Raw genomic sequence first — 144,179 nt, 5'->3', positions numbered from 1 at the left:
GGTCAGATGGTCCTCCCTCTCTTACATCACAACATGACTCAGTCACCTATGGTAACGTTAAGAGAAATAGAGGATAGAGCTGCAAGGGTTTCATTGAGGTCACATTAATTCAACAATTCCACTGGAATCCCTTCAGAGCTGGGTGGGGAGAAGGGATGAATTCATTCAAAACATGAGGAGAGAGGGAAGGAGGGAGGGAGAAGGACAGAGGACAGAGAAAGGGTACGGTAGGCACCTATCCTATTCTCAATGGTTTCTTTTAGGGAAGTGAGAGAAAGAGTGGGACTGGATAATGGGGAGAAAGGAGTGTATGAGACCTAAAGAAACTGAAAAGGGGATAAAAGAGAGGCAGAGAGGGAAGAATGAGAAAGAGAGCAAGAGAAAGAGAGCGAGAGAGAGGGAGAGAGCGAGCGAGAGGGAGATGCTTTCAGAGTGCTAGCTACTGTGACTCTAGTTTCAATCATAAAGTTGGACAGGTGAGGGTTTTTTAACAAGGCTGACGTGTTTATCCTTTATTTCAACAAGCATTGGAAAATGTTCTCACAGAGAAGGAATGATTACAGTTTCTATCAAAAACAGCTTGAATCAAGGGCTTTAATCTCTAATTAATCTCATTCAAGCTGTTTTCCTGAAAACAGTTTTCGTGTATTTGGCTCTGATTTTCACAGCAGCAAAGCAGTTTAATCGATTCCTTTTCATCTCTCGCCATATACAAATTACTCATATTTGATAAATAGGCATATAAAGTGCTTGGAGGAGGGATTAATATTAAAATGGATTTTACACTGACAAAATATCAATATGCATTTCAATACACATCAATACACGGTGCTATATATCAGCAATGAGAAACTGTAACTGAAAAACAGAGTGGAATTTCAAACAGACCGAAACATTTCAGATCAGATTCATAGTTCATACTTTATCGGTAGGAATTTCAATCACCTGGTACTCTCCATATTCACTTCGCACTCTCTACGCACAGCACACACATTATCTTGAGTTACACGGCTGTCATAATAAGAATAATTTAATACGCACTTCACTCTCTGGCCTATGGCAGTCATTGACCGGCAGTCAAACATCAAGAAGTGGGTATGATGCACACAGTGAGACACATAGTGAGGCACACAAGTGTGTTCCTTCATTCAGAGAAACTATCTGGCTCTGCAACTGAAGTAATTTAATGTAAATACTATATGACTGAGCTGTCTTTGACTTGATGGTTCGCTGACGAAGGCACTGCATCTCAATGTGGCAGCAACCAATGAAGTCATTGTTAGTGACAAGTATTAATGGATGCCAAGGGAAGCCAGGCTTCCACCAAAAATGTAACACTTTTTTCAGCATTTATCTTTTGTCTCTCTGTGTCTCATCATGTTCATTCAATTCACAAAAGGCTCAATGTATCTCACCGGAGAAAACATCCGATCGAGTGAAACAGTCTCAGTATGCCCCTCTGTCTCAGTATGTGTATCACATCTACAGTGCCTTGCGAAAGTATTCGGTCCCCTTGAACTTTGCGACCTTTTGCCACATTTCAGGCTTCAAACATAAAGATATAACACTGTATTTTTTTGTGAAGAATCAACAACAAGTGGGACACAATCATGAAGTGGAACGACATTTATTGGATATTTCAAACTTTTTTAACAAATCAAAAACTGAAAAATTGGGCGTGCAAAATTATTCAGCCCCTTTACTTTCAGTGCAGCAAACTCTCTCCAGAAGTTCAGTGAGGATCTCTGAATGATCCAATGTTGACCTAAATGACTAATGATGATAAATACAATCCACCTGTGTGTAATCAAGTCTCCGTATAAATGCACCTGCACTGTGATAGTCTCAGAGGTCCGTTAAAAGCGCAGAGAGCATCATGAAGAACAAGGAACACACCAGGCAGGTCCGAGATACTGTTGTGAAGAAGTTTAAAGCCGGATTTGGATACAAAAAGATTTCCCAAGCTTTAAACATCCCAAGGAGCACTGTGCAAGCGATAATATTGAAATGGAAGGAGTATCAGACCACTGCAAATCTACCAAGACCTGGCCGTCCCTCTAAACTTTCAGCTCATACAAGGAGAAGACGGATCAGAGATGCAGCCAAGAGGCCCATGATAACTCTGGATGAACTGCAGAGATCTACAGCTGAGGTGGGAGACTCTGTCCATAGGACAACAATCTGTCGTATATTGCACAAATCTGGCCTTTATGGAAGAGTGGCAAGAAGAAAGCCATTTCTTAAAGATATCCATAAAAAGTGTAATTTAAAGTTTGCCACAAGCCACCTGGGAGACACACCAAACATGTGGAAGAAGGTGCTCTGGTCAGATGAAACCAAAATTGAACTTTTTGGCAACAATGCAAAACATTATGTTTGGCGTAAAAGCAACACAGCTCATCACCCTGAACACACCATCCCCACTGTCAAACATGGTGGTGGCAGCATCATGGTTTGGGCCTGCTTTTCTTCAGCAGGGACAGGGAAGATGGTTAAAATTGATGGGAAGATGGATAGAGCCAAATACAGGACCATTCTGGAAGAAAACCTGATGGAGTCTGCAAAAGACCTGAGACTGGGACGGAGATTTGTCTTCCAACAAGACAATGATCCAAAACATAAAGCAAAATCTACAATGGAATGGTTCAAAAATAAACATATCCAGGTGTTAGAATGGCCAAGTCAAAGTCCAGACCTGAATCGAATCGAGAATCTGTGGAAAGAACTGAAAACTGCTGTTCACAAATGCTCTCCATCCAACCTCACTGAGCTCGAGCTGTTTTGCAAGGAGGAATGGGAAAAAATGTCAGTCTCTCGATGTGCAAAACTGATAGAGACATACCCCAAGCGACTTACAGCTGTAATCGCAGCAAAAGGTGGCGCTACAAAGTATTAACTTAAGGGGGCTGAATAATTTTGCACGCCCAATTTTTAAGTTTTTGATTTGTTAAAAAAGTTTGAAATATCCAATAAATGTCATTCCACTTCATGATTGTGTCCCACTTGTTGTTGATTCTTCACAAAAAAATACAGTTTTATATATTTATGTTTGAAGCCTGAAATGTGGCAAAAGGTCGTAAAGTTCAAGGGGGCCGAATACTTTCGCAAGGCACTGTATCTGATACTGTCTGGTCAAAAAGAGTATGGCATTTTTGCACACGTAGCATTGAATGCAAGGGAAGCCAGCAAGCATTTGGCCTCTGATGATAAAATGTATATACATTTGAAGTCGGAAGTTGACATACACCGTAGCCAAATACATTTAAACTCCTGACATTTAATCCTAGTAAAAATTCCCTGTCTTAGGTCAGTTAGGATCACCACTTTATTTTAAGAATGTCAGAATAATAGTAGAGAGAATAATTTATTTCAGCTTTTATTTCTTTCATCACATTCCCAGTGGGTCAGAAATACACTCAATTAGTATTTGGTAGCATTTGCCTTAAATTGTTTAACTTGGGTCAAACGTTTCGGGTTAGCCTTCCACAAGCTTCCCACAATAAATTGGGTGAATTTTGGCCCGTTGTAACTGAGTCAGGTTTGTAGGCCTCCTTGCTTGCACACGCTTTTTCAGTTCTGCCCACAAATGTTCTATAAGATTGAGGTCAGTGCTTTGTGATGGCCACTCCAATACCTTGACTTTGTTGTCCTTAAGATATTTTGCCACAACTTTGGAAGTATGCTTGGGGTCATTGTCCATTTGGAAGACCCTTTTGCGACCAAGCTTTACCTACCTGACTGATGTCTTGATGTGTTTCTTCAATATATCCACATAATTTTCCATCCTCATGATGCCATCTATTTTGTGAAGGGCACCAGTCCCTCCTGCAGCAAAGCACCCCCACAACATGATGCTGCCACCCCCGTGCTTCACAGTTGGGATGGTGTTCTTCGGCTTGCAAGTATCCCCCTTTTCCTCCAAACATAACGATAGTCGTTATGGCCAAACAGTTCTATTTTTGTTTCATGAGACCAGAGGACATTTCTCTAAAAAGTATGATCTTTGTCCCCATGTGCAGTTGCAAACCGTAGTCTGGCTTTTATATGGCGGTTTTGGAGCAGTGGCTTCTTTCTTGCTGAGCGGCCTATCAGGTTATGTCGATATAGGACTCGTTTCACTGTGGATATAGATACTTTTGTACCTGTTTCCTCCAGCATCTTCACAAGGTCATTTGCTGTTGTTCTGGGATTCATTTGCACTTTTCGCACCAAAGTACATTCATCTCTAGGAGACAGAATGCATCTCCTTCCTGAGCGGTATGACGTCTGCGTGGTCCCATGGTGTTCTATCTCAAGGCCATCAGACTGTTAAAAAGCCACCACTAACATTGAGTGGCTGCTGCCAACACACTGACTCAACTTCAGCCACTTTAATAATGGAAATTGATGGAAATTGATGTGAAAATATATCACTAGCCACTTTAAACAATGCTACTTAATATAATGTTTACATACCCTACATTACTCATCTCATATGTATATGTATATACTGTACTCTATATCATCTACTGCATCTTTATGTAATACATGTTTCACTAGCCACTTTAAACTATGCCACTTTGTTTACATACCCTACATTACTCATCTCATATACTGTACTCGATACCATCTACTGCATCTTGCCTATGCCGTTCTGTACCATCACTCATTCATAGATATTTATGTACATATTCTTCATCCCTATACACTTGTGTGTACAAGGTAATAGTTTTGGAATTGTTAGGTTAGATTACTCGTTGGTTATTACTGCATTGTCGGAACTAGAAGCACAAGCATTTCGCTACACTCGCATTAACATTTGCTAACCATGTGTATGTGACAAATATATTTGATTTGATTTGATTTCTACTTGCATACTATTGTTTGTACAGATGAACGTGGTACTTTCAAGCATTTGGAAATTGCTTGGCTTCACACCAATCACATCACAGCAAAATGTAATTGACAGAAAAATAAATCATTGTTGTGTCGTTGTCCTCTGGGGGCTAGCAAAAAATGTTTTAATAATCAGCCCCTTCCTAAATAGCCATGGATGGAGATAGGGTTTAACCATAAATTCATACATTGTGCCCCTGGCCTGATAGGATGGAAGTTCAACATGTAGCTAGATGTATACTGAACAAATAAAAAACGCAATGTGTAAAGTGTTGGTCCCATGTTTTATGAACTGAAATAAACTATCCCAGAAAATGTCCATACCCACAAAAAGCATATTTCTCTCAAATGATGTGCACAAATTTGTTTATGTCCCTGTTACTGAGCATTTTTCCTTATCTGTCAAGATAATCCAACCACCTGGCAGGTGCAGCATATAAAGAAGCTGATTACACAGGTACACCTTGTGCTGGGGAACATAAAAGGCCACTCTAACATATGCAGTTTTGTCACACAGCACTATGCCACAGGTGTCTCAAGTTTTGAGGGAGCATGCAATTGGCATGCTGACTGCAGGAATGTCCACCAGAGAATTTGCCATAGAATTGAATGTTAATTTCTCTACCATAAGCTGCCTCCAACATCGTTTTAGAGAATTTAGCAGTATGTCCAACCCGGCCTCAACCGCAGACCACCTGTAACCACGCCAGCCCAGGATCTCCACATCCGGCTTCTTCACCTGCAAGATCGTCTTGAGACCAGCCACCTGGACAGCGGATGAAACTGAGAAGTATTTCAGTCTGTAATAAAGCCCTTTTGTGGGGAAAAACTAATTCTGATTGGCTGGGTCTGGCTCCCAAGTGGGTGGACCTATGCCCTCCCAGGCCCATCCATGGCTGCGCCCCTGCCTAGTCATATGAAATCCATAGCTTAAGGCCAAATGAATTTATTTCAATTGACTGATTTCCTTATATGAACTGTAACTCAGGAAAATTGTTGAAATTGTTGCATTTTGCTTTTATATTTTTGTTCAGTAGTTCAACATGTAGTTAGACTGGCCTGGCGCATCATTGCCCATGAAAGGAAGTTGGGCTAGCGAGTAAGCATTTTAGCCTGATAGCCTAGGAATACAAAAAATAAAAGCCTCGAATGTATGACAGATTCATAGACCTTTTCAGTAACATGAAAGAGAGGAGAATGGTATTGGCGTTTCTCTACAAGTAGGGGGAGTCAACAAGTTTTTTCTACTTGCACACACACACACACACACACACCCTAGGGTTAAATGGCAGGAACCAGGGTATTGAGATTTACCGGGAATTACTGCCCAAAACCACTCTCTTTTCCTGGGATAAATAACTGTGAGAAACCGGTAAATTATTTATATGAACAGCATGGCGTGAAATGGAACTGTTAAATTATGTGTGATGTCTAAATCTGGCTTATCTACGGCCTCTGCATGATGAATCATCAACGCTCAGGGTGGTGGCAGACAGCCCATCTCAATATGTAGGCCTATCATCTTATGGTAACTTTTTTTTCTTGTGACAGGTAGGCCACGTTTGCTTCAGCATAGCCTATGCTATAGTAATATATGTAAGTACCGACGCCGGGGATGAGAACGCGGTACAGGGAGTCAAACATTTAATAGGAACAGACAGCTAACAGGACAGAAACAGCATTGGCACACTGGTATACAAGGACATATGAACATTAATGCTGAAGCGGGGAACCAGACAGATATAGGGAAGGTAATGATTGAGTCCAGGCGAGTTCAATAGTTGCTGATGCTCGTGACGGGGGGAATGCAGGTGTGCGCAATGATGATGGCAGGAGTGCGCAATGCTGGGGAGAAGAGCGGTAGCAGGCGTGACAATAAGTACAGAATGCGCCTCTAATTTACCCATCTCCATCTGGCTTTCAGGGGTCACCTTATTTTTTTATTGTAAAGATGATTATTTTTTACATTTCAGCTGCAGTTTTAAAACAGACTATCACTCAAGTATAGTTGCTATACATCAGTGCACTCGGGAGCACTCTCTTGCAGTCTTTCTCTCTCTCTCCATCAACTCCATTGAAATTGCATCCAAAATATATAATCCTGATCTAGCTGGATATATAGCTCTATATAGAGATGTCCTAGACTACATTTTTCAGGTAATAAATTCAATGCAGTATTGGCCTTATATTTAGATAATTAACAATGGGTTATGCATAATAAGCTTCTAACTTAGAGCCTCTGTCTCTAGCGCAATGTGCATGCACCTGTGCTCTTCTGGCCTCTCCTTAAAAAAATGCTTATTTTCAAGAAGATTGAATGGTTACTGGATGTGTCTGAATAAATAACTGCTATAGCCTACCGCCATTTTCTCTTCTTTCAAACTCCCCGTTAGTTTTATTGGCTGCTTTATTTAAAATTCGGCAACAGCTTGTTGATTGTTACCAAAAAAACTCACGGGTAGTTTTAAAGAAAAGAAAATGGCGGTAGGCTATAGCAGTTATTTATTCAGACAGTAACCATTCAATCTTCTTGAAAATTATTGAAAGCCATCTAATTATAGTCCTATATTATTCAAGGATGTTATTAGAATGATGAAGATAAATGAAATAAGTTTAGTTGTCCTTAACTGTTGAAAGCGATGAAGGAATAAAGCAACAATAGAGAGAGGAAGAGGAGGTAGCCTAATAACATTAGAGGAAATATTATGAACGGTATATATGCGTCAGTCTACTAATAATTCAATTAAGCTGTCACGCCCTGGTCTAAGTATTTTGTGTTTTTCTTCATGTATTGGGTCAGGCCAGGGTGTGGCATGGGGTTTTTGTATTGTGGTGTGTTTTGTCTTGGGGTTTTGGTGTGTATGTATTGGGATTGTAGCTAGTGGGGTTATCTAGCAAAGTCTATGGCTGTCTGGAGTGGTTCTCAATCAGAGGCAGGTGTCTATCGTTGTCTCTGATTGGGAACCATATTTAGGCAGCCATATTCTTTGAGTTTGTCGTGGGTGATTGTCCTTAGTATCATTGTTCCTATCGCTTTGTTTATTTACATAAGTATTGTTCTAGTATATGTTCTTCGTCTTATTAAAGAAGATGTATTCATTGCAGGTCGAAGGTAGGATAGGAGGGAGAGTTTTTCCATTCTAAAAATCTGATTTTTATCAGATTTTTCATTTTTTGTTTCTATTGGCTTCTGTGTAAAAGAGAGCTTTTTTTGTGAAGAGCTTTTTTTTTGTGTACATTGGCCTCCCTGTTTGCCTCAGCCCCTTACATCCTAGTGGGGGATGACTCCAGTGAGGGGTCTGTGGGCGGTGTGCTAGAGGGATCCCAACTCCTGTGTGAGGAGTTGGGGTCCCCTACATACGGCCCCAAGGCAAACAGGGAGGGGGGGAGGGTGGGTGGTGGTGAGAAACCCAGGGTGCAGGGCACCCTGCCTAACACACTGCCTGCATCCTGGGTTGGAGAGATGGAGGAGGACGGGGGGGCGTCAAGAGTGGAGAGGACGTCCCCGCCGGTGGAGATGGACCAGGGGAGCATCGGGTGAGTCTCCTGGTTTTTCTTTGGTTTTTGGGGTTTATTTGTTGTAAATAATTAAATGAATATTTCTGGTTCTTTTTTTAGTCTAAATGTTAGGGGGTTAAGGGATAATGTTAAAAGGAGGGCTTTTTTTGTTATTTAGAGGGTGTGGGGTTTGATTTCTGTTTTTTACAGGAGGTTCACCTGAGGGATGGTGGGGATGTGTGTAGATTTAGGAGGGAGTGGGATAAGGGGGAATCTTTTTGGGGCATAGGAGGGGTGCACTCAACAGGAGTAGGGATTCTGTGTGGGAATAGAGAGGTTAAGGTAGAGAGCACTTTTGTTATAATGCAGGGTAGAGTATTGGGGATAGATGTAAAGTATAGAGAAGCTAGATATAGGTTAATTGGGGTGTATGGGCCACAGGTGGCGGCAGACAGGAGGGAGATGGTGGACTGTCTGGCGCCCCTGTGTGTTACAAACAGGCACTTGGTGATAGGAGGGGATTTTAATATAGATTTAGGGGTAGGTGGTGATAGCAGTGCAGGCGCCATCACTGGGCTAATGGCTTGCCATGGTCTGGTTGATGGTGGCCTGCACACTACTCCGGCAATGGTCGGTCCTACATGGCGCAACTCCAGGGGGGTTGCACGGAGGCTCGACTACATTTTTGTATCCAGGTCTTTGGGTCAGTTGTCTGGGCGGCTGGTGCCTGTTTTCTTCACGGATCACGACGGGGTGTTCCTGCAGGTAGGGTCGCCAGTCTGCCTCTTCGGTAGGGGGTACTGGAAGTTAGATCGGGATATACTGGAGGAGCAGGCTTTCGTTGACGCATTTTTTTGTTTCTTTCGGAGGCTTGACGGCCTCCGGTCCATGTGCGAGGGGTGTTAGAGTGGTGGGATTTAGTTAAGGTGAGGATTAGGGCTTTTATAATAGGATATTGTAGAAGGAAAAAAGGAGGAAAGGAGGTGGATCGTATCCAAAGGTTAATTGAACTCGAGTACGAGGCAGGCAACCTCGGCGGGTCGATTGACTGGGAGAGATTCGCAGCCCTAAAGGCACAGCTCAGGGAGCTGCAGGAGCAGAAGGCTCGAGCTTTCCTGGAGCGTGCGCATAGTGGCTTTCTAGAACATAATGAGACTTGTTCCGCTATGTTCTTTAAGTCGGTTAGGGCCAGGCAGAGTAGGAAGGTAATGCATGGAGTTAGGGAAGAAAATGGTAGTATAGTAAGTAAACCAGAGGAAATGGTCAGGGTGACAACTGATCATTTCCAAGGTTTATTTAAGGAAAGGGAAATAGATGTAGAGCAGGGATACGTGTTTTTAGAACACTTGTCCCGGCGGTTGCCAGAGGACATTAGAGACGTGATAGAGGCCCAGATCTCACTAGAAGAGGTTGAGAGCGCTCTTAGGAGGATGGGAAAAGGGAAGGTGCCTGGGATGGATGGGCTGCCGGCTGAGTTTTACCTCAAGTTTTGGGGTATACTTGGACCAGTGGTTCTCGAAGTCTTGAAGGCCATCCTTGAGACGGGGGTCCCGGGGGGGATCAATGGCTGGTGTGCTGTCACTACTTTATAAGAAGGGGGAAGCAACTGACCTTGGCAACTGGTGGCCATTGACCATGCTGTGCGTAGATTACAAGATTCTTGCAAAGGTTTTAGCAGACCGGTTGCGCACAGCCCTTCCCTACGTCGTCCATGAGGATCAGACGTGCGGGGCAGAGGGCCGCTCTATAAGATGGAACCTACAGTCACTTAGGTGACGTTTTTGACCTCTCGTCTGGGGTCAGGCAGGGATGCCCACTCTCGGCTCTCCTCTTCGTTCTGTACATGGAGCCTCTGGGGGCTGCCATTAGGGCAGACACAGGGGTGGAGGGCTTGTTGATCCCTGGGAGCAGTGGGCTGCGTGTTAAGATGACGCAGTACGCCGACGACACTTCCTTGCTGTTGTGCAAGGACTCGTGCCTGACAAGGTCTCTTGCCATCATTGGGGATTTCACCCAAGCGTCGGGGGCGGTTCTGAATCATGTAAAGTCTTCTGTTAAGTATTTCGGAAGATGGCGCGGTAGGACGGATGTGCCCGGGGGGGGTTATCTCTCTGTGAGGGGGCCCTGAGGATTCTCGGGGTCCATTTTGAGACCTCTGGCTCAGCGACGCTGAACTGGAACATGGGTATCGCAGTGGTACAGAAGAAGCTAGCAATGTGGAAGGCTAGGTATTTGTCTTTTATGGGCAAGGTCCTGGTACTAAAGGTGGATGTATTGCCATCTCTTTTGTATTTGGCATACATCTACCCATTGCCGACTTGTCTGAGAAGGTCTCTAGTGAGGCTTGTGTTTCAGTTCATGTGGGGTGGCAGGTACGAGTGGGTCGCCAGGGCGCGCATGCTCTGTCCCATCGGGGAGGGAGGTAGGGGGGTACCACATCTCCCCCTCAAGCTGGACGAGATTTTTGTTTCTTTCTTGTTGACGGAGCTTGCTCATCCGGTTATACACCCGTCCGGTTACTTCCTGCGGGTGTTCTTCTTGTATCAGGCGAGAAGCGTAATGGTGTGGTCTAACGCGGGTCCTCGGGCGGAACAGCTGCCGTGGCACTTTGGCCATGCAGCCACTTGCGTGTGCACCCCGAGGTTGAAGTTGCCCGAGTAGGTTTAGACCACAGGCACCTGTACGAGGAGATCAGGCAGGCAGGGAGTCCTGCGCCTGTAGCGGGCATCCCGTCAGTGTCTGGGAGGGAGTGCAGGCGCGGGGCCTGGACAACAGGCTCAAGGACCTTAATTGGTTGAGCCTCCACAAGTGCTTGCCGGTATGTTCCATCATGTACCGGCATAGTTTGTCGCGATCCCCCACCTGTCCAAGATCTGCTTGTGGCAGGGAGGAGACTGTGCGCCATGCCTTCTGGGACTGTGCCTTTGCCGGACTAGTATGGGCTAGGGCACGGGTGTTGCTAGGTGTGGTTAGGAGTGACTTTGTGTTGACATGGGCTAGGCTAGAGAGAGGCGTAGGGAGAGTGAGGGGAACGGATAGGGACAGGTTTCTGCTCTGGCTTCTCATGAGTCTCTTTAAAAGGGGACTGTGGGAAGCCAGGCAGAATTTAGTCAAGACAGGGAGAGATTGGGGGGTGGAAGGGATAGTGAGGAGGGTGGAAGGTGATTTGAGGGGGAGGATGAAGAGGGAGGAGAGGAAGTGGGGGCAGCATGTGGCACGGGAGAGGTGGAAGGGGGGATTAGGGATGGGAGTGTTAGAGTGAGATTTGTAAGGGGATAGATTAGGGAAGGGGAGATAGGGAAAGGGTTAGGTATTGGTTAGGTATGACGGGGAGGGACGATGCTCCCCTGAGGTTTGTTTTTGTTTGATGTTTTTGTAAATAGAATTAATTAAGAATGAATGAGAATTATGATTTTGTAAAGTATGAATGGTATAGATGGTAATAAATTATTTTTTCAAAAAAAAAAATCTCTATTTATTTACACAAGTATAGGCTGTTTTGGTTTTGTAGTGTTTTGTGTTAATTCGTGTTTCACGTTGTTCATTAAACATGGATCGCAATCTACACGCTGCATTTTGGTCCGACTATCCTTCACACCTAGAAAACCGTAACATAAGCACTATTTAAAAACTAAAATCACATTTGCTAGCCTATTGGGGCGGCAGGTAGCCTAGTGGGTAGAGTGTTGGGCCAGTAACCGAAATGTTGCTGGATCAAATCCCCAAGCTGACAAGGTAAAAATCTGTCATTCTACCTCTGAACAAGGCAGTTAACCCACTGTAGGCCGTCATTGTAAATTAGAATTTGTTCTTAACTGACTTGCCTATGTAACCAATGTGAAATGGCTGGCTAGTTAGCGGGGTGCGCACTAATAGCGTTCCCCTTGCTCTGCAAGGGCCGTGGCTTTACTGGAGTGATGCTTCGAGGGTGACTGTTGTCTGTGTGCAGAGGGGCGAGGAGAGGGATGGAAGCTATACCATTACACCTAGTTAAATAAAGGTTACATTTAAATACTGCACAAGAATCGCACATTCTCCCCCTGCTTTATCATGGTTTGAACGATGTGCGTAATTCCAGTCCATATAATACAATACAGTAATACAGTTCACACTCAAAAAGATTAGCCTACTGGAGCTAGTTTAATTTATTTATCCAAGAGAACATATAGCTAGCTACATCTATGGGCTTGTATGTTTTTCTGTCGTGCATAATGTGCAGTAGAATATATCATATACATATTGGATAAAGGCACAATCATTTGGGCTTTTTTGGGGCTTGGGCTCATTAAAAATACTTTAATGTAGGCCTCATTAAACATAAAATATGTATTGCTCATCGGGCTCAGGTAGCGTCGGGATTGAATTTTCGATCAAAGCTCTAATCAAATCCAGACAGGCCTATTTACAGTATATTCTTTATAATGCTTTTGAATGACACTTCCAGCTTTGGCGGGAAATACCAGGTTACTTGGAAAATTTGTAAAATACCAAGAAAATATTCAATCCTAACACACACACACACTTCACCAGACTGATTTTGCTCACCGTCTTTGTGATGAAACAAAGGTGTGGTTGAATTTCTTATTATTGTCTCTGCCTTAGGCCTATCAAGGCATATGAACTAACAGGTTATATAGCAAACAATGCAATTATCACAACACATACAGTGGGAAGAAAAAGTATGTGAACACTTTAGAATTCCCAGGATTTCTGCATAAATTGGTCATAACATTTTATCTGGTCTTCATCTAAGTCACAACCACAGACAAACACAGTCTGCTTAAACTGATAACACACAAACAATTATACATGTTCATGTCTTTATTGAACACACCATGTAAACATTCACAGTGCAGGGTGGAAAAAGTATGTGAACCCTCTTTACAAAACTGTTTCAGTTCAGCAATATTCTTGGGATGTCTGGTGTGAACTCTTCTTTTCAGGTCATGCCACAGCATCTCAATCGGGATGAGGTCAGGACTGACTGGGCCACTCCAGAAGGTGTATTTTCTTCTGTTGATTTGTGTTGTCCTGTTGCATCACCTAACTTCTAACACCTAATTTCTGTTGAGCTTCAATTGGCGGACAGATAGCCTTACATTCTCCTGCAAAATGTCTTGATAAACTTGGGAATTCATTTTTCCGTCGATGATAGCAAGCTGTCCAGGCCCTGAGGCAGCAAAGCAGCCCCAAACCATGATGCTCCCTCCTCCATAGTTTACAGTTGGGCTGAGGTTTTGATGTTGGTGTGCTGTGCCTTTTTTTCTCCACACGGTGTTGTGTGTTCCTTCCAAACAACACAACTTTAGTTATCTGTCCACAGAATAATTTGCCAGTAGCGCTGTGGAACATCCAGGTGCTTTTTATGAATACCTCAGATGTGCAGCAATGTTTTTTTTGGACAGCAGTGGCTTCTTCCATGGTGTCCTCCCATAAACACCATTCTTGTTTAGTGATTTACATATTGTAGACTTGTCAACGATGTCACTACTTCCGCCGAAGTCGGTCCCTCTCCTTGTTCGGCCTTCGACGTCACAGACCTAGCCATCACTGATCCCTTTTTCATTTTCCATTGGTTTTGTCTTGTCTTCCTTCACACCTGGTTCCAATCCCATCAATTACATGTTGTCTGTTTCCCCCCATGTCCTTGTTGAAGATTGTTTTGTTTGTATGTGATGTGCTATTCAGTGTTGGTGCGCGACGGGTTTTGTACCCACTTTGTTATTATGTACATTTTGGTTGTTTTGGAGTTGTCGGCATTTATTAACTTCTTGGTGACAGGGGGCAGTATTTTCACGTCCGGATGAAATGCATGCCCAAATTCAACTGCCTGCTACTCATCCCCAGAAGATAAGATATGCATATTATTAGTAGATTTGGATAGAAAACACTCTGAAGTATCTAAAACTGTTTGAATCATGTCTGAGTATAACAGAACTTATTTAGCAGGTGAAACCCAGAGGACAAACCATTCAGATGTTGTTGTTTTTTAGGTCACTCTCTTTTCGATGAGTTTTTATTGGGAATCCAGATTTCTAAGGGACCTTCTTGCAGTTCCTACCGCTTTCACTGGATGTCACCAGTCTTTAGAAAGTGGTTGACGTTTTTCCTTGTGTAAAAAAGAAGTAGCCCTGTTCAGAACGAGGTTCACTTGTAGTGTACTGTTAGATAGAGGCGCGTGTCCAGAAAGCTAGCTACAATTTGTTTTCCTCCGGTAATGAACACAGATCATCCTGTCAATTTTATCGATTATTTACGTAAAAAAATACCTAAAGTTGTATTACAAAAGTAGTTTGAAATGTTTTGGCAAAGTTTACAGGTAACTTTTGAGATATTTTGTAGTCACGTTGCGCAAGTTGGAACCAATGTTTTTCTGGATCAAACGCGCCAAATACATGGACATTTTGGACATGTATCAACAAAATTTATTGAACATAAGGACCATTTGTGATGTTTATGGGACATATTGGAGTGCCTACAAAAGAAGCTCGCCAAAGGTAAGGCATGAATTATATTTTTATTTCTGCCTTTTGTGTCGCGCCTGAAGGGTTGAAATATGCTTTTCTCTCTTTGTTTACGGAGGTGCTATCCTCAGATAATAGCATCGTTTACTTTCGCCGAAAAGCCTTTTTGAAATCGGACATATTGGCTGGATTCACAACAAGTGTAGCTTCAATTTGCTATATTTGCATGTGATTTCATGAAAGTTTGATTTTTATAGTAATATATTTGAATTTGCGCACAGAATTTTCCCAGAGAGGTTTAAAAAACTCTGCAGTTCGTTCTCCTGCGCCTGACTTCCCTGCCACCAACATGCACCCCTTACAAACAAAGATGTTAGTATCTTCCAGAGATTTCTGGAAGTCTTCAGCTGACACTCTAGGATTCTTCTTAACCTCATTGAGCATTCTGCGCCGTGCTCTTGCAATCATCTTTGCAGGATGGCCAATCCTAGGGAGAGTAGCAACAGTGCTGAACTTCCTCCATTTATAGACAATTTGTCTTACTGTGGACTGATGAACATCAAGGCCTTTAGAGATACTTTTGTAACCCTTTCCATCTTTTGCAAGTCAACAAATCTTAATCTTAGGTCTTCTGAGCTCTCATTTGTTTGAGGCGTGGTTCACATCAGGTAATGCTTCTTGTGAATAGCAAAATCAAATTTTGTGAGTTTTTTTTTATAGGGCAAGGCAGCTCTAACCAACATCTCCAATCTCGTCTCATTGACTACAGGTTAGCTGACTCCTGACTCCAATTAGCTTTTGGAAAAGTCATTGGCCTTGGGGTTCACATACTTTTTCCAACCTACACTGTGAATGTTTAAATGATGTATTCAATATAGACAAGAGAAATATAATAATTTGTGTTATTAGTTTAAGCACACTGTGTTTGTCTATTGTGACTTTGATGGTCAGATCAAATTTATGCAGAAATCCAGGTAATTCCAAAGGGTTCACATACTTTTTCTTACCACTGTAGGTTGTAATATGGCATTTTATTCCTGGCTTTGCTTCCCCGGTGATTTTACCCATGCAACGCTATTGTCAGCAGTGGACAGTTTGATTGTTTGGTTACAACTTCAAAGGAGTGTCACATTCTGACCTTAGTTCTTTTGTTATGTCTTTGTTTTACTATGGTCAGGGTGTGAATTGGGTGGGTTGTCTATATTTGTTTTTCTATGAGTTGGTATTTCTGTGTTTGGCCTGGTATGGTTCTCAATCAGAGGCAGCTGTCAATCGTTGTCCCTGATTGAGAACCATACTTAGGCAGCCTGTTTTCACCCCTGATTTGTGGGTGATTATTGTCTGTGTGTTCCACACGGAACTGTTTCGTTTTTTGTTATTTTGTATTTTTCTTTGTTCTATTAAAAGTATCATGAACACTTACCATGCTGCGCATTGGTCCTCCGATCCTTCCTACTACTCCTCATCAGAGGAGGAAGAAGACCGTTACAGGGAGTGCATGCGAGTTTGCGGACACGCAACTCAGGACACAACACACACAGGTGCTAATGTAATGTTTCGCACACACGCACGTCAGTCTAGTTATTAGGTCATTTGTGTGTTTGCCTGGGAAGTAATGTAACACAAACCTTTAATCGGGAAAGGTTTTCCTCTCTAATGTCGGCAGTGCTCAGCCGTTAAAAGAGGAGCTTTAACCTCACATGGTAACTATGAGATGAAAAACAGATTTACTCTCGGTCCAGATTCAAGGATCTATTGGATGCTTTTCAGAAAGCAAAACAGGATAATAATTCCAATGTCCTTACATGGATAATGCTTTTACTCCTTCAAAAACACAATTTATATCTGGTATCCAGTATTAACAGTATGTACAGTATATCCAGTTAAACATCTAGGGAGCCATTTGACATGTTATAAATCATGCACTTTGGCTAAGCAGTAGTGGAGGTTATACAGAATTACTGGTAGAACAATTAAGGTAGAGCAGAGCTGGGAAGAGTCTTACAATGCTGTCTTTGCTCCAAGGTCCCTCCGTATAGCCCAGTGAGGAGCCCAGCACCAGTCTTAAATGTCAAGAGGTTTATGAGCCCAGAGGCAAGCATCAGAGCTCTGACAGGTTATTCTCTATCGTATATGTTCAACTGGCTTTGATACTCTGAATGCTCTCTTCAAAGCAGTGTTACACAACCGGTGGGTCACGGCTAGTTCCAGTCTCTGTCCCACAGCTAAAGTCTCAGGGATATATTCCTAGAAATATTGTTTTATTTATCAGTACATTTTTTATTAATTGAGAAGGGTTGCAGCTTCAAAGGTTTAGGAGACCCTGCTGTAGGGGTGTCTCTTAACAAAGGTCGGTGGTTCACAAGGACTCAGCCCGTTTCATTTGTGACTCTTTTACTTGTGTGCAATCACTATGGTTATTTAAGGGATAGTTCACCCAAATTACACAATCATGGCTTACAGGGTAAGGAAACCAATGTATAATTTTGTAATTTGGTTGAACTAATCTAATCTCCCTTTAAAGAGTCTCAAATGTTCCACCTTAGACCTTCAAATCAACATTTCTTTAAGTCTTAAATAGTTCATCAAAAAGCAATATGCTCCAAGGAGAGGATGGTCAACCATAATGAGAGCTTACCACAGCTGCGGCCCATCAAAAGCTACAACAACTGAACCAAACAGACACCAAAACAAAAGACCAATAGTACTGAGTGGGGAGTCCTAAGTGGTTTAAACAGGCTTCCTCTGTCATTGTCTCCTTTCCTCCATCTCTTCACTGACATGAAAGCCCAGCCTCTGTTAAAGCAATATGGAGGATGATGTTTGTTAAAGGGAAACTCTTTGGGTTGTTTTTCCAGTCGTCCTACCTAATTAAAAGTGATGAGAGTGTGATTCAGACAAAATTATGCACTATAGTTTGTATTTTTCATGCCAGGAAAGTTCAACCAATGATGTCAATGGTTGATTGAGCTTGCCCTCTGATCTACAAATGAATGGAGCCATGTTTTGTAGCAATTATTGTGGCCTTTGTGTTTCGACGATTGCACGTTCACACAAGCAGTGAGTAGATATGGTTATCCTTGTTCAATAGAGCCACTGGACTTGTCTCAACGACGTCCCTATCTGCAAGGACATTACAGGATATCTAGGTTGACTAGTTTTCCCTGGCTTTGTGAAGACTACAGCCTGACGGGAGCCATACTTCCTTGTTACCAGCCTTAAAGGCAGGCTTTTCAAAACAGAGGTGGTACTAGTTTACAGGTTCAAAGGAGCTACAGTATGTTATCGTGCACTGTCTATCAGAGATTGCTAAATAATTAGCTACAATGACTTCTTCTGAAAATTCTTCTTTCCAAGAGGTAGACGACAAAACATTTGTTTTATGTTATTTTACGTAGGAACATACAGCCCTATTTATTTGAGCCGGAATACACTGAAGACAAGTTGAGACTGCAAGAAAAATAATTGCAAGACCAGCAAGCAGTGGCGGCAGCCTAGACCAGCTGGACCATGACTAAATGACAAACGAGTAAGTTGTTTTGCTGTCAGTAGCTACATATATAAGCTCTCTTTTTACACACTGTTTAGTACAGTCAATGGTGTAAAGTACTTAAGTAGTACTTTAAAGTATTTTTCCTTAAATCGTTGGCAATTAAGAACCGCCTTCTACCCAGCTTCAACGAAACATCTGTCGGCATAAGTGAAAGACTCATGTCACTCCGTATCCCCCTAGCCAACATGCGTTATGCTACTCTTCTCAGTGTATACGCACCAACGTTACCATCTGGAAATGAGGCAAAGGACTGCTTCTACCAGTCACTAGATTAGGTCCTTCACCACATTCCCAGGAATGACAAGATCTTTCTGCTGGGTGACTTCAAAGCTAGGGTGGGACAGAACAACAGGATATGGAGCGCTGGGTAGGCATGGTGTTGGCCAGTTCAATGAGAACAGCATGAGACTGCTAACTATGTGCCGAGCATGATCTCATTGTCACTAACACCTTGTTCCAGCAGAAGAACAAATATAAGACACCATGGATGCACCCACGCTCCAAACACTGGAACCTGATTGACTACATCATGGTGAGACGTTCTGGCACTAATGACATCCTGCTGACACGTGCCATGAAGTGTACAGAACGCTGGACAGATAACTGTATGATACTGGCTAAACTCCAGGTGAAAATACGTCCCTTCCAACGCCTGCAGAAGTCCAGTAAGAGGCGTCTGCACTGTATCCGGCTTGAGAAAGCTGTAGTAAGGGATGAGTTCCGTTGCTCTCTCGCTGAAAGGCTGAGGGAGACTGAGCCTCTTCTGAGCGCAGAGGACCCCATGGACCAGAAGTGGGCATCTATTAGCTCAGTGCTATATCAGGCAGCGGCCCACTTCATTGGCTACAGAGGTATACAACATCAGGACTGGTTCGATGAGAACTCTGACACCATCACAGCCTTACTGGACAATATGCACAAAGTGCACAGGGCTACTCTCAACAGCCCCACATCTGCTACCCTTAGCAAGCAATGGCTTGCATCGTGCAAGGAAGTGCAAACAACCTTGCGTGCAATGCAGAACAAATTGTGGACAAATAAGGCACAGGAAATCCTAAATTTATGCCAACAAAAACGTCATGCACAATTTCTACAACTCAACTAAAGCTCTCTATGGCCCTAGAAGTCGCTCCATCACCCCAATGAAAACAGCTGATGGTCTGACTCTCTAGATCCTGATGAGGTGCACTGGCCTCTTTGAAGCACTACTCAATCAGCATTCTCCTACAGACCACTTCATCCTGGAAGAACTGCCTGTCCGTCCACCCATTCAAGACCTCAACCATTCGCCAACCTTCCAAGAGGTGTCATCAGTGATCCGTTCCCTCATGAACAACAAGACTCCCAGTGCTGACAGCATCCCGGCAGAGCTACTTAACAAGGGAGGTTACTTCTGCACCAAAACGCTTCACCAGTACATCACTTTGGGACCGGGAGATCGTCCCCCAACAGTGGCGGGATGCAAAGATTGTCACCATCTATAACATGGGTGTCAAACTCTGGCCCGTGGGCCAAATTTGGCCCGCGGGGTAATTATATTTGGCCCGCGAGACAATACCAAATTACTACTAGAGCTGGCCCGCCGGTATTATACAGCGCATTCACCACTAATACTACGAATCCCATAATGCTCTGCTGTTTTCGCGCGCCAATCAGGACAGGACCCAGAAACGCTCTCTCCTCTGTGACAGTAGTCATAGCAACATAGACGCTACAACTGTCAGCGAGCTAACCCTTCCCAAAAATGGCAAAAGAAAGGCAGAAAACAGGAGCTTTCTGGACAAGTGGGAGGCAGAATATCTGTTTACATATGTAAAAGACAAACCTGTTTGTGGTGTCAACGTGGCTGTAAGTAAGGAGTACAACATTAGACGACACTATGAAACGAAACACCATGACAAATACAAGGACCTGGACATGACTCAAAGGAGCCAGAAAGTAGAGGAGATGAAAAGAAGTTTGGTTTCACAACAGAATATGTTTAAAAAAGCCACATCACAAAGCGAGGCTGCTGTAAAGGCTAGTTATATAGTGGCAGCAGAGATCGCAAAATCAGCCCGGCCCTTTAATGAGGGAGAGTTCATGAAAAAGTGCATGATGAAGGTTTGTGACCTCGTATGCCCAGAGAAAAAACAAGCATTTTCAAACGTGAGCCTGAGCAGGAACACAGTAGCTGATCGCACATGTGATCTTGCCACCAATCTGTATGACCAGCTGATGGAAAAGGGAAAAGATTTTGTTGCGTTCTCCCTCGCTGTGGATGAGAGCTGCGACGCATCTGATACTGCTCAGCTGTCAGTCTTCATCCGTGGAGTGGACTCAAATGTGTTTGTTACGGAGGAGCTATTAGGATTCAAATCAATGCATGGCACAACCACAGGAAAGGAAATCTTTGAGGAGGTTTCCAAATGTGTAACTGAAATAAAGCTGCCGTGGGATAAACTCGTTGGATTAACGACAGATGGTGCGCCAGTGATGTGCGGTAAAAAGAGTGGACTGGTGGGCATGGTTCGGGAGAAGATGCGGGAAGAGAACTGTGCAGGTGAGCTAACTGTTTACCACTGCATCATACATCAGGAAGCACTGTGTGCCAAAGCCCTAAAGATAGAACATGTTATGACCACAGTAACACAGGTAGTTAACTTTATAAGAGCCAAAGGTCTAAATCACCGCCAGTTTAAATCTTTTCTGGAGGAGTGTGGTTCGGAATACGCAGACGTGCCGTATCACACAGAGGTGAGATGGCTAAGCAGAGGAAAAGTTGAGTTTAGCCGGCGATTTGCCGACTTCGATGCCCAGAAATGCAAGTTTGAACTGCTTAGTAATCCCTTCGCAGTTGATGTGGAAAATGCACCAACCAACATCCAAATGGAGCTGATTGAACTCCAGTGCAACGACACGCTGAAGTCAAAGTATGATGCTGTGGGCGCCGCACAGTTTCCACGGTTCATCCCTGACACAATGCCTCAGCTCCGCACCCAAGCTGCTCAGATGCTCTCCATGTTCGGCAGCACTTATCTATGCGAGCAACTTTTCTCCTCGATGAAGATGACCAAAACAACTCACAGGAGACGTCTGACTGATGAACATCTTCGCTCGATACTGAGGATTTCTTCAGCTCAGAGCTTGAGCCCAGACATTGATGAACTAGCATCCAAGAAGAGATGCCAGGTATCTGGCTTGGGCACATCAGATTAGACCAGTGTGCAATAATTAACGTTTAACGTTTCTTTATGCACTTTTTCTTGCTACAAGGCATGGGCTTGAATGGTTGATTGATTTATTATCATTTTATTTGTAAAATTATTAGCCAGTGGAAAAAGTTTATTTTGGTATTTAAATCAGAAGGCTGCAAATAGAAAAGAGGCATACAATTTTTATTTACATTTTATTTATTTAATAAATGAATGCCATTGATGTGTTTTTTCATTTGAAATTCGATTTTGCATGTCTCCACTATTAAATGATATATTGTATGGTAATACGCGATGCTTGTTCCATATTCAATGTTAAAGCAAAACTTGTTTGGGTCCATATTAAAAGGTTAATTTGTTCAATGTTGGCCCGTGACTTTGTTCAGGTTTTACATTTTGGCCCACTGGGTATTTGAGTTTGACACCCCTGATCTATAAGAACAAGGGTGACAAGTCCATCTGCGGCAACAGCTGGGAGATATTCCTTCTGGCTGTTGCCGGCAACGTCCTGGCCAAGGTGATGTTACACACGCTGATGAACAACATCACAGAGGAACTGCTGCCAGAGTCACAATGCGGCTTCAGATAGAACAGGAGTACGGTCGACATGATATTCACGAAACAGAAACTCCAGAAAAAGTGTTGTGAACAAAATCAGGACCATTTCATGGCCTTTGTCGACCTCTAAAAGGCCTTCGACACTGTGAGCATGGACTACTATGGGGCATTCTACTCAAATTTGGCTGTCGGGTGGCCATAGGAGGGCAGGAGTCCGTGCTCTTTGGAGTAAGCATCGGTGTGTGCTGGCTCCGGTACTCTTTAACATCTTCCTCCTATGTGTCACCCAGCTTCTCCACAAGGAGCTTGAGGACAGCAGCGGTGTTGCGATGGACTTCAGGCTGGATGGAAACCTATTTGACATCGGGAGGTTCCAAGCAACCACCAAGGTTTTGACGGAGTGGATTCTTGAGCTGCACTATGCTGATGACTGTGTTCTTGTGGCCAACACTCCGGAAGACCTTCTGCCCGTCCTTGTAGCGGCTGTGAGGGTCTATAGTAGGATGGGACTGTATCAACACCAGCAAGACAGAGGTGGTCTGCCAATGGAGATCCAGCCCTTTACCCACCATGTCTGTCTTTACCATTGAACACATATGACTGGCAATAGTTCTGTCCTTCAAATACCTGGGCAGCATTCTCTCTGAGGACTGCAGCATGGACTTCGAAATTAAAAATAAGATCAAGCAAGCATCAGCTGCCTTCGGGAAACTCAGGTGCAGGGTCTTCCAAAACAGGGATCTCCACCTCCACACCAAAGTTGTCGTCTATCAAGCCGTCTGCATCACCACACTTCTTTACAGCTGTGAAGCTTTACTTGCTTTATTGTCCCCATGGGGAAATTTTGTTGCAGTGTCAAGTATACATTTAAAGTGGCGTTTAAATACAAAACTAAATTGACAATACAACTTTCATAACAGTTACATACCGATACATTTTTTTTAAAGACTAGCCTGCTGGCCTTACTGAGTCGATAGGAACATTAGCCTGAGCTATTTAGGAGGGATATCACACCTGGCACAAATCATTGTCTAGTTCTGTTTTTCCTGCTGAGGGGTGCCTGGGTCACTTAGTCACCACAACAAGCAGCTTGAGCGATTTCCACATAAGATGCCTGCAGTACATCCTGGGAATCACCTGGTGCACCAAGTGCCCCATACAGAAATACTTGATAAGACCAACTGCAAGAGTATGGAGGCCATGGTCACCGAACACCAACTGCGCTGGCTTGGGCATGTCATTAGAATATCTCAGGAGCGCTTGACGTGGAGGATTCTGTATGGCCAGCTACATCTTGGCCAGCGGTCTGTAGGGGGGCAGATAAGCACTACAAGGACCAGCTGAAAACGTTGCTGAAGAAGTGCAACATCAAACCCACAGACCTGCTGCCAACCATGCCTGCCCCCGCCAACACAGACTGCATATGCTCCATCTGAAATAAAGTTTGTGGATCTCGGCTTGGACTCTACAGTTACCAAATAATTCACCATTAACTCAGAAGTGGAAGTCATCATCGAATACGATGGACTACCATAAGCAAAGTAAGCCCCTGACTATCCGCAAATTGAAAAATATATATATATTTTGCTGCCTTTTCTTAATACAAGCAATTTGACATGATTTATACTTTTACTGTTGATACTTAAGTACATTTTTGCATTTACTTTTGATACTGAAGTGTGTGTGTGTGTGTGTGTGTGTGTGTGTATATATATTAGTTGAAGTCGGAAGTTTACATACACTTAGGTTCGAGTCACTAAAACAACTTGTTTTTCAACCCCTCCACAAATTACTTGTTATCAAACTATTGTTTTGGCAAGTCAGTTAGGATATCTACTTTGTGCATGACACAAGTAATTTTTCCAACAATTATTTACAGTCAGATTATTTCACTTATCATTCACTGTATCATAATTCCAGTGGGTCAGAAGTTTACATACACTAAGTTGACTGTGCCTTTAAACAGATTGGAAAATTCCAGAAAAGTATGTCATGGCTTTAGAAGCTTCTGATAGGCTAATTGACATAATTTCAGTCAATTGAAGGTGTACTTTGGTGTGAAAAGTGCAAATCAATCCCAGAACAACAGCAAAGGACCTTGTGAAGATGCTGGTGGAAACAGGTACGAAAGTATCTATATCCACAGTAAAACAAGTCCTATAATCGACATAACCTGAAAGGCTGCTCAGCAAGGAAGAAGCCACTGCTCTAAAACTGGCATAAGAAGCCAGACTACGGTTTGCAACTGCACATGGGGACAAAGATCATACTTTTTGGAGAAATGTCCTCTGGTCTCATGAAACAAAAATAGAACTGCTAGGCCATGATGACCATCGTTATGTTTGTAGGAAAAAGGGGGAGGCTTGCAAGCTGAAGAACACCATCCCAACTGTGAAGCACCGGGGTGGCAGCATCATGTTGTTGGGGTGCTTTGCTGCAGGAGGGATTGGTGCACTTCACAAAATAGATGGCATCATGAGGGTGAAAAATTATGTGGATATATTGAAGCAACATCTCAAGACATCAGTCAGTAATTTAAAGCTTGGTCGCAAATGGGTCTTCCAAATGAACAATAACCCCATGTCACGGGTGTCGTAAGAAGTCGACCAAAGTGTACGCTCACCACGCTGCATTTTCCTTTATTATGGAATGAAGCCAACAAAACAAGATAAACAACCATGACACTTACGAGGGCTAATTGCCACTAACACAAGTCAGCTACCCACACTGAAAGGAGGGCAAAAGGGCTACCTAAGTAGGATTCCCAATCAGAGACAACGATAGGCAGCTGTCCCTGATTGAGAACCATACCCGGCCAAAACATAGAAATAAAGAAACATAGAAAACAAAACATATAATGACCACCCCAAATCACACCCTGACCTAACCAAATAGAGAAATAAAATGACTCTAAGGTCAGGGCGTGACACCCCAAGAATATTTCCAAAGTTGTGGCAAAATGGCTTAAGGACAACAAAGTCAAGGTATTGGAGTGGCCATTACAAAGCCCTGACCTCAATCCCATAGAACATTTGTGGGCAGAACTGAAAAAGCGTGTGCGAGCAAGGAGGCCTACAAACCTGACTCAGTTACACCAGCTCTGTCAGGAGGAATGGGCCAGAATTCACCCAACTTATTGTGGGAAGCTTGTGGAAAGCTACCTTAAACATTTGACCCAAGTTAAACTATTTAAAGGCAATGCTACCAAATACTAATTGAGTGTATGTAAACTTCTGACCCACTGGGAATGTGATGAAAGAAATAAAAGCTGAAATAAATCATTCTCTCTACTATTATTCTGACATTTCACATTCTTAAAATAAAGTGGTGATCCTAACTGACCTAAAACAGGGAATTTTTACTCAGACTAAATGTCAGGAATTGTGAACATCTGAGTTTAAATGTATTTGGTTAAGGTGTATGTACATTTCTGACTTCAACTGTATATATATATCACATATATAAAACCAAATACTACTCAAATGCTGTAGTATTTTACTGGGTGACTTTCACTTTTATTTGAGTCATTTTCTATTAAGGCATCTTTACTTTTACTCAAGTATGAGAATTGGGCACTTTTTTCACCACTGAGTACAGTACAATTTGGTGGTCGATTCAGCCATAACGAGGCATGGCTAGACTCATTGCTTCTCATTAGGAGCAAAACTGGAGAAATGTTTTGATGATGATGGCGGAAAGTAAAGGAATGGCTTTGGCTTGATGACTCAAATAAGTCTTGGAGTAACTGTACCTGTGTGTTTTAACTAGCTTGCCAATGTGTGTCTGTGAGACGTCTCATATTCTACACCATGCTGCTACAGGAGGAATAAAGACCGTACACAACGATTGCCCATGAATGTGTAATAGCGTTTTTGTCTTTCTCTCACAGACAATACCGCTTGGATACAAAGAAGTTGATGACTCCCAAGAGGAGATGTAAAAGGTCCCATAACAACAATCTCCCCTTATATCAAAGTGACTCAGAACACCTCACTGCACCATCCAAACACACCATATGCAAGTATTCCCTTCTAGAACTGTAGTATTTATTATAAGCTTTAGAAGTATATTTTTCTTCTACTGTATATACACCGGCCAGTTTATTAGGTACACACATGTTCTGGAGGTAAAGCTCGGACTCCCCTTTGCCTCCAGAACAGCCTGAATTATTCAGGGCATTCTGAAGGTGTTGGAAACGTTCCACAGGGATGTTGGTCCATGCTGACACAATGGCATCACAGTTGCTGCAGGTCGGACGGCGGTACAGTCATGCTGCGAACAGCCCGTTCCATCTCATCCCAAAGATGCTCTATTGGGTTGAGGTCTGGGGACTATGCAGGTCACTCAAGTAAACTGAACTCGCTGTTATGTTCCAGGCAATGTTTTCCACTCCTCAATTTCACAGTGCTGGTGATTGCATGCTCACTGGAGCTTCTTTTGTTTTAAGCTGATAGGAGTGGAACTAAGTGTGATCGCAAAAAGGATGGGCAAGTTGTGCATTCCGAGATGTCGTTTTGCACACCACTGTTGTACTGCACCGCTATTTGTCTGTTTGTGGCCCGCCTATTAGCTTGCACGATTCTTGCAATTTACCTTCAACCTCTCTCATCAACGAGCTGTTTTTGCCTACAGGACTGGCACTGACTGGATGTTTTTTGCTTGTTACACTATTTTCTGTAAACCCTATACACGGACGTGCGTGAAAAACCCAGGAGGGCGGTCGTTTCTGAGATACTGGATCCGGGGCGCTTGGCACCGACGATCATACCAAGCTCAAAGTCGCCGAGGTCACTTGTTATGCCCATTCTAACGTTCAATTGAACAGTAACTGGATGCCTGCTGTAGGAGAGATCCACTTTCGTGAAAGGAGTAGTGTACCTGATAAACTGTGTATATCATACAGTGTATATCATAAGTGTATATCATACATTGCCAAAACTGTTGTGCAGTTGCTGCATACTGCTGTGTAAACTCACTTCGGTCTCCAAAGCAAATAAACTTGTCTTTAATCAAAGCCATGTCTACTTATTTGCTATACGAAGAGATTCATCTACTGTTTTATTAGAACATGTTTACGTGGCAACAGATTAAATAATAAACCAACTGTCTGCATTTGTTTTAGCAGTAAGACTGAAGCTGTCATGCCCTGACCATAGAGAGCCTTTTTATTCTCTATTTTGGTTAGGTCTGGGTGTGACTAGGGTGGGTGATCTAGTGCATTTATTTCTATGTTGGCCTGGTATGGTTCCCAATCAGATGCAGCTGTTTATCGTTGTCTCTGATTGGGTATCATATTTATGCAGCCATTTCCCCACTGGTTTTTGTGGGATCTTGTTTCATTGTAGTTTCCTGTGAGCACTGCTTGGACTACATGTTTCGTTTGCTGTTTTTGTGAGTTTCCCTTATTAAACATGTGGAACCCAAATCACGCTGCACGTTGGTCTGAGTATATTTCCAGTTCGTACGACGATCGTGACAGAAGCTAGTTTATCCAAATAATTGAATGAATATCACAATGATTTGATCAAGAAGTTGAAGTACACTTTTTGGGGTTTCTTGTAAAAAATATATAAAAACACCATTATACTGTATGCACTGAACAAAAATATAAGCGCAACATGCAACAATTTAAAATATTTTACTGAGTTAAAGTTTATATAAGAAAATAAGTCAATTTCAATAAATGAGGCCCTAATATATGGATTTCACATGACTGGGAATACAGATTAGCATCTTGGTCACAGATAGGGGCATGGATCAATTGATCAGGCTGTTGCTTGTGGAATGTTGTCCCACTCCTCTTCAATGGCTGTGCGAAGTTGGATTTTGGCAGGAACTGGATCATGCTGTCGTACATGTCCGATTCCGGGGCATCCCAAACATGCTCAATGGGTGAAATGTCTGGTGAGTATGCAGGCCATGGAAGAACTGGGACATTTTCAGCTTCCAGGAATTGTTTACAGATCCTTGTGACATGGGGCCATGCATTATCATGCTGAAACATGAGGTGATGGCGGAGGATGAATTGCACAACAATGAGCCTCGATCTCGTCATAGCATCTCTGTGCATTTAAAATGCCATTGTGTTCGTTGTCCATAGCTTATGCCTGCCCATACCATAACCCCACTGCCACCATGGGGCACTCTTCAAAGTTGACACGAGCAAACAGGTCACCCATCTGCCCGGTCCAGATGAAACCAGGATTCCTCTGTAAAGAGCACACTTCTCCAGTATGCCAGTGGCCATCGAATGTGAGCATTTGCCCACTGAAGTTGGTTACGATGCCAAACTGCTGTCAGCTCAAGACCCTGGTGAGGACGACAAGCATGAAAATGAGCTTCCCTGAGACCGTGACAGTTTGTCTACAAATTATTTGGCTGTGCAAACCCAGTTTCATCAGCTGTCCAGGTGGTTGTTCTCAGACGATCCTGCAGGTGAAGAAGCCCGTGTGGAGGTCCTGGGCTGGCGTGGTTACACATGGTTTGCGGTTGTGAGGCCAGTTGGATACACTGCCAAATTCTTTAAAAAAATGGAGGCGGCTTATGGTAGAGAAATGGACATTCAGTTCCCTGGCAACAGCCCGGGTGGACATTCGTGCAGTTAGCATGCCAATTGCACACGCCCTCAACTTGAGACAGTGGCATACTGCACATTTTAGAGCAGCCTTATCAGATTTGAACCCAACTTTTGAAAAAAATAAGTTGTGCATATGGACATTTTCTGGAATCTTTTTATTTCAGCTCATGAAACATAGGACCAACACTTACATGTGTTTAAATATATATTTGTTCAGTATATATTTGTACAACAGCTAGCACTATCTATACCAAAATTCAGTTGTGAGCATACTAGGGTTTCTATATTATACTACAATATCAGTCTGACTATGGATGTTGTGTTGGTTGAATGTCCCAGGCAAGTTCCAGAATGTTCTTCAGCTGGTGAACCTCCTGTGTTTGGTAATGGCAACTGGTTTAGGCTGTGGTGATGTTGGCAGGGATGTTGGGATTGGGGGGCAGTGACTCTGGCTCCTTGTAGACAACTGTCTGGTCCTTTCTGCACTCCACAGCCAGGTGGACAAGCCTCTCATACACTCTTCACCACCCACTACTCAACCTCTTGCAGAAGATTTGTTTGTACTTGCAAGTCTCCTGGAAAGACATGAAGACTGATCATGAGGATGTGTAGCCATACAATAAACCATGTTAATCTGTAAACAATGGGTAGAATATGTGTTTTCTTACACTCAGTCAATAATGGGGCATTGAGATGGGCTGTTTGCAAATATGTGAAAATTTGAAGGGGGCTTGACTCGTAGAGAGTCTAGTCATATGTGTATGAGCACCTACAGTTGGGTAGACTAGAACTGCCAGAAATAGAGGGAATAGGCTAGAAGAGTATAGTAACAGCCCCTCTCCCCCAAGCCAAATAAATGACTAAGGTTGTGAAAAGTTTGAGGAGCACTTGTCTGGTAGACAGTTTAGTGTCTACAAGACAATAGATCATGCACGCTAACCTTCAGACACACACAAACACACACAATACCTAGCCCCAACAGACAAGTGAGTCACCCACACCATCCCCTCACTACTAATACCCAATTTTGCATGAACAATCAACTAAGCCTCCATAATAGAAAAAAAACATTAGAAGTTGTAGCGTAGCCTTCTTGTAAAACACACCAACTATGACAAGACACAGACCATGTTTATGCCTAATTCTAGTATATTTATTTACTCATGAAGTCATGGAAAGATTAAGTAGATTTTAGAAGGTGACTTACACTAGTTCCTGGTGCTGAGCTTGTTGTTGATGCCTCTACAGATTGATGGGATCAGACTAAATAGAACAGTCACGTCGTTTGCCTCCGGCTCTGCAGCAGTTAGTTAGCTACCTAGCTAACGTAACCTAAGGAAGTGTAACAGAGATGCTGAGAGATGAGAAGCAGGTGAACCATTTAATAAAACAGCAAACGTGGAACGAGACAACATAACAGTATTGTCTATGCATAAACACAGGAAAAATACTGACTGGTGAAAGAACCTAAGGTAGTGCCAGATATAGGGGAGGTAATGGAGTCCAGGTGTGCCTCATGATGACGTGCAGGTGTGCGTAATGATGGATCCCAGGACTGGTGGTTAGTATACCGGCGACTTTGAATGCCGGAAGGGAGGAGCGGGAGTGGACGCGACACGAAGCCAATGCTAGATTGCAAAGTAATAAGTCACACGTTGACAGACAAGTCACACGTTGACAAGTCACACGACTTTGAATGCCGGAGGGGAGGAGCGGGAGTAGACGTGACACAAAGCTAATGTTAGATTGCAAAGTAACAAGTCACACGTTGACGATCCTGCAGGTGACGAAGCCCGTATGGAGGTCCTGGGCTGGCGTGGTTACACATGGTCTGCGGTTGTGAGGCCAGTTTTATACACTGCCAAATTCTTTAAAAAATGATGTTGGAGGTGGCTTATGGTAGAGAAATGGACATTCAGTTCCCTGGCAACAACTCTGGTGGACATTCCTGCAGTTAGCATGCCAACTAGCAGCTGGCTATTTACATTGATATGCTTTGGAATGTCTAGCCAACGTATTATGAAAGCTAGCTGGCTAGATTTTAGTTTAGATAAACAAATGTAGGTTCCCTAGCTAGCTAGGTAACGTTAGCTACCTTACCTCAGCTTGTCCTCTTTTCTGCTGCACTGATGTTGGCTGATCGGATGCCTTCCTCTTTAAAGTGAAGGGGGAAAACGATGGAATAGCATCCCTTTTCAATGTTCGACGATATGGCAACCTCATCAGTTGAGACTTCAATTCCGTTTCAAAATCTTCTGGCTACAAACAGACATTTCGATTTTTCTGTTCAATTGGATACACCTCCACGGGGCAGTTCTTCACATCTTGAAATCACTATGAATTCTGGATATTGGGGTCTGCTTACAACCAGAAAATGTAGCTGGCCCATTTCTACAGGTGAGATGCATGTCGTGAGGAAATTGTCAATTTTTATGATGTATATCATTTGTTAATAATATAAATTGCCATATATAGTGAAATTTCCCTTTAAGAATTTGCTTTTATCTGTCAATGATTTAATGTCAGTGCAGAAGGATGAAAGGAGACAGGGAGAAGAAGCCCATTGCTGACATGGCCCCTACTTCTTCACACCAGACATGCCTACTCTAGGTCTGTCCCTTCTCATCTTCCACATCACCATCAAAGCATACACCATTCAGCAGAAGATAGTAATGACAGCTATCATACATGAAGGCATCATATACAAGCATGTGCCCAGCTGTATACTCATAAAGAAGCATATTTGACAGAGGAGAAGTGCTCTTATAATCCAAATAGCTTGACACTCGCAGATGGCATGCGTCATGCCACACTCATTAACAAAAGTGCTGGGGAATGAGTATCACTCAGCATCCGCAGCAGTGAGATAGCTGATGTCTTCTTCAAACTAGACTGCAGCCGAGCAATGTTTATTTTGAGCTGATTGGCATTTCCATTTTGATGAGTGCGGCAACACTGTAAAACATTTTCTGTAAAATTTACAGTAATTTACTGGCAGCATTTGGCAAGTAAATTACTGTAACTTATTTTACTGTACAGCTACTGCAATCCATTCTGCAGTAATCCTTTTTACGTTACCAAAGATGTTACTGTAATCTAATTTACAGTATATTACTGGAATTGCCCATGCAGCAATATATAATATATATTATATGTTCTTTGCAAGTTTTCATTTTTACATTTTGGTCATTTAACAGGCATTAGCAAATTACAGTTGGTGCATTCAACCAAGGTTGATAAAAAACACATCACTGTCATAGCAAGTAAAACGTTTCTGTGACTGTTACTGAAAATGTTGTTGTATTTAAAGATACATTGGTCTTCAAAATAATTCTAATTACAACATATCTTATGATATATCTCTGACTATCTTTGGATAGTGCCACTACAATACTAAGACATTCACGGTAACTTGATGCCAGAGCAATGAAACACAGGACAGTATAGTAAAAGTGACTATTAAACTGTATGGAAATTATTTCACTATAATTACAAGGGATTAGAGCTAGCAGGTTGGCTGTATGCATTTGCATATTAAAGATTACTAGGTGTTTTGGGTCACTTGCACTTCTAGAAGCCTAAACAAAGGCTTCCAATCTGGCCATGATTACACAGCAAAACCTCAAATGAAATGTGTTAATATTTAACCATATAAAAGGTTTAAAGAACCGCTACCCCTTTATACATGTAATTGTTAGAGTTCTACCACATACTGTGTCACTTAAATTGGACTCTCACTAATGAGTGCAACAAATATGTTAATGAGCCAGCGATTTCTTTCTCCTCCCACAATATTTCTCCACAATGCACCATCATTTACAGTATGCTGCAGTAAATATAGCAAAACAACAATACAGTACTTTCTTGTTAAATTGTATTGAAAATAAAATCAGCAATTGCTAATTGTGATTGTATATTAGAGCAAGCCAACTGATAGTTGGTGTTATAGATCACTTACACTTCAGGCCTTAAACGGTTTTAAATTGATAGTGACTAAAGCAACCAAATGTAATTGTTGGATAACCACTACCACATATCACCTAATTTGGTACAGCACTCTCACTAACGGGTGCAACAAATATAGCCTCTTACAATACATGCCTCAATATGTTAATAAGTGAAAAGCAACAATACCATGCGCCCACTAGTGTTTATTAAAAGGTTTTTGGTGATACAAAAATGGAATATGATGTAACTGCAGACCGCAATTTGGGGCGTTTCATGATGTGGGTGTTACATGATATCAGGAAATGCCCATTTATACCTTTCATTGGTCAGTTCCGGTGTTAGGCAACTGATGGTTTCTCAACACAGATGATTAGTTTACATAGTAGTTTAGGATAACTAACTTGGCAGGTTCAAATCAAATGTTATTTGTCATATGCGCCAAATACAACAAGACCTTACCGTGATATGCTTACTTACAAGCCCTTAACCAACAATGCAGTTCAGGAAATAGAGTTAAGAAAATAAAGGTAAAAACTGTAATAAAAAGTAACATAATAAAATAACGAGGCTATATACAGGGGGTACCGGTACCGAGTCAATGTGCGGGGGTACAGGTTAGTCGAGGTAATTTGGACATGGATGTAGGGGTAAAGTGACCATGCATACATCAAACAGTGAGTAGCAGCAGTGTAAACACAAAGGGGGGTGGTGTCGTACCCTCTTTACGACTGTCTTGGTGTGTTTGGACCATGATAGTTTGTTGGTGATGTGGACAACAAGGAACTAGAAGCTCTTGACCTGCTACACTATAGCCCCGTTGATGTGAATAGGGGTATGTTCTGTCCTCCTTTTCCTGTAGTCCACGATCAGCTCCTTTGTCTTGCTCACGTTGAGGGAGAGGTTGTTGTACTGGCACCACACTGCCAGGTCTCTGACCTCCTCCCTATAGGCTGACTCATCATTGTCTGTGGTCAGGCCTACCACTGTTGTGTCATCAGCAATCTTAATGATGGCGTTGGAGTCGTGCTTGGCCACGCAGTCGTGAGTGAACAGGGAGTACAGGAGGGGACTGAGCACGCACCCCCGAGGGGCCTCCGTGTTGAGGATCAACGTGGCACATGTGTTGTTGCCTAACCTTACCACCAGTAGGCAGCCCATCAGGAAGTCCAGGATTCAATTGCAGAGGGAGGTGTTTAGTCCCAGGGTCCTTAGCTTAGTGATGAGCTTTGTGGGCACTATGGTGTGGAAAGCTGAGCTGTAGTCAATGAACAGCATTGTAACATACAGTAGGTGTTCCTTTTGTCCAGATGGGAATGGGCAATGTGGAGTGCGATTGAGATGAACTCATCTGTGGATCTGTTGGGGTGATATGCGAATTGGAGTGGGTCTAGGGTTTCCGGGATGAGTGTGTTGATGTAAGCCACAACCAGCTTTTCAAAGCACTTCATGGTTACCGACATGAGTGCTACAGGGCGGTAGTCATTTAGGCAGGTTACCAACACTTTCTTGAGCACAGGGACTATGGTGGTCTGCTTGAAACATGTGGGTATTACAGCCAGTTGGTCCGCGCATACTCTCTGAGGACACGTCCTGGTAATCCGTCTTGCTCCGCGGCCTTGTGAATGTTGACCTGTTTAAAAGTCTTGCTCACATCACATTCATCCAGAACAGCTGGTGCTCTCATGCATGCTTAGGTATTGCTTTCCTCGAAGCGAGCATAAAACGCATTCCAAATTGCGGTATGGTACTGTATTCTGAATTACAGTAAATTACTGGCAACAATTGGCCAGTAAGCTACTATAGAGTTTTCGGACAAAGTTTGTAGAATTCCTACAATACAGTATATTACCGTATTCTGTTGGGGTACAGCGTTCTCATTCACAGTTACAACAAATATAGCCTCTTACAAGGCACGCCTTAAAATATGTTAATGAGCCAGAGACACTTTCCCCTTCCACAACATTTCCCCACAAGGCACTATAATTAGTACGGTAAAACACAATATTTTAGTGTTGAAATTACAGAAAGGACTTAGTTACAGAAAGGACTTAATGGCTTTAAAACAAATGTACACTACTTTACTGAGGAAAAGTGTACATACTATGCCTGTGATGTGGTTGCCCCACTGTTAAGTTGTTAACAGTTATTGCATTCATCTTGAGAAAGCTAGGTGGGGCAACCACATCACAGGCATAGTATGTACACTTTTCCTCAGTAAAGTAGTTATCAGCAAAGTCAGAGCCGGGGATCGATGTTGTTATAGTCATACTGAATATTTTTTTAACAGTGAGGGCAAATTTATGTTTTTTGTTTAAAAACAATAATTTCAGGGCCTCTTAAACTTTTCTTTGACAACAACGCAACCTTTCGGTTGCATATCGACATATGCTTGAAGATTCAAGGGGCGGTATCTCCATGACGTTTCACGTCGAACCTCACGTTGGACTACTAAATCCAAGCAACGGAGACGTAGCAGGAACCAAAGTGAAGTTATTCTCAATAATCGTGATTTAACAAGGTATGTAAAGTGTAAATTAACACTTATTTGCCGTGTTTCTATGATCATGAAGTAGAAGTTATTTAGCGTCTTACGTGCAGCTTGCTTGCAGAGTATGGGTGGCTCTGGTTCGCTGGAATAAATCAGACAGCTACACAGAAACCGATACAATGTGGCAAATTCTGCATTCTCTTGCTATTAAGGTTTTATACCATTCATCGATTGATCATCTAGCGATTTACAGAGGCTGCACCATGCATGCTTTCAAGTGGTTGCTTTTTGAAGATGTTACTGTTCATAAGGTAGCTAGCACAGCTGTGTTTTGGGCCTATCTTGGTCGGGTATCCTGCCCTGTGGAATGACTTTGACCAACTTTCCATTCTATTTTTGAATGCATCTGTGGATGTAACCCCTGTGTTTGCAAACATAGCCGCACGAGGGCGATGCGCGTAAATTGGTGGGGGAGTCCTTGTAGAACGCCAGTAAAGAAAAAGCATATATACATGTTGCTTGTGAGTGTGCATTTCTCAGTACTTCTGGGTTATAATTGAATTATGAAATGACCTGTTTTAAAATAGTGTTTGTCTTCATTGCAAATCAACTGCATTATACTTAAACACTTCAACTTCAACCAGTAAAATGGCTCTTTGGCTAGCTTTTGCTACAGCCTAGCCTATATCAATGAGCGTTAACATTCTAGCTAACAACTGCTGCAGCCAAAATAAAGATAACAACCAAAGAACTGTTCATTCAATAATTAAAACATAATTGTAACCGTATAGGAACCCCCAAAAGTGATTTAGTTTAGAAATTTATAACGCAAGGTGCATGTTGAATGGGCGCAGATGGCGATGGCTTTCTTACCGCGCACCAGTGCGTGACGTCAGTGTCGTTTACTGGAAAAGGGTCTTTGCAACAGTTTTAGCATGCTAGTAGTTGCTAACTAAGAAAGCTAGTTTTCCAAATGCAATGTTGTCTGGTCTACGCAAAACTGTAGCAGCAACATTTATGAAAGAATGTCCCTTACAATATAACTCTTTCCCTTGTGGACTTGCCAAAGGTAACCGAACTATGACCCTCGTCCAAGTGTCATCCAACAAATGCAGTGGCGGCTACCAGAAGGTGTTCGAGCATGACAGGTGAGCTAGCCTCGTGAAACTAGACTCATCTCCAGAGAGCTCATATTCTGTTTTAGCTAGCAGATTGTAACAGGCTAATGTGATGCCCCATTAGTATATGTACTGTTTGGCATAGCACAGAGCATTTTCGACCAACCTTAAATTTTCGATACTATCTTCGTTCTCAATTCGGCTAAACATATCAAATCAAATCAAATTTTATTTGTCACATACACATGGTTAGCAGATGTTAATGCGAGTGTAGCGAAATGCTTGTGCTTTTATTTCCGACAATGCAGTAATAACGAACAAGTAATCTAACTAACAATTCCAAAAAACTACTGTCTTATACACAGTGTAAGGGGATAAAGAATATGTACATAAAAGGGCTATATATCAAATCAAAATCAAATCAAATCAAATTTATTTATATAGAATGAGTGATGGTACAGAGCAGCATAGGCAAGATACAGTAGATGATATGTTCAAATGTTCATAAATGACCAGCATGGTCGACAGTATATACATATGAGATGAGTATGTAAACCAAGTGGCATAGTTAAAGTGGCTAGTGATACATGTATTACATAAGGATGCAGTCCTATGTATCTACATATGCATATGTGATGAATAATGTAGGGTAAGTAACATTATATAAGGTAGCATTGTTTAAAGTGGCTAGTGATATATTTACATCATTTCCCATCAATTCCCATTATTAAAGTGGCTGGAGTAGAGTCAGTGTCATTGACAGTGTGTTGGCAGTAGCCACTCAATGTTAGTGGTGGCTGTTTAACAGTCTGATGGCCTTGAGATAGAAGCTGTTTTTCAGTCTCTCGGTCCCAGCTTTGATGCACCTGTACTGACCTCGCCTTCTGGATGACAGCGTGGTGAACAGGCAGTGGCTCGGGTGGTTGATGTCCTTGATGATCTTTATGGCCTTCCTGTAGCATCGGGTGGTGTAGGTGTCCTGGAGGGCAGGTAGTTTGCCCCCGGTGATGCGTTGTGCAGACCTCACTACCTTCTGGAGAGCCTTACGGTTGAGGGTGGTGCAGTTGCCATACCAGGCGGTGATACAGCCCGCCAGGATGCTCTCGATTGTGCATCTGTAGAAGTTTGTGAGTGCTTTTGGTGACAAGCCGAATTTCTTCAGCCTCCTGAGGTTGAAGAGGCGCTGCTGCGCCTTCCTCACGATGCTGTCTGTGTGAGTGGACCAATTCAGTTTGTCTGTGATGTGTATGCTGAGGAACTTAAAACTTGCTACCCTCTCCACTACTGTTCCATCGATGTGGATGGGGGTGTTCCCTCTGCTGTTTCCTGAAGTCCACAATCATCTCCTTAGTTTTGTTGACGTTGAGTGTGAGGTTATTTTCCTGACACCACACTCCGAGGGCCCTCACCTCCTCCCTGTAGGCCATCTCGTCGTTGTTGGTAATCAAGCCTACCACTGTTGTGTCGTCCGCAAACTTGATGATTGAGTTGGAGGCGTGCGTGGCCACGCAGTCGTGGGTGAACAGGGAGTACAGGAGAGGGCTCAGAACGCACCCTTGTGGGGCCCCAGTGTTGAGGATCAGTGGGGAGGAGATGTTGTTGCCTACCCTCACCACCTGGGGGCGGCCCGTCAGGAAGTCCAGTACCCAGTTGCACAGGGCGGGGTCGAGACCCAGGGTCTCGAGCTTGATGACGAGCTTGGAGGGTATGTATCTTCACACGTCTGTTCGTTTGAATTGAGAAAATGATATTTTTTTAATTTGCTCAATGAAATAATCCAACAATGTGTACGCCACCATCTTGTCTATTTCAAATCTCTCAATGATTCAGAACTCTGTCCACCCCAAAGTGCTGCATGTCATGCCACGCCTGTCTCGATCAATGAGGGAAGATTTGAAATAGACAAGATTTTGGCGTACACATGGTTGGATTACTTCATGGAGCAAAACAATTATTTTAATAGCAGAGCATTTTCTAAATTCAAACAAACCACCTGCAACTTAACATTTTTTGAATATATATTTTTGGCCGAATCGAGAACGAAGATGCTATTGAAAAATGATCTGTGCTACCCCAAACAGTACCTATCCTGTAACGGCTAAGTCACAGACAGTCTGTTAGCTAATTTCGGTTTCACCGTTATACATCAATGCAACACACTGCTGTTTTTCCCCCTTGGAATACACAACTTATAGTTTTACATGTGCCCATATGGCTCGGGTGGAAACTTGATGTAATACATTTTCTTTACCCAGCACTGAGCTGAAGTGTAAAATGAAGGTTGCTGTCTACCTGCCTCCTAAAGCTGAGAATGAGAAGTGTCCCGTGTTCTACTGGCTCTCTGGTGAGTTCTCACAGTCTATGGTCTCTCATATGTTACATAAAGACAGTTGGTCACCATCCCTGCCCAGAATGGGTAGGATTTTGTTCTATCCCAACACCAACGCACCTGATTCAACTAATCGTCAAGATCTTGCCTGTATACTTGCTCTGATCTAGAATAAAAATCTGATCAACTACTTAGATTTTACCTATGTGTGTTGAAAATGTTGTCCTTCATGTCTCACTGTGTGCTTCTAGGGTTGACATGCACAGAGCAGAACTTCATCACCAAGGCTGGCAGTCAGCAGGCGGCTTCTGAGCACGGAATCATCATCGTCGCCCCAGACACCAGCCCACGTACGTACGCACACGCTTTACTGATTGCATAAGTCACCCCTTCCTAAATCAATGCTCATGCCCACCTTTTAATAGTAATTATAGCTCCCACCCGACCTTCCTACTCTTTATGTGATGTTCAGGTGGTTGTAACATCGAGGGTGAAGATGAGAGTTGGGACTTTGGCACGGGGGCTGGTTTCTATGTTAACGCCACCCAGGAGCCCTGGAAGACCAACTACTGCATGTACACCTATGTCACTGAGGAGGTGTGTCAGTCAAATGATAATAGTAGTCATGCTGATGGTAGCTATTACTATTGTGAATCCGTTGATACTGCTATGCGCTGCTAATCACCACCTCCCAACTCTTTATTTTTTCCCTCTCTCTCAGCTCCCTCGTTTGATCAACACTAACTTCCCTGCTGACCCAGAGAAGATGTCCATCTCCGGCCACTCTATGGGGGGACACGGAGCCCTCATCTGCGCCCTGAAGAACCCTGGAAAATACAAGGCATGCAATTTGGAAGTCTTTTCATTATGATCTCAACATATTTTGAACGTATGAATGAATCCCTTTCTCTTCATCCCTTTCTCTCTGCAGGCTGTTTCTGCGTTTGCCCCCATCTGTAACCCCATCCAGTGTGCCTGGGGTCAGAAGGCCTTCTCTGGGTACCTAGGAGAAGACAAGAAGACCTGGGAGGTACAGTATGGGGTTACAGGGGGACTGGCCAAATCAATGGGATCACAAACTACAGGTCTGACCTTGAGGAGTGGAATTCCAGAATAACATGAGTTTCTAATCATTCTTCCTCCTCTCCTTTTCCTCCTTTCCAGGCATATGATGCCACGGTACTGGCAGCGTCATACTCCGGCCCACAGCTGGACATCCTGATCGACCAGGGTCGTGATGACCAGTTTCTGTCGGCCAGCCAGCTGCTTCCTGACAACTTGATCGCCGCCTGCTCAGAAAAGAAGATTCCTGTTGTGTTCAGGCTGCAGCCGGTGAGTTCTGCCACCCAAAGACCAACTATAGCAACTGTTTGATATCGAAATGCCTACAGTGGTTGATCAACTAAAAGTTTTGCCAGTACACAGTACCCTGCGTCACTACTTCATTTTTCCAGACCAGCGCAAGGGGGAGTTTGAGCAGTGATTATGCTTTTGGGTCCCAAGGTGCTACTGTGTCTCTAAAAATACACTTTTTTTGTTACTACTCATCAGTATTATTTACTAAAACTGTTGTTACACTAAGGTTTTATTCTAAGAGAAACTTAGATTATAATTAGGGTGTGGAAATGTTATTTTGCTCTTACTGTAGTACTGTAGCCTACTCCCGACCGGTCATATTGTACACGCCCGAGTGGTGCAGCGGTCTAAGAATGCATCGCAGTGCAAACTGCGTTGCTACAGATGCTGGTTCAAAAAAAAAAAAAAAATTGTATGTTGGCCTTTATTGATATTATTTTGGACTTTTTATTCAGATTAATCGCTCAATTTCGTTTTTTGAAAACAAAATAATCTCCACTATCTATCTATCTATATACTACCCGCTGTGGTCAACTATTTCAGCACCGTTTCATGCTGACTGAGACAAGCATGGAGAAATGAAAATGTTAAATTATAGTCCCTGATATTCTTAAACTGTGTTGACGTCTGCTAAATAATCAAGTTGATGGCACAGTCATAAAGCCTCGGCACCTACATTGGGGCGGCAGGTAGCCTAGAGGTTAGAGCGTTGGACTAGTAAACGAATGGTTGCAAGATCTAATCCCTGAGCTGACAAGGTAAAAATCTGTCGTTCTCCCCCTGAACAAGGCAGTTAACCCACTGTTCCTAGGCCGTCATTGAAAATGTGAATTTGTTCTTAACTGACTTGCCTAGTAAAATACATTTTTAAAAAGCTGAGTGGCTTTGGATCAAAATAAACAAGTACCAACATTATTTCTGATAGTCTTTAATAAATAAATGTTTTGGTTATTCTGACCTGGACAGTATTATAATAGCCCATTACGGGCTATTACCAGGACAATATACGCTTTTTGATACTTTGTGAAAGGCAATTGATCAGCATTAAAAACTTTGGATGGCGCCCCCCTGAGTGGCGCAGCAGTCTAAAACACTATCGGTGCAATCTGCGTTGCTACAGATGCTGGTTCGATACCCGTGCCGGCCGCCACCGGGAGACCCATGAGGTGGCTTTGGTTATTTAGAGGGAGAGAAACCAAACTTGCTTCATTTTCAAATTAGTGAGTGTCTCACCCCATGTTCATGAATGGCCTTTGTCTCGCTCACTCTAGGTTAAATAAATGAAATCTCAAATATTGTTAATTTCATTATATAAAAACCCCTTTAGATATTCTCACTGATCAGTTTTGCCCTAATGAAAAATGCCCCTTAGATATTAATTTATAATCCTCTTAGTCCTGTAGCCTACTCCCGGCCGTCACGTTGTACGGCGCCATATTTTCCGTTCCAGCCTAACGGAAACCCCGATGGTTTGTTTTTCTTGGAATAGAAACACCATAATATTAATGAAGCTACATTTCATAATCAATCACATATACTATGTTCTTACAAAAAAGGTTTTAAATTCTCTAATGTCAATCAAATGCTTCTCAATCTAGCATTGTTAAAAATGTCTGACAATGAAATAATGTGCCTTATAATTCTGGCAACATTTTAGAGGAACCACTGTACTGGACTAGGGTTGGTGACCTTCCTGTGTGATTTCCCTGCGGCCAGTTCCATACAGTATGTGCTTGTTTACTGATTTAAAATGCAGTGTCAAACAGTGGCATTTGTTTCCATCAGGGCTACGACCACAGCTACTTCTTCATCTATTCCTTTATCACCGACCACATCAAGCACCACGCCAAGTTCCTCAACGCTTAAGACTGACTGCTGGACCAGAACCCTCTTCTGTGCTTTCTACCCCAACTGTGCACCTGGTATTGTCCACCTGTCCCATCCAGAGAGGCCGAGCTAAAATTAACCTGATGCGCCTTGTGAGCTGAAATGAACACACTTGCTATGTTGAGTCAACCTCAGAACAGACAATAGTGGGGCCAGGATGTTTGGTGTTAAGAGGAGCTTGCTTGCGAATAATGTGGTTACTCCAACTGTATTTCTGAAATAAAGGTTATTACTTTTGATTCCATTTTATGACCTTAGGCTTATACACGTTGACATCTGAGACCAATACAAAATACATGTAGGTGGACTATAGAACATAAGACAATGTGCTTTTTACAGATAAGGTCTTTACTGATAGTGATGAAATATATACATTATTCACAGCAGTTAAGGCAACATTAAAGGGGTGTTTCATGCAATAAAATCCAAATTGCTGTACACCAATATGATAAGAGGTACAAAATGGTACGTCAATTTTAAGAAACCTAAACATAAAAAAAACATTTCCTCCCAATCAAAATACAAAACCGAGTACAAGCTTTAAGGACTATAAACAGAGAAAGGTAGAAAAGGGCAAAACTGCTCAACTCAGCAGTCAATAGTTACACTGGTAAAAACATTTAGCACATTTGTGTAGTTCAAATAAATGTCACACACATTTAAAATGGAGCTCTGAGATTTGTCAGTTGCCAAAACAGTCTCTTTAAAGTGCAGATAATTTCAGGCCTGTAGGCAGCCACACACACCTGAAGGCCCAAGGGATTGACTTGACTAATCAATGAACTAAAAGTATTGACAATTTGTAGGTTTCTAAACTGCCAGGTTTGCAGCACACGGCCCAAACCTCCATAAGGAAACGATAAGCTACAGTCACTTTCTCATAAGAAAATATCCTTGTCATATTTCCCTTTTAGTTTATACATTATTTTCTATCATCAAAATATGAGGAAATGTTAACTGGGAGAAGAGATACTGGTAGTCAAATGTTCGCACCTGAGTAATTCTATTTAGCTTGGTGGAAAGGAAATTACTTTGAGTATTAAAGTAGGATTACTGTGCATAATATTTTATGTGTGTATATATATAGTAATTGTAAATTATTAAATATTAGCTACATTATATACATGAATAGTAGTGTTGTAATTTTTACTTTGAATTCTACATCAGAATCAGGATCTGGAGTGATCTCATTGCTAAGAGAATGTTCACTTTGCCTGAGGAGTTTGGTGGTGACTTAAAATATTCACTATGCAGAAATTGCTTTGCCATTTCCTGGTTTCAAATTTCAGTTTTGAAAAAACAAGCCAGTATAGCGTAGATAATCATTGTACCTTCTAAACCGCTGTGAAATATTTTCCATAACGATTGTATTTTCAGCTGTTTGAAGCTGGTGTTAGAGATATTAGAACGGGATGCATAGAAATAGCGTAGATGGAACAGATCTACCTTTCAATGAGAATAACAGAGCTATACCTCACATTTCTATGTGAATTTGGTCAGGTTGCCCCATAAAGTAAGAAATATACTACTACAATACTTTCTAAATACAAAACCCACTTGCACGAACCACCACATTGACACTTCACGTCACTACTTTTCATAACATTTACCATACGTCTAAAGACATTTAGATCATTGGAATAGTACAAACCATATTCAAAAACATTAAAGCTGGAATCATTAGTTGCTACATCCATTTTTGGACTTATAAATGAATGATTATACCCATTTGATTGATTCTTGAATATAACTCATAAATGCCTCACAAGCTTAGTTAAACTGTCGTACCCCATCGGAACCCAGAATAAAAACTTGTTTTACTCCCAATGTTTGTAAACAAACACAGTATAGCCTCAAAACATGGTTAAAACTCATTTTTATATCATGGATGGTCAGACCTTGCATTCATAGCTGTCTATGAATTTGAGAGTGGTTACATTTATTCAGACCCATCCCTCAGCTTTTTACCAAAACAAAGTCGGGGTGGCCTCTGTCATTGTTTCAATTAAGGATTCTAGCTTTAATGAATTGCTGTCTCATAAGTGCTCTGAAAAAACAGTTTAGTTTTGGCAACTGTCAAATCTATCCAGTGAAACATTGTTTGTTTTTACTGCTAAAGGTTATGCTTTGGATACCAAGCTGTATAAAATGCATATCTGTACAATACAAAACCCAACACCATTGCTCACTCACACACACTTAGTATTCTTATTTTGGAGTGTTCTGCTGTTTTTTGGGATATTGGGTGCTCAAGCATCAACTCTTCAGATACTGCTAACAGTCTCTAAATCAGTGAATGTATCAGTTACTTTTAAACGCTAATATTGTAGGTCCTACATGACCACCTAGCATGGTCAGCATCACCCCACGCTTCAAGTTTATTTAGCAGTATACAATGTACTAGGGAATGCAAACCTTATTTTTCATTCTGACTAACTATGACTCCTGTCACTCTCTTTGACACGCACGCATGCAGTCAGGCACACACACAATGTTAGAGTAATACCATAGACCGAGAAGCAGGCTACGGAATGAAGCATGACAGTGTAGTAAGCCCACACCTACCCTGAGTTACATACCCACAACCACTCCTGATTCAACAACCAAAACACAATGTTCCCATAATGTTAAGACAATACTTCAACCCCTACAGAGGTGGTGAGAGATCCATTTAAAAGTAAAACATAATACAATATACAGAACTAAACCTAAAATATATTACCTATTAGTGAAATATTTGGGGGATTCTTTTCAATGTATACTCTCAGTCATGTTCATTGTAAATATCTTGAAATAGGGAAGCTGTAGCAGAGAGACCGCTACGCTGGAGTGTCTGGTGTTTATTCTCAATACTGAGGGTGATATACCTGGCCTTAGGAATAGAGGGGTGAAATGCATAGTCACACACGGTGCAGCATTCTAGAAGCTGTTGGGTTCAAGCTACAGGAGTGTCCAAGGCTGCTGGATGCTCTCGTAAGAATTAAAAACCATCAATGTGGACACCCCTGTCAGCTTTGAATGTCAGGGTGCCCCACGCATCAATGTGTAACTTCAAACCCTGGTTGTAAGAATCACGAAAGGGAGACTGAGATATAGGCTACAGTCCTTTGGAAAAGGCATAATGGCAACTTGTGTTGGTTCACTTTGACAAAGTGGTGTGTCTATGTTGGTGTGTTGGTCTTCTTCCCTCTCACGTGAAGAGAGCCTGCTTGGTTGAAGTCTCATCCACGAGCGCCTGGACTGTCATGCTCACCTTTATCATACCCTTCTCCTCTAGTATGTGATGAGGCAGACACAGCTTATCCTGTGGAGGATCCACAGAGAAGAGACAAACAGAGTGGGGGGAGGAGATCGGGAATGAGTGGGACAGACAAAACACAAGTAAATCAAGACCTTTCAATGCAACGATGGTGATGAGGGAACATAGACAGTACAGGTGTGTGTAGGAGTATGTTGGATAACCATTATGAAGAATCTGAACAGCATCATCCTTCAGAGAACAGCAACACAAAATAGGCGAGGTGGTAACTACATTTATTACCAGTTCCATTCACACCATCAGATATACAAGTCATTATAAATCCTCACAGCAATGGCTGAGTTAAAACACACAGAACTAATAGTATAATGGTGTACCAATTGCAGTCGCTGGGTAAAATAAACTTCCATCCAATGGTTCTTCATGAGATTTTAAAGTAAGAAAATAAGTCTACAGTCTGAACAACGACAATAATACAATAGTCGGCCCAAAACTTCTACATACTGTAGTCATGTAACTCCCCCAGGGTAAATCAACTATAGCGATATGAAAGTTACGTACAGGTAACTTCCAAAATAAAGGAAACGCCAACATAAAGGGTCTTAATCGGGTGTTGGGCCATCACGAGCCAGAACAACTTCAATGCACCTTGGCATAGATTCCACAACTGTCTGGAACTCTATTGGGGGGCTGCGTCACCATTCTTCCACAAATAAAAGTCATAATTTGGTGTTTTGTTGTTGGTGGTGGAAAACGCTGTCTCAGGCGCCGCTCCAGAATCTCCCATACGTGTTAAATTTGATTGAGATCTGGGGAGTGAGATTGCCATGGCATATGGTTTACATCGTTTTCATGCTCATCAAACCACTCAGTGATCACTTGTGCTCTGTCATCCTATGGGGACATTGCCATAGTAGCCAAAATAATGGCCTGTCTAGCCTTTTTATACATGACCCTATGGGATGTTAATTGCTTAATTAACTCAGGAACCACACCTGTGGAAGTATCTGCTTTCAATATATTTTGTATCCATCATTTACTCAAGCGTTTCCATTATTTTGGTAGTTACCTGTAGATGGTCGGGTGGTAAAGATGTACAGTAGTGACGTGATTATTGAACCTTATTTAGTGGCAGTGTTCTGTAGTGACATTTTACAGTCTAGTCATAAGTGGTGTGTTTATTAGGTCCAAACTGATACACTGTTTGTTGTGTCTTTGTGTCATAGATGGCATCACTATTGAGCTTTACTATTTCCTTTGAGCAGACAGTATTGTACCTGTATTTGATGTGTCTTGAAGAGAGAAACCAATAAAAAGCGCCAAGATCCAGCTTGATAGAGGAACCCTATTAATGCTCTGTGCTTACCTGGACCCAAACTAGATAGGCTGTATGGAACCAAGAGACAGTGTAATACCCCATACAACCCGGTCTGTGACCCCAGAGGGCATTAATAAAGCCAAGAGTCCAACATGATAGGCTTAATTTGACACATTGGCCAAAGAGTTGTAAAGAGTCTTCCGGTAAACCCCTTGTGTACAAGCTCCAGGATTCTTTCAACAGTTGGAATGTGCAATATTGATGGGGACAGTATATAAATGCATGTGTGCGAGGTTGTGAGTTGGTATTTATTGGTGTGCATCTGTAATGTGTGCATGAATAAAAGAGAGACACACTAGGTGAGTGAGTCAGCAGCTTTTTCTGGGCAGAGGAGAAGAGCACAGAAACGAGGTTGAAAAAAGAGGAGGAGGATTGCGGACGGAGATGTGTTGGCACATGCGGGAGGGGGGGCTTTGACAGGAGATTGACAGGTGGCATTACGTCAGCTCGCTCCAGCTATAGGCCACAAACAGCAGGAGGAGACAGAACACATGTACTAGGCTCGAGCCAATCAGGTCCCAGGGCTGCCAGGCGGGAGATGGAACCAAGGCGACCTGTGTAGACACCTCTGGGGCAGGGCTTGGGTTTGGACTCGGGTCCTCCCCCTGTCTGTCTGAGTTCCTCCCCTCTGTGGGGGTCTCCATGGCGACCAGGGCGCACACGGTGACACGGATCGGCCGCAGGTGACACTGGATGATGTCATATGCTGAGCAGAGGGACGACTGAGGCCCCAAAGAGGAGCGGAGGAGGTAACATACAATGTAAATGAAGGTGAAGGGAGAAGGATTTGAAAAAGGAAAAGAAGTTGTAGGGATGAATGGAGAATGGGGGGAAGAGAATGATACAGATAGAAAGGAAGGGGCTCACATAGGAACATCAAAGAATTTTGTGGATGAAGAAGAGAAATACAGCCAGATAGAAGTGGAGGAGAATAATGAGGGGGAAGAACAACACATAGGAGAAAAAATACCAGAACAAAGAAGAAGAAAATGGGAAGGGAGTGCCAAGAAAAGAGAAATAAGGGGAGGGGATTCAGGGGAGAAGAAGAGAAGGAAGATAGAGGGTGGTCCGGCAGGAAAACAGAACAGAGAGAAACAAAGCAGGATGTTAACCACTGGGAACCGAGGTCAGGGGCCAAGGTGTGTGTTTTTTGTGCGGGGCTGCGCAGGCGTGGGTTACCAGGGCAATGTGCAGGGCTGCTTTTTGAGAGAGAGTATGTGACTTACTCATTTTATCAAACTGAGACTGAACTCCATCTCTCTTTCAGAAAGCAGGCCACGCTGTGGTGTGGAGCGTTAGGAGCAATGAGGGTGTGGTCGGTGTCTGCCAGCTACACCTTCACTTGCATTTGCTAGCATTAGCTTTCAATCCAGCATAAAGCATCTGTTTCAGTGAGGCAGCGACATTTGAGCCAGCAAGCAGTAGGATTACAAGTTGGCTAGGGCCAGGTTACACAAGCAAAACCAGACTAGCAACAGCAAGCAAGCAGGAGGTCTAAGGAAGCAGCCAAGAGGTCTCAGACGGTCTCACTGTTGGTAATGGTGATACTTTGCATTCTAATGTACAGTCCCATCAGGCTACTCAAACACAGTGACTGAAAGGCAACTTTTGTAGTGTGAGGTTTTGACCAGGCTCATTGAGTGGAGAGAATCCTTTAAACACAATCACAGCTGTGCTTACTATACTAGGGTATGACCAAAGAATGAGTCCCACTGCTACTGTATGTGTAATCACTTGGCGACAGAAATAATGGTCGTAATTATTGAATATATTTACTAAAAGGAGCAATCACATAGCAACGAGGAGCCAGGGTCACTGGGCCAATTTGATACTCACACACAAGCACACTTATTAAAGAGCGATTGTCCCTAAAAATAAACTTAGCGTTTTGAAAATGGCCTATGTGGCATCGAAAGGAGTCAAAAACATCTATTCTAGTGTCAAAATTGACTACAAAGTGTAAACAGGATAATGTTGGTCAAAAAGATGATAGGAAATAATCGTATGTCACGGAATGAAGGGTACTGTAACAGTTGTCTGTGGGTTGGGTTTATTTTAATCCTACCCACATTCCCACAGCACCTAAGTAACCATCAATTTGGAGCGCAGATGCACAAGACCGATCTTAATGCCCTGATGAACAATTTGGTTTGACATTCAATATCCCTTTGGGGCTAGTTAGGGATCATCAGTAAATTACACAATGTACTTGGGACAATATTTTAAAAGGTCAATAGCTCCAAATTTCAATGATTTAAACCTCAAACCAACTATAAATTGTAAAAAGTGGTATACAAATATTGAAAGCATTCGATGAGACAACTAAAAGATGTCCAACATGAAAATATTGCCCCATTTACATTGTGTAATTATTGATGGTCCCTAACTATCCCTAGAGATTGGATAGCCTTTGGATAGCCTAAGTCAAACCAACTTTGCCACGGTTGCACACCAGCTGGCTGAAGCTAATTGGCACATTTTTGGTCTAACTCTTCACACCTGTGAACACTCATTAAGAAATGCTAGCGACCATGACTGAATTCAAACGTAAATTGGTGTGAACGTGAACCAATTCACGTTTGAATTCAGTCATGGTCGCTAGCATTTCTTAATGAGTGTTCACAGGTATGAAGAGTTAGACCAAAAATTTGCCAATTAGCTTCAGCCAGCTGGTGTGCAACCGTGGCAAAGTTGGTTTGACTTGCTTGGTTTGCTTGGTTTGACTCAGCATTTCTTAATGATCCAACTCAGGAAGTGCAGTCGCCAAGTCCTATGTTACCAACCCATACACACACAAAATGTTTTGGTCAAGTAAATGACATGAGCACACCAGCTCCCTTTAAACTAATTTTTGTCTTTGGCACGCGCTGTGGTCAGAAACAGGCAAGAGCCGGGTCAAAGTTTAAAAGTGTACCACTGGTCATTTGGTGCACCATAGAGGAAGCCCAAAGCCTGTACAGTCCAGTGTAATGATGATGATGATGATGCAGCTCTAATCTTTATGTCATAACTTTCTCTCTCTCTTTCAGAGGAGGTAGTGGGAGGTGCCAGTTCTGGGATCAAACTCTGTGCTCTGACTGGGAAGATTGTTTAAAGGTGATGATTATAAAAGGGGTTTGGTCCCAATGTCAAATACATATCCTAGAACTAACTATTACTGTATAACCTAAAGAAGTTGTAGACTTTTCAAATGGTCCAGTTTCATCCCAGTACTAGCATCTAGCCCTTTCTGATGCTCCATTCTAGTGTGTTTAGTATCTGTGTCCTCTACAGGCTGTTTACTTCACTGATCCCTAATCAGCCCACCCACAACTAGATTCCAACCCCAATGATGCACTGTAGCATTTATTCAAACTTAACAGATCAAGGATCAGTTTCCTTCAGTCAAATCCCAACTCTAACAGGTGAATCTGAAATAGAGTGGCTGATTCAGGGTCACGGTGCCACTATCTAACAGACAGGAGTGTCTCACCTCGGGAACGCCCATCTTCCTACAGGCATCCAGGAAGTTCTCCACGTTCCTCCGACACTTGGCCATGCTGAGTTTGGGCTATGGGGTCACACATAGAACACATAGCTCAACACAGACTATAACTGTCTATAACACAATGAATCACCCATTCCTACTTATCCCTCTTCAACCCCTCATTGACACCCAGACGTACCACAGCGGACGAGGGCACATGGATGCTGGCCACGGAGCGCGGGCGAATGTGATTAGCCAGATGGCAGAGCACCACCCCGTCCATGAGGGAGGAGCCCAGGTCTTCAGGAAGAGCCACCTTCAGTCTGCTCTCTATACTCTGAGGGAAGACAGGAGGGGTAAGAGGGGTCAAAACATACACCTTAACACATGCACAAACCGAGGACATAATGCTCCTGGATGGGGAGTTGACTTCCAGACGAGAGTGAGGGAGAGAAAGAAATTGACAGAGAAGCTCTCACCTCTCTGAGTTGTTCCATCAGCTCCAGCTCTTCTCTCAGCTGTTCCATCTTCCTCCTCATGGTGAACTGAGGATCCACAGACTCCAGACTCTTATGGGTCCTCAGGAACACTACCCCCATCAGGCCGGAGGAGAGAACAACAGGTCAGCCGTTAGACAGGGAGCTCAGCAACTAACACTTACATATACTGTACAGTACACTTACATTCAGACCCACGCACACACACACATGCTAGTATGCATTTCACACCCATAAAAGCACACACTGTAGCCTAAATACACTATACTGTATATACAAAAGTATGTGAGTATGTGGACACCCCTTCAAATTAGTGGATTCGGCTATTTCAGCCAAACCCGTTGTTGACAGGTGTACCATGGCTGAGCAGCAGCACACAAGCCTAAGATCACCATGCGCATGTGTAATGCCAAGCTTCAGCTTGAGTGGTGTAAAGCTTGCCGCCGTTGGACTCTGGAGCAGAGGAAGCACGTTTTCTGGGGTGATGAATTACGCTTCACCATCTGGCAGTCCGACGGATGAATCTGGGTTTGGCGGATGCAAGGAGAACACTACCTGCCAGAACACATAGTGCCAACTGTAAAGTTTGGTGGAGGAGGAATAATGGTCTAGCGCTGTTTTTCATGGTTCGGGCTAGGTCCCTTAGTTCTAGTGAAGGGAAATCTTAAAGCCACAGCATAAAATGACATCCTAGACGATTTTGTGCTTCCAACTTTGTGGTAACAGTTTGGGGAAGGCCCTTTCCTGTTTCAGCAGGAAAATGCTCCTGTGCACAAAGCGAGGTCCATAAAGAAATGGTTTGTTGAGATCGGTGTGGAAGAACTTGGCTGGCCTGACCTCAACCACATTGAACACCTTTGGGATGAATTGGAATGCTGACTGCGAGCCATGCTTAATCACCCAACATCAGTGCCTGACCTCACTAATGCTCTCGGGGCCTTAATGGAAGCAAGTCCCCGCAGCAATGTTCCAACATCTAGTGAAAAGCCTTCCCAGAAGAGTAGAGGCTGCTGTAGAAGCAATAAGGGGACCAACTCCAAATTAATGACCATGATTTTGGAATGAGATGAGCAGGTGTCCACACACTTTTGGTCATGTAGTGCAAATGCATACTGCAATATTTCACTGACACCGAAATCACACTTTCTCTTACAAATGGATATGTAGCTACTGTTACTGCATGCTTGTATAACCCCTTATTCATATCCAGATGCACTCTACAGTGCTGGGCTCTGGGCTGCCTTCATTGTCATGAAAGCAGCCATCTGCAGGAAGATTGAATGTGGAAAATTGGTTTCCCCTCAGACGTCCCACTTAGTCAATACTGCATACCAACAGATAGCATGACCCCTCCAGGAACCACAGCAACTGACAGGAGATTTGAAGAGGCTTGACAATGGAGCATATTTATTTGTTTTGTGTTATTGTACTCATAAAAACAGAAGTCTTCTCTGTTTGTAATATATACTTTTTAAACTGGTAAGCATACATATAACAAAGAAAACGCATTAGAGGAAATGAAGCATTTGTTTTAAAGTGTGGGAGGAGGAAATGTATTCAGAGGAGTGTGTGTGTGTGTGTGTGTGTGTGTGTGTGTGTGTGTGTGTGTGTGTGTGTGTGTGTGTGTAAAAGAGAAACAGCCTTGGCCTCTGATCACATGTTACAGCCATCGTTCTACAACATAGAAGTGAATCATTTGCTAAGTCTGTGGCCTAAATTCTAGTCATAAATCTCCCTTGCAACAGCAAACATACAGCTCAGTGACACACCACTACATGGAACACATTCTGTAGCTCTGCCTTGTGGTACAAAGTCACACCACATGGGGGAGCCCAAGAGTCACTGGCCATTTCAACCCACGCTTGGGGAAAAGGAAAGGAGAATGCATAGACTTCACACTAGACTTTAATAACGTTGGCCCTATCTGACCATCTCTTACAGGGGCAATGGCTCCTTGAGGGGCTATCCCAGTAGGAAGTTAGAGATAAACACACACACAGGCCTCAGGCCTCAGAGTAGAGAGGGGCGATCACTACTCCATCGCCATAGACAGAACAGGATGTTGACTATTATAGAGGGTGTGAATGTGGCTAGGAAGGGGAACATTCAATAACAGAATGAGATGTGACCATGTAGAGAGGAAGCACAGATATGTCAATTATTGTAAACACACAGAGGTCTCATACTAGGGCAGCAGAACATTGGCCAGACGAGGGGGTTCGTAGATACAGCCAGTCACAATATAGCATGGGGGAATAGCATGGGGGAATGGTTTAACTCAACCCTCCTTCAGCTGTTCCTGGCCCTGACAATAACAATAACGGTTTATGACACCAGGGACTCATCTTAAAGCAGGTCACGCAGTGATAAAACACAGGAGTTAATTAATTAGGACATGATAAGCTCCTCCCCCTTTCTCCCCTTCTTTCCTTCCCTCCTCTCTCTGATAATGTTTGGTCCTTAGAGGCCCATACTGACAGGCTGTCAGTCACTTTTACACAGATGGAGAAACAGAGACTGCCTGGCATTCACTGACTACCCCATCAACAACTCACGCACCACACACACCAGGATTGTGCTCAATTCTGAATCTGGGAATTAACTCACATTCAACTGATGAGTTGAAAATCGAATTGAATCAATGTGAATTTGAGTAACAGGAAGTAGAATGTAATTCAGTGCAATTCAATATAATGACATGTTTGATGTTTTATGTAAAAGATGTACAAAACACCTGCTCTGTCCATGACAGACTGACCAGGTGAAAGCTACGACACATTATTGATGTCACTTGTTAAATCCACTTCAATCATTCTAGATGAAGGGGATAAGACAGGTTAAAGAAGGATTTTTAAGCCTTCAGACAACTGAGACATGGATTGTGTGTGTGCCAAAGTGCCTTTGAGCAGAGTATGGTAGTAGGTGCTAGGCACACTGGTTTGTGTCAAGAACCAAAACACTGCTGCGTTTTTCACGCTCGACAGTTTCCCATGTGTATGAAGAATGGTCCACAACCTAAAGGACATCCAGCCAACCTGACATAACTGTTGGGAGCATTGAAGTCAACATGGGCCAGAATCCCTGAGGAACGGTTTTGACATCTTGTAGAGTCCATGCCCCGACAAATTGAGGCTGTTCTGAGGGCAAAAGGGGGTGTGCTCAGTGTATATTTTTTCAACTAGGCAAGTCATTTAAGAACCTATTGATATTTACAATGACGGACTACCCTGGCCAAACCTTAACGATGCTGAGCCAATTGTGCGGTGTCTATGGTACTTCCAATCACGGCCGGTTGTGATACAGCCTGGAATCGAATCAGGGTCTGTAGTGACGCATCTAGCACTGAGATGCAGTGCCTTAGACAGCTGCGCCACTCAGGTGTACATAGACTTCACCTAATATAGAATAGAAGAGGTAGTAGAATTTCACTGAATATAATAACATTTCCTTTAATTCAAATTTGACTGTATCCTGTTTACTACCTCAGTTCAAATTCAAGAATTGAATTTACCTAGGTGTCTGGCTAGACTGCAAACTCTCCTTCCAAACTCATATTAAACATCTCCAATCCCAAATTAAATCTATTTAAATCCTATTTAGCAAACAAAGCCTCCTTCACTCACGCCTCTAAACATACCCTCGTAAAACTGACTATCCTACCGATCCTCGACTTTGGCGATGTCATTTACAAAATAGCTTCCAATACTCTACTCAGCAAACTGGATGCAGTCTATCACAGTGCCATCCGTTTTGTCACCAAAGCCCCTTATACCAACCACCCCTGCAACCTGTATGCTCTAGTCACCCGGCCCTTGCTACATATTCGTGGCCAGACCCACTGGCTCCAGGTCATCTATAAGTCTATGCTAGGTAAAGCGCCGCATTATCTCAGCTCACTGGTCACGATTACAACACCCACCCATAGCATGCGCTCCAGCAGATACATCTCACTGGTCATCCCCAAAGCCAACACCACCTTTGGCTGCCTTTCCTTCCAGTTCTCTGATGCCAATGACTAGAAAAAATTGCAAAAATTGCGGAAGCTGAAGACTTATATTTCCCTCACTAACTTTAAACATCAGCTATCTGAGCAGCTAACCGATCGCTGCAGCTGTACATAGCCCATCTGTAAATAGCCCACCCAATCTACCTACCTCATGCCCATATTGTCTTCATTTACTTTTCTGCTCTATTGCACACCAGTATTTCTACTTGCACATCACCATCTGCTCATCTATCACTCCAGGTTTAATTTGCTAAATTGTAATTACTTCGCTACTATGGCCTATTTATTGCCTTACCTCCTCACGCCATTTGCAAAAACTGTTTATAGACTTTTCCACCCTATTGTGTTATTGACTGTACACTTGTTTATTCCATGTGTAACTCTGTGTTGTTGTTTGTGTCGCACCGCTTTGCTTTATCTTGGCCAGGTCACAGTTGTAAATGAGAACTTGTTCTCAACAAGCCTACCTGGTTAAATAAAGGTGAAGTAAAAATTTATTTATTTATTTATGAGGCATTCTCAATTAAATTCTGAATTGAGAACAACCCTGACACACATGAGAGCGCCCATGATGCGGACCCCTCAGGGGTGCATGCTCAGTCCCCCTCTGTACTCCCTGTTCACCCATGACTCCAACACCATCATTAAGTTTGCTGACAACACAACAGTGGTAGGCCTGATCACCATCAACGATGAGACAGCCTGTGTGGTGCCAAGACAATAAGCTCTCCCTCAACGTGAGCAAGACAAAAGGAGCTGATCTTGGACTACAGGAAAAAGAGGACCAAGCACGACTCCATTCTCATCGACGGGGCTGCAGTGGAGCAGGTTGAGAGCTTCAAGTTCCTTGGTGTCCACATCACCAACAAACTAACATGGTCCAAGCACACCAAGACAGTCGGGAAGAGGGCATGACAAAACCTATTCCCCCTCAGGAGACTGAAAAGATTTGGCATGGATCCTCAGATCCTCAAAAGGTTCTACAGCTGCACCATCGAGAGCATCCTGACAGGTTGCATCACTGCCTGGTATGGCAACTGCTCGGACTCCGACTGCAAGGCAGAGGGTAGTGCGAACGGCCCAGTACATCACTGGGCCCAAGCTTCCAGCCATCCAAGACATCTATACCAGGCGGTGTCAGAGGAAAGCCCAAAAAATGGTCAAAGACTCCAGTCACCCAAGTCATAGACTGTTCTCTCTGCTACCGCACGGCAAGCGGTATCGGAGCGCCAAGTCTAAGTCCTAAAGGCTCCTTAACAGCTTCTACCCTCAAGTCATAAGACTGCTGAACAATTAATCAAATGGCCACCCGGACTATTTACATTGACACCCTTTGTGTTTACACTGCTGCTACTCGCTGTTTATTATCTATGCATAGTCACTTTACCCCTACCTACATGTACAAATGACCTCGACTAACCTGTACCCCCACACAATGACTCAGTACCCCCTGTATATAGGCTTGTTGTTATTTTATTGTGTTACTTTTATTTATTTTTTAATGTTATTTCGAAAATATTTTCTTAACTCTATTTCTTGAACTGCATTGTTGGTAAGTAAGCATTTCACAGTAAGGTCTACTTCACCTGTTGTATTCGGGCGCATGTGACAAATAGTTTGATTTGATAGTTGTGCATTTTGTTGTAATTGGAGGCTAATCCTGAGTGGTGTGGGTTCTCCTGGGCATCCTAAAGGGAGTGAATGAACAGCAGAGAGAGAAAGAGGGAGAGATTGGGAAAGCATAGAAAAGGAGCCACTGCCTCCTCTTAGCACATTTCAGAACTTAACACTCTGGGCTCACACACAGGCACAGCACAAACTCTCAGAATATTCTGGAAGGACACAGCACAGACTCTCAGAATATTCTGGAAGGACACAGCACAGACTCTGAGAATATTCTGGATGGACACAGCACAGACTCTCAGAACATTACAGAAGGACAAAGCACAGACATTCAGAACATTCTGGAAGGACACAGCACAGAGTCTCAGAACATTCTGGAAGGGCACAGCATGAATGTATCCTACAGGGCAACATCTCTCTCTTTCTCTCTCTCATGCTCAGGCAAGCAGACCATCTGGACAGTTTTAGCACCAAACAACGCTTCCGAATATTTCTTCACCAAACAAATTGGTCCCAAAGCGATGACACAGCAAGATCCTGTCATTGGTCCAGACAGTGTAGTCATGGAGATGACAGTTATAAAGTTAAAAACGTATACACTCTCTGTAGCTGGTCCTTCATAAAAAATAATGATAATGGACTGCAGTTAAAAAGCGCTTTTTCACATCGTCTCAAAGAAGTTAATGTCAGTGAGCCAGCCAGCCTCAGCATGTATTTCTCTCAGTAAACTGGCATAGTTCAGCCCTGCTCAGTCCAGTCTAAATAACTTGTGGTGCCATGGATGGTGGATGGATACTAAATCAAAACAGGCAGAAACTGTGACCCGGTCAGAATTTACTGCATACACTATTCATACCCAGGCAGACTGGGCAGTCTAGGAGTCTGAATTCACCTCACACCCCTATTGTTATCACATTCCAGTTCGCTCTCCTTTCCCTGCGTCTGCTGTCTGCTCTGTCTACATTTTGTTTTCATCCTCTCTGTTTCTCTCCCTCTGTGTCTACATTTCTCTCTATGTCCCTCCTCTTTTATTTATTTCACTCTCTCTAGGAGATTTAGGATGTAGCCTTTCAGTTGGACAGGGTCAACATTCAGCCATAAAGTGTTCTGACAAATGAAATACATTATGGAGACTGAGAACATTCCTCATCTTGCTGACAGGACTGCATTGGCTCAGAGCGAGAGAGAGCGAGAGAGAGCGAGAGAGAGAGCGAGAGAGAATAGAGAGGAAAATGTAATCCAAGGTGAACTTCCTTCTGTAAACAACTGTGTTTCGGTAAACAAAGGCGATAGTCAGAAAACAGGAAGTTAGAACATTGGTACTACCCCTCTCTGGCTCCAGTATAAAAACAACTCACTCCATTACAGTTAGAGAGAGAGCAGGAGAAAATAATATGAAAGAGAGAGATTTATGTGAGATATGTCCTGTCAGGATTTGACTGTGTCTTGGCAGTGCAACAAAGCTCTGGGGCATGCTTGTTGGCATTTCCCCTGTCTTCTCTTCCAGAAGGCTACACTGGCATGTTGGACACTGGCCTGCCCTGTACCAAGCCAGGCTGGGCACTGCCAAGGAAGACCCCTGGCCACAAAGCCCAGCTGGAGAAGGAGGAGGCGAGGGTCAGGGGAGAGGGTAAAGGGGTGAGGGTAAAAGGGGTCAGGTGGAGGGTTGAGTGCAGGGTAGCATTCCTCCACCAAGCTCTCAGGGGCAAAACCAACTCTCCCAAGGTCCATTTAGCCTCAGTGGAGTAGAGATGCTTTCTCTACATCCCCCTCTCTCCATTGAAACTATTCTCCCTCCCAGCCTTCCAGAGGAATAGATAGCATCTCCTCTAAAATAGACTACTGTGTATGTAATGGCAGGGCGTTTATTTGTTCCAGTGTCATACACATTGATAGAGCCTCTGAGGGCACACACTGATTGGTGATGGGGTCAGAGAAAAAGCGAGAGAGACAAGAAAAAGAAAGATAGAGGATTACATCTCTATGTGTGTCTTGCTTTCAACAACAAACCCAGTTTAACACTGTCTAATGGCCACTCAGTGGTGTTCTACCCCAAAAGGAAATCCTGTATCACAGAGGAAGTTTCCAATCCTGGTTCCTTTCTAGTCAGTCAATGCTGCTACTGTGTGACATCACCCACTCAGAGGACAGTAAAATCTCTTGGCAGCTGGTGTTGTTAACGAAGTCAAAGGTCAATAACAGCTACTACAGCACACGGTCATCAGTATCAATACAGTCATTCTGCGTCGTAGTTCTGCCCTCAGACATCCACACACAAACAAGCTAACCGTGTTACCAACAACTACTGCTGGTGGTGTGACCCTAGACACACTGATATGGAATGGTGCCCGTAGATTGGGTTCTGGGACCTGATTGGCTGTTAATGAGGTCAGACACTCCTGATCTAAACTCCTATTGGTTACTGGTGATGTCACCTCCCTGAGGCCTGACCTGTTTATTGGTGCGTGGCTATGATTGGCTCTTTATTGAAAACAAATATGCAGCTATCAACACTGTTCTCACTACTAGGAAAATCCATATGATAGATTGTCCAACATTTTTTCAACATTACCGCTCCTTTGAACATTTTTATTTTCTTTCTTTCATTCTTTCTTCATGTCTATGTTATTATAATACCTATTGGTCTTTTACCCTGCCATTGGCGGTTTACTCTTACACATGCATTGTAAAACCCTTTGAAAATGGTAGTAAATGAAAAGTGATATACAAATAAAATTGTTATCATTAGCAACGGGAGAGTAATAAAATGCTCATGTTGACTTTGACTCCATGCTGATGTCATAAACACGCACCCTTAGAACATGTTAAACAATCCTGTAACATGAATCGCCCTGGGGGGGAAATGGCTGCTGGCAGCTTCCGTTTTCCTCCTGATGGAAGAGGGATATCCCCAGTGAGACCATTATCTAACAGTTCAAATATAAATACATAAATACCCTGAGCTATAGAAGGGAAGCCGGAGTAGAGCAACAGATGATAGACCAGTATGAAGCTGTATGTCAAATCAAATCGTATTTGTCACATGCTTTGTAAACAACAGGTGTAGACTAACAGTTAAATGCTTACTTACGGGCCCTTCCCAACAATCCAGAGAGAAAAAACATAAATACACGAGGAATAACTACACAATGAGTAATGATAACTTGGCTATATACTGTTAATGGGGTACCAGTACCGAGTCGATGTGCAGGGGTACGAGGGAATTGAGGTAGATACAGTGGGGCAAAAAAGTATTTAGTCAGCCACCAATTGTGCAAGTTCTCCCACTTAAAAAGATGAGAGAGGCCTGTAATTTTCATCATAGGTACACTTCAACTATGACAGACAAAATGAGAAAAAAAATCCAGAAAATCACATTGTAGGATTTTTTATGAATTTATTTGCAAATTATGGTGGAAAATAAGTACTTTTTTACCCCACTGTATGTACATATAGTTAGGGGTAAAGTGACTAGGCAACAGGATAGATAATAAACAGTAGCAGCAGTGTATGCGATGAGTCAAGAGTGCAAAAATGGTCAATGCAGATAGTCCGGGTAGCTATTGGTTAACTATTTAGTAGTCTTGTGGCTTAGTGGTAGAAGCTCTCTCTCTGTGTGTGTGTGTGTGTGTGTGTGTGTGTGTGTGTGTGTGTGTGTGTGTGTGTGTGTGTGTGTGTGTGGTGTGTGTGTGTGTGTGTGTGTGGGTGGGAGGGAGGGAGGGAGGGAGGGGAGGGAGGGAGGGAGGGAGGGAGGGAGGGAGGGAGGGAGGGAGGGAGGGAGGGAGGGAGGGAGGGAGGGGGAGGGAGGGAGGGAGGATGAACCCAGTCTGCTTTCCCACCCATATCAGCCCTGGCATGAAAGGTCCGGTGTCTGTGTTTAAAAGGTTTTCATGCAGAGCCTGTATCAGAGTAGACTTAATGGAGGATGTCTATGTGTGTTGCTAGATCTGGACTGTGGTTGTACTGGGAGTGAACATACTGAGACACATGCTGTTCTAATAACTGCAGGGGGAATGAACATGTTCTGTGTCAGACACAATGTGGTAAAACAACGTACTGTACCCCGACACAGAAACACACAAATCCGTGTGTATAAATGTGCATGTGTGTCAGAGAGTATGTGTGTTTAGAGTATGTGGATGTGTGTGTTTAGAGTATGTGGATGTGTGTGTTAGTGTAGTGTTGTTGGGTACAGGAGGGCTCCAGACTTATACCTATTCAAGAAATAAGTTGTTTCATCTAACATATCCAAGTAGGAATGCATCATAAAGGTATTTTGTTGTGTAATACCTAAACCAATGATTGGCATGAATTTGTTGCATGAATTTTACTGGTAAAATAGGGCTCCAGAATTGCAGATTTGCATACAAATTTTGCTAACAAATAGGCTAATCACTGAGAATGGGAAACTCTACTTAATTTCAAAATTCTATTTTGTCTCTTCCTCCCCTTCTCTGCAGCTAGTCTACCAGATAAGAGGACAATGCTCTTCTTTTGCTCAATGCTCTTCTTTTGAGCCTAAAATTAAGAAAATCGGCCCAAAATTTTACGAGTGTGCCCTCACACTCCACATGAGTGGCAGAGTTCCCCCCCTCCCCTCATACTAAGGTTGGGTGGTATTTAGATTGTCATACTGTCATACCGTTTCTGTATCATAACGGGGTATACATATTACCGGAAGTGCACACAAAAAATGTGGATGCACAAAACAATGTAGGCAACAGGGATCTTGATCCAGGAGGGGATTGAATGTCTCTGCTGTAACCAAGAAGCTTGATCATGACATCTAACCACTATGATAGCAAGTTAGCAAACCAAATGCATAGCTGGATATCATGTATGTTAGATTTTTTATATTTATAAATAACTTATAGTTAGTTATAAGCAGTGGTGAAGCACACCATCCCGCGAGCTGCTGCTGTATTAACGGTATTCAAAATCATATCGTTGGTATTTCAGTATACCCCGGATACGGTACAAACGGTATATTGCCAAGCCTAACATGCCGACCACACCGGTCATATCGGGTGTGCGAGCATTGCAAAATAAATGTACAAATACATGTTATTCTATCATTGTACCCACACTGCTCGCTCGCGCCAACGAGCGTCTACGTTGCCAGGCGCTAAAATAGAAGTTGATTCTATTTGTGACGCAGAACACGTTTCAAGTCCTGCCTCTCCCATCTCCTCATTGGTTTTTAGAAGCATATACCCACCTGCCATCTTCTCGTTGGTTTTTAGGAACATATACCCACGTGGGTGATTGAAAGATGAACTGAGGTCGGTTGTGGTAATGCACCTTATTATGAAAATTAGTTGCCAATCGCCATATAAAGTCCAAAGAAGAAAAAGAAGCCTGGAATGAGGTGAGATGACTAGAAACGATTCGGTTGACCGATTTTTGTGGGGATTAATTTTCAGAGTAGAGGACCTTGTGATTTCAGGTTAAATAACAACTCAATGTTTATATCCCAGGACAAATTAGCTAGCAACAGCAAGCTAACTAGCTAAATAGGACAAATTAGCTAGCAACTGCAAGCTAGCTAGATAATTTTCCATAAATGTTTGATGCTTTTCGACCTGTCCCCAAATCAATATAATTACTTCAGTTTGTTTTGAAATTTCAACCTGCATGTTGTAATCACGTTTGGTGTCGGGGGACAAAATCAATTTGCGTACGATCGCACGCATCCGGTTTGGCCATGGTGTAAAACACAGTCAGGGAGCGGAGTCATCAAAACAACCCAAACATGTGGTCCAAGGCACAGATGTGACCGCAAAAGTACACTGCACACTTTCATCACACACACCCCCATGGCTTGGAACGAGGGATAGACAGATTAGAGACGAAAGATCACAGCGAGTGTGTGATAGATAGAAAGAGAGGAAAAACATACAAAACAAAATAAAAAAAGGAAACAGTGAGAAAAAGAGGGAGAGAAATTTAAGTCACACAAATGCACATTGTTTGCAAACATCTGAGACTCTGTCGAGTTGTTTTGTTATCGAGGCCTCCGATTGGCCGAATAGTCGAAAGGAATGACCTACCACTGGTGTGCATGACTCCATCGCCTGGTCTAGGGGGAGTGTCTTTATCGACGGACAGGGCCTGTGTGAGGAGGGGGCGGAAACAGGGCTGGGGCGAGCAGGGCAGTGAGGCAGGGGCTAGAGGTAGCGGGGGAGGGGTGGTGTGGTGCAAGGGGGGCAAGTAGAAGAAGACAGGTCCATTCCAAAACCACACCCCAAAAACACGAGACACCAGAAAAAGTCCCCGAAAAAATTGGTTTGAATTTTAAAACAGAAGGGAACGAAACAGGCAGCGGCAGTTGACAATCGCATGCAAAGGCAGATTGGGTTAGATAAAGGGATGTGATTGGAGTGAGAATTGGTGTGAGAGGTCATGCAGCAGTTGGTAGAAAGATAGAAAGGGAGTAAAGGTGAGGGGGAGGAAAGGAAAGGAAGAAACAAATGAAATGAGAGAAGAAAAAAAACACAAAACAAAGATAAAAAAATAAATCAATATTAGTGCCATTTCACAATACAGATTTCATGACATGCTGTTAATGTTAGCAGGTAAAGCTACATTTCACACACTACAGTAGTAACGTACTGTATGTAGCTACTAGCTCGATGGATGCTAACTCTAATTCTACAAGCAGTGAACATCAGACGCTAGAGTCATTTCAGTGAACCTGCACCCAAAGCCATCTGACCATGAGGAGTACCAGACAGGATTCGCAAAGGATTGTAGAGACATTGTTTTTCTCAACCCAGAGTCTGTGGACCGGCTCTATTCCATAGGATGTAGTTAACCAGTCCGTCAGTTATTTAACTCAAAGAAGGAAGAGACTGAATGTGTGTTTGTATCCTCTTCCTCCATAGCCACTCTTTGGGATTGGGTGCAGAGTACTCACACCCACGTATTCTCAGCAAACACACATCACTTTCTCTCTGGGCCATGTTCACACAGCGTTACAGAAACATTGTGGGAGCATTGCATGTTAGTCAGGACTGGGTCGGTAGCCTCTACAGCATGACCCAACTGCTGCTGCTGATGATTATTTTGGGGACAGAGGGTGTTAATGAGATATTATGTGCCTCATTAGAAGTTGTGAATTTTGGGGTGGGATTGTGACTTTTGGGGGGGATTGACTCTTGACTATTGGAGGAACTGAACCCATGTCTTTTTTCCTTTGGGTTAATGGTATAACACAATAAAAGTTGTATCGGGGTGTGGGTATTGATTATGGAGACTATAGAGGGGTACCCGCCATCACCCACCCCTATAGCATGCCATGCCCAGCCTGCACTCACCTGAGCGGGGCTTCAACCCGAAGGGAGGGGTGGGAGGATTGGTAAACGTGGTACCGCTGCCTGGAACTCTGTCTTCTCCCTGGTAGAGAGTCAAAGGGAGTACACGCATAAAGGTTAGGAACCCTCTTCTCCTGAGAGCACACTTAAACAACACACACATTATCTAGGTCTACTGGGGACAAGACAGCTGGTGGTGTATGTGTGTGAGCACTGTAAGCTAGAGGACAACTGGCCATAGCAGTCTATCTGGGTGAGGGTCAGAGAGAAAGGGACAGGGTGAGTTATGATCTAGTTAAGCCATCTCAGAGGTCATCTGTAGTGTTACATAGTCATTGTATAGGACACCAATCTGAATCCTGCACAGTGTGTGAGCACTGTGTATGAAGATCATGTTTGTGCAGGATTCAGATTGGTGTCCTATACAATGACTATGTAACACTACAGATGACCTCTGAGATGGCTTAACTAGATCATAACTCACCCTGTCCCTTTCTCTCTGACCCTCACCCAGATAGACTGCTATGGCCAGTTGTCCTCTAGCTTGATTGTGCTGAGGTCACTGTTTCTATGGCCATGTAGATGGTATTGGATATGGTGTTGCTATGTGGTAACAGTGCTCTCTTCAAGTGGTCAGTGTTGGATGTGTGCCCTGTCCCCAATAGTGGGCCTTGTCTCTCTGTGACAACGCTAGAGCATTGTTGAAGATTTTGAAAGAATTGCCAGACAATAGCTGTGTTCGAATACCCATACTAACATATTATTATTATTTATTTTACCTTTATTTAACTAGGCAAGTCAGTTAAGAACAGATTCTTATTTTCAATGACGGCCTAGGAACAGTGGGTTAACTGCTTTGTTCAGGGGCAGAACGACAGATTTTTACCTTGTCAGCTCGGGGATTCGATCTTGCAACCTTTCAGTTACTAGACCAACGCTCTAACCACTAGGCTACCTGCAGCCCTAACATACTGTATACTACAAACTTAATGGGCATATACAATAAGTTAATTTTAGCATACTGTAAACGAACGGTATCCTTTCAGTTGAGCGTACTAGTGCATTGCCTGTCTACCGGAAGTTGATGCTGTTGCTATGCAACTTCTTGCTAGCTTGTTACCATAACAAATGACTCGCTAGACATCTTACGACTTCATTAACAATATCCATTAAGAACGCACAACAACTTAGCTAAGCTAAGAATTACATGAATAATCAAGTCAATAAACGTTGGGCAGTAAGTTAGATAGCATATAGTCCATATACTGGCAAGTTTGATGTATTAGTAGCCAACTAACGTTAGGTAGCTAGCTAACATACTGGTACATACAAGCAACTGCTGTAATGATATGCTATGTGGTTCGTAAGGCTAGAGTAGCTAACAAATTGTCATCCAAAATAACATGTAAAGTAACTTATTTGAAAAGTCATTACTTTATTACATTGCTCAACATTTTCTTAAAATTTGTCATTATTAGCTAAAGCAATGAATTTGTATCAGCTCTCGTTAGACTTCAGCTGCATATTTTCCGCCATTTTCTTCAAATCTGAAAAGTTGTGAAACCACGCCCATTTTCTGAATAATTGCATTATGGGCTCTAAAAGCACAGAAAAAGTGTCCACTGCTTGTACAAGTCATATTTTGGGAACTTTTGGCATACTAACTATATCCATAATATGTCCAATAAACAAACTACATACTCAATTTACGTCACAAATAGTATGGTTATTATGAGTATTGAAACACAGCTAATGTCTTCTCCTTGCTATGTGCTATGCTGTTGTTCCTTCTTCCTTGGTCCTGGTGTGTTTCCACTATAGGGTTTTCAACCCTCTGGCTAGAGCTTTTTAAAGAAATTAAACCAACTTTTAAAGTTCAAAAGCATTTGGTTAGGCCTATAAAGTGTGAGCCAATCCCTGTCTTGCTCTGAAGCTCAGGACCAAACATTAGCCGGAGACTGTATCTGTGCAACAGATTCCATGGTATTGACCCAAACTGGGTCGGGGTGTTTGTTTGTAAACTATTGGTCAACTTCACATACGGCAAACTATAGAAACATGCTACACACTTCACAAAACAAAATCTCACACACACACAACAAAAACATCAACACAACACATACAAGCACCTGCTTCAAATAATTCCCTTCATCTATTGTACCTCTATAAGCGTAAACAAAGGTACAAACAAAGTTACAGATATGCAAAACAGCAGACCGACACACAGGTCTAAAAGGTAATGGGTTGGCTAGCTAGGTAGCAGGATAGAGGTCACACCAGCACACCTACTGGTCACATAGTGCTGAATCCTAACTTGATGCAAGTAAACGTTCATGCAATCTTGCATTGAAGTCAATGGCATATTTTTGCAGAAACTCAATTACGCACGGATCTTGAGTTAGGATTCAACCTCTAATGCACTTAACCACATATCTAGGATGAGCTTACCCCTACTGTAGCCCTCTTTGGAACTGTAACACTTCACACAAAAACTGACTTGGGACCAGTGGTCAAGGGCATTAGTGACCACACACAAACACACACACACACACACACACACACACACACACACACACACACACACACACACACACACACACACACACACACACACACACACACACACACACACACACACACACACACACACACACACAAACACACCGACACTAGATGAGGGGAGTCAGAGGAAGGGATTGGCTGGTAAGCCTGAGGGTGCGTGGCCACCCATTGCTTGTTACTAGGGTTACCTGGTTGGACATATGTGTCTCATATTGTTGGTATGCAAGCTGGGCCTCCAGCCTGGCCCGCTCTAGAATCAACTCTCGTTTCTTCTGGAACTCAAAGCCTCCATCGGGAGTGTCCCACTAGATAGAACATACCAACCAGTGGAACTTATTTGTACATTTACCACACCAATTCAATCTTTACTTCCAGAAAGAATTATACTCTACAAAGGAGACAAACTTACACTCTAATACAGCTCCAAAACAACATTCACCACAACTCAAATAAGTTATACTACAAACAAGTCATCTTAACAATATCCAATTACCAATGAGCAGCAGAGCTATATTACAGCAGACAGGAATAGGACGTGCATTGCTGCATGCTCAGGGAGGGAGACTAAACACACACCAACTCAGGAGAGGGGTCTTAGTCTGTAACACAGATGCTGATATATTTTAGTTTGACACCGTCAGACACACCCAGATGGGGCACATACTCACACAATGGTCATAGTCAGAGGTCATGCAGTATAGGTCTAAAATAGATTTTTTTTTTAAAGAATCCTCATCAAGCTACACACAATACCCCATAATGACGACGCGAATACAGAATAAATTATTGCAAATAAAATAAAATAAACAGAAATACCTTATTTACATAAGTATTCAGACCCTTTGCTATGAGACTCCAAATTGAGCTCAGGTGCATCTGTTTCCATTGATCATCCTTGAGATTTTTCTACAACTTTATTAGAGTCCACCTGTGGTAAATGGACTTGATTTGGAAAGGCACACACCTTTCTATATAAAAGGTCCCACAGTTGACAGTGCATGTCAGAGCAAAAACCAAGCCATGAGGTCGAAGGAATTGTCCGTAAAGCTCCGAGACAGGATTGTGTCGAGGCACATATCTGGGGAAGGGTACCAAAAAATGTCTGCACCAAAAACCCAGGGGCCTCCATCATTCTTAAATGGAAGAAGTTTGGAACCACCAAGACTCTTCCTAGAGCTGGCCACCGGGCCAAACTGTGCAATCGGGGGGGAAGGGCCTTGGTCAGGGAGTTACCAAAAACCCGATGGTCTCTCTGACAGAGCTCCAGAGTTCCTCTGTGGAGATGGGAAAACCTTCCAGAAGGACAACCATCTCTGCAGCACTCCACCAATCTGGCCTTTATGGCAGTGTGGCGGCCAGACAGAAGCCACTCCTCAGTAAAAGGACTCTCAGACCATGAGAGGCAAAATTCTCTGGTCTGATGAAACTAAGATTGAACTCTTTGGCCAAGTGCCACGTCTGGAGGAAACCTGGCACCATCCCTACGGTGAAGCATGGTGGTGGCAGCATCATGCTGTGGGGATGTTTTTCAGCGGAAGGGACTGTGAGACTAGTCAGGATCGAGAGAAAGATGAACAGAGCAAAGTACAGAGAGATCCTTGATGAAAACCTGCTCCAAGGCGCTCAGGACCTCCGACTGGGCCAAAGGTTCACCTTTCAACAGGACAACGACCCAAAGCACACAGCCAAGACAACGTAGGAGTGGCTTGAGTGGCCCAGCCAGAGCCCGGACATGAACCCAATCTAACATCTCTGGAGAGACCTGAAAATAGTTGTGCAGCGACGCTCCCCATCCAACCTGACAGACCTTGACAGGACCTGCAGAGAGCAATGGGAAAAACTCCCCAAATACAGGTGTGCCAAGCTTGTTACGTCATACCCAAGAAGACTCAAGATTGTAATCACTGTCAAAGGTGCTTAAACGATGTACAGAGTAAAAGGTCGGAATACCTATGTAAATGTGATATTTATGTTATTTATTTTTACTACATTTGTTGACATTTCTAAAAACGTGTTTTTGTTTTGTCATTATGGGGTATTGTGATGTCATTATGGGGTATTGTTTGTAGATTGATGAGGGGGAAAAAACAATTTAATCCATTTCAGAATAAGGCTGTAACATAACAAAATGTGGAAAAAGTCAAGGGGTCTGAATACTTTCCAAATGCATTCAAGGTGTGTACATTATGCAGTAAAACTAAATATGCGAGTCTCACCTTGGGTGTGGTTTGTTCTTCACTGCCGTCACTGTCTTGGCCACTGTAGTGAGAGAGAGAGGGACAGAGAGAGAGTAAGAATTAACTCATGTGTGCACGCAATGCGCGCATACACAGACACACAGACACACAGTCTTACTTGAGAGAGTCTTCCACCATGACCATCTCAACAGGGTAAAGCTGAACTCCAGATAGGTCCTCTGTTTCCATACTCACTCTGAGAGCAGAGAGAGTAGAAAGAGTGAGAAAGAAAGAGCCAGACAGAGAGTAGGGAGGTCAGACAACTACACAGATCCTCACAGCTCAATGCCCAACGAGTGTCTTTTACCTCCAGTGAGCCAGCCCTGGAGTCATTCCAGTCCCTGTACTGAACTATATTTTCACAGAACCAGGTAAGACAGCCAAATGCCTTATTATTGCTACCATATACATGTGGCAGAGCAGGAGGGAGCAGGATGTGGGACAGTGTGTGTGACAATGAGTGGGCTCTGACTCAACAACAACAACAAAAATACACAAAGACATTGTGGTAGCTACAGTGACAACATTCTGATATGGCCAAGTGGGACATTTCACCCACAATTCCTCACAACATTGACCTGAAATATGTTTAGAGGATGCATGGTGGATAATATATTCTGCAGAGTTAGTGTTGGGCTGTGTGGGAGATTTTGACTGCCTCTCTCTGCATAATATGACAATCAGCCATCTGTTGGGTTTGGGGATTTACTTGTTTAGGTCAGAAATGTAACCTCTGACTCATTAGGGACAACAGTACTCCAAAGTTTACAATGCAACTTTCCAATGTTACTTCACATAGAGATCTGCTTATGACGATAACAATCCTTAAGATGATCATAGCAATGACCAATTTCACCTTGAAAATGATCCTGAACATGCTGATAACAATGATTATTAAATAAGGCCAGCATGATATGCCAGCATGATAGTAAAAGTGAGAAAGGTGTAATAGTATTATAACCAGCTATAACAAGCATTATAACAGAATCGTAACAGAGCCCACCTGTTAGGGTCTTGTAGTAGCTCTACAGCCTCCTTCAGCTGGTTGATCATGGCAATGTGCGTTCCTTCTGTGACCTTTGACCTACGGGAAAGGAAACAGGAAGTGAGTCATCTTGTTTACAATTCAGAACTGTGTTTCATCAATAAAAAATGCTTTTGAATACATCATGCATTAAAAAAATTGAAATGCTAACCTAATGTCGCCCTGGTATAGATAAAGGCACAAACAATACACGTGGTGTGATATGTAGCAGAACACACATAGCTTTGCTGTGTCAAGAAAATAGTATGGTGACAGTTTGTTTAAATAAAGAGCATATTTCTCAATCCCAAGCCTCTTTTTGGGCCACATTCTCCTGTTCGACAGTGTGTGGGTCTCTATCTTTCACCTAAGAAAACAACAACCACAGTATAGAAGAGCCAAAAACAACTTAGGAGGAGCACAGCTTCTCAAAAGTCACCAAAGACGTTTCAAAACTAGCCAACAGTAAAGAGCTGACAGTGTACATCAATCAACTTTAATACAGATGGGCAAAGAGTACTGCCCATAGAAGCATACAGTATAAAGAGGAAAAACATCTTATAGCACAGAGAGCGATAGAGAATGATAGAGGGGACAGAAAGAGACACACAGAGACACACCCACTACAGTGGACAGAGGGAGGGAGGAGAAAAAGACAGATGAAAGGCGGATGGATGGAGGGATACTCACGTCTGTTCAGAGGCCCAGTGTGTGTCTTCCTCTATCCTGAGGGGCTCGTCGTAGTCTGGCGTCCGTCCCTGCACGAGCAGGAACACACACATACACACCGAGTTACACATACGCGTGCGCGCGCGACATCAGCACCAGCTGCAGTCAAGTCACATGATCCTGAGAACAAGCCAGCGATTGGCTGCGGTTCACTTAAATGTTTCCTAGTGAGTGAGAGTGTATAAGCAGGCCAGTGTGCCTCCCTCCCTTCCTCCCTTAAAGATCTGCTGACACACTCCACATGGGGTTGGATATTATACCACCCTGCCTTTCACTGTCACACACACATGGGGCAGCAGGGGAGGGACAGGTGGAGAGAGAAAGAGAGACAAGGAGAGATAGAGAGGGATAGGCCTAAACATCAGCACCACAGGTAACTTCCATAAAGCTGTGACCGATCTGAGACAAGGCAAGAAGGGCCTTCTACTCCATTAAAAGGTACATACATTTTTACATCCCAATTAGGATCTGGCTAAAAATACTGTAATCAGTTATAGAAGCCATTGCCCTTTATGGTTGTGAGGTCTGGGGTCTGCTCACCAACCAAAAATTCACAAAATGGGACAAATACCAAACAGACTGTGAATGCAGAATTCTGTAACAAAAACCCTCCAAATAAAACACCAAACAATGTAGAGCAGAATAACCGCTAATTATAAACCCTTCCATAGCAGAGCCATCACCTACAGGAGAAGAGTCCCCTAAGCAAGCTGGTCCTGGGGCTCTGTTCACAAACACAAACAGACTCGACAGAGCCCCAGGACAGCAACACAATTAAACCCAACCAAATCATGAGAAAACAAAAAGATAATTACTTGACACATTGGAAAGAATTCACCCTAAAAACAGAGCAAACTAGAATGCTATTTGGCCCTAAACAGAGAGTACACAGTGGCAGAATACCTGACCACTGGGACTGACTTAAAACTAAGGAACGCTTTGACTATGTACAGACTCAGTGAAATTAGTCTTGCCATTGAGAGAGGCCGCCATAGGCAGACCTGGTTCTCAAGAAAAGACAGGCTATGTGCACACTGCCCACAAATTGAGGTAGAAACTGAGCTGCACTTCCTTAACCTCCTGCCAAATGTTTGACCATAAAGAAACATATTTCCCTCAGATTAAAGAATTTGAGAACAAATCCAATTTTGATAAACTCCCATATGTACTGTATTAGGTGAAATACCAGTGTGCCATCACAGCAGCAATATTTGTGACCTGTTGCCACAAGAAAAGGGAAACCAGTGAAGAAAACCATTGTAAATACAACCCATATTTATGTTTATTATTTTCCATTTTGTACTTTAACTATCTACACATCAGTACAACACTGTATATAGCCATAATATGACATTTGAAATGTCTCTATTCCTTTGGAACTTTTGGGAGTGTAATGTTTACTGTTAATTTCTGATTGTTTATTTAACTTTTGTTTATTATCTATTTCACTTGATTTAGCAAATGTAAACATATGTTTCCCATACCAATAAAGCCCTTTGAATTAAATTGAATTGATAGACAGAGAATAAAAGAGGGAGAATGGGTTATCCTGGGCTACTCTGGCATGGAATTTCCCTTTTCCTTTTGTTAAAAACACAAACTCTTTCATTATTTACAGCACAGCCATTTCCCTATGAATCTTTCCCAATACAGACAGCCTTAATGGACGTTATACTGTAATGTACAGTGCCTTGCAAAAGTATTCGCCCCCCTTGAACTTTGTGACCTTTTGCCACATTTCAGGCTTCAAACATAAAGATATAAAACTGTATTTTTTTGTGAAGAATCAACAACAAGTGGGACACAATCATGAAGTGGAACGACATTTATTGGATATTTCAAACTTTTTTAACAAATCAAAAACTGAAAAATTGGGCATGCAAAATTATTCAGCCCCCTTAAGTTAATACTTTGTAGCGCCACCTTTTGCTGCGATTACAGCTGTAAGTCGCTTGGGGTATGTCTCTATCAGTTTTGCACATCGAGAGACTGACATTTTTCCCATTCCTCCTTGCAAAACAGCTCGAGCTCAGTGAGGTTGGATGGAGAGCATTTGTGAACAGCAGTTTTCAGTTCTTTCCACAGATTCTCGATTGGATTCAGGTCTGGACTTTGACTTGGCCATTCTAACACCTGGATATGTTTATTTTTGAACCATTCCATTGTAGATTTTGCTTTATGTTTTGGATCATTGTCTTGTTGGACGACAAATCTCCGTCCCAGTCTCAGGTCTTTTGCAGACTCCATCAGGTTTTCTTCCAGAATGGTCCTGTATTTGGCTCCATCCATCTTCCCATCAATTTTAACCATCTTCCCTGTCCCTGCTGAAGAAAAGCAGGCCCAAACCATGATGCTGCCACCACCATGTTTGACAGTGGGGATGGTGTGTTCAGGGTGATGAGCTGTGTTGCTTTTACGCCAAACATAACGTTTTGCATTGTTGCCAAAAAGTTCAATTTTGGTTTCATCTGACCAGAGCACCTTCTTCCACATGTTTGGTGTGTCTCCCAAGTGGCTTGTGGCAAACTTTAAACAACACTTTTTATGGATATCTTTAAGAAATGTTTTTCTTCTTGCCACTCTTCCATAAAGGCCAGATTTGTGCAATATACGACTGATTGTTGTCCTATGGACAGAGTCTCCCACCTCAGCTGTAGATCTCTGCAGTTCATCCAGAGTGATCATGGGCCTCTTGGCTGCATCTCTGATCAGTCTTCTCCTTGTTCGAGCTGAAAGTTTAGAGGGACGGCCAGGTCTTGGTAGATTTGCAGTGGTCTGATACTCCTTCCATTTCAATATTATCGCTTGCACAGTGCTCCTTGGGATGTTTAAAGCTTGGGAAATCTTTTTGTATCCAAATCCGGCTTTAAACTTCTTCACAACAGTATCTCGGACCTGCCTGGTGTGTTCCTTGTTCTTCATGATGCTCTCTGCGCTTTTAACGGACCTCTGAGACTATCACAGTGCAGGTGCATTTATACGGAGACTTGATTACACACAGGTGGATTGTATTTATCATCATTAGTCATTTAGGTCAACATTGGATCATTCAGAGATCCTCACTGAACTTCTGGAGAGAGTTTGCTGCACTGAAAGTAAAGGGGCTGAATAATTTTGCCTGCCCAATTTGTCAGTTTTTGATTTGTTGAAAAAGTTTGAAATATCCAATAAATGTCGTTCCACTTCATGATTGTGTCCCACTTGTTGTTGATTCTTCACAAAAAAATACAGTTTTATATCTTTATGTTTGAAGCCTGAAATGTGGCAAAAGGTCGCAAAGTTCAAGGGGGCCGAATACTTTCGCAAGGCACTGTATAACAGGGTGCATTATTCCCTTAGTAACAGCTCCAGAGTCAGCCGAGACAGCACCTTTTTTTCCCAAGAGTGTAGCTATCTAGAACCTAAAAGGTTTCTTCGGATGTCCCCATAGGAGAACATTTGAAGAACCATTTTTGGTTCCAGGTAGAACTCTTTTGCGTTCCATCTCGAACCCTTACCACAGAGGGTTCCACATGGAACCAAATAGAGTTCTACCTGGAACCATCCTATGAGGACAGCCAAATAACCCTTTTGGAACCCTTTTTTCTAAGAGTGCAGCAAATAATGGATTCAGCTCAGAAAGATCAGTTATTAAAGGCATAGTTAACCCTAAATGTCCAAATGGGTGAATTCAGCACGTTGCTCGCCTAAGTCACTTTAAACCAAGTCTTTCAGTGAGTGAGTGAGTGAGACTGAGAGACAGAGAGAGAGAGGCCCTTGCCTTGATGTAGCTGCGGAAGCGGTTGCTGAGAGCAGAAGAGGAGTCTCTGTAGCCTAACTGTTCCTTCAGGTCTTTCAGGGCCTCTGTTGGGCTTTCCTCTATCAGTTGCACCCCGTCCCCGTGGGGGTCCGCTACAGGGGGACAGACATTAAGGTCAGAAGTTAGAGGTCAGGTCAGAGAATGTCACATTTCAAAGGCATTTACTGTATGGAGACACAGTAGCATATATACAATGACCAATTCCAATATTGTGTCTGATCGCTTGTTTGTGGGATTTGGTTAGAACAACATTACAACCTCTGTGCTCTATATAAAATTATAAACTGGGTGGTTCGAGACCTGAATGCTGATTGGCTGAAATCCGAGGAAATACCATGGGTATGACAAAAAAAACAAACAGTTTTTTTTACTGCTCTAATTACTTTGCTAACCAGTTTATAATAGAAATAAAGCACCTTGGGGGTTTGTGGTACACGGCTACTCCATGTTGCGCCATGCATAAGAACAGCCCGTAGCCATGGTACATTACATTCCCAAAAGTATGTGGACACCTGCTCGTCGAACATCTCATTTCAAAATCATGGTCATTAATATGGAGTTGGTCCCCTTATTGCTGCTATAACAGCCTCCACTCTTCTGGGAAGACTTTCCACTAGATGTTGGAACATTGCTGCGGGGACTTGCTTCCATTCAGCCACAAGAGCATTAGTGAGGTCGGGCCCTGATGTTGGGCAATTAGGCCTGGCTCACAGTTGGCATTCCAATTCATCCCACGGGGACATTGTCATGCTGAAACGGAAAGGGCCTTCCCCAAACTGTTGCCACAAAGTTAGAAGCACACAATCGTCTAGAATGTCATTGATATAGATATCCCTATAGATATCCCTTCACTGGAACTAAGGGGCCTAGCCCGAACCATGAAAAACAGCCCCAGACCATTATTCCTCCTCCACCAAACTTCACTATTGGCATTATGCATTCGGGCAGGTAGCGTTTTCCGCCAAATCCAGATTCGTCCGTTGGACTGCCAGATGGTGAAGTACGATTCATCTCTCCAGAGAATGCATTTCCACTGCTACAGAGTCCAATGGCAGTGAGCTTTACACCATCCAGCTGACGCTTGGCATTCCACATGGTGATCTACCTTAGGATTGTGTGCAACTGCTCGACCACAGAAACCCATTTCATGAAGCTTCCGCCAAACAGTTATTGTGCTGACGTATACCACAAAACCCCCAAGGTTCTTTATTTGAGCTGTTATTTCCATAATATGGATTTGGTATTAACCAAATAGGGCTATCTTCTGTATACCACCCCTATCTTGTCACAACACAACTGATTGGCTCAAAAGCATCAAGAAGGAAAGAAATTCCACAAATTAACTTTTAACAACTTTTTGTTTATTTCATTTATTTAACCGGGCAAGTCAGTTAAGAACAAATTATTATTTACAATGATGGCCTAGGAACAGTTTAACATTTGTAGAAAATTGTAAAAATACAGAAAAACCCTGGAATGAGTAGGTGTGTCCAAACTTTTGACTGGTACTGTATATCATTTTTTGTTGTCTTTTTTATAATTTGGGTTTATCAGAGTTCTGCTGTAGGATTTAACTCATGGTCTAGAAACCTACAGAGAGAATCTGTACAATCTCCCTCTATTTTCTGCTGCCTCTCTGCCACTCACTCTCTGCCTGCCACTCTCTGCCTCACTCTCTGCCTCTCAGTCTCTGCCTCTCAGTCTCTGCCTCTCACTCTCTGCCACCTTGCCTCTCACTCTCTGCCTGCCACTCTCTGCCTGCCACTCTCTGACATGATTGAGAGAGTTCGAGGTGGTCTATTAATAACCAGTCTTCTGGTCCGGGAGTGAAGGTCTATAGAGAATCCATCCGAGCTCTGCTAATATAACAGCCCAGATACTCTGACAGCTCTGGATAGAGGTAGCTGTATTCTGCTGTCCACTACTTTATTTTACAGTATGGATGAATCCAACCTTTTTGTATCAGGCCCTTGTCTTTCAATCCATTAGAGGATTTAGGGACTAAAAGGTGACGAACCCCAACTCCTCTTATCTAAGTCAGTCTGATTTAGCCTGCCGTTTAACACACACATTGTGATATTCTTACGACATACTCCACCTTCACTTTCAAAGCCATTCCCACCCAGTCTGAGGACCGCCAGCCTATCAGTGACCCACCCCAGACTACTCCCTGGGTGTGCTGACATAGCCTTACTGGTGTATATCTTTATTCCCTGTCCCCACCACACACACTCCTCAGAGTTTAGCCAGAGTCAACACTCCCCCAGAGCTCCCTCCATCCCTCTCAAAAACAACAATAAGGAAAAACGACCCACTGAGCCACATAGAGAGACACCATGAAGGATCCGGAAACATCTCTTTTATCCCACTTCCTCTCTTTAGCGCAACAGTGACCATGTTTCTATCCTCTGTTTCCTCTGGTGGCAGATAGGGTCATAAACCAGAGGCCTCTCTACAGAATCTGTCTGGGCTGTGTTACTGTGTTATCCCAACCTGACGATGTCTGGCATCCGGAGAGACAGAAATTGTGCCTCACACACAGGTAGCCCTGCTAGCTGGCCCCTTCTCCCAGTCAGGAGGGGCTGTTATCAGGGCTGGACGGTTACTCATTTTCAAGCTGGGGTTGAGATATCCACACTGAGTGTCTAGTCATATGTTGGACTAGGAATCATTCAGTGGTTATTTGGTTACTTTCATTTTGTGCACATCTATCAGTTACAAATACATGTCAGTACATATAACAAGTAGGTCACGTGGGAGAGGCTTTGTGCTGTGAGGTGTTGCTTTATTTGTTTTTTGAAACCAGGTTTGCTGTTCACTTGTGATTTATAAGATGGAAGGGAATTCCATGCACTCATGGCTCTGTATATTACTGTACATTTTCATGAATTTGTTCTGGACCCATGGTGGCATGTCTGGTGGGGTAAGTGTGTGTGTGAGTACTTTGTGTAAGTTGACTATGCAAACAATTTGGAATTTCCAACACATTAATGTTTCTTATAAAAACAAGAAGTGACATAGTCAAGTCTTTCCTCAACTCTCAGCCATATCAGCCCTCTGATTACAATGAACAGGAAGACGTGCCGCTCTGTTCTTGGTCAGTTGCAGCTTAACTAGCTCTTTCTTTGCAGCACTTGACCATATGACTGGACAATAATCAAGATAAGATAAAGCTAGAGCTTGCAGGACTTGCTTTGTGGAGTGTGGTGTCAAAAAAAGTGTGTGTTCGTGGGTTGGGGGGGGGGTACCTGTTAGAGTGCTGATGTGTTCGCTGGAGTCGTCTTTGCTTAGCCCCTCCTCCTCTGTGATGTGGGACATGGGGACATTGAGACTCAAGCTGTCCTCATCTGAAGGCTGAAACATCCACACAGCTCAGTTACCAGAAACACCAGCAAACATTTCTGTTCCAGAAACCAAATCAAAGCATCTCTACAACTGCTACAATGCAACCGTATGTATTTCATTCAGAATAAGACAAATGTTTCAGCTACAAAAAAAGATTTCAGACATCAAAGTGCAACATACTGCTGAACAGACACTCATAATTGCGTTATCTTCAACAACACACCCCAAACGTATCGTTGTAGAGAACTGTCGTGTCATACCTGACAATATCCATCTTATTCATTACTTTGATCACCACAAAACACAGTGATGTCATGGTGAACATGCGTATATAAAAAAATAATTCAAAAAAACGAACAAATGATAGAAAGATATCCGGCTGTGGCTGTGTGCTCAACTGAGTCCAGAACGGCTTTGAAGATCTGGTGACTATTCAACATCACCAGGCTGATGTTCTTTCTTGTATAACTTTACATTAATGTCCATTTCTAAACATTCAACTTATGATGCAAAACAAAAAAAAAACAATTGTTTTTTGTTTGAGAATGCATACTGTAGAATACACAATGCATATGTTACACACATACAGTATATGCATGCATGAGTGTAAGCATGTGCATGCATGCAAGTGAACACACACACACAAACACCCCCTTCATCCTACCTCGGTGGCAGACAGTCTCTTGTCCCCGTTATCGCTGCCAACTCCTGAGTCAGTGTCCTGTTTCTTATTCTGGTCAATGTCCTCCGTGCTGAGAAGAGAGGGGTGAGGGGTGAGAGAGAAGGATTATGGGACGGTCAGGGTTAGGAGGTAAAAAGGCACGCGGAGGAGAGAGGAAAGAGGAGAAAATGACAGATAGCAGCGTCTAATCGCTCCGATCAAACAGACACAGCAGGACTGTCACTCTCTCTTTTTCTCTCGCTCTCTCTCACACACACTCAGATGCTCTCATAAACTCTCTCTCACACACACACACGGAAGCTACCTTCAAGGGAAGTGATCTACTAACGGAGTCTCCAGACAAATGAACGGTGATGTGGTCTGAGATACACTTCTCACACACACAAATGCACACGCACGCACACACACACACACACACACACACACACACACACACACACCCCCATACCCACTCCCACACGTCTCGTTGATTCTAGGCCACCTACATTTGCATCCCTAGGGAGCATGTTCACTGATCACTGTGAAGCATATGGCATATCTGTCCTTATCTTCATTCATATCTATACCATTCTGGCCTCACACCTTCTCAATCATTATCATCATTCAATACACCAGTCATAAGAGAGTCCATGTGAATGTAGTTCTACTGGAACACTGGACAAGTCTGTTGGGTTCCTGTACTGTGGGTCTCTCTATGGCTGTATTATAAATAGTTCCACTGCTCTTTTCCTCTATTGCCATGAGTGTGTGTATGTGAGAGGGATGTGAATGTGAGTCTCTAAGCTCTCCCGGACAAAAGGAACCATTTTCCTGCCCACGCGTTGCAGTGGGGTGGGTTATAGGGGTGGGGGCAGGCATTAAAAGGGAACATTCAAGGGCCCAGGTTTCCAGTCTAGAGGCACGGTTTCGACTGCTCCTACAGTCTTGCTTCGGTACTGCAATTTAACTGATGCCCAGCCCAGAAAGACAACTTCCATTGATGGCCACAAAGAGAAGTGAGATATGAAAATTCCTAATAAGACCTTTGTAATAATCACCTTTGTACACAAAACATCAATTGAATTATTCAAATAATTGTCATGAGGCAAAAAACATTTCCATCACTCACAGCCGAAGATATTAACATTTTATATTCATCCAATGTCTGCCATGCATTTGGATGATGTGATGTCGTCGTCGCTGCTCAAGCTGCTCCCTGTGCACGCTGAATGCTAGTGCGCATGTGATGTTGGTCCGTGTAAACCGGATGCAACTCAGATATAGACGTCCATAAATCAGCGTATGTGAACATGAGAAGATTACCTTGAAAACAACGGTCAGGCATCTTGTAGGCAGTTCTGTATACCTCAGTAGGCACATTACAGAACATAAGATCCTCCCTCCCTGCAAAACACTCTCATACACACAGAGAGGAAGGCTCAGCCACAGAACTAAAATGGAAAACAGACCTGGGTTCAAATACATTTGTATTTGAGTATCTGGTATTTAAAATACTTTTTTCTGTGTCTTGGAGTATTTTCAAATACACAGCCCAAAACAAGTACCTTTATTTGAGTATTTGAATGGTAATTATTATTATTTATTTTTTTGTAAATTTTTTAATGATTTTGTCTTTTTTAGGGGGCAGATCAGCTTCCATCAATGTAATTGTCTGTATCATTTCCAATCCCCCATATATTTTTTTGTAAATATATACCATATATATATAAAATATACAGTGCATTCGGAAAGTATTCAGACCACCTCCCTTTTCCACATTTTGTTACATTACAGCTTTATTCTAAAATTGATTAAATAACTTTTCTTCATCAATCTACACACAATACCATAATAACAAAGCAAAAACAGGTTTTTAGAAATGTTTGCAAATTTATAAAAAATGTAAACTTATTTACATAAGTATTCAGACCCTTTCCGATGACACTCAAAATTGAGCTCAGTTGCATCGTGTTTTCATTGATCATCCTTGAAATGTTTCTACAAATCGATTGGAGTCCATCTGTGGTAAATTCAACTCATTGGGCATGATTTGGAAATGCACACATCTGTCTATATAAGGTCACACAGTTCACAGTGCATGTCAGAGCAAAAACCAAGCCATGAGGTCAAAGGAATTGTCCATAGTGCTCCAAGACAGGATTGTGTTGAGGCACAGACCTGGCGAAGGGTACCAAAAAATGTCTGCACCATTGAAGGTCCCCAAGAACACAGTGGCCTCCATAATTCTTAAATAGAAGACGTTTGGAACCACCAAGACTCTTCCAAGAGCTGGCCACCCGGCCAAACTGGGGAGAAGCACCTTGGTCAGGGAGGTGACCAAGAACCTGATGGTCACTCTGAATGAGCTCCAGAGTTCCTCTGTGGAGATGGGAAAACCTTCCAGAAGGACAACCATCTCCGCAGCACTCCACCAATCAGGCCTTTATGATAGTGTGTAAAAAGGCACTCCTCAGTAAAAAGGCACATGACAGCCCGCTTGGAGTTTGCCAAAGGGCACCTAATGACTCTCAGACCATGAAAAACAAGATTCTCTGGTCTGATGAAACCAAGATTGAAACCAAGAACTCTTTGGCCTGAATGCCAAGTGTCAGGTTTCTGGAGGAAACCTGGCACCATCCCCACAGTGAAGCATGGTAGTGGCAGCGTCATGCTGTGGGGATGTTTTTCAGTGGCAGGGACTGGGAGACTAGTCAGGATCGAGGGAAAGATTAACGGAGCAAAGTACAGAGAGATCCTTGATGAAAACCTGCTCCAGAGTGCTCAGGACCTCAGACTGGGGTGAAGGTTCAACTTCCAACAGGACAATGACCCTAAGCACACAGCCAAGACAATGCAGGAGTAGCTTTAGGACAAGTCTCTGAATGTCCTTGAGTGGCCCAGCCAGAGCCCGGACTTGAACCCAATCAAACATCTCTTGAGATACCTGAAAATAGCTGTGCAGCGATGCTCCCCATCCAACCTGACAAAGCTTGAGAGGATCTGCAGAGAAGAATGGGAGAAACTCCCCAAATACAGGTGTGCCAAGCTTGTAGCGTCATACCCAAGAAGACTCAAGGCTGTAATCGCTGCCAAAGGTGCTTCAACAAAATTCTGAGTAAAGGGTCTGAATACTTATGTAAATGTGAAATTTCAGTTTATAAAATATATATAAACTTGCGGGGCCTCCCGAGTAGTGCAGCTGTCTGAGACGTCACTACACAACCGAGTTCGATCCCGGGCTGTATCACAACCGGCCGTGATTTGGAGACCCGTAGGGCGGCGCACAATTGGCCCAGCATCGACCAGGTTAGGGGAGGGTTTGTCTGGGTGGGGCTTTACTTGGTTCATCACGCTCTAGTGACTCCTTGTGATAGGCCGGGCGCCTGCAGGCTGACTGCGGTCGTCAGATGAACACAGTGTTTCCTCTGACACATTGGTGCGGCTGGCTTCCGGGTTAATTGGACGGATGTTAAGAAGAGCGGTTTGGCGGATCATGTTTCGATGGACGCATGACTCGACCTTCTCCTCCCGAGCCCGTTGGGGAGATGAGACAAGATCGCAAAAACCATCAAACGCTATGATGAAACTGGCTCTCATGAGGACCACCACAGGAAAGAAAGACCCAGAGTTACCTCTGCTGCAGAGGATAAGTTCATTAGATTTAACCGTACCTCAGACCCAAATAAATGCTTCACAGAGTTCAAGTAACAGACACATCTCAACATTAGCTGTTCAGAGGAGACTGTGTGATTCAGGATTTAATTTATTTAGAATTCAGGGCACATTTAACCAGCATGGCAACCACAGCATTCTGCAGCGATACGCCATCCCATCTCATTTTCGCTTAGTGGGACTATCATTAGTTTTTCAACAGGACAATGACCCAACACACCTCCAGGCTGTGTAAGGGCTATTTTTTACCAAGATGGAGAGTGATGGAGTGCTGCATCAGATGACCTGGCCTCCCCAATCACCCGAACTCAATCCAATTGAGATAGTTTAGGATGAGTTGGACTGCAGAGTAAAGTTAATGCAGCCAACAAGTGCTCAGCAGATGTGGGAACTCCTTGAAGACTGTTGGAAAACCGTTCCAGGTGAAGCTGGTTGAGAGAATGCCAAGAGCGTGCAAAGCTATCATCAAGGCAAAGGGTGGCTACTATGAAGAATCTCAAATATACAATATATTTTGATTTGTTTAACACTTTTTTGGTTACTACATGATTCCATGTGTGTTACTTCATAGTTTTGATGTCTTCACTATTATTCTACAATGTAGAAAATAGTAAAAAATTAAGAGAAACCCTAGAATGAGTAGCTGTGTCCAAACCTTTGACTTGTGCTATAAATTCTTTATATATATTTTCATTTATTATTTTCCCCTAACCCTACCATCCATCCCCTAATTGGAGTAAACTAATGCACAACAACTCTTAGTCATCTAATCTTCTACTTCCAGCTTATACATACTATATACATTTTACTGACACAGTATAGTTTACAATTGTTATCTTTTCAAACCCTCCCATTTATCTCTGAAGACCATCGAGTTTTGATTTCTATTTGCCATATATTTTTCAACTGTGCTGTGATGTTTCACAAAAGTTCTGAACTTTCTGAACCCAATCTCATAGATTATACATATTGTACATTAAAGATAAACATTTTTTGCTAAGAGTATTATTATATTATTAATCGATTGATTATGACTTTTTAAAATCACACAGCAGTGCTATTTGCAGAGTTAGCTCCGGGTAAATGTTGCAATTCTTCCGCCATTCCTGAACCTGCGACCAAAAACAACCTACATATGGACAGTACCAAAACAAATGATCTAATGATTCTGTTTCTTTCTTCAGCAAAATCTGCAGAACTGCGATTGTTGTATCCCCCATAAATATAACATTATATTGGTTGCAATATTTAGTGTATTAGTTCATGGTTAGTTGAATGGTTATTTGTAAAAACCAAATAGTCTGACAAATGGTATTTGACAGAATTTTCAAATACTTATTTCAAATACTATTTTTAAACACCTGGGTTAAATGCATGGGAGTGTATATGCGTCAGTGTATTTTAGTATTTCAATAGATTTTCGAAGTGCATTTCCAAATACATTAAAATGTTCAACTACCTGTCTTTTCAAATAAAATATATCTGAATACTTAATTCAAATGTATATGAAAGTAATTGAGACACTTGAAATAGTATTTGAACCCAGGTCTGATGAAGAATCTGGCACAATACACAGTGGTAAAACAGTGGTCCTGGAGAGCCAAAGTGTGTGCAGGCTTTTGAACCAACCTAGAACTAACAGTTGCCTCTGTTAGGGTTGGCATAGCAACTCACCTGCCGGTGGCGGGTCGTGATAGGCTGAGGCGCTCCATGACAGGCAGGTAGAGAGAATCAGGCATCTTGTCACTTCGACATGCCTCGATGCTCAGGTACTTAAATATGTGAACTTTGCCTTTCATGCAGATCTAGAAAACAGATCATCAATGGGTGAATTTAGAGCAAGTAGATGACAGATACAAAAGTAGAAGGTACACAAATAGCAAAAACAGAACACACAGAGACATGCCCTATGATGAATGCTACACTGCTCAAAAAAATAAAGGGAACACTTAAACAATACAATGTAACTCCAAGTCAATCACACTTCTGTGAAATCAAACTGTCCACTTAGGAAGCAACACTGATTGACAATAAATTTCACATGCTGTTGGGGAAATGGAATAGACAACAGGTGGAAATTATAGGCAATTAGCAAGACACCCCCAATAAAGGAGTGGTTCTGCAGGTGGGGACCACAGACCACTTCTCAGTTCCTATGCTTCCTGGCTGATGTTTTGGTCACTTTTAAATGCTGGCGGTGCTTTCACTCTAGTGGTAGCATGAGACGGAGTCTACAACCCACACAAGTGGCTCAGGTAGTGCAGCTCATCCAGGATGGCACATCAATACGAGCTGTGGCAAGGTTTGCTGTGTCTGTCAGCGTAGTGTCCAGAGCATGGAGGCGCTACCAGGAGACAGGCCAGTACATCAGGAGACGTGGAGGAGGCCGTAGGAGGGCAACAACCCAGCAGCAGGAACGCTACCTCCGCCTTTGTGCAAGGAGGAGCAGGAGGAGCACTGCCAGAGCCCTGCAAAATGACCTCCAGCAGGCCACAAATGTGCAAACGGTCAGAAACAGACTCCATGAGGGTGGTATGAGGGCCCGACGTCCACAGGTGGGGGTTGTGCTTACAGCCCAACACCGTGCAGGACGTTTGGCATTTGCTAGAGAACACAAAGATTGGCAAATTCGCCACGGGCGCCCTGTGCTCTTCACAGATGAAAGCAGGTTCACACTGAGCACATGTGACAGACGTGACAGTCTGGAGACGCCGTGGAGAACGTTCTGCTGCCTGAAACATCCTTCAGCATGACCGGTTTGGCGGTGGGTCAGTCATGGTGTGGGGTGGCATGTCTTTGGGGGGCCGCACAGCCCTCCATGTGCTCGCAGAGGTAGCCTGACTGCCATTAGGTACCGAAATGAGATCCCCAGACCCCTTGTGAGACCATATGCTGGTGCGGTTGGCCCTGGGTTCCTCCTAATGCAAGACAATGCTAGACCTCATGTGGCTGGAGTGTGTCAGCAGTTCCTGCAAGAGGAAGGCATTGATGCTATGGACTGGTCCGCCCGTTCCCCAGACCTGAATTCAATTGAGCACATCTGGGACATCATGTCTCGCTCCATCCACCAACGCCACGTTGCACCACAGACTGTCCAGGAGTTGGCGGATGCTTTAGTCCAGGTCTGGGAGGAGATCCCTCAGGAGACCATCCGCCACCTCATCAGGAGCATTCCCAGGCGTTGTAGGGAGGTCATACAGGCACGTGGAGGCCACACACACTACTGAGCCCCATTTTGACTTGTTTTAAGGACATTACATCAAAGTTGGATCAGCCTGTAGTGTGCTTTTCCACTTTAATTTTGAGTGTGACTCCAAATCCAGACCTCCATGAGTTGATAAATTTGATTTCCATTGGTAATTTTTGTGTGATTTTGGTGTCAGCACATTCAACTGTGTAAAAAAAAGTATTTAATAAGAATATTTCATTCATTCAGATCTAGGATGTGTTATTTTAGTGTTCCCTTTATTTTTTTGAGCAGTGTATATTCCATTGCTCCGTATGTCATGCCAAGCTGTGGAGACAGTCGTAGCCCCAGACCGACCTGTGCAGGGGGGCTCTGTAAGGGGTTGTTCTCCAGCTGTAGGTTCTGGAGCTGGGCCATCTTCCTGTAGCTCACTGGGATGGTAGACACCTTGTTACAGGAAAAGTCCAATTTCACCAGGGGAAGCTCCGCCAAGTCTGAGGGACGAACACACAGGCCCTAGAGTTAGAGGAGTAATTGATGTGTGTGTGTGCATGTGTGTGTGTTTGTGCACTGGGATCATCAGACAGAACTTTTCCCCACTAGAAACCCAGAGCCCAGCAGAGGCAGCCCTGATACTTCAAGACTCCCTCACTGCCAAAGTTCAGCTAACGTGGACCTTGCCAAAAGTTAAAAATAAACTGGAGGAACGTATCCTAGGCGCTAAGCTCAGCACAAACCACTATGACCCAGTCAATATGAGAGAAGAGACATTGTTAGGAAACAGAAGAAAACCACAGACTTACATAGGAAAATACTGATAAAATAAATAACATTTATTAGGCTGGGTGTAACTGGTGTAGCTTTGTCGTATCACATGCATTTTATGGGAAAAATGGGATAAAGTATTCCTGAAATCAGATAGAGAAAATAGACAGTGAGAGGTCAATGACAGAGAGTGAGAAAGAGTAACAGAGAAATAGTAACAAAGACAGAGCGAGAGAGTCTCAGCAATTCTGTGCCAGCAACACATTCCCCAAGAGGTCGTAATTCAAGCAAAACAATTATGACTTTATCTCTCTGACAACCTTTTATAATTAAAATCCCTCTGAGACGACAGAGATAATCTTAGCTGGGAGGCCATGAAGGAGAGCCCCAAATATTATTTTTAAAACAAACCAGCAGAGTACACTACTTCTCTTAATTAGCTGAAATGAGAAAGTCTCTCAAGGTCATCCCTTAGAATAACTTCTATGGGGGATTTTTTTTTACCATCATTCAGTATAAAAAGGGAGAAATCTCAACAATATTTTCAGCATCCATATCACCAACTGTATAGGTAACAACAACAAAAAAACAAATAAACATTTTTTGGCAGGTCGACTACAATAATTTTGTGCCTTGGTGGCCCAGGAAGGGGGTCTCTCCAAAATACATTTAAGCAGTGATGCCCCAAAAGTTCAACACACAATCTAAAACTCTATTTCCCAACATCCCCCATCCTCCCCAGGGCTCCAATCCCCTGTCTCCACTCCTGTCCTCCACCCATGGGAGTCGAGCCACCTGGCCAGATCCAGGCTCATCAATCAAACCCAGAGAGGATAGATGGAGCATCTGCAGCATGATCAGAAATCACCGACTGTAAATCTACTACAGAGACGCAACCGGGGAAAATATGTAGGAAGAATGTTCAGAATAATACTCGTCCACCATTCAGACAATGAGAGGTTGCCAGGTTCTGACAGACGACGGGCGACATCTCTGGAACTTAGAGAGCTCTCCTGTCACATATACGTATTTTATTCTATAGCAGTGTTTCCCAACTCCAGTCCTCCAGTACCCCAACAGCACACCTTTTTGTTGTAGCCCCGGTCAGGCACACCTGATTCAACTTGTCAACCTATCATCAAGCTCTCAATGAGCACACATTTTCTGAGGGCTACAACAAAAGTGTGTGCTGTTGGAGGTACTTGAGGACTGGAGTTGGGAAACACTGCTCTGCTAGACATCTCAACTCACAAAGACTAGTACTGCTCAATACCCCTGGGCCATGAGACATACCAGGAGACTGGATCATAGACATCTTAGACACAGATACAGTTATTGTAGCTCTGTCTGGCTCTTATTTGGCTGGGCTTGCAATACAGCATGGAGTAGATTGATGTTTCCTAGATGCACATGTGGACGTTTTCCTGTTCACAAGAGGTTAAACTCTTGTGAACAGAGGTTAAACTCACCTTCAGGAAGGACACAGAGCAGGTTCCTGCGGACGTTGAGTTCTCGGAGGGCCTTGAGTCGGCCGATGTGACGGGGCAGAGCAGTGATCTCATTACAGCTCACATCCTGTAGGGGGCACAACGCACAGCGTTAACTCAAACACATATCACTTTCTGGTGCATGTGCAGGATTTTGTTCTAGTCCTACACAAACACACCGGCTTTAAACTAATCAAGGTAATGATGAGCAGCAGATTAGTAGAATCAGGTGTGTTAGAGAAGGTCTGGTCTGTAAACCCAGTAGCTCTTTAGGAGGATGGTTGGTCACCCCTAGCCTGTCTCCTCACATGGAGTCAAACAAAGTCTCCCCTCCTCCCCTGTTTCCTGTTTACAGGCAGCGCTAGCTCCATTAGGGCTGGTTCCATTCATTTCACCCCTCAGTGAAGAACAGTACAGTTACGTAAGGCTAAGCTTGGCCAGGAACTCACACAGGAAACTAAGAGCTGAGTCTGACACTGGCATTTTTAGAGAGAGAGAAAGAGAGAGTCTTACCAGCTCCATGAGGCTCCTGAGCTGACCGATGGCCTCAGGTATACACACCAGCTTGTTGTTGCTGGCATTGAGGACTCGTAGGGGCAACCCACACAGGCAGGCTGGCAGAACACACAGCTGGTTCCGACTGTGAACACACACAGCTATATATTATTACACACAGCCTGGGACAGCATGACGACTGACACTGAGAGATGCAGATCAGAGAGATGAACGGGATGTCCAGATTGTCTACCATCTAGAGCTGACAAAGATCTATTCGGATGGAAACTTCAATAAAAGGTGTTAGATGAGATGTGTGTTGGAACTTATTCATGGATATATCCAATGGGAGGAAGACTTGTTAAGCAGCTTTTGTTTACATAGGAAAATAGACATTTTAATATTTTATAAACCAATTCAACTTAAGAGAGAGAAGGCAAAGAGCACTATCTGCATTGTAACAATGTGTTGCATAATGGTATTCATATTTACATTACACGAGTCAGTGAGTCAGTGTTTATGACTGTTTGTGTCTAGTGTAGTGTAAGAAACAGAATGCCCCATGGGGACAAACTACTCATTAGCTTTCCCATAAACACTTCCTCTCCCAGCACTGTACTGTACTTATGCAAAACATAAACACCAACAACCTGAATCTCAATCTAGTTCAGTCCAGCATGACAAAACAGCCCCCAAACCCTCCAAAAACCCTTAATAAAAAGAGGATTGTGGTATTCCCTCCCTGGCTTACACTAGCAGTTAGCCAAAATGCTTTAAAACAATCCAAGTCCTTTCGTAAACAGAGTAGAACACCTCCAAGCAGTTTAAACCTCTCATAAAACATGCTTCTGGTGTACTGTCTCCGGCTTACAGCTGCAGTTAGCCAGCACGCGGCAGGGGGTCAGTGGCTGGGAGAGAGACCATTGACAGAGCAGAGTGGTTTACAGATGACCCCAGAGAAAATAAGTTCTCCACTCCACATCAAAGGCTACAAATGAACCTGGAAATGACCCATCGGTACACACACAAACATGCGCTTTGTTCTTCTATCCTCGTGGAGGCCGAAAATTGATTTACATGCAGAATCCTACTTTCTCTAAACCCTAACCCTAACCTAACCCTAAACCTAATTGTAACCCTAACCCTATCCCCTAAGCTTAAAATAGCCTTCATCCTCATGGGGACATGGGAAATGCCCCACGAGGGAGAATTTTCCTTGTTTTACATGTGGGGACTTTAGGTCCTCTGACTCAGCACTGGCAGGAATATTCAGGAAATTAAATCAAATTGAGTTTATCCAGCTGTTCCCACACACACAGTGGGTTCCTGTGTGTGTGTGTGTGTGTTTGCTGTGGGTTCCTGTGTGTATGTTTGCGTGTGTGCCTGCATGCTTTCAAGTTTGCATGCATGTGTAGTGTTGCATCATATCTAGCTGTATCACTGTGCAGTCCAGGGGCTTGCCAAAGGCTCCACAGAGCCAGAGATGTCAAACACGGTCTCCGTCTCTGATCCAAGAGATTACAGACGGAATGAGAATGTATAGACAACACTGGCTGAATCCAATAATGTTAGCTAAGTGTGATGGGTCTGCACTCAAAAAGATAAAGCTTACTTCATAGTGTACACAGACGTTTCAACTTTGCAGCCTTCTTCAATGTGCAGGTAAAAATAGTTTTCATTAAAAACAGCATTAGCTAGCGTTAGCTAACTATGTTAGCGGAATGCAACCCCCTGTGGAGTAGTAACATAACAACACACAGGCCAAGAGAGAGGAGCTAGGAGCTGTCAGCTAGGACCACACAAGAACCACATCACATCATTAGGCAAAAACACAATCATAAGGAGCACACACTACACTCCCACTACACTGTACTGCAGCTAGCACAACAGCACAAGCTAACGCAATAGAGCAACAAGCTAGCATTACAATAGTTCACAGTAAAAGCTGACTGACTAAATAAAAGCTGACAGAATGAAAGAACATCACACTAAAACGCAGCAATAGAAATCAGCAAACTCCATGACACAACATGATAACAACAGCTGGCAGCTCCAAACAGCCTTCATCTCATTTCCTAGACAACTTCAAAAAAAGGTAGCTGTTTTTTCACAAGTGCCAAAGCTCTATCTACACTAGTGGTCTAGATACTGTAGTTACTGTACCACCAACTGAACTTTGCTCTTCCCGGGGGATATCCCTGAAGTAGACCTATGGTCTCTTGAGTCTTCTCAAGTATTTCGTGTGGATAGGGCAAGCACCCCTAGTGGTCCAAGTACCCCTGGTTGTCGAAGTACTCCTGGTTGTCCTAGTACCCCTGGTTGTCCGAGTACCCCTGGTTGTCCTAGTACCCCTGGTTGTCCTAGTACCCCTGGTTGTCCTAGTACCCCTGGTTGTCCTAGTACCCCTGGTTGTCCGAGCACCCCTGGTTGTCCTAACACCCCTGGTTGTCCTAGTACCCTTGGTTGGGAACCACTGATCTAGACAACAAAGAGCTTTCATTCTCTTTCCATCATGATACAGGACAGGAACAGAACGATCCTAAAAATAAAGCAGTCCTTTTTATGTGTTCCTGGTGCAGACATGGAGAGCGTTCTCTATTTCCTGTTTTGACTGCGATATGAAAAGCTACACATTTAAATCTGACTATCTGTCGGTGTCTCCATGGCATCCAATAACATTCCTGTCTAGTGGTGTAAAACACATCCCCTGGTGCTGTCACTGGGGCACTCACATCACATTATACTCAGACACACACGCATGCACTACATCAGCTAACGCCAACTGAGGCTCAGTGATGAGAAGATAAACTAGACTTTCTCTCCCTTCAGGTGTAGCATTTAGATAACTAATTAAATTAATCACTTATTCAATTAATAATTAACTTAACCTGAGTAATATGACCGCAACACAACAAGCATATATTCATGCATGCGCATGTGTCTGTCTGTCTGTCTGTCTGTCTGTCTGTCTGTCTGTCTGTCTGTCTGTCTGTCTGTCTGTCTTAGAGATATGACTAACGCACTTGCCTCAGTTACACGGTGGTGTGAGCATGAATGAAGAGATTAGAGACATGAAGTACAGAGACTACTGAGCTTGTCTCAGGTTGATGATGCATACAGCCGGCAGTAAAAAAACAGGTTAGCACTGATATGATGACTCTTCCTCTCTCCCTTTATGCCTCTCTCTCCCTCTCCCTACATATCTGTCTCTCTCTCTCTCCCCCTGCCCTTCTTTCTCTCTCGCTCTCTCGCTCACTCTCTCATTTTCTATCTCTCTCTCTGTCGATAACTAGATAAAGAAGGAGTGGACACTGGAGAAAGATAGAATGAAACAGTTAGAGTGACCTGGGTATGAGATCATAGTGTATTACACAAACACAGACAGACAGGATGTGTTGTTGCCTTATGGTCCTGCCATGAGGATGGAAGTGGTGACATCAGCCCGTTGAGAGGTGTCGTGATGCGGAAGGCTAACAAGCATGTCGGCCCTGGGGAACAGTTGGCACCAAACACCTGGGTCTTAACAAGCCCTGGGCCAAACTGACACCTGCTAACTGTTAACCCTCTGCTGCCTATCAAATATCAACTGACATCTAAGGGAGGAAGGCCATAAAGATCATCAAGGACATCAACCACCCGAGCCACTGCCTGTTCACCCCGCTATCATCCAGAAGGCGAGGTCAGTACAGGTGCATCAAAGCTGGGACCGAGAGACTGAAAAACAGCTTCTATCTCAAGGCCATCAGACTGTTAAACAGCCACCACTAACATTGAGTGGCTGCTGCCAACACACTGACACTGACACTGACTCAACTCCAGCCACTTTAATAATGGGAATTGATGGGAAATGATGTAAATATATCACTAGCCACTTTAAACAATGCTACCTTATATAATGTTTACATACCCTACATTATTCATCTCATATGCATACGCATATACTCAAATCAAATCAAATCAAATTTATTTATATAGCCCTTCGTACATCAGCTGATATCTCAAAGTGCTGTACAGAAACCCAGCCTAAAACCCCAAACAGCAAGCAATGCAGGTGTAGAAGCACGGTGGCTAGGAAAAACTCCCTAGAAAGGCCAAAACCTAGGAAGAAACCTAGAGAGGAACCAGGCTATGTGGGGTGGCCAGTCCTCTTCTGGCTGTGCCGGGTGGAGATTATAACAGAACATGACCAAGATGTTCAAATGTTCATAAATGACCAGCATGGTCGAATAATAATAAGGCAGAACAGTTGAAACTGGAGCAGCAGCACATATACTGTACTCTATATCATCGACTGCATCCTTATGTAATACATGTATCACTAGCCACTTTAACTATGCCACTTTGTTTACATACTCATCTCATATGTATATACTGTACTCGATATCAGCTACTGTATCTTGCCTATGCTGCTCTGTACCATCACTCATTCATATATCCTTATGTACATATTCTTTATCCCCTTACACTGTGTATAAGACAGTAGTTTTGGAATTGTTAGTTAGATTACTTGTTGGTTATTACTGCATTGTCGGAACTAGAAGCACAAGCATTTCGCTACACTCGCATTAACATCTGCTAACCATGTGTATGTGACAAATAAAATTTGATTTGATTTGATTTAATGTATTTAACCCATTACTGAACCAATAATGGCACCTCATAGGGATATCTGTGCAAACACAACTTTAAGGATCAACCACTGATATTGAGCAACTCTTGGAAAAAGATTGGAGGTGTTTCTAATAACATTGAAAACAAATGTGTTTCTCACTCAACACAGTCAACTGTTAACAGTAGGTCCAAGTCTTACCTGAGGTTTAAGGAGGTGAGTGACTGTAGGTTGATGATGGTGTCAGGAATAGTTTTGATACAGTTGTGATATAGGTTCAGCGATTCCAAGGCGACCAGGTGACACACCTCCGAGGGGACCTCTGCCAAACGATTCCTTGACAGGTCTGACGAGAGAGGGAGAGAGAGAAAGAAATAGGAAGAAGAGACAGATATCACCTGCAGATGTATACTAGTGCCACTAGGTGTCTCTCTCCCAAGCTCAGTACCTCCATACAACCCAGTTTACCAACAGGGAGAGAATAGCCTTGGAGGGGGACTGAGCTAAACTGTACAAGGCTACAGGTTAGTACAAGACTTCCTGTATTCTTGGCTACGGTCTCACAACAGCGAATAACAGTGATATCAGTTAGCTACTATGTTCACTGTTCAGATTAGCTCCGCTCCACTGCTGCCCATTGTTCCACGGTGATTTAGTGAATTCAACTGTGATGTCCTAAAACGCTCACGTCTATAAGGAAGCCTGTATGACGTCACAGACACCACAATGGAAGGAAGTTCAGTTAAAAACAGCAACACTCAGAATCAAAATGCTTCTCATAGTTGATCTTCCGTTCAGGCAAAACAGCTTCAGTGTGATTCAAAGGCCTGCTAGCACTAGTAGCACTGAAAGGAAATAATGAGGACGGAGGCCTGAAAATAACATCACAATGGGTGTGAGTGTGCTTATATGTGTGTAGTATCTGTGTATCACAGGAGGCTGTTGAGGGGAGGATGGCTCATAATAATGGCTGGAACGGAGCGAATGGAAAGGCATCAAACACCTGGAAACGGAGTTTGATGTATTTGATACCATTCCACTGATTCTGATCCAGTCATTAACACAAGCCCGTTCTCCCCAATTAAGGTGCCACCAACCTCCTGTGGTGTGTATTTATAAAGACAAATCACCTACAGTGAATCTAGCATCACATTACGACCACCTCATACTACACTACACATCTAATGAGAGACAGCTCCTGTTACGCTACAACAACATTAACACCTTGGATGTTACCTGAGGGTGGCTTGGTATGGGCATGACAGAAAGATTAAGGCTCAAACTGAGACACATATTGGGTTGTGGGGACGGGTGTGTGTGTGTGTGTGTGTGTGTGTTTGCAGGGCAGGCATTATGGGTGATACAATGGTCATGTGATGCAACACTGATGATAACATGGCCTAGGGCAAATCCCCCCAGGGTCAATCCCGACCTCAGCTACCCCAGACTGAAGTGTTTCCAGAAAGCAGACTTTTACATCTCTCTCTCTAACAACTAACTCCACCATCCCTCCTCATTTCCTACCTCCCACTCTCTCCTCCCTCTTTCTTGCTATCCATCGCTTTCACAAGCTCTGTCTCCCTCATTTTCCCTCTCTCCATCTCTCCCTGCAGAGTTAGCCATCAACCCTCACACACTCCGTCAGCACATAGTTTAAATACATAGGCACACATAGGGGCCTAGTTAGTTTTAGACCTACAGTATATACTTACTTACGCAGACAGACACACTCAAACACAAATGTGTTTTGAAAGTGTGTGTGTAATGTCTGAAACACACAGAAGCCAATCAGTCAATACACAGCATGCTGAAAACTTCCCCAGAACCAGTACAGGAAATGAAGTGAAGGGAACAATAATCCCCATGGGATGGATTCACCCTTAACACCATAGCTATACAATCAGATGGGCAGACACGTATACATGTAGCCTACACAAAGCCACACAGACAGGTATCCTGGTTAGGCTTGGAGTGGCCTATTACTACGTGGCTCTATAAAAGGTATAATACAAGGTGTGTGATGGAGAGGAAGCAGTGTGTGTGTAGGCAGTAAACAGTGTCATTATGAGTTATCAGAGACCAGACCTCTTTCACTAACATCTCCCTACAGAGAGCACTCAGAAACATGTTGCTTTACATTATTTCCACTCCTCCTTTATGTGAGACATCTGTAATGTCTTTATTCTTTTGGAACTTCTGTGAGTGTAATGTTTACTGATCATTTTTGTTTATTTCACTTTTGTATAATATCACAAGAAATTTGTGAGTGGTTGAAAAACTAGTTTTAATGATTCCAATCTGTATATATAATTATCACGATATTAATCAAATAATGTTTAAAAAGATGCATATCTGCTTCAGACTCAAGAATGCCTGAACAAACCAAAAGCTTGAATGTTTCTTATTTAATGTCAGAAGTAGAACTCACAGATAACATTTTAACTCCACTTTTGTTTAAGCTGTAAACCCTTACAAGTCATGAGCAAGAAATAAATAAATAAATAGAGCAAGTCAATATGCATTACAACTGTTAGCCTAATGGCACATCACCGTTGAAGTTGGGGTAGTTGAGCCTAATGGCACATCACCGTTGAAGTTGGGGTAGTTGAGCCTAATGGCACATCACTGTTGAAGTTGGGGTAGTTGTTGTCTTACAAGTTACAAGCAAGAAAGACAAGTCTGTCTACAGTCTCAGGCTTTAAAACTGCCCTATGGCAGGTCACTATGTTGGGGTGGGCAGGAATGCACAGGTAGCGCTTTGCCATGTGACTGACTTTGGGAAAGTTCTTTGGGTGGATCTTCCACCAGTCCAGTGGATTGGTTTCACTGTCAGCATCAGGAGACTGAAGGGCTTTTTGAAAAAACTGCCCAGTGACTTTCTCTTTTTAACTGTCAGTTGTGGTGAAGCAGCAGCAATGTCTCCCTGTGCTGGGCTTGGGTTTTCATGTCCCTCATTGACCATTTCTGAGACAGCTCTTATGTGGCCCACCTTCTCCTCTTTGATGTAATGTGTTTTGAACCGAGGGTCGACCAATGAGGCCATGTCCAGGAGGTCATCTGTGGCTAGATCATCATATTTCTCATTCAGATAGTCCATGACTATCGTTTTGATGGTTTGGGTGAGCTCTGTTTCACCATCATCAGGTTTCATGACCTCTGTATTGAACAGGTGTAGTACTGGCTTTAGGTAAGACACACTGACATAAGACTCACCCGACAGAGCATCTGTGAATTCTAGGAGTGGGGTCAATGCCTGGTTGATGGACTCAAGAACATCTATATCTATATCTGTATAAGTGGGAGCTAAGTGCCAGGTCTTCTTGTCACTGGACAAGACCTGTGAAATGTTTTTCTCCTGCTCCAGTACTCTTTGCACCATCTTTTGAAGTGATCCCCACCTGGTAGGCGACTCTGTCACCAACTTGTTCTGGGGTAGGTTGTGTTCTTTTTGAGCAACTGCCAGGTCTCTCTTCTTTTTCCACCAATAGGAAAAGGCACCTACCACTTTCTTACATACTCCAAATGCTCGATCCACCCATTTGTCTCTACCCACTCTCTCTAAGAGAAATCAAGAGATATTAATAAATAAATAAAATCACAATAATGCCTTTAGTTATGTACAAATATAATATCTAACTTAATCAGTTGATGGGGGAAAAAAATCACATTTAGTTCACTCTAACCAATCACTTCAATATACACAATTGACAAGGTTACTTACCAATGGCCAAGTGCAGACAATGTCCAAAACATTGTAGTCGGGTCCATTTGTTGATTTGAGCGGCCTTCACCACGTTCACACCACTATCCTTTGTTATGCAGACCTGTCTGCCTTGACTGAGTCCCCAGGAGGCGAGAGCGTCAATGAGCCCCTCTGCTATAGCTTCAGTTGAACCCTTTTTATCAATCATTTCTTTGTTGGAAGCTGCTCCTTCTCCATGGCTATCACTACCACTGTTTTCACCTACATCACTACCACTGTTTTCACCTACATCACTACCACTGTTTTCACCTACATCACTCATTTTTCGTGGTTAATAGTGGCGACTCCATCACTCGAGGTGCTAAGTGGTTTTTAGTGGGCGTATACCTCTCCACGTGCATATTGTCACTTCTCCGCACGTTCCTGCTGGGTCACAGAGGTGAAATGGACTGCTGTACCTAATTACTCTATATCGACATTATTGAAAATGAATCTAAAAGGTTTTTATATCGTTATTGAGGGAAGTAATTACCTCGATAATCATTGATATTGATTTATCGCCCTACCCAACCCCCACTATTACACCCGCCCAAACCCCATCCTGCGACCTAAGAGGTATATATCAGATGCTCAACATGCTCTACTCACACCTACTGTGATGGTCCGGGCCTAAACCATGCAAAAACAACACTAGACATTATGGAACAGAAAGCTTTTACTATCTCATCCTGGAATATACAAGGCCTGAGGTCATCTGCCTTTGGCCTAAAGAGCAGGAACCCAGACTTCATCAAAGAAATTGGAAATTCAGACATTGTCATCCTACAAAAAAAATGGTATAAAGGAGACAGGCCCACTGGTTGCCCTCTAGGTTACAGAGAGCTGCTAGTCCCATCCACCACCCTACCAGGTGTGAAACAGGGAAGAGACTCAGGGCATATGCTAATTTGGCATAGAGCAGACCTAACACACACTATTAAATTAGTCAAAAGGGGAACATTTTACAGAAATTAATAAGGAAATGATCTCAACAGAGAAAAATGTCCTCGTGTGCTAAATATATCCAATAGAATCTAAATGATGACAGCTTCTAAATCCTAGAGGGGGAGATCAACAATTTTCAGGCTCAGGGACATGTACTAGTCTGTGGTGACCTAAATGCCAGAACTGGATAAGAACCCAACACCCTCAGCGGGACAAACACCTACCTGGAGGTGACAGCATTCCTTCCCCCATATACCCCCCTAGACACAACTACGACCACATAACCAACAAAAACGTGTCACAACTCCTGCAGCTCTGTCGGACTCTGGGTATGTACATAGTCAATGGTAGGCTTTGAGGGGGCTCATATGGAAGGTACAACTATAGCTCATCTCTTGGCAGTAGCACTGTAGACTACTTTATCACTGACCTCAACCCAGAGTCTCTTAGAGCGTTCACAGTCAGTCCACTGACACCCCTATCAGATCACAGCAAAATCACACTCTAATTGAACAGAGCTATGCTCAAATCACAAGACATAAAAGCCAAAGGAACTGAATAATATTAAGAAATGCTATAGATGGAAGGAAAATAGTGTGGAAAACGACCAAAAAACCATTAGGCAACAACAAATTCAATCCCTTCTAGACAATTCCCGGGACAAAGGTTTCACTATAATAGTGAAGGTGTAAACTTGGCAGTAGAACGCTTTCAAGCAGACAACCTAAGAAAATGAACAACAATGACAAATGGTTTGATGTATAATGCAAAAACCTAAGAAAGAAATTGAGAAACCTATCCAACCAAAAACATAGAGACCTAGAAAACCTGAGCCTACGCCTTCACTATGGTGAATCACTAAAAACAATACAGAAATACATTACGGAAAAAGAAGGAGCAGCACGTCAGAAATCAGCTCAATGTAACTGAAGAATCCATAGAATTGAACCACTTCTGGGAAAATTGGAAAACTCTAAACAAACAACAACACAAAGCGCTACCTATCCAAAACGGAGATGTATGGATAAACCACTTCTCCAATCATTTTGGCTCTATAACAAAGAACAAACAGCAAAAACATATACATGATCAAATGCAAATCTTAGAATCAACTATTAAAGACTACCAGAACCCACTGGATTCTCTAATTTCATTGAATGAACTACAAAATAAATGACAAACCCTCCCAACCCCAAAATGCCTGAATGAAATTATAAAATATATAGACCACAAATTCCAATTGGCTATACTCTTTAACATCATCCTCAGCTCTGACATCTTCCACAATATTTGGAACAAAGGACTGATCGCCCCAATCCACAAAAGTGGAGACACATTTGACCCCAATAACTACCAGGGGATATGCGTCAACAGCAACCTCGGGACAATCCTCGCCATTCTCATTAACAGCAGACTCGTACATTTCTTCAGCAAAAACAATGTACTGAGCAAGTGTCAAATTGGCTTTTTACCAAACTACCGTACAACAGCCCACGTATTCACCCTGCACACCCTAATTGACAAACAAACCAAAACAAAGGCAGTCTTCTCATGCTTTGTTGATTTCAAAAAAGCTTTCAACTCAATCTGGCATGAGGGTCTGCTATCCTCCACCAAATTTCAGTGGGTGCAAGACCTGGAGAGGGCTACAAGCCACAGTGTCTCGCACCCACTATGAAATTTGGTGGAGGATCAGTGATCTGGGGGTGCTTCCGCAAGGCTTTAATCGGGCAGATTTGTCTTTGTGAATGACGCATGAATCAAGCCACGTGTACAAGGTTGTCCTGGAAGAAAACTTGCTTCCTTCTGCTCTGACAATGTTCCCCAAATCTGAGGATTGTTTTCTCCAGCAGGACAATGCTCCATGCCACACAGCCAGGTCAATCAAGGTGTGGATGGAGGACCACTAAATCAAGACCCTGTCATGGCCAGTCCAATCTCCAGACCAGAACCCCATTGAAAACTACTGGAATGTGATCAAGAGGAAGATGGATGGTCACAAGCCATCAAACAAAGCCTGAGCTGCTTGAATATTTGCAACATGAGTGGCATAAAGTCCCCCAACATCAATGTGAAAGACTGGTGGAGAGTATGCCAAGACGCATGAAAGCTGTGATAAAAAAATCAGGGTTATTCCAACAAATATTGATTTGTGAACTCTTCCTAAGTTAAAACATTAGTATTGTGTTGCTTAAAAATGAATATGAACTTATTTTCTTTGCATTATTTGAGGTCTGACAACACTGCATCTTTTTTTGTTATTTTGACCAGTTGTGATTTTCTGCAAATAAATGCTCTAAATGACCATTTTTAATTGGAATTTGGGAGAAATGTTGTCAGTCAGTAGTTTATAGAATAAAACAAAAAATGTAATTTTACCCAAACACATACCTATAAATAGTCAAACCAGAGAAACTGATCATTTTTCAGTGGTCTCTCAATTATTTCCAGAGCTGTATATCAATGAATTGGCGAGGGCACAAGAACAGTCTGCAGAACCTGGCCTCACCCTATTAGAATCTGAAGTCAAATGTCTACTGTTTGCCAATAATCTGGTGCCTCTGTCCCCAACCAAGGAGGGCCTACAGCAGCACCTAGATCTTCTGCACATATTCTGTCAGACCTGGGCCCTGACAGTAAATCTCAGTAAGACTAAAATAATGGTGTTCCAAAAAAGGTCCAGTTGTCAGGACACCATTGCCCTAGGGCACACAAAAACTATACATACCTCGGCCTAAACATCAGCGCCACAGGTACCTTCACAAAGCTGTGAACGATTTGAGAGACAAGGCAAGAAGGGTCTTCTATGCCATCAAAAGGAACATAAAATTGGACATCCCAATTAGGATCTGGCAAAAAAATATGTGAATCAGTTACTTTGACCTTCATGGTTGTGAGGTCTGGGGTCTGCTCACCAACCAAGAATTCACAAAATGGGACAAAAAAAATTGAGACTCTGCATGCAGAATTCTACCAAAATATAATCTGCGTACAACGTAAAACACAAAATAATGCATGCAGAGAAGAATTAGGCCGATACCCGCTAATTATCAAATCCAGAGAAGAGAAGTTCAATTCTACAACCACCTAAAGGGAAGTGATTCCCAAACCTTCCATAACAAAGCCATTACCGACCTGGAGAAGAGCCCCCTAAGCAAGCTGGTCCTGGGGCTCTGTTCACAAACACAAACAGACCCCACAGAGCCCCAGGACCGCAACACAATCAGACCCAACCAGATAGTGAGAAAACAAAAAGATAATGCCTTGACACATTGGAAAGCATTTACAAAAAACAGAGCAAACTAGAACGCTATTTGGCCCTAAACAGAGAGTACCCAGTGCCAGAATACCTGACCACCATGACTGACCCAAAATTAAAGAAATCTTTGACTATGTACAAACTCAGTGAGCATAGCCTTGCTATTGAGAAAGGCTGCCGATGGCAACCTGGCTCTCAAGAGAAGACAGGCTATGTGCACACTGCCCACAAAATGGAAACTTAGCTGCACTTTCTAATCTCCTGCCAAATGTATGACCATAGAGAAACATATTTCCCTCAGATTACACAGACCTACAAATCGAAAACAAATCCAATTTTGATTAACTCCCATATCTACTGGGTGAAATACCACAATGTGCAATCACAGCAGCAAGATTTGTGACCTGTTGCCACAAGAAAAGGGCAACTAGTGAAGACCAACATAATTTTAAATACAACCTATATTTATGTTTATTTATTTTCCCTATTTGAACTATTTGCACATCATTACAACACTGTATATATTAATATTTTGGAACTTTTGTGAGTGTAATGTTAATTGTTCATTATTTCACTTTTGTTTATTATCTATTTCACTTGCTTTGGCAATGGAAACATTTGTTTCCAATGCCAATAAAGCCCCTTAAATATAATTTGAATTGAATGAGAGAGAAGAGGGAGAGTCTGTACTTGTGTGTGTGATCCAGCACACTCATAGGCATGGAACCAAATCAAATCCATTTTTATTTGTCACATACACCTGGTTAGCAGATGTTAATGCGAGTGTAGCGAAATGCTTGTGCTTCTAGTTCCGACCATGCAGTAATATCTAACAAGTAATCTGACCAAACAACTCCACAACAACTACCTTATACACACACAAGTGTAAAGGAATGAATAAGAATATGTATATAAAAATATATGAATGAGTGATGGCCGAACAGCATAGGCAAGATGCAGTAGATGGTAGAGTACAGTATATACATATGAGATGAGTAATGTTGGGTATGTAAATATTATATAAAGTGGCTAATGATACACATCTGTGTGGGAGAGGAGAGAAAACGGTAAGAGGGGGAGAGAGAAAAAGACGACAGCGGGCTGACTGCTGTATGCTACAGTATCTGTGTCTAAAGAACCACAGTCTCCATCAGCACAGAGAGAGGGAGAGAAAGAGACAGCACACACACAGCTGATTGTTGGATGGGGAAATAGAAGGAGAGGAGAAGCACAAATGAGACGGCCAGGTGGAGGTGAAGGGGTGAATCACTGTGCCTCAAGGTGGTCTCCTAGTCTGACACCCGTGACCTAAATATACCCTCCTCCCCCACACACACAACAGGATTTCCGTTAGCCGGTGATAGCCAGCACTTGGCCGATCCAAAAAATTGAAAAGCTGATGAATAAAATTGCCGCTTGCGAATTGTCTGGGAGCAGAAGAAAAACTCCCATTGTGAAATAATGCTGATGGAATTGAGGGAAATACCAGTCGATGTAAAAACGTTTGACTGGTCATGCTTATTGGTCTATAGGTTAATTTGCATAATTTAGTGGAATTAAATTGGCACGTTTGTACAGTATATTGTACAGTATAAAGCCTATCTTATTTATCATCACATGCTGCTGCATCTCAAACAGGAAGGCAGGCTTCATCAGCGCATCACATTTCACCATATCCGTGGAAGCAATTATTTTATATAAACTTTCTTTCATTGTCCAGTAGCCAATGGCATAATCCTAGTCATATTAGCAACCCATGCTAGTTGTTGCATATTAGATCTCCCCTCTCTCTAAATTTCTAACGGATATTTTCATCTCTGCAACATGAAATCGCTCACATGTTCGGTAAGCTTTTAACAATTTTTTCCACTAATTGCGTTACGTAACGAACATTCGCGCATAGCCTACTGCCTTGTGTGCATTGCTTCCCTTATAATGTGAAGAAATAATAGTTTATCAACATTTTAAGCTAAGCTTTCTCATCTCTTGCATCAGACTCATTGCTCTTTACAGTTTTTTTATGTAGCCTAGGCCTACTGGTTGTACACATTTGGGATCTATCGTCCCACAACTGTCCCAGAGTCTGTTTGGAACAGGCTATTTCTTTCTAGACAAGCTGACCAATAGAATAAGTTAACATTTCTACTATGGGGGATAGTGGATTGGTATAGGCTAGTGATGTTGCTGTTCGTTACTGGTCTTATTGGATGAGGAAAAGTAAATGTGGACAGTTATTCTAACATCTTCAAAGTGCACATCAGAATTCAGTAAGAAGGACAGCACATTGTTGCATCCTCGACTTGCATGTTCTGTTAATATGAACTACTATAATCTAAATGTGATTTCTGCCATTCTGAGCACCGTTGGTGGACGCCCTAATCAGGTTTTGCATCCAATGCACATGGGTCCGGTAAATTTCTCAAATGTCCGGTAAATTTCTCAAATGTCCGGTAAATGAAAATGCTGCTGGTCAAATGTCTGGCGCCACATTTTCCTAAAGGAAACCCTGACACACACACACACAGACACACACACAAAGCCTCGAGCAGTCTCTCGACCTGACACACTTCATGATTAGTGTGTGTGTGTGGTGTGAGTATGTAGGAGTACCATATGCTAACCCAAAAGCGTAAAAATAAAAAAACATTCCTCTTCACACACACACAAGGCCCATGCTCAAGGCCCAAGGGTGAGATGTTTCAGTATCCTACCCCACTGCCCTTTACATGACCCCATAGTGCTGGGAAACACACACAAGAACACACACACACACACAGGGGACTCTCCTATTTTAGCTGATTTTTAACAGGCTGTATTCAGATCAGAGCAATGAAGACAATGTGCAGTTGACATAGTGTGTACAGTCTCTGAGAGCCCTGAAATAAGTGAGAAGAAAATTGGACCAGAAGTTCAAAAGAAACTACTATAGGGTCATGTTTCAGCTATGTTTTTCTTGTCTTTCTGAAAATAACAGGTGCCAACCTTCCACAGGTGCAAAATGCTTAGTCAAAACTCTCACTCCTGCTTCCTTTACTGCCTGTAAGGAGTAAGGAGGGGATTTTACACGGTCAGCTGTGTCGTACATACCGCATACCTTTCTGAACATGAATACAGTAGTAACCTAGATAATGTTCACCTGATTCCTGTGCAACTCTTGAAAACAGTTTAGCAGCTTAGCACCAACAACAACGACAGAATGATTGTGGGTTATGCAGAAATGCTTGTATGCTCAAACGGTGAAGAAAAAAACTACCTCTGACACACACTCATGTGACAAGACGCATGCACGCATCCACTCTTTACCGCTTGCTCTGTAATAGAGTAGAATTTGGATTTCAAAATAATATAAACGTGAATAATGAAACACCATTTATAATTCTCTTATTTTTTTCATTACATTGTTGAACATAATATACTCAACAGGTTAATCAAGGTTCCAAAGTGGGATCTTGGCTAGTTTTAAAGTTAGGGCCCATTTTATACAGAGAAATTGGCATAGCAGGCAATGTAACCAATCAGAGCCCTCCTCTTAATTGTATCATTGCACATCCTGCAAATCACCAGCAGAGTGTGAACATTTTGAATCTATTTTCACATTCACATTGTTGGTAGTGCGTACAAACTGAATCATAACTCTGTTACTTTGAGATCCCACTCTGGACCTTTGATATGCCTGTTGACTATATTATTTTCAACAATATAGAGAAACATTTGCACATTTTATTTTTCAAAATTCCTATTTTAAAAAATAAATAAAAATACTACTCATATTACAGAGCAATGCTTCATATTTATGACATATGATAAAGCTTCATATGACAACAGTTCTAAAGATGAAACATTATGGAGTACTAAAGGAGGCCTAGGTAAGGCCAAAATATTAAAAGAAAAGGCCAACTTTAATACATTATTCTCATTTATGCTTTTAGATACTTTTGTATTTATAATGTATATTTGACATTTGTATGTGGACACCCTTCAAATGAGTTGCTGACAGTTGTATTAAATCAAGCACACAGCCATGCAATCTCTATGGACAGACATTGGCAGTAGAATGGCAGCATTTATTTTTAAACTCTGCATTGTTGGGAAGGGCTCGTAAGGAGCATTTCACTGTAAAGTCGACACCAGTTTTATTCGGCGAAGGTGAGACAACATTTGATTCTATCTTTCTATGAGCTCTTGATGTCAATTTTTATTTGTTATCCCTCTTTCCCGCTTCCTTTAATCCAAACACCACCAGCTGAATTGTTCAACTGACAGCCAACAGATACAGACCCCTGCGTTGCTGAATAGAGTCTGGCTCTTTATTGTTGGAAAGATACAGTTCTGCAAGCACACGCACGCATTCACACAAAATGGATACGAAGGTAGCCCAGATGGCATGGCTTATCATTCTAATCCCTGGCACACATTATATTGACAGAGCTGCAACTGCTCTTGCTGCAGCATGGGGCTGCATGTGTGTGCGTGCATCTGTATCTTTGTGTTTGTGTGACTGCATGTGTGTGTGTATTTCTGAAAAAGGGTTAGACACAGGGGAACTCTCTTAATGTATGGTGTGAGACCCTTTAATATGGACCTTGTTCACACCCCCGGCCCCAGACATACAGTGACGGGGCAACTCGTCATCCAGGCACAGCCATGTATTTACATTTTAGTCATTTAGCAGATGCTATTATTCAGAGCAACTTACAGTACTCGTGGGCACATATATTTACATACATATTTGGTGTGACTTCACATAATACATGCAATAGTTTGTCTCATATAAGCTCAGTAAAAAAAGAAACGTCCTCTCACTGTCAACTGCGTTTATTTTCAGCAGACTTAACATGTGTACATATTTGTATGAACATAAGATTAAACAACAGACAGAAACTGAACAGGTTCCACAGACATGTGACTAACAGAAATGGAATAATGTGTCCCTGAACAAAGGGGGACAGGGGGGTCAAAAACAACAGTCAGTATCTGGTGTGGCCACCAGCTGCATTAAGTACTGCAGTGCATCTCTTCCTCATGGACTGCACCAGATTTGCCAGTTCTTGCTGTGAGATGTTACCCCACTCTTCCACCAAGGCACCTGCAAGTTCCCGGACATTTCTGGGGGGAATGGCCCTAGCCCTTACCGAACGAACAAACAGGTCCCAGATGTGCTTAATGGGGTTCAGATCCGGGCTCTTCGCTGGCCATGGCAGAACACTGACATTCCTGTCTTGCAGGAAATCGCACACAGAACGAGCAGTATGGCTGGTGGCATTGTCATGCTGGAGGGTCATGTCAGGATGAGCCTTCAGGAAGGGTACCACATGAGGGAGGAGGATGTCTTCCCTGTAACACAGTGTTGAGATTGCCTGCAATGACAAGCTCAGTCCGATGACGCTGTGACACACCGCCCCAGACCATGATGGACCCTCCAACTCGATCCCACTCCAGAGTACAGGCCTCTGTGTAACGCTCATTCCTCATGCCTCCTTGCAGCATGCCTAAGGCACGTTCACGCAGATGAGCAGGGACCCTGAGCATCTTTCTTTTGGTGTTTTTCAGAGTCAGTAGAAAGGCCTCTTTATTGTCCTAAGTTTTCATAACTGTGACCGTAATTGCCTACCGTCTGTAAGCTGTTAGTGTCATAACGACCGTTCCACAGGTGCAAGTTCATTAATTGTTTATGGTTCATTGAACAAGCATGGGAAACAGTGTTTAAACCCTTTACTAGAGGTTGACCGATTAATCGGAATGGCCGATTAATTAGGTCCGATTTCAAGTTTTCCTAACAATCGGAAATCAGTATTTTTGGACATAGATTTGTCTTTTTTTTTTACTCCTTTATTTAATCTTTATTTAACTTGGCAAGTCAGTTAAGAACACATTCTTATTTTCAATGACGGCCTAGGAACGGTGGGTTAACTGCCTCGTTCAGGGGCAGAAAGACAGATTTTCACCTTGTCAGCTCGGGGGATCCAATCTTGCAACCTTACAGTTAACTAGTCCAACGCAATAATGACCTGCCTCTCTCTCGCTGCACTCCACAAGGAGACTGCCTGTTACGCAAATTCAGTAAGCCAAGGTAAGTTGCTAGCTAGCATTAAACTTATCTTATAAAAAACAATCAATCATAATCACTAACTACACATGGTTGATGATATTACTAGATATTATCTAGCGTGTCATGTGTTGCATATAATCTGACTGAGCATACAAGTATCTAAGTATCTGACTGAGCGGTGGTAGGCAGAAGCAGGCTTGTAAACATTCATTCAAACAGCACTTTCGTGCGTTTTGCCAGCAGCCCTACGTTGTGCGTCAAGCATTGCGCTGTTTATGACTTCAAACCTATCAACTCCCGAGATGAGGCTGGTGTAACCGAAGTGAAATGCCTGGCTAGTTAGCGTGCACTAATAGCATTTCAAACGTCACTCGCTCTGAGCCTTCTCGTAGTTGTTCCCCTTGCTCTGCATGGGTAACGCTGCTTCGATGGTGGCTGTTGTCGTTGTGTTGCTGGTTCGAGCCCAGGGAGGAGCGAGGAGAGGGACGGAAGCTATACTGTTACACTGGCAATACTAAAGTGCCTATAAGAACATCCAATAGTCAAAGGTTAATGAAATACAAATGGTATACAGGGAAATACTCCTATAATTCCTATAATAACTACAACCTAAAACTTCTTACCTGGGAATATTGAAGACACATGTTAAAAGGAACGACCTGCTTTCATATGTTCTCATGTTCTGAGCAAGGAACTGAAACGTTAGCTTTCTTACATAGCACATATTGCACTTTTACGTTCTTCTCCAACACTTTGTTTTTGCATTATTTAAACCAAATTGAACATGTTTCATTATCTACTTGAGGCTAAATTGATTTTATTGATGTATTATATGAATTTAAAATACGTGTTAATTCAGTATTGTTGTAATTGTCATTATTACAAATACCTTTTTTTAATTTAAATCGGCCGACTAATCGGCACCGGCTTTTTTAGTCCTCCAATAATCGGTATCGGTATTGAAAAATCATAATCGGTCGACCTCTACCCTTTACAATGATAATCTGTGAAGTTATTTGGATTTTTACGAATTATCTTTGAAAGACAGGGTCCTGAAAAAGGGACATTTCTTTTTTTGCTGAGTTTACATGAGCTCTGTGGAATGAACAGCATGACATACAGACAGTATGAAAGGGCAGAATTCATGATTGCACAGACTACTCTGCTTGTGTCAACCAACCTCAATCATAAACATAGCATTCCACCTACAGTACCCAAGATATACTCCAAACTCCTCAACACTACTACAACCTACTAACATTACAACTGCACCCTGAGGGCCTACCACCCCAACACAGTGTGACAAGCCTCAAACACTTACACACATCTCTCACCTCCAACCTTTATATTTCCCCAGGTCTCAAAATCTGTTACACTCTCTTAGAAGGATTAGGACCGAGTAACTATCCCCCTACTCTACTGAAAATGTAAACCGTTTATAGCATACGCTTCCCCTCACATCAGTTCCACCACTTTCTGTTACGGAGACAAAATGACCGCCATAGACATCAAACAATATCTAGAGCATAGATGCCTTAAATAGGCCTGTCAGCTGGCTCCAGTGTCTTAACAGCAGAGAAAGTGAGTTTACGTTACATGTGGTGCCAGTCCACTTGGCACAGGTTAGCTAACAGCTCGCTGGTAAACAAAGGTACTTTAGCATTGAGCTGGTTGTCATGGCAGCAGAAAGGGCTGAGGCCTACGACGTTTATGATTCCTGGTTCCTGATAAGGGTTATTCCTGAGAAAGTTTGTCAAGGACTGATGTGGGTTACGGAGAGTTACAGAGGAGTTCTGAGAAGTTATGAATAAGACAGGGTCTTGCTCCTCTTCAGTGACTTGGCTCTGTCTTGATAGAGAGGTATGAGTTCATTATCAGTTCCAGTACGCACCCAGGACATCTCTCAGAGACAGGTTAGCCACCCAGACAGGTACAGATAGGAACACACGAAGACATAAACAAGACATGATGTGACCTTGGCTAGATCTTCCTCTCCCTCACACAGTCTATCTCCGTTTCCTCCTACTTCCTCACCCACACACTCTCTCTCTCTCTCCCTCAACCTTCCTCCCTCACTGTCATATGACTGAGTCAATCCTGCATCCTCTTGAGGAACGTGTACCACTTGAAGAAAGGCAGAGACACGTCCTGATATCTCCTCTGTCTCTCTGCCTGTATCTAGACCCATGGGTCTCCTCCTACAGTGTGTCCTGTTGGACAGACCTCTCAGGGTTTTCCCATCCTGAGGCCAGCTTCCAAGGAAACTCTACAGCGTTCCTGCTGTCACCTCTGGGAACTGATCCAGCCAAAATGAACACTTCCTGAAACATGATACTTTCATCAAACCACAGGGAAATTTAAGAGGACTGGGGAATGAGAGAAAAACTGTTCATCTGTTCACGCACTCACAAAACACACAAAAACACCCGTTAGTTAACCTGCAACTTCCTGTGCCGTACGAAGTATCCACATCAACTCTCTACCACATGACATGAGTGTAATCTCAGACCAATCACCTGACAGTGTTTGAATGAAACAGGAAGACACATGGGACGTGTCCACCTATCAGTGTCAACACTGACCTCTGGTCCAATGAAACAGCCCCAAAAAATGCCTGTCATCTGCCATGACTGTAATCTAATGATTTCTAGTGGTTATTCTGCTGATTCATAGTTGTTGATGTGTATAATTATCATTGTCAATCAAATGCTATCCAGCAAGAGAACATCTGGCACCAATAATCATCTTAAGAGTGTTAGCATCTATATCCACAGATTTCACACCACTCTAAATCCCTGCTGATAAATGGTGCCCCCACACATTGACTCTGTACCGGCACCCCCTGTATATAGCCTCGCTATTGTTATTTTACAGCTGCTCTTTAATTATTTGTTACTTTCATTTCTTAATCTTGTTTTTTTTTTATTCTTTAAACTGCATTGTTGGTTAATAAGGGCTTGTAAGTAAACATTTCACTGTAAGGTCTACTACACCTGTTCTATTCATCGCATGCGATAAATACAATTTGATGTCACATTCCTCTGCTTGAGGGCCTACCCACTTACACACACTGTTTTCTGTTTCTCCGGTCTCTCTCTCTTTCACACACACACACACGCACACACACACACAGGTCAGGCCTGTTCATGTGAGTCCCACTCTAGTATGGTAGAGGAACAGGCTGGTCATTGAGGTCGCCACAAAGGTTAACATTATCTCCACCGTGGGCACACTGTGGCCCTCATACTGGACTGAGGAATCTGGAGAATCAGCAGCTCAGACACACACACACACACTCAGATAGACACAGTATACACAAACACTGCATTCATGAACATAGCTATTCCCACTAACCTGATAACATTCGTAAACACACAGTCACATAATGTGTGTACAAAAACACATTGTTTCTGTAATATAGAATAATACAGCCATCGTTAACAGTATCCACTGGGCACACACTTGTTAAATCAACGTTGTTTCCACGTAATTTCAATGAAATTACATTGAACCAAAATGGAATATACATTGAATTGACATTTGTGCCAATGGGTATGTACCAATGTGTAGGACTACTCCCATCAGGGCCATCCAGTAAGATCCAGCTCTAAAACTCCCTGTACTGCTGTTCTGTTTAACTGTTCTGTTCCAGCTGCATCCTCAGGCCCTGCAGGAAGAGGCCTCTCCCTCAAGCTCTAATGACAGGGTCTGTGCCACACACATACACGCACAGACACACACGCATGGAGGCACTAACACACATACTTTAGGTTCACAAACAATGTTCACAAATACACACACCACAGTGATATAAAAAGCCTATCCTGAGAACCAGTGTAGCCACACAGTACACTGCATGCAGCAGTACAGTCTGAGGGAACCATCTCATTATGAAATTACCGTAGAAGCAGAGTTCTAACTCACTGAACTGTAAGACAGCTTAGTTCAAAAAGCCTTAGCCTATCTCCACAGCCCCTAGCAGTCACATCAAAACCAGTGGCCCCACCAACATCTCCTCATCAAACAACAACACAACACTTTTCCCTAGGGAACCCATAGGGACTAGGGTCTAGGGCTGACTTACTGGTTTGGTTTATCATCAGTGTGACCGACCTATGGAAAGTACACTACCAGGCCAAGATGGGAAGAAAGAGAGGGAGAGAATGTACTGTATGTTAATGAGTGAAGAAGGATTAAAAGGCTTGCTTCTGTATGTGACTGTGACCCTAAATGAACGCCCCACAGCACCGTGGCTGAAAGCACCCAGACGACCGACAGAGAGACCGTGCTGCGTTTCATTTCACACCAAGTGGTTTTTAGTGATAGCAGCTGAAAGACTGCCTGCCTGGGACAAAAACAGGCCCGTATGAGTCTGGAATGAGCCAGCAGCAGGATATGGGATAAAGTTCAGTGAACTGTACTACACAGGGGGAAGGCTAGACCATTACCTCATCACTAGCTCACTTTGTAGTACAAACATCAAAGGGGTGTGAGGATAGAGCTGCTAGAAACTGGTAAGATGATATGATTAGTGTGACGTCAGTTACAACATAGGATGCCTACTGTGCAGTGGTGGTCTCTTGACTTAAGTATGAATAGATGTGATTAAATCAGAATATACACTCACCAACAAATGTATTAGGTACACCATCCCGTTCACGAAAATGGATCACTCCTACAGACAGTGAGTCAGATGGCCATGGCTTGTACAGTGCCTTGCGAAAGTATTCGGCCCCCTTGAACTTTGCGACCTTTTGCCACATTTCAGGCTTCAAACATAAAGATATAAAACTGTATTTTTTTGTGAAGAATCAACAACAAGTGGGACACAATCATGAAGTGGAACGACATTTATTGGATATTTCAAACTTTTTTAACAAATCAAAAACTGAAAAATTGGGCGTGCAAAATTATTCAGCCCCTTTACTTTCAGTGCAGCAAACTCTCTCCAGAAGTTCAGTGAGGATCTCTGAATGATCCAATGTTGATCTAAATGACTAATGATGATAAATACAATCCACCTGTGTGTAATCAAGTCTCCGTATAAATGCACCTGCACTGTGATAGTCTCAGAGGTCCGTAAAAGCACAGAGAGCATCATGAAGAACAAGGAACACACCAGGCAGGTCCGAGATACTGTTGTGAAGAAGTTTAAAGCCGGATTTGGATACAAAAAGATTTCCCAAGCTTTAAACATCCCAAGGAGCACTGTGCAAGCGATAATATTGAAATGGAAGGAGTATCAGACCACTGCAAATCTACCAAGACCTGGCCGTCCCTCTAAACCTTCAGCTCATACAAGGAGAAGACTGATCAGAGATGCAGACAAGAGGCCCATGATCACTCTGGATGAACTGCAGAGATCTACAGCTGAGGTGGGAGACTCTGTCCATAGGACAACAATCAGTCGTATATTGCACAAATCTGGCCTTTATAGAAGAGTGGCAAGAAGAAAGCCATAAAAAGTGTTGTTTAAAGTTTGCCACAAGCCACTTGGGAGACACACCAAGCATGTGGAAGAAGGTGCTCTGGTCAGATGAAACCAAAATTGAACTTTTTGGCAACAATGCAAAACGTTATGTTTGGCGTAAAAGCAACACAACCCTTCACCCTGAACACACCATCCCCACTGTCAAACATGGTGGTGGCAGCATCATGGTTTGGGCCTGCTTTTCTTCAGCAGGGACAGGGAAGATGGTTAAAATTGATGGGAAGATGGATGGAGCCAAATACAGGACCATTCTGGAAGAAAACCTGATGGAGTCTGCAAAAGACCTGAGACTGGGACGGAGATTTGTCTTCCAACAAGACAATGATCCAAAACATAAAGCAAAATCTACAATGGAATGGTTCAAAAATAAACATATCCAGGTGTTAGAATGGCCAAGTCAAAGTCCAGACCTGAATCCAATCGAGAATCTGTGGAAAGAACTGAAAACTGCTGTTCACAAATGCTCTCCATCCAACCTCACTGAGCTCGAGCTGTTTTGCAAGGAGGAATGGGAAAAATGTCAGTCTCTCGATGTGCAAAACTGATAGAGACATACCCCAAGCGACTTACAGCTATAATCGCAGCAAAAGGTGGCGCTACAAAGTATTAACTTAAGGGGGCTGAATAATTTTGCACACCCAATTTTTCAGTTTTTGATTTGTTAAAAAAGTTTGAAATATCCAATAAATGTCGTTCCACTTCATGATTGTGTCCCACTTGTTGTTGATTCTTCACAAAAAAATACAGTTTTATATCTTTATGTTTGAAGCCTGAAATGTGGCAAAAGTTCGCAAAGTTCAAGGGGGCCGAATACTTTCACAAGGCACTGTATATAAAGCAGGCAAAAGGCATCTATGCATTCAGTTACTGTTTGATTGAATGTTAGAATGACTGTCAGGCGTTTCACGCACAAATAAACTGTCTGGTGAGTGTACATTACATGACTCCTTGTGTGGAATCCTGTGTGTAGGCGTTCATGGTACATTTTGCGTACCTTCAGATATTTTAAGTAGAAATTGTGCACCAATATTTTAAAAACCTGTTATATTAAATAGGTTTCATTCGATATATACCACATGGAAAATTCAATAACCTTCTAAAATGCTTCCTAATGTACTTCATTTTTTTTTTAAAGGCTTCTAGGAAGATTTTATCCCACTTAACCCCAAAATGTATTTATGCTTTCACCATCATTGTAAAGCCCTAGTTATGTTTTTGCTTTGGCGGTCATTTCTGAAGATTGGGATTTATTTCCTGTGATTAACTTACTTTGGTTCCTCATTTTAAGGTCAACCCTGTTACCTGAAGTGAACTCTCATTTTAATATGGTAAAACTGTTTGTTTTTTAAAAATAGTTTTCTCAAAAGAAACTTTGAACATAATATTAAAACCATAGTGTATTTGTGTTTATTATGGATCCCCCAATTCTCTCCCTGGGGTCCAGCAAAATTAAGGCAGTTTATACAATTTTAAAAACATTACAATACATTCACAGACCGTGTGCCGCCAGGCCCCTACTCCACCACTACTACATATATACAGTACAAAATCCATGTGTACGTGTGTGTATAGTGCGTATGCTATCGTGTGTGTGTGTATGCATGTGTCTGTGCCTATGTTTGTGTTGCTTCCCAGTCCCCGTGTAAGAACCAACGCTGGAGATGAGAAGCAGGTATGGGGAGTCAACATTTAATTAGGAACGGACATAGAACAGGACAGGAACAGCGTCAGCACCGGGTAAAATAAGGTCATACAACAATTAATGCCGCAGCGGGGAACAGAGCTGGGGAACTGATAAATATAGGGGAGGTAATAAAACAGGTGATTGAGGCCAGGTGAGTCCAATGAATCGCTGATGCGCGTGACGAGGGAAGCAGGTGTGCGTAATGATGGTGGCAGCCTGGGGGGAGAGAGCGAGAGCAGGCGTGACACCCGCTGTTCCATAATCTGTTTTTTAAACCAAATGACTTGATATGAATAGAGTTCCATGTAGTCATGGCTCTATTTAGTACTGTGTACCTTCCATAGTGTAAAGCCAGGTGAGTTGGTTCTACTGTTACTCATAGATAGTCTAGAATGTTTTAAACAAGTTTGGTGAAGCCTGCATTCAATAGCCCCTCCCTGTTGCACACAAGCTTCTACTCCCCCTGTGACAAGAGGATGGCTGATTTAAGAAAACCTCAACCCTGTTATGTCAACCCTGTTACTTTAAATGGCACTTAGTACAATATTTTTTACCCGTTGAGATGAGAAAACATGCTTTTTATGAAGTTGACCACGTGCTCTTTATGACAGAATATTAAAATGAGGGGAAATTAATAGTTTTTTTGACCAAGTTACACCACCCAACATGTACTATTTTCATGGAACAACCTGTATGATGTGTAGGTGTACTGTATTTGTGCATGAGGCCCTATATGGGTAAAAATGTATAGATGGTGTGACACAGCTTATGGGAAAGGAGAAAGAGCTACAGAGTGAGAAAAAGACTGATTGAAACACTGTGTACAGTAGTAGAACTGTGTGGGTGGACGTGCTCCTGTTATCATCAACAAATATGCATCCCTGCATCCGACCGTACGTGTATGCATGAGTGTGCGTACTCCCTGTAGCTGTAACCCATAGCGGATGCCCAGAGGAATGAGTCGTACTCCCACAAGAATTCTAAATGACCTGATTGCCAGCCACGGTCCATCTGCTGCGTCTCTTCTAAAAACACTCCATACTGTAACTTAAAACACACCCTCTTTCTCGCTCTCATTCTCTCTCTCACACAATCACTCTCTCATACCACTATGATAGCAGCATGCTAGGAGGTGACCATGTTATGTAACAGAGCAATGTCAGAACACCCACACATGCAGGCTCCCACACACTCTCTCGTAAACTATACATATACAGTGGGGTCCGAAATGATTGACACCGTTGAAATAGATTAGCAAAAATGACTATCAAATAAATAATAAAAATACTGAGCTATATGTACGCTCCAAAAAAATTGGGAAATTTAGGAGCAACAACGGCTCAGCCGCGTTGTGGTAAGCCACACAAGCTCACAGAACGAGACCGTCGAGTGCTGAAGTGCGTCAAAATCGTCTGTCCTCGGTTGCAATATTTACTGCTGAGTTCCAAACTGCCCCTGGAAGCAACATCAGCACAATAAATATTTGTCGGGTGCTTCATGAAACGGGTTTCCATGGCCCAGCAGCCGTGCACAAGCCTAAGACCACCATGCACAATAACAAGCATCGGCTGGAGTGGTGTAAAGCTCACCGCCATTGGACTCTGGCGCAGTGGAAACACGTGATCCATTTCTCCAGAGTACGTTTCACCATCTGGCAGTCCGAAGGACAAATGGGTTTGGCGGATGCCAGGAGAACACTACCTGCCTCAATGCATAGAGCCAACTGTAAAGTTTGGTGGAGGAGGAATAATGGTCTGGGGCTGTTATTCATGGTTCGGGCTATGCACCTTAATTCCAGTGAAAGGAAATTTTAACGCTACAGCATAGAAGGACATTCTAGACGATTCTGTGCTTCCAACTTTGTGGCAACAGTATGGGAAGGCCCTTTCCTGTTTCAGCATGACAATGCCCCTGTGCACAAAGCGAAGTCCATACAGAAATGGTTTGTCGAGATCGGTGTGGAAGAACTTGACTGGCCTGTAGAGCCCTGACCTCAACCCCATCGAACACCTATGAAATGAATTGGAACGCCGACTGCGAGCCAGGCCTAATCGCTCAACATCAGTGCCCAACCTCACTAATGCTCTTGTGTGAAGACTTCCCAGAAGAGTGGAGGCTATTATAGCAGCAAAGGGAGGACCAACTCCATATTAAAGCCCATGATTTTGGAATGAGATGTTCCATGAGCAGGTGTGAACATACCTCTGATCATGTAGTGTATTTTGTTTAACAAGTAATACTTTTTTTTCTCAAAACAAAGTAGGGGCCAAAGTATTGACACCCCTGTTTTCAATACATTTCATTACCTAACCTTGAGAGGATAAATGGCACTGAGCCTTTTTCTAAAATGTTTTTTATTTACTTGGAGAACACACTGGGGGGGGGGGCTCTTAGAGCATTCCTCCATACAGAATCCTTCCAGATCCTTGATATCCTTCGTCTGCACTTATGGACTGCCCTAAAATATCTTTCTCTGAGCAATTGTATCAGTATAAAATAACAATTTCCCTATTTTTTGGAGCGTACAATATAGCTCAGTATTATTATTTATTTTATACAGTCATTTTTGCTCATCTTTATCAATGGTGTCAATAATTTCGCACCCCACTGTATTGTTGGCTACTTTATTCTACATCACAACACAGATCATATTAACTTTTCAAGACATTCTCTTCTCATTTCTACCTGTATAGCAATATGTGAAATAACCTCATCAGTCTTCTGTTCACCTCAAAACTCATAGACAAGGCTGAATCCAATTTGTGTGTGGAACTCTGACTTTCACGTCAATCCTACATTGATGTCAGTGAGAGATGTGCATGAAAATGTACATTTGTGCTAAGATTTTGATTCAATAGTAAACAACACAGTTTGGACTATGGTGGCACTGGCCTTTCTAAACACACAGAATATGTGGGTGCTCTAATAAGCCATTCACTGAAGGTGTCCTGGTTTAGTAAAGGTGTCCCAGTGTAGTAAACTAGGGCAGAAACCAGAAATAATATCTGACTCTAGCCTCTTCAAAGAGAATCACGTAGGCCAGGTCCCTAAAGGTACACCCAGCCTCACAGCTGATTTACTACAGACCGGGAGGGTGTTTATCTGGGCTACTGTATCTGGGTCAGTCTCTGATACACAGGACAGCCAGCAGTAAGAATCTAGGCTGGTGGAGGAGTCACACATTGCAGAATGTGAGGCATTGTCGTACTCTCTTCACGACTGTATTGATGTGTTTAGACCATTTTTTATTTCATTTGATCCCCAGTGATGTGGACACCAAGGAACTTGAAGCTCTTGACCTGCTCCACTACAGCCCCGCCAAGTAGTCCACGATCAGTTCCTTTGTCTTGCTGACGTTGAGTGAGAGGTTGTTGTCCTGACACCATACTGCCAGGTTTCTGACCCACTCCCTATAGATTGTCTCTTTGTCGTAAGTGATAAGGCCTTCCACCGTCGTGTCACCGCCAAACTTAATGGTGGTGTTGGAGGCGTGCGCGGCCATGCAGTAGTGGGTGAACAGGAATAACAGTACTCACCCTTGATGGGCCCACGTGTTGAGCGTCACAGTGGCGGATGTGTTGTTGCCTACCCTCACCACCTGGCGGGTGTCCGTTCAGGAAGTCCAGGATCCAGTTGCAGAGGAAGGTGTTCAGTTCCAGGGTCCTTAGTTTATTGATGAGTTTGGAGGGCACTATGGTGTTGAACACTGAGCTCTAGTCAATGAACATTTGCACATAGGTGTTCCTTTTGTCCAAGTGGGAAAGGGCAGTGTGGAGTGCAATAGTGATTGCATCATCAGTGGATCTGTTGGGGGCGGTATGTGAATTAGAGTGGGTCCAGGGTGTCTGGGATGATGTTGATGGTGTTGATGTGAGCCATGACCAGCCTTTCAAAGCCCTTCATGGCTATAGATGTGAGTGCTATGGGACATAATCATTTTGACAGGTAACCTTTGTGTTCTTGGGCAAAGGGACTATGGTGGTCTGCTTGAAACGTGTAGGTATTACTGACTAGGTCAGGGAGAGGTTAAAAATGTCAGTGAACACATTTGCCAGCTGCTCTGAAAAATACATTAAACAAAATACTTCAGAGCCAAACATTTACAAACATTTAAAAAACATTAATATGTAGTTTGTGTTTCTATCTATCAGTTACAAATACATGTCAGTACATACAACAAGTAGGTCACGTGGGAGAGGCTTTGTGCTGTGGAGGTGTTGCTTTTAGCGGTTGACCGATTAATCGGCATGAACGATTAATTAGGGCCGATTTCAAGTTTTCATAACAATCGGAATTCAGTATTTTTGGGCGCTGATTTGTCTATACATTTTTTTTTTTAAATGTATACCTTTATTTAACTAGGCAAGTCAGTTAAGAACACATTCTTATTTTCAATGACGGCCTAGGAACGGTGGGTTAACTGCCTCGTTCAGGGGCAGAACGACAGATTTTCACCTTGTCAGCTTGGGATTTCAATCTTGCAGCCTTAACGTTAACTAGTCCAATGCAATAACGACCTGCCCTTCTCTCGTTGCACTCCACAAGGAGACTGCCTGTTACGCGAATGCAGTAAGCCAAGGTAAGTTGCTAGTTAGCATTAAACTTATTTTATAAAAAAACAATCAATCATAATCACTTGTTAACTACACATGGTTGATGATATTATTAGATATTATCTAGCGTGTCCTGCATTGCATATAATCTGACTAAGCATACAAGTATCTAAGTATCTGACTGAGCGGTGGTAGGCAGGTGTGTAAACATTCATTCAAACATCACTTTTGTGCGTTTTGCCAGCAGCTCTTCGTTGTGCGTCATGCATTGCGCTGTTTATGACTTCAAGCCTATCAACTCTCGAGATGAGGCTGGTGTAACCGAAGTGAAATGCCTGGCTAGTTAGCGTGCACTAATAGCATTTCAAACGTCACTCGCTCTGAGCCTTCTCGTAGTTGTTCCCCTTGCTCTGCATGGGTAACGCTGCTTCGATGGTGGCTGTTGTTGTTGTGTTGCTGGTTCGAGCCCAGGGAGGAGCGAGGAGAGGGACAGAAGCTATACTGTTACACTGGCAATACTAAAGTGCCTATAAGAACATCCAATAGTCAAAGGTTAATGAAATACAAATGGTATACAGGGAAATACTCCTATAATTCCTATAATAACTACAACCTAAAACCTCTTACCTGGGAATATTGAAGACTCATGTTAAAAGGAACCACCAGCTTTCATATGTTCTCATGTTCTGAGCAAGGAACTGAAACATTAGGTTTCTTACATAGCACATATTGCCCTTTTACTTTCTTCTCCAACACTTTGTTTTTGCATTATTTAAACCAAATTGAACGTTTCATTATTTACTTGAGGCTAAATTGATTTTATTGGTGTATTATACTAAGTTAAAATAAGTGTTCATTCAGTAATGTTGTAATTGTCATTATTACAAATAAAAAAATAAATTAAAAAAAATAATCCGATAAGTCGGTATCGGCTTTTTTGGTCCTCCAATAATCGGTATCGGCGTTGAAAAATCATAATCGGTCGACCTCTAGTTGCTTTATTTGTTTTTTGAAACCAGGTTTGCTGTTCACTTGTGCTTTATAATATGGAAGGGAATTCCATGCATGAATTCCAAATTCATGAATTTGTTCTGGACCTAGGGACTGTGAAAAGACCCCTGGTGGCATGTCTGGTGAAGTAAGTGTGTGTGTGTGTGTGTGTGTGTGTGTGTGTGTGTGTGTGTGTGTGTGTGTGTGTGTGTGTGTGTGTGTGTGTGTGTGTGTGTGTGTGTGTGTGTGTGTCAGTTCTGTGTGTAAGTTGCCTATGCAAACAATTTAGAATATTCAACACATTCATGTTTATTATAAAAACAAGAAGCGATGCAGTCTTTCCTCAACTCTCAGCCAAGACAGCCTGCCATGCATATTATTGATATTAGCCCTCTGATTATAATGAAGAGCAAGACATGCCACTCTGGTCTGGGCCATTTGCAGCTTTCTTTGCAGCACTTGACCATATGACTGGACAATAATCAAGATAAGATGAAACTAGAGCCTGCAGGACTCAACAGCCACACCATTCATTACCAGATTCAGCTGAGGTCTAGAACTTGAACTTGAGAATGATTTGTACCAAATACATTGCTCTTAGTTTTAGATATCTTCAGGACCAGTTTATTACTGGCCACCCATTCTAAAACTGACTGCAACTCTTTGTTTAGGGTTGCAGTGATTTCTCTAGCTGTGGTTGCTGTCGTGTATAGGGTTGAGTCATCAGCATACATGGACACACAGGCTTTGTTTAATGCCAGTGAAAGGTCATTGGTGAAAAATGGAATAAAGTAGAGGGCCAAGAGAGCTGCCCTGCGATACCACACATGATTAACATTAAAGAAGTGTCCATTAAAGAAACCCCTCTGTGTTCTATTAGATACAGTGAGCTCCAAAAGTATTGGGACAGTGACACATTTTTGTTGTTTTGGCTCTGTACTCCAAAACTTTGGATTTGAAATGATACTAGGTTAAAGGCAGGTCAACCGTTTAGAAATTACAGCACGTTTTGCACATAGTCCACCCCGTTTTAGGGTATTAAAGTAGTAAAAAGTTAAGTATTTGTTTCCCATATTCATAGCACACAATGACTACATCAAGCTTGTGACTTTATAAATGTGTTAGATGCATTTGCTGTTTGTTTTGGTTGTTTCAGATTATTTTGTGCCCAATAGAAATTAATGGTAAATAATGTGATGTCATTTTGGAGTCACTTTTATTGTAAATAAGAATAGAATATGTTTTTAAACACTTCTACATTAATGTGGATGCTACCATGAATAAGTATAATCCTGAATGAATTGTGAATAATGATGAGTGAGAAAGTTAGACGCACAAATATCATACCCCCAAGGCATGCTAACCTCTCACCATTACAATAACAGGGGAGGCTAGCATTTGGGGTGGGGGTATGATATTTGTGCATCTGTTTACATCACATACACTATGAAGCATTTCACACAGATTATCTAGATACTGACTGTTAGGCCACAAAATGCTATAGCAACACCCTAAAAGAATAGACTTTAGATGAGGCAGGTGAACCTGCGACCACAACACTTCAATAACACTTGACATGAGATCTTCTGTAAGCATTACAGGGATATGGCTCTGAATATATACAGCAACAACATCCCCATATGCATTCCTGTCTCTTCTGTAGATGCTATATCCTTGTATTGCTACTGCTGTATCATCAAAGGAATTATCTAAGTGAGTCTCAGAAATGTCTTAGATATGAATTATGTTATTGATTTCATGAACCTTATATTTAAGGCTTCATTACAGTGGGGCAAAAAAGTATTTAGTCAGCCACCAATTGTGCAAGTTCTCCCACTTAAAAAGATGAGAGGCCTGTAATTTTCATCATAGGTACACTTCAACTATGACAGACAAAATGAGAAAAAAAATCCAGAAAATCACATTGTAGGATTTTTTATGAATTTATTTGCAAATTATGGTGGAAAATAAGTATTTGGTCTCCTACAAACAAGCAGGATTTCTGGCTCTCACAGACCTGTAACTTCTTCTTTAAGAGGTTCCTCTGTCCTCCACTCGTTACCTGTATTAATGGCACCTGTTTGAACTTGTTATCATTATAAAGACACCTGTCCACAACCTCAAACAGTCACACTCCAAACTCCACTATGGCCAAGACCAAAGAGCTGTCAAAGGACACCAGACACAAAATTGTAGACCTGCACCAGGCTGGGAAGACTGAATACTTTTTTGACCCACTGTATATTAATATGGGCTATTTTTAGCCCTTTCCTGGGTAGCTTATCAGAGATAGACATAATATGGGAAAAAAACATTACTCAGCATCAATCAGTTAGTGTGTGTAAGTATGTGTGTGCTGAGGGGTTGAAGCTACGAACCTACAGGCTCGGCTCTCTCAGCTTTTGGGAGGGAGGGTGGACAATGAGCGGACAATGAGCCTGGCATAGCAGATGTAAAAAATGTCCTCACGTGCTCTGGCAGCTTTCATGGCCGGGATAAGTTCTTTCCTCTTCTGGCGCACAGCTTCAGGATAGTCCTCATAGTTCCGTTCAAGTTCTTTACAGAACAGCTACCTTGTCCTTGAACCTCAGGAACTTGACCACTATCGGCTTGGGCCTGTCACCTGGGCCGGTTGTGGGTTTTCTAGTCCTGTGTGCGCGCCCCACCTCAATCTTCCTGTGGTCCATCTTCAGTTTCTCAGTGATCATTTCCCTCACTATGTCCTCAGACTCCATCCAGATCTCATGTGGAGATTCTGCAATTCCTTCCACAACAATGTTGTTTCGACTTGATTGTCCCTCAAGATAATCGGATTTCATTGTTATCATGTATTCACATACAGAACTGAAGTCCTCTCTCAATGCCTTACAGATTGCTGTCATCCTGCTATTCTCCTGTTTAAACTCATCGAGCTGACCCTAGGAGAACAGTGTTGCTGCCTCGAAGCAAGAATAGAAGGCATTTAGCTCATCTGGTAGGCTCGTGTAACTGGGCAGCTCACAGCTGGGTTTCCCTTTGTGATCCGTGATAGTTTGCAAGTCCTGCCATATCCAACGAGCGTCAGAGCCGGTGTAGTATAATTTGATCTTAGTTCTGTATTGACGCTTTGCCTATTGGTTGGCTCGTTGGAGGGTGTAGCAGGACTTTTTATAGCCATCCGGGTGAGTGTACCACTCAAGTTATTTTAACTTCATTTTTTATTAGTAATAGTTTAAACAAAACAAATGTTTCTATAACACCACCAATGATGTTACTGGTTACTGATGTTACTTACCAACAGTGACAAATCTTCAGACTATTCTATTAAAACCAGCAGGAACACTAACAGTAGTGACAAATCTGCAAAAAATATAGACTATCTAAAATGGCGACCACAGTAGCTCAAACCACACTTAAATACATATACATTGCTCAAAAAAATAAAGGGAACACTTAAACAACACAATGTAACTCCAAGTCAATCACATTTCTGTGAAATCAAACTGTCCATTTAGGAAGCAACACTGATTGACAATAAATGTCACATGCCGTTGTGCAAATGGGATAGACAACAGGTGGAAATTATAGGCAATTAGCAAGACACCCCCAATAAAGGAGTGGTTCTGCAGGTGGTGACCACAGACCACTTCTCAGTTCCTATGCTTCCTGGATGATGTTTTGGTCACTTTTGAATGCTGGTGGTGCTTTCACTCTAGCGGTAGCATGAGACGGAGTCTACAACCCACACAAGTGGCTCAGGTAGTGCAGCTCATCCAGGATGGCACATCAATGCGAGCTGTGGCAAGAAGGTTTGCTGTTTCTGTCAGCGTAGTGTCCAGAGCATGGAGGCGCTATCAGGAGACAGGCCAGTACACCAGGAGATGTGGAGGAGGCCATAGGAGGGCAACAACCCAGCAGCAGGACCGCTACCTCCTCCTTTGTGCAAGGAGGAGCAGGAGGAGCACTGCCAGAGCCCTGCAAAATGACCTCCAGCAGGCCACAAATGTGCATGTGTCTGCTCAAACGGTCAGAAACAGACTCCATTATGGTGGTATGAGGGCCCGACATCCACAGGTGAGGGTTGTGCTTACAGCCCAACACCGTGCAGGACGTTTGGCATTTGCCAGAGAACACCAAGATTGGCAAATTCGCCACTGGAGCCCTGTGCTCTTCACAGATGAAAGCAGGTTCACACTGAGTACATGTGACAGACGTGACCGAGTCTGGAGACGCCGTGGAGAACGTTCTGCTGCCTGCAACATCCTCCAGCATGACCGGTTTGGCGGTGGGTCAGTCATGGTATGGGGTGGCATTTCTTGCAAGAGGAAGGCATTGATGCTATGGACTGGCCCGCCCGTTCCCCAGACCTGAATCCAATTGAGCACATCTGGGACATCATGTCTCGCTCCATCCACCAACGCCATGTTGCACCACAGACTGTCCAGGAGTTGGCGGATGCTTTAGTCCAGGTCTGGGAGGAGATCCCTCAGGAGACCATCTGCCACCTCATCAGGAGCATGCCCAGGCATGGTAGGGAGGTCATACAGGCACGTGGAGGCCACACACACTACTGAGCCTCATTTGTTTTAAGGACATTACATCAAAGTTGGATCAGCCTGTAGTGTGGTTTTCCACTTTAATTTTGAGTGTGACTCCAAATCCAGACCTCCATGGGTTGATCAATTTGATTTCCATTGATAATTTGTGTGATTTTGTTGTCAGCACATTCAACTATGTAAAGAAAAAAGTATTTAATAAGAATATTTCATTCATTCAGATCTAGGATGTGCTATTTTAGTGTTCCCTTTATTTTTTTGAGCAGTGTATATAGACACAGATACACATATATTTGACACATGCTTCACAAACAACAGGTGTAGACTAACAGTGAAATGCTTACTTACGGGCCCTTCCTATCCAAATAATTAAACTGACATAAATAGATGTTGAGGCGTAATGCCCTCCTCTCTGCCTACCTATTCCATACTGATGCTGTCGAGTGATGATGAGGTCACCACATATGAGGCCCAGCAGAGTCTGCTGCTACCTGTAGAGCCGCGACAGCCTCAGAGCAGCGGGGGGGAAACAAGCTCCTCTCCTACTGCTCTACACTGGTCAGTGCTGGTCTGGATCATGGTGTTACTGTCTGTGTGACGTATTGTGTCTGAGGGATGTGGCACACAGGCAGGTCTGTACCTTAGAGGTCAGAAGCCATCCCAGCCCCTCCCCGCCTGGCTCATTGTGTGGAAGGGCAGCAGCTAAAGCCATTTCCTGACTGGGAAACACAGTAACACTTCCCCCTGCATCCCCCCTACAACCCCCATACACCCAACCCTACATCACAGCACCCTAATCCTCCCTTCCCTTACTGCAATTTGTCATCCCTCCCTCCCTGCATAGACTTAAGAGGACACGTGACTCGAAGAACAATAGGAGATACAGTCACTGACCCTTCAAAGCGTGTTTCAGGTGACACCTTACACCAGTTGCTGAAGGAGAGGACTGTGTTCTGTTCTGTCGGTGTCTGTGCGCGTAACTCCCCCAGTTCATGGATCTTTATAGGAGGGCACTACTCCAGAGCCACTACAGTGCTACTGACAAAGAGGTGATACTGTTTGTGTGTACCAGGCTAAAATAGCTATTTTATGAAGGTGCTATCTGCTGTACTCATCTTCCCTCATGCCTCCATAGAACAGAGGTTTGAACCCAGCCTGTGGAGCGTGAAACACAAAAACAGACACTCATATCCGCCAGATGAGAACCTCTACCTCTCACTCTCACTATCCATCTTTCTACTGCTCTCCATCTGTCACTCTCCTTCCATTTCCCTCTGACATATCCTTCAAGGGGGACACGTTTTGTTATTTTCCCTAGCAATACACAGCTGATTCAAATAATCAACTCACCATTATTTTGATTATTTGAATCTGCTGTGCAATACTAGGGGGGGGGGACATGTACCCATTAGAGTCCCCAGGACCAAGTTTGCGAAACACTGCGTTGGAAAAATCAACGTTACCCGAGTGTTGTTACGACGGGGTTGTAGCATGGTTTTGGGTCGTGCTCTGGCTTGAGCCATTTCCCAGGATAACTAAAATAACTTGTGATTTTCTTTCGGTCCTTTGATTTCATAGAATCCATGATGTGCATATTGTACATTTACTGAAGCCATTCACATACCACACGCACATTTAGGAACCCTCCCCAAAACAGAGTTCAATATAGCAACAAACATGTTATTGAGCCTCCAAACTGCCCCAAAGACTATTTCAACATTCATAGTGTTAAAGGTACCTTAGATAGTATTTGGCACTTCCTCAGGGCTGTGGGTGGGTGTATAATGTAAAGCTCCTGAAAAGAACCCAACTTTTCAGCCCTTCTCATCCATTCCCACATACTAGAACCTCCGCAGTAACCCCCCGTGTATAAGCGAGGGGTGCGGTGATGAGAAAGAGGGGATGAAGTTAGTGTGTCAACATCCCCCTACAGCACATCCCAGCGAGTGGCAGAGAGAGAGCAGGGCACTAATACAGAGGCAGGGGAGAGGGATAAGACACGGATCAGTGGTTGTAGGAGGGTGTGTGTGAGTATTTTGTATGTGTGAGAGGGTATTGTGTGTGTGTGTGTGTGTGTGTGTGTGTGTGTGTGTGTGTGTGTGTGTGTGTGTGTGTGTGTGTGCATGTGCCACAGCTGAACCATGACGGGGGGGTGCCAGCAAAACGGTGGGATATCACAGCCAGAGGTAATTAATCCTCTAATTGAGTTAATACCACCTATTCCTCTCTACCTTCCTAGCTCACTTTCTCTCGCTCTCTCCCTCTTTATCTCTATAATTTGCACATTTCCCTGGATTGCTCACATACAAAGATAAACATGGAAAACACAGATGTACCAACTACAAAAATGATATCATCCTCATTTGAGCAGTCTGGAAAATAACATTATCGCCCCAGCCCCCACAAACACACCAAGCATCACAAACATACAATTAAACCCAGTCAGTCAGACAATGTCACAGTGTGTCTGTGTAGATCTATAGGTGTCTGTCTGATGGTACCAGCACAGCAGAAGCTACCAGGGACTGGCAGGCCAGAGGCGGAGGGAGGGATTACCACCACCCCCACATAATCTCTAGTCCTAATCCCCGATTGTCTGCCGCTCACTGGGTCACAGCAAAACATCTCTAGAGCAGTGTGTGTGTGTGTGTGTGTGTGTGTGTGTGTGTGTGTGTGTGTGTGTGTGTGTGTGTTGTTCCATAGTCATGCTCCAGACTTTTACACCAGCCCCCAAATTTAAAATCAGACGTGTTTACAAAAACAACCACCCACCCACACTCATACACTGAGGCTTATACTACAAAACATGATAACACTAGATTGAGGATCTATAAATCAATGCCAACAAAAGGAAGACAAAGGGTAGAGGCACCAAATGTAATCCCCAGGCTATTTTAAAGTTCAGACTCACCGGTAGGATTGTCAAACGTTTGCCTGCTGACAGTATTTTGCACCTCGGAACAGAGTCAGCAGTCAATCTCTTTTGTGTTTACACAGCATAGACCTTGGAAATCATCAGCCATTCAACTTTGTTAAAATACTCCAAACCAGAAAGTGGAAGTAGCGTTGTTTGGCAATGCATATCTATGCGTAATGCCTATGGTGGAGATTCCAAGCTATCTGTGCTAATGTTGCTATTTTGTAGAAAGCCCTTGTTGATACTAGCGAGATGGCCACAGCTAGAAAACTACCTAGAAAGATGACGAAGAAACAATTTAATTCACTCTCCATAATCCCATACTGCCAGTGCCAGTCCATAGCCAAATGGCCCCGTGTGGCTCAGTTGGTAGAGCATGGCGCATGCAACGCCAGGGTTGTTTGTTTGATTCCCATGGGAGACCAATACGAAAATGTTTCCACTCACTACTATAAGTTGCTCTGGATAAGAGCGTCTTCTAAATGACAAATGGAAATGTTTACCTAGCTAGCTATCGTTAGCATATTTGCTATTTAGCACAATATAGCTAGCTAAGGACACTGGGTTGTGCAGTGGTGGAGATCTTCATGGGCTATACTCTGCCTTGTCTCAGGATGGTAAATTGGTGGTTGAAGATATCACTCTAGTGGTGTGGGGGCTGTGCTTTGGCAAAGTAGGTGGGGTTATATCCTGCCTGCTTGGCCCTGTCCGGGGGTATCGTCAGACGGGGCCACAGTGTCTCCCGACCCCTCCTGTCTCAGCCTCCAGTATTTATGCTGCAATAGTTGATGTGTCGGGGGGCTAGGGTCAGTCTGTTATATCTGGAGTATTTCTCCTGTCTTATCCGGTGTCCTGTGTGAATTTAAGTATGCTCTCTCTAATTCTCTCTTTCTTTTTCTCTCTTTCTTTCTTCCTTTCTCTCTCTCAGAGGACCTGAGCCCTAGGACCATGCCTCAGGACTACCTGGCCTGATGACTCCTTGCTGTCCCCAGTCTACCTGGTCATACTGCTGCTCCAGTTTCAACTGTTCTGCTTGCGAGTATGGAAACCTGAGATGTTCACCAGATGTGCTAACTGTCCCAAACCTGCTGTTTTCAACTCTCTAGAGACAGCAGGAGTGATAGAGATACTCTGAATGATCGGCTATGAAAAGCCAACTGACATTTACTCCTGAGGTGCTGACCTCTTGCAACCTCTACAACCACTGTGATTATCATTATTTGACCCTGCTGGTCATCTATGAACATTTGAACATCTTGGCCATGTTCTGTTATAATTCCCACCCGGCACAGCCAGAAGAGGACTGGCCACCCCTCATAGCCTGGTTCCTCTCTAGGTTTCTTCCTAGGTTCTGGCCTTTCTAGGGATTTTTTCCTAGCCACCGTGCTTCTACAGCTGCATTGCTTGCTGTTTAGGGTTTCTGTACAGCACTTTGTGGCATCAGTTGATGTAAGAAGAGCTTTATAAATACATTTGATTTGACTGCACTAACTCGGCAGCTAACACAGGCAGCTGTTTCATGGAAACTAGCTAATCCATTGTGATTTAATTATAATGTCAATACTAGCTACAGTGGTTAGCTAGCTTGGTGGAAGTATTTTGTGTCGTGTGCATTGCATCTATGCACTTAGCTAGCTAGCTACCATCCCATAGCCTTCATTGTAAATTAAGTGTGACTGGCTCATCAAGGGATGTACAAAGAAAATGCTTGTTTCTTTTTTTTCATTGGCTCCTCCACATGGGGGCTTGTGCTCTCTGATTGGCTAAAAGTCAAGTTGTTGGCCACTAACGAGTATTGTGATTCTACCAGTAGAATTGGTATGTTTGTCGCTAACGGGTTGGCATGCAGCAGGTACCGCTTTTGTTCTAGGAAGAGAAGGAACGGCCTCCCACTGTGATTAAGGGGCGACACCTTCTCTGAACAGGGTCATGAAAAGCTTTGTTAACAATGGATTATCTCCAATCCCTCCAGGACACCTACAACACCCAATTTCACAGGAGGGCCAAAAAGATCATCAAGGACAGCAACCACCCGAGTACAGGTACATCAAAGCTGGGACCGAGAGACTGAAAAACAGCTTCTATCTCAAGGCCGTCAGACTGTTAAATAGCTACCTACCATAGCCAGCTACCATCTGGTTACTCAATCCTGTACCTTAGAGGCTGCTGCCCTATATACATAGACATGGAATCACTGGTCACTTTAATATTGCTTACATACTGCTTTACTAATTTCATATGTGTATACCGTATTCTATTCTACTGTATTTTAGTCAATGCCACTCCGACATTGCTCGTCCTAATATTCATACATTTCTTAATTCTATTCTTTTACCTTTAGATTTGTGTGTATTGTTGTGACTTGTTAGATATTACTGCACTGTTGGAGCTAGAAACACAAGCATTTTGCTACACCCGCAATAACATCTGCTAAATATATGTGACCAATCAAATGTGATTACATTTGATAAGTACTTATCGGCAGTCTATAGATAGTGAGATTTTTGTGGGTTTCATGCTTTAGTGGTTAGGTTGAAGATGATTAAATTTAATTCAATTGCATTCCTTTCAATTCAAATAACTTTATTGACCTAATAGAGTTTATACCCTGCATCTCTCCACAGTAAATCCTAATTTAACGAGTCATGATGTAGTAACCCAATCTCTTGCTGAACTGGCCTGGTCTATCAGGGCGACACCTCCTCTGAAGAGGGCCATGAAAAGCTCCATCAACAATCCATTAGCTCATTATCTCCAATCCCCACTACCTATACTATCCTCCACCATAGCACCCGCCGTCGGGTGTATATCCCATCACCACGGTTACCGTTGCGGGAGCTAGCCCAAGGTGTCTTGTCTGAGATCTATACGGGAGCTAGAGACATAGGGAGCTGTTATGATTAGATTCTAGAACGAGGGAGGCGGGGGATGTGTGTGTTTGAGAGAGAGAGAAAAAGACATGCTAAGGCTACACACAAGATACACAGTGAACCTTTGAAGCTAGTTTAACTATGTGGAGGTGATGAATGATGTCTGTCTAAGATTCATATTATCCTCACCAGGATAGGATTTAACATGGATTATGTGTGTGAGAGTGAGACAGAGTCAGAATTGGAAAGAGAAATGGAAAGATGGAGACTAGTGATAGAGGCGGTGAGTGTGTGTGTTTTTGGTTTTCCTATCTTTGTCCGTACTCACAGGGATAGTAAAATGAAAATTAGCGGAACATTTCGCTTGTCTCCACAGGAAAAAGGCTATTTTAGGCTTTGGGGTTAGAATGATGTTTAGGAGTTAAGGTAAGGGTTAAGCTAACTGGACTGTTTAGCTACTGGACTCTTAAGCTAGGACAGATTTAAATATGTTCTGGGAGTCATCTGATAATATTGAGGAGTTTCCCCACATCAGTCACTGAGTTCATTAATAAGTGCATCGACAACGTCGTCCCCAGTGTGACCATACGTACAGTGCATATCCCAACCAGAAGCCATGGATTACAGGCAACATCCGCACTGAGCTAAAGACTGGAGCTGATGCTTTCAAGGAGCGGGAACCTAATCCGGACGCTTATAAGAAATCCCGCTAAGATCTTCAACGAGCCATCAAACAGGCAATACAGGACTAAGATCAAATCCTACTGCGCCGGCTCGGATGTTCGTCAGATGTGGCAGGGCTTGCAAACTATCACGGATTACAAAAAGGTAAACACAGCCGCGAGCTGCCCAGTGACACAAGCCTACCAGACGAGCTAAATGCCTTTTATGCTCGGTTTGAGGCCAGAAACACTGAACCATGCATGAGAGCACCAGCTATTCCGGACGACTGTGTGATCTCGCTCTCTTTGGCCGATGTGAGCAAGACCTTTAAACAGGTTAACATTCACAAGGCCCCGGGGCCAGATGGATTACCAAGATGTGTACTCACGCACTGATCAGCTGGCAAGTGTCTTCACTAACATTTTTAACCTCTCCCTGACCCTATCTGTAATACCTACAGGTTTCAAGCAGACCCTGTGCCCAAGAACACCAAGGTAACCTGTCTAAATAACTATCGCCACGTAGCACTCACATCTGTAAACATGAAATACTTTGAAAGGCTGGTCATGGCTCACATCAACACCATCATCCCAGACACACTGGACCCACTCCAATTCGCATACCACCCCAACAGATCCACAGAAAATGCAATCTCCATTGCACTCCACACTGCCCTCTTCCACCTGGTTAAGAGGAACACCTATGTGAGAACGTTGTGCATTGACTACAGCTTAGTGTTCAAAACCATATTGCCCTCCAAGCTCAGGACCCGGGGACTGAACACCTCCCACCTCTACAACTGAATCCTGGACTTCCTGACGGGCCGCCTCGTGGTAAGTGGTACCGGTGCACCAAGTCTGGAACCAACAGGACCCTGAATAGCTTCTACCCCCAAGCCATAAGACTGCTAAATAGTTAACCAAATACCTACCTGGAGGACTATCTGCGTTGACCCCTCTTTGCACCATCTCTTTTGACTCATCACATATGCTGCTGCTACTGCTTATTATCTATCTTGTTGCCTAGTCACTTTATCCCTACCTATATGTACATATCTACCTCAATTACCTCGTAACCCTGCACATCAACTCAGTGCTGGTACTCCGTGTATATAGCCATGGTATGGTTTCTCATTGTGTATTTATTCCTTGTGTTATTATCTTTCTATTATTTTTATATGTTTCTCTCTGCATTGTTGGGAAAGGCCTGTAAGTAAGCATTTCACTGTTAGTCTACACCTGTTGTTTACAAAGCATGTGACAAATAACATTTGATTTGATTTGGGGTAAAGGTTAGGGTTAGGTTTAGGTTTAGGGTAGATAGGATTTTGAAGGGGAATCATTTGCTTGGTCGCCACAAATAGTATAGTAAAACAAACGTGTGTGTGAGTGAGAGAAATAGATGCAGAAAAAGAGGAACAGAGAGAGGGTGAGAGAAGATTTGTGAGTTGTGGATTATGACAGTTCTCTGCTATGGTTTTTGACAGTTCTCAGGTGTGGTCCGTACACATACAGGACAGACTTTCCCTCCAACACCGCGTGTGTGTGTGTGTGTGTGTGTGTGTGTGTGTGTGTGTGTGTGTGTGTGTGTGTGTGTGTGTGTGTGTGTGTGTGTGTGTGTGTGTGTGTACAGGACATCCCAGGGAGGGGACAGGGAGAGAAATTGAAGTAGGTACAAGAGTAGATCCTGGCAGGGAAAGAACAGTGGTGGGTCTGGTCTGGGACTGAGGGTCGTAAACATAGGATCACACACTGGGAGGAAGGTGGCTCTTTAGGAACCAGGGAACCGGATCTCTGACATCACAGCACATCACCAGTGGCGGTCGGTATCGTTTAAGATGAGGGAGTACGCAAATGTATTTCATGAGTATGGCCTTATTTCTGTTACAGTATATTGGATGACTGTCACTTATATTCCATTCACCCAGCTCAATGTAACATAGGCTAATACATGATACTTGAATTTCCCTATACCCATCACCTAGCCTATAAATGAAAGTTTACAACGTAGGTGCATAGGTTGAGATTTTTTTGTAATCAAGGTGACAGTAACACATTGAAGTTTTAAGTTCCTCGGCATACACATCACAGACAAACTGAATTGGTCAACTCACACAGACAGCATCGTGAGGAAGGCGCAGCAGCGCCTCTTCAACCTCAGGAGGCTGAAGAAATTCGGCTTGTCACCAAAAGCACTCACAAACTTCTACAGATGCACAATCGAGAGCATCCTGGCGGGCTGTATCACCGCCTGGTATGGCAACTGCACCGCCCTCAACCGTAAGGCTCTCCAGAGGGTAGTGAGGTCTGCACAACGCATCACCGGGGCAAACTACCTGCCCTCCAGGACACCTACACCACCCGATGCTACAGGAAGGCCATAAAGATCATCAAGGACACCAACCACCCGAGCCACTGCCTGTTCACCCCGCTGCCATCCAGAAGGCGAGGTCAGTACAGGTGCATCAAAGCTGGGACCGAGAGACTGAAAAACAGCTTCTATCTCAAGGCTATCAGACTGTTAAACAGCCACCACTAACATTGAGTGGCTACTGCCAACACACTGTCAATGACACTGACTCTACTCCAGCCACTTTAATCATGGGAATTGATGGGAAATGATGTAAATATATCACTAGCCACTTTAAACAATGCTACCTTTATAATGTTACTTACCCTACATTGTTCATCTCATATGCATACGTTGATACTGTACTCTATATCATCGACTGCATCCTTATGTAATACATGTATCACTAGCCACTTTAACTATGCCACTTGGTTTACATACTTATCTCATATGTATATACTGTACTCGATATCATCTACTGTATCTTGCCTATGCTGCTCTGTACCATCACTCATTCATATATCCTTATGTACATATTCTTTATCCCCTTACACTGTGTATGACAGTAGTTTTTTTTGGAATTGTTAGTTAGATTACTTGCTCGTTATTACTGCATTGTCGGAACTAGAAGCACAAGCATTTCGCTACACTCGCATTAACATCTGCTAACCATGTGTATGTGACAAATAAAATTTGATTTGATTTGACATTCAATACCGCCTTGCACACTCTTGCCTGCATCTATAGCTAGTCTAGGGTGTACTCATTAGTCCAACAGTGCAAACAAGAGTTTCTATTGGACAAATGCAGGTATGTTTTTAGCTGTTTCGTTCCGTTTGCTACGGTTTAAGAAACGGTTTTCAACAGAATTGGCTGAATTTATACACACCTGATCACACGCAAACACATTTCACTTTCATAGCAGCCACATGATCACTTTGCCCCTTGTAATTCCTTCTCGACATCTACTCGCTCTCCTCCTCTCTCACCGTTTCCCTTCACTTGTGGACTTCAGTTAACAACACATCCACTGTCTGTGACAAGGTAAAAAACCTTTCCAAGCCAAGCCTTCATATTATAACCGCTAACCGCTACACACAGCCTACATCATTGTCACCATATTATCTAAAGTCATAGTAAACATAGCTAATAGAACTAGCGCATTAGTGAACCCGCTACAATCATGCAGTAGAGTACAGTCAGCAGAGCAAGCACTTTAGCAGTTACACCGGCGTCCCCGGTGGTAATAAATGAATAAAACCAAAAGCTTACCTTGACTTGGAAGAGCTCCAATTTTGGATAGCCATAGCCAGCTAGCTAACATAGCTTCCCTCTCTGTTTGAGCTGGGTGTTTGAGTAGGCCAAACATCGCTAACTCTCCCTGTCTCTCATGCTTCTCCTTCATTTTTGAAGAAATGTTTTTGTTAAAAACTGTTCAAATATTGTCTCTCTCTCTTTGAGTCAACTACACACCACGTTTTATTCACTGAAGTGCTAGCTAGCTGTAGCTTATGCTTTCAGTACTATTGCTACCCTACAGAGTGCTGCTGAGGCCACTGTAGACCTTCATTGCAAAGCGTGATGTTTTAATCAATAATTTGGTGACGTGAATATATTTTGTATAGATTTAAAAATCAACATTTTTATAATGTTTCACTATTTAAAAAAAAATGAAATTCACTATGGTCCTGCCCTTCCTCCTCTTATCACACACACACACTGAGGGAGAGTCTGGCTATATGATGTAGTTACAGAATGTGTATGGATGCCTTGAAACAATGCCAAAAATGCCCTTCTCTGCTGTTTAGAATAGAAAGGGAGGCTGCAGTGCAGTTTCGTTTCTTGCCCATTCCTCAGAACAGGCCAATAAAACCACAAGAACTGACTATTACAATATGAAACATAAATAACCAAGAAGAAAAATGCTACCATCAGATACATAACATCACCAAAACATTCAGGCAACATTCATCACTAGCTGAAGAGGATGACTTTCTTACATTTCTGTATGGTTCCCATTTCCTCAAAAACCTCCCCTGGGAATCATTATGAAATCAATCAGGCTATTTCTAGAGACAGCCTAAAAAGGGCTCCTCTGGTCTGGGTGAGTTGAGCTCTGAGGTCCTGAAGGCAGAATGGTAATGTTGCTGAAGTGTCCTCCTCTACTTTCGGCTATCTGATTCGACCCATAGGACCTTTTAAGGCTAAACACTTTTAGGACCCTCATAACATCAAAGAGTAAGGAAGACTCCATCTGTCTACACACACTCATACACACAGTTAAACACAGTTTGAAGGCAACTACCGTAAGCTAATTTGAGAGAAACTATATTTTTTATCCAAATATAGTCATCTCCTTCATCCCAGTGCAACTTCACAATGTTGATATACCCAACAATGTTGACGTTACCCGTTAATATTATATCTATAAACAACAGAGTGAGTGACCAAACCTAACAGACGAGTTTGGGTGAAGATACTAGCCTACTGTTCCAATGTTCGCTCAATTCAACTGTAAGCACTTTGTGTGGCCCAGTGCTTGTCTGTGTGTGTTAACTGTGAGTGAAGTTTGCAGTGAGTGGACAGAGCAGTAGGGTCAATAGCTGTGTGTGTAAGGGAAAAACCTTCACAGTTACATATCAGGATATTATTTATGACAATATATAGTATAGTTTTGACAATATAGCAGTATTATTTTTTACGTGTAGCTTGTTCTCCATCTTCTTTTTAAATAGGGATCCAATTTGTTTACAGCACTTTTGTTTACATGACTGATCAAAGCCATGAGTAAACATGGTGAGCAATATGTTTGGAACATTGAATCGCAATACACATAGAATCGTAAGAATCGCAATGCATATTGTGTCGGTACCTAAGCATGATGATAATATCGTATTGTGAGGTCCCTGGCAATTCACAGCCAAGGTGTGTGTTTGTTAACTGTGAGTAATGTTATCAGTGTGTGAACCCAGTCAGACAGTAGTAGAGCAATTGTCACCTCTAGTTATAGCTAGCAGTCCTCTGGCCCCCCTGCTGTGGCAGTCGACCAGGGCCACAGATCAATCTCAGTCAGAGAGGAACTCAATGCCAGGGAAATGAGGGCAGCGGTTTAAAAGGGCACCTACATCAGATTCAGGCCACATAATGTGGTATTGCATACCAGCATCAGTCTGTACACAGGTACTAACATGTAGGAACCGTGTAGACGTAATCTTTTGGTTTTAGGCAGATAGGAAACTGCGCCTGGGACTTTTCCTAAGTTTAGTAAGAACAACTGTGTGAGTGTGTATACTTTTGATACCTGACAGTGCTATCCTGTAGTGACTCGTTCTCTAGGTACAATATTACAGACGATTCATGATGTCATCACAGTTAAAGGTGCAACCACAATCAAGGGATTTCCCATGCAAAATAACAAAGCACACTTTGGATTTGATACTTCCTCGACCAGTCATCAGTGTAGCCTGTCACCTATAGGTAGCCTTATCCCTTCCTCAGACTTGGTTATAGTGGTGCGGTGCATATAAAGAAACACTCCTTCTGACTGATTGACTGACGACAGAAGAGTAGCTAAAGGCCTGTTTGTTGCCTCTGGTGTGTGTCTGTGGGGACAAGGATGATGGAATGTTGCCAACTGTAATTTAGTATCATAAATTCAGAATGTGTACAATGGACTGGAAGTCCCCACCTACTGCTTGCAAACCCAGGCACTCTTTAGGCCTAATGCAATGATTTATTTTACAATCCAGTTTCTCTATTCTACAGTGATGTGCATCACATAAAGCAGTTACTGTCTAATTATGTGTGCTGTCCTAAAAACATGCAGACAGGGTAGTCACACAAAGACAGGGAATTACTGTCAAACTCATTGACACTCCTTATTAGGCTATAGCCTACTGACATGGCTCACAGGTCTATGGTGAATTGCTGTAGTGCTCAGTCATTCATGGCCCAACCAATCTAGAGTACAAAATAATGAAGTTCATAGTGTGACTGTTGGTTGACACAATGCAAACTTTACTGTCCAGGACATAGGCGAAATTGTCACGGGGGATGGGGGGGACACATCCGCCCAATAATTTCTGGGGGGAGTTGGGGGCCCATTGGAGGTCAGCCGCCCAGATAGCATATGAACACGTCATAAGCAATGGCAGAATGTATAGAATTGCAGGAAATTAGCTTTAAAGGAGAAATGTTACAACCAAATCTCTATTTTGATGTAAATGGCCATGTTGTAGAAGGGTCCAAACAACTTTTTTGTGATTTCACATGTTTTAGAGAAACTGAAAAAACATGAACAAGAATGTCCAAAAACAGTTCTTATTCTTTATGCTAATGTTATATTCCCTTTTACGCGACTCGAGCATTTTCGAGTGGTTCTATTTACTGTGCAGCCTGCTGCTACAGGTAACTGCCAAAATAAAGGAAACACCAACACACTATAATGTCTTTAATAGGGAGTTGAGCCATCAGAACAGCTTCAATGCGTGTTGGCATAGATTCTAGAAGTGTGGAAGCACCCCATGCTTTCAATATACTTTGTATTAAAGGTCGACACAGGAGTGACTATTCATTCGTGTCAATCATTTTACCCGTACTGTCCTGATCCCGCAACCGTTCTGTAACCCCGGAACTTTCCTGTCCCAACCCAATCAAAATAACTCTGTCCCTGAATTAACTCCCTCCTAGCTGCATGTCTGTCTGTCCCCTCTCTGCAACAGCATCACATTAGTGGAAACGAAGACTGTTCTCAGGGCAAGCCTTGTTGTAGCCGCATTAGGGACAATTTTAGCAAATCTATTCCTAACCTTAACCTAATTATCCTAACCTTCCACGTCAATTCGCCTAACCTGCTATGAAAAGTAACTTCTGCTAGTCAAAGATTGACGTTGAGATCAGTCTTGGTTTCCACTAACGCGATACAGCCACTCGCGTGTGAGTAGCCATAGCAACTGCTCTGTGGCTGCTGCTCAGCGTTAAGGAGACAGTTACCTGTACACAGCTGATAACCACATTACGAGATTTGGGGAATGAAGGCAGTGGGAGCACTGTTCCCGTGTCAACCTCTACTTTGTATCCCTCATTTACTCATGTGTTTCCTTTATTTTGGCAGTTATCTGTAAAATAGACAGAGGTATCGCTCGAGTCGCAACAAAATTGAATATAACGCTGCAGAAGTTCAGAATTACACAATTTCATGTGTACAACATCTAAACATGTACACCACTATACTGAGAGCTGTGCTGTTTCTAAAAGGATGTATTTGGGTGTTTTTGGAGCCTTTGTTCATGTTTGTTTTCGGGATCCCCATACTACTGTACACAACGAGGATGACGAAGTGATTTGCTGTTTGGTGTAAGTTTCTCTGAAACGTGAAATCATAATAAAGTTGTCTCGACCCTTCAATAACTTGCTTTTTATGTTGTTGTTGTTTTGTTTTTTTACCTTTATTTAACTAGGCATATAGCATGCCATTTACATATTTTTTATATAGATTTGGTTGTAAAAATAAATACATTAAATAACCTGGTATGAAGGTGCATTGATCAATTATACAGTTTAAATAGTCATTTTTGTGGCTTTACACGAAGTCAACCTTTAAAGTGACTATCCAGTTTTCCAGATTTCTATGGAATATGAACTATAATTCATTATAATATGAGTGAAATCGTTTTATTTCCAAAAAAGGGTCATTAAGTATATTTAGAGGTAGCTTTTCTTTGTTGGAATGTTGTGGGCATACCCCAATATTAGAATGGTGTGGGTGTATACAGGTCATTAAAAATATTAATGCGAGTAGACCACTGATTGGCCAGCTCCCTCTTTGAGGAAATAGCAAGCATTTTTTAAACAGTCTGTTTAAGATACAAGTTTGAGGTGGGGTTTTAAAGCGTTTTCTCCAATTTATGCTTTGGCCACAAATACGAGTATAGGATGATTCAACAACATTATTTGGGTATGAGTTAACAGAACTTTTAAATGTGAGATTTTCCCTGGAAAGTTACTTTAATACAACAAAATGTTCTCTCAACCTCATGGCAAAATGTGTAAAGGAGCAGGAAATGAGCCTTAACACAGCTAAACGTTCTCGCATCCTCATTGAAAAATATGAAATATAGTATGAGATGAGCTATAAAACAGCAGATTTTTCTCTCTGCCCCATGACAAACTGTGTAGAGTTGAAGGAAATTCGCTTTAAAACTGCTAAATGTTCATTCAGACTCATGACAAAATGTTAAGAATAGCATTATAAAACTGCAAATGTTCTATCTGACCCATGGCAAAATGTGTTAAAAAGCAGGACGTTAGTTATTTCCCAAAAAAGAAGAAAGAAAATTCCTAACATTAATATTTTTTTGTGACATTGCACTTATACCTTATCCTGTGTTTTCTAAATACCCCTCCAATATAAAAAAGTTTACAGAAAAATAAAGCTCCCCGGACCTCCATCTACTGTTCATCCTCCCCAATATCTACACCATAATTTCGCCCTAGGTCCTGCATAGGCTGCAGTCAGTGTGAAACCGAAAACAAGATTGTATGGTTCTGGGAAATAATATGGGGATTTCCACGTCATCTTTTGGACACAATTACACAGCGTGATGTTCAGTTATTGTTTGTAATTAACATACAGTCAGAGGTAGCCTATAGTTGGAACCGTATGCCCAGGCTATCTATAATGCCCCATTATGTAGTTGCCTCTACGCACAATACTGAACATCTGGCCCAAAGCGTATTCTTCGCATCTAGAGGGGAAAGCTCAGTCGTGCGCCAGGCACAGCATGTCCATTGTCTGTCTATAACATTCTCAATCATGTTCATTTTTGTGGAATGGAAACATATTGTAAATTCGAACAAACTTCACACAGCAAGTTATCTTCGCTTATACAGAATACAACACCATTCCTCTCAATACCTAATTTCCCAAATCCATGCACTTTGTTGGGAACCCTGGGCGCAGGAGCGGAAGAGATTCCGAAAAATTATACAGTGTTTTCTATTCTTACCTGCTTCCACTGTATCTGATAAATCAAAGTTAGATGCTGTCCCAGGGAATTCTTTGAGTTTCCTGGCGCTGAGGTTAAAAAAACCGGAGTTCGCTCCTTCTTCCAACGCTCTTTCCAAGCCACGGTTAGTTGGCACGTTATTGCCGCTAATGTTACTTTGTATAGAGGTAGACGCGAGCTGGGAATGTGGACGAGGGTCTGGTCCCAACGTCGCCATATTCGCCTCACCTTTATTGCAAATTAAATGCGCTACGACGATTGTATCCAGGCACAAACTACGGGAGAGACTTCAACCGTGCGCGAATTTCCTCTTTGACTGCCTCCGCTCCCATGCGGCTGCGCAATTCACTTACAATGAACTGTAGCCAGGCCAACGGCATACTGGTAGATTAGGATTTTGCGACCCCTGCTGACTATAGACCTACATAAAACTGACATAGTTTCCCTTCAAGATCTAGAGCTACTTGTATGACACGAATGTCTGTACCGTAGGCTACATCTGTAATATATGTAGTTCATATAAACTGAGTGACACAAAACAGATATTGGGAATGCAGTCACAGGGGCTATGGATTTTGAATGATTAATAAGCCGGCAATAACAACTTCTAACTCAATTACATAAAAACATTTATATCATTACCTTCCATATCATATCTTGAATGATAATTCCTAGAGTTGGGTCTACAAATGAGTAGTCTAGACTGTTGCTAGAGAGAGAGAGTAATGTTTACTGCTAATTTTGAATGGTTTGTTAACTTTTGTTTATTACCTATTCCACTTGGCTTTGGCAATGTAAACATATGTTTCCCATGCCAATAAAGCCCATTGAATTGAGAGAGAGGGGAGGGGGGGGGGCTCACTGCCAATGAGAATGCTGAGTCCACCGCTTGAATAACCTTGCATCAGCTGATATGCTGTTTGCTGATCACTGATCGCACTATGGAGGCTGTACACACACATAGAGAGAGAGAGAGAGTGAAAGAGAGACAGCGAGGCGAGAGGTAGAGAATGAGAGATGCCTTCAGATACATACAGAAACAGAAAGAAAAGAGTGAGTGAGGTGGAGTGTCAGACTATGATACATGTATCATCTCTGGTGCCATCTGGAGCAGGTAAAATCCTCTTGGATTCTATTTCAGATGAACCCAGCACAACAAATAGCCTATAATTCTGCTATTGCCAATATTCATGACAGTATTACTATTTATTTTCTGCGCCTGAAAAGTCAGTCCATATCTTCATGTCACTTTTTTGTCACTTTCATCCCCTCACTTCATATTTTATTATTAGCAGAACATAAGTACAAGAAAAATAAAATGCTACTCTTTTAGTATCATACCTCCCCGATCTGTTCAAACTGCATTGTGGTGTGACACACAATTGTTAAGTTGGTTCAATAGGCTTAAGGCTGGTTTCTACAACATCTCCTTCATGCTGGACAAGACATTACTTCCCACCGAGGGGAGCCTAACAGGAATAAAAAGCTGGGAAAAAAGTATTGTTGATCTCAACATTAATAAGCAAGGCTACTACATAGGGATTAGGTTAATTCTATTTATTTGTGAATGATAACTCAATCCTCACCAGAGATTTGTGAGATGTTGGGATGAGTATTATAACACTTTTCAGGTCAAACATAATATGTAGTAATTATAAGACACTACTTGGAGTTCTAAGACACTACTTGGAGTTTGAGCCTTTGACCTTTGATAAAACATTAATTACACAAAGACATAGGAGCTTACTCACTAATTTACCTTGGACTGCTGAACTGGAGCAGTAGACCAGTGCAAATTTTTAAACAAGATATTAAAAGAGTTCAGTTATCTAAACTTGTCATTCACTGACGTGTGGTTATAAGGGCACTTATAACAACAGCATGAGATATCTGACCCACTTCTTGCTCAACAAGTTGACAATTTTATAGCTGTATGATTTTAGACGTCACGTGACAAAAAGACTCACGTTCGACCATGTCCTCTGTTTTGGGATTATACAAAATGGTGAGTTCTTTACAGTTTGATATGAATACTAAATTGCTTCAGAGATTCTGGAAAGAATCATATTTGTGATTGTTCCTATGGTTTCAATACTACTTGCTGCAGGTGTACATGTATCTTAACTTCAGTATACAGTGCCTTCGGAAAGTATTCAGACCCCTTGACTTTTTCCACATTTTGTTTCGTTACAGCCCTGTTCAAAAACATTTTTTTTAAACCTCAGCAATCTACACACAATACCCCATAATAATAATAAAGTGAAAACATTTTTTTTTTTTTTTTGCAAATACCTTATTTACATAAGGATTCAGACCCTTTGCTATGAGACTTGAAATTGAGCTCAGGTGCACCCTGTTTCCATTGATTATCCTTGAGATGTTTCTACAACTTCATTGGAGTCCACCTGTGGTAAATTCAATTGATTGGACAGGATTTGGAAAGGCACACACCTGTCTATATAAGGTCCCACATTTGACAGTGCATGTCAGAGCAAAAACTAAGCCAGGAGATTGAAAGAATTGTCCGTAGACCTCCGAGACAGGATTGTGTCGAGGCACAGATATGGGGAAGGGTACCAAAAAAATGTCTGCAGCAAGAACACAGTGGCCTCCATCATCCTTAAATTAAAGAAGTTTGGTACCACCAAGACTCTTCCTAGAGCTGGCCGCTCAGCCAAACTGAGCAATCGGGGGAGAAGGGCCTTGGTCAGGGAGGTGACCAAGAACCCGATGGTCACTCTGACAGAGCTCTGGAGTTTCTCTGTGGAGATGGGAGTACCTTCCAGAAGGACAACGCTTGTAGCGTCATACCCAAGAAGACACAATGCTGTAATCGCTGCCAAAGGTGCTTTAAGAAAGAACTGAGTAAAGGGTCTGAATACTTATGTAAATGTGATATTTACGTTTTTTTAAATTATATATTAGCAATAATATCTAAAAAAATGTTTTTGCTTTCTCATTATGGGGTATTGTGTATAGATTGATGAGGAAAATAAACAATTCAATCCATTTTAGAATAAGGCTTTAATGTAACAAAATGTACTTTCCGAAGACACTGTAGATACTGTAAAGGCTTGACATGCCCATTGATATTGTTTATTTGCAATATTCTAATATGATAATATTGTTTGTTTATGGATCCAGGAGACAAATTCTGTTTATGTTTGAGGAGCTCTACAAAGTCAATGTCCTCCTTCAAACAGTGAGCTCTCACACGCACTTGACTGTCCAACTCTAATATGGCCTCACATGATATCAAAAAGGTTGCTGTTCATGTGAAAATATTCCCTTCACAATAGAGATACCTATGGTTGTAATACGAATATATTCTATAACTTTCTATTGTATCTACCTTTATGGGAAGGTGTCATAAGAAGTAGCTTACTACTGCAACTGGTGATGCCTGACTGAAACTGCTAGGGACGCTTGCTCATCTGTCAAATTAACTTGTAATGTTGGAGATGAGGATATATCGTCTGTACATACTAATACAAACAATGCCACCATGCAAATTTGTGTACTGTACATTTCATGCACACAAAAAGCTTATTCATCTCAAATTTTGTGCATAAATTAGTTTACACCCTGAGCATTTATCCTTTGCCAAGATCATCCCTCCACCTTACAGGTGTGGCATATCAAGAAGCTGATTAAACAGCATGATCATTTCACAGTTGCATCTTGTGCTGGGGACAATAAAGTGCCACTATAAAATGTACAGTTTAAACTTTTCCTGGAAGTTGAAAATGTCCCAGTTCTGCATACTCACCAGACACGTCACCTATTGAGCGTTTGGGATGCTCTGGATCGGCAAGTATGACACCAAGTTCCAGTTCCCGCCAATATCCAGTGATTTCGCACAGCCATTGAAGAGGAGGAGTGGGACAACATTCCACACGCCACAATCAACAGCCTGATCAACTTTATGCAAAGAAGATGTATCGCGCTGCATGAGGTGTCACACCAGACACTGACTTATTTTCTGACCCACACCCCTACATTTTTTAAAGGTATCCATGACCACTGTAAAATGTGCAGTTTTTTCACACAACACAATACCACAGATGTCTCAAGATTTGAGGGAGTGTGCAATTGGCATGCTGACTGCAGGAATGTCCACCAGAGCTGATGCCAGAGAAGCAAAAGTGAATTTCTCTACCATAAGCCGCCTCCAATGTCATTTTAGAGAATTTGGCAGTACATCCAACGGCCTCACAACAGCAGACCACATGTAACCACGCAAGCCCAGGACCTCCCCATCCGACTTCTTCCCCTGCGGGAACATCTGAGACCAGCCACCCGGACAGCTGATGAAACTTTGGGTTTGCACAACCGAAGAATTTCTTCACAAACGGTCAGAAATCATCTCAGGAAAGCTCATCTGCGTGCTTGTCGTCAACTTAATTGGGCAAATGCTCACCTTCGATGGCCACTGGGACACTGGAGAAATGTGAGCTTCATGGATGAATCCCAGTTTCAACTGTACCGGGCAGATGGCAGACAGCGTGTACTGCATTGTGTGGGCGAGCGGTTTGCTGATGTGAACAGAGTGCCCCATGGTGGTGGTGGGGTTATGGTATGGGCAGGCAATGAACACAATGGCATTTTAACAGTGGCAATTTCAAAGCACAGATATCCTGAGGCCCATTGTCGTGCCATTCATCCAACCGCCATCACCTCATGTTTCAGCATGATAACCCATGGCCCCATGTCGCAAGGATCTGTACACAATTCCTGGAAGTTGAAAATGTCCCAGTTCTGCATGTTTGGGATGCTCTGAATCGACAAGTACGACACCGTGTTCCAGTTCCCGTCAAAATCCAGCAACTTCGCACAGCCATTGAAGAGGAGGGGGACTACATTCCACAGGCCACAATCAACAGCCTGATCAACTCTATGTGAAGGAGATGTGTCGCGCTGCATGAGGCAAATGGTGATCACACCAGACACTGACTGATTTTCTGATCCACACCCTTACTTTTTTTAGGGTCAGTGACCAACAAATGCATATATGTATTCCCAGTAAAATCCATAGATTAGTGCCTAATTAATTCATTTCAATTGACTGATTTCTCTATATCAACTTTATATGAAATTGTTGAATGTTGCGTACATTTTTTTGTTCAATATACATTTGTATATTTCTGCTGATAGTTTTCAGTTTTC

General features: G+C 42.8%; 2 protein-coding genes across 9 annotated transcripts; one reads left to right on the top strand and one right to left on the bottom strand.

Annotated features, from left to right (window-relative positions):
• The first annotated feature begins 35,030 nt into the window (after positions 1-35,030).
• On the top strand, positions 35,031-42,084 carry LOC112225529 (S-formylglutathione hydrolase-like). Its single transcript, XM_024389570.2, has 9 exons — positions 35,031-35,185; positions 36,225-36,303; positions 38,529-38,617; positions 38,854-38,952; positions 39,075-39,199; positions 39,324-39,443; positions 39,534-39,632; positions 39,767-39,934; positions 41,744-42,084. Exons 2-9 carry the CDS (start codon positions 36,236-36,238, stop codon positions 41,822-41,824), a joined length of 849 nt encoding a protein of 282 aa, XP_024245338.1. The 5' UTR covers positions 35,031-35,185; positions 36,225-36,235; the 3' UTR covers positions 41,825-42,084.
• Positions 42,085-42,172: 88 nt separating this feature from the next.
• On the bottom strand, positions 42,173-139,338 carry LOC112234756 (leucine-rich repeat and calponin homology domain-containing protein 1-like). 8 transcript variants are annotated; one of them, XM_024389561.2, is made up of 20 exons: positions 139,014-139,338; positions 92,161-92,305; positions 87,369-87,495; positions 86,838-86,943; positions 84,961-85,097; positions 83,091-83,221; positions 77,748-77,835; positions 76,987-77,092; positions 73,700-73,830; positions 69,901-69,968; positions 69,190-69,270; positions 68,305-68,382; positions 68,166-68,208; positions 66,138-66,254; positions 63,391-63,469; positions 62,125-62,241; positions 50,428-50,537; positions 50,148-50,285; positions 49,955-50,032; positions 42,173-47,204 (listed from the first exon to the last, which is right to left on the bottom strand). In XM_024389561.2, the coding sequence occupies exons 1-20, from the start codon at positions 139,228-139,230 to the stop codon at positions 46,920-46,922; spliced, it is 2,382 nt and encodes a 793-aa protein (XP_024245329.1). In that variant the 5' UTR covers positions 139,231-139,338; the 3' UTR covers positions 42,173-46,919. The 8 variants fall into 8 exon arrangements, with proteins under 8 accessions (XP_024245329.1, XP_024258817.1, XP_024245333.1 ...); XM_024403049.2 differs by having other exon boundaries at positions 42,173-45,149; XM_024389565.2 differs by lacking the exon at positions 62,125-62,241.
• Between the last annotated feature and the right edge of the window lie 4,841 nt (positions 139,339-144,179).

This window comes from Oncorhynchus tshawytscha, linkage group LG26 (assembly GCF_018296145.1).
Source record: "Oncorhynchus tshawytscha isolate Ot180627B linkage group LG26, Otsh_v2.0, whole genome shotgun sequence".
NCBI classification, from domain to species: Eukaryota; Metazoa; Chordata; class Actinopteri; order Salmoniformes; family Salmonidae; genus Oncorhynchus; species Oncorhynchus tshawytscha.
Note: the sequence above shows the minus strand (reverse complement) of the source record. Positions and strands in the feature narration are given on the sequence as shown.

What these genes read in the sequence shown, in the direction of transcription:
- LOC112225529 (XM_024389570.2), top strand. Translation starts at nt 36,236, where the DNA reads ATGACCCTCGTCCAAGTGTCATCCAACAAATGCAGTGGCGGCTACCAG. An exon ending in CGCCCCAGACACCAGCCCAC is followed by an intron (nt 38,953 to 39,074) that starts GTACGTACGCAC and finishes TGTGATGTTCAG; the next exon opens with GTGGTTGTAACATCGAGGGT. An exon ending in AAGACAAGAAGACCTGGGAG is followed by an intron (nt 39,633 to 39,766) that starts GTACAGTATGGG and finishes CCTCCTTTCCAG; the next exon opens with GCATATGATGCCACGGTACT.
- LOC112234756 (XM_024389561.2), bottom strand. Translation starts at nt 139,230, where the DNA reads ATGGCGACGTTGGGACCAGACCCTCGTCCACATTCCCAGCTCGCGTCT. An exon ending in CACTGGGCCTCTGAACAGAC is followed by an intron (nt 69,271 to 69,900) that starts GTGAGTATCCCT and finishes CCTTTCCCGTAG; the next exon opens with GTCAAAGGTCACAGAAGGAA. An exon ending in TGGAGTCATGCACACCAGTG is followed by an intron (nt 50,538 to 62,124) that starts GTAGGTCATTCC and finishes TGATGGGGGTAG; the next exon opens with TGTTCCTGAGGACCCATAAG.